We start from the raw sequence: 114,099 nt of genomic DNA, 5'->3' as shown, positions 1-114,099 counted from the left end.
GTAGTGAACGACTTTAAAACGGCAAGTATAACATTTTATCGCAGCCACATAAAAGCAGAAATATTAGTACGATGCGGTGGTGAAACAGCGTTGGTTAATGCGCGCTGGGTTTGGGGCAATATGGGGTGTGCGGCGGGGCGACGGCGGGTGAGCTCGCTCACTGCGGGGTAGGGTGGGGTACGGCGGGGCCGGGTGAGGACGGGTGAGACAGGGAGATGACGCAGTTGAATGCGGATGATTTCCCACGGAACGGCACGGTGGGGTGAGAAAGGGTGATGTTTGTCGCAGTAGAGTATTGAGTATATTGTGTGGGATGGTGTAGGTGGCAATATATTGTGGTAGAGGGTGGAACATGGCGTGTAGCTGGGTTGGGAGTGGAGTTGGGTAGCAACCGATCTTGTTGACGAGGGTCTGCCCGGGCAGGGTGGGGTATAACGGAACGGGGGATGGATTGTGGATCGTTTGGATGACCCGAGCGACCCGTTTATCGATCCAACCCCTATGCTGACTTATATGTATGTTTAATTCTAGCGAAACAGTCAGAGTTTTATGAAAAAGAAAAAGTTGGTAATGGATCGCAAAAAATTGTTCGTGCTGCGAAATTAGATTTAGTTTTACTAGTTAGAAAATTTCCTCTGGGATTTTCTGGGAGAACTTAATTGAAAAAATAATACGTAGATTCAGGTTCAAATACAAGGCTTTTTTAATTAAATTGAAGTAGCAAACATAGATAAGTATAGATATCTCAACGCCTTGTAATTTAAGGGAGCCATTAAATGGCTTAAATGGCTGACAGCCGCCTAATGGCTGTCATGGCGTAATTTACGCGGAACAATGCCGACATGTGGTGCAAAAAGTGGTGCAAAAACATCAATTCGAGGGGGAAAAAAATGCGCAGATATATCGTTTCATTCGGAAATGCTCTAAAAATATATTTTTTTAATACTTTTCAAACACGAAAATACTCGTAGATGGCAGTGATCATTTCAATTGTTAAAACTTGTTACATTTTCTTGTTAGGAGTGAGTAATATTTACTAATCTCTAGTAGCAAAGAAAAAGTATTACTACTGACGTTAACGGTATTGAAAAGGTTCAAAAATTACTTTTCTACTGTACCTGCTTTCTTACAGAATATGCCCTGTCTGTCCTATCCATAGGTCGCACTGAATTACTGGATTCATTTAAAACTTAATTTGAGAAATTTAGAAAATAGATAAGGTAAAGTCACCTAAGTCCGAGGGGTTCTGAAATTGGCACCAAATTCCGCGGTATTTAGTAAAACAGCTTTTACTAATTATTTACGAAATCGTTTTTACTGAAAGGTGTCTCATTTAGTAAATAATTTATCACTCTATTGATACATACCCATCATAATAGCATTATGTGTATTGTTTTTAAAATAATCTCATAGTTTTGAACTAGTGACTAACTCAAACATATGCTTCATACATTTTGGGCCTTGTGCACGATTTCTCAAATAGTGACTATTTCGATAAATTTACATATGTGTGATAGTATTTCGATGAAAACATTATATGGATTATATATGGAATCGAAAACAATTAAATATTGTGCTTATTTCTTAACAGATAAGGGTAAAAATAAGTTTAAATATGCAGCGGCATTAGGTGCCAAATATTTTAGGCTGTCCCTTAAACCGAGGTATACCACGGAATAGCAATTTCATAGACTTGTTTTTAATTTCAATTTTTGTAGTTGTTTTTATGAATAAGCACGTCTTGCTCCGGATTTTACTAATTTAATACTAAATTAATATTGAAATCATTTTCCGAGGTACTGAATTATACTGCATTACCTAATTATATAATACCAAAGATGACCTATCTATGTACTTTCCTAATTTTTTCTATGGGACAATTAAGGAGAGAAAATGAAGTTCATCCAGATATCGATGTAATATTGAACAAGTATTGTATATTATTACATACATATTTCAATAAAGCATCTTTCTGCCTCTAAATTGTGTAAAACGCTTTTATTATTTAATAATCGGAATTTGGAAACGTGATTTTTAGTTATGAAACGCTATTCCGATGTATATATGTCGGAATTAGGTTATATGGGCACATTAATCCGCGGCATAACGACAAAATTCTATACAGGGTGTTTAAAGTTTTAAGCGGTTTTTAAGAACGTTTCTATTGTTTTTATCAGTAATTTGCTTAATCCTAAGTAATGAATAATTAACATTGTTATACGACTTTGTTAGTTATTTAATTAAAAACTAGAACATTTTACGATGTTTTGATTCGATTAAATTACTCAAAACAAAATAATTTTACAAACCGCATATGATATTCCATATTATTATTATTTCTGGTATATGATTATAAGCCCTAGTATAAAGTACATTAAAGAGAATGTCCAAAATTTTATTATAGATACACGAATTGACCGTGGTTTTAAACAAATTAACATGAAATCCATAAGTTAAATTAACCATTCAAGAAACTATATTGTAACAAAGTTTTATTTTGCCAGTTTCCCTTTATTCCTAGCTAAGAATACTTTTCATAAAGCTACTCTTTAAATAATAATAAAAAAAAATTGAAACCTAAGTAAATAAATAATATTTATTTTTATACACCATGTAGCAGTCGTTCTATCTCTTTCACTCCCTTATTTTGTATACTCGGAATTAGGAATCAAATACATCGGAATAAGGATTTTTACATCGGAATTAGGGTTTTCTGACTTGGTTCATATTTATTTTAAATACACATTTAAATTAATATTTTACCGTAAAAAGTCGAGTCTATTTCAAAAGAACACATACTAAAGCTTTTGATAAAATTATCTAATTCCTTTTTAAGCCGCAGTAAATGCTTAATATTTGACGCTCTTTCTAGTTTTGGTGAAAATACCGCGGAAATAGGTGACTTTACCTTAATCTCTTTCCTTTAGGAAGTCAGTTAAAAATATTCTCAACAGGAGTTAACCTAAGAGACTGTCATTATTTTATAATTTTTGGAAATATTAATGTTATTCTATTTTATTTTAACTTTTGTTTTATTGTAACTTTAATGGTTGTTTTGTTATTACTTTAAGTTTGTTTTTCAAAGTTATGTGTGTATTAGAAATTAATTATCACTTGCTAAACGATGAAGGAAAACATCGTGAGGAAACCTGCATATCTGAGAGATTTAAAAATCTCAAAGGTATGTGATGTCTACCAATACGCACTTGGCCAGCGCGGTGGAATATAGCCTAATCCTTCTCATTCTGAGAGGAGACCCGTGCCCAGCAGTGGGACAGTAAAGGGTTGATGATGATGATATTACTTTATAGACCCAAATATCAGGACGAAACACGATTTTAATAAACTTTGAAGCTTTGTCGGCATGGGTTGCGATCTAGTTTGAAATTTTATATATTTATCCTGTATAAGTAGTATATAGATTGACCGGTTCGTTCGTTTTTTCGACAGATAACGTAAAATTGCGAGGAAACTGGGTTAAATAATGTTTTTGACTAACTAACTATACTACAATCTATAACTGTATGACAGCTAAATCTAAGTTCATACATAATAAAATAAAAAATGCTGATAATAAAATTAAAACAATCTGGAAAATAATTAATGCCGAAACACGAACTTGCAGATTAAGTATCAGTAAAGTATCTCTTACTACTGAACGTGGTCAGATTACCTCAGATAAAGAAATTGCACAAGAATTTGAAACTTTTTTCTCGAATATACCATTTAATACCACTAAATTTTTAAAATCATCCCCAATTAAAGCAGTGACCATCCTTAAAGAGAATTTAAGTCAGTGTCACATTAAATTTAAATTTAGACATATTTTAATTAATGACATATTAAAAGCTTTTAAAGAATTAACTGTTAAAAATACAGAGGACATTTGGGGAATGTCAGTAAAAGTTTGTATATCAATCATTAAAACTTTAGCTCCCTACTTAGTCACTATTTTTAATATGTGTGTTGATCAGGGCTGTTTCCCTGATTTAATGAAACATAGCAAAATAATTCCATTGTTTAAGGCAGGTGATACTAAAGATCCCAACAATTATAGACCCATCTCAGTACTGCCTGTTCTAAGTAAAATTTTTGAAAAGATCCTCTTACAGCAAATGTTGCTTCATTTTAAACTAAATAATCTTTTACATCAAAAGCAATTTGGCTTTACTAAAGGCCGTTCTACCACAGATGCTGGTGTTCAATTGCTGCGACATATTTTTGATTGTTGGGAACAAGCACATGATGCTATAGGTATTTTTTGTGACTTGTCTAAAGCTTTTGATTGTGTTGATCATAAAACCTTATTGTTAAAATTACAATATTATGGTATTCAGGGAAATTCTCTAAAGTTGATAAATTCTTATTTAAACAATAGAGTCCAACGAGTGCAAGTAAATGGAGCATTATCAGCAGGTTCTAATATTAAAATAGGTGTACCTCAGGGCTCCATCCTAGGTCCGTTTCTATTTTTAGTTTATATAAATGATTTGCCAAATGTAGTAAAGGATTTATCTGAGGTTGTTTTGTTTGCTGATGACACTTCCTTGGTGTTTAGAGTAAAACGACAATCACAGGATACGAACGATATTAATGAAACTCTTTGCTTGATTCAGAACTGGTTTGATGCAAACAACCTACTCTTAAATTCTAATAAAACTAAATGCATTAAATTTATGCTACCAAATGTAAGGAGTACGGGGATGAATGTCGCTCTAAATGGTGAGACTTTGCAATTCGTCAATGAAACTGTTTTCTTGGGGATTACCATTGATTCTAAACTCCAGTGGGGTCCCCACATCTCTGCTTTGTCCAGCAGACTTAGTACTGCAGCTTTTGCAGTCAGAAGAATTAGACAGTTAACAGACATACCCACTGCCAGACTTGTCTATTTCAGTTACTTTCACAGCATTATGTCTTATGGCATTCTACTGTGGGGCAGTGCTGCTGACATAGACTCTATATTTACTATTCAAAAAAGAGCAATAAGGTCAATATATAGTCTCCGGCGTGGTGAGTCCCTAAGAGAACTGTTTCCCACTATTAATATATTGACGGTGCATAGTCAATACATTTATGAAAATATTATGTATGTAAGAAAACACACTGATATGTTTGAAAAAAATAGTAACCACCATAACTTTAATACCAGAAATAGAAATAAATTAGTAATTCCTAAACGTAGATTATGTAAGGTGGCTAGATCTTTCGTGGGCAACTGTATTCGCTACTACAATAAAATACCCGACCACATTTTGAATCTCACAGAAAAAAAGTTTAAACATGTCGTTAAACTAACGCTATGTAAAAAAGCGTACTATAAAGTAAGTGATTATTTGACTGACAAAACGGTGTGGTCTGAATTAGCTCCAGCTCCACATGTACCATTACGTTAAGTTAACATTGTCAAAAACATTTTTTTTAAAAGATGTGTGTGTGTTATGGAGTTTCTTTCGCCGCTTCTTCTCCATAACGAAACACCTTGTGAAGTGGTGGTAGTTGCTTTGACATTCAAAAAGTGATCTGTAAAGAACCTATTTTGAATAAAAAATTTTGATTTGATTTGATTTGAACTCAATCAAGCGCGGATTAAAGTTAAGACCATTTATATAAAGGTTACGAACGTGAATTAAAGGCTCCTTTTCAGACATTATTATCGAAACTTTCCTGGAACCTTATGTAAGTAATGAATGCCCGCTTAGAGTTAGGACGAGGCAAAACATATTGGGACAACATAGTAACAGACGGGATGGGATAGGACGGGACCGTCATAGAGACGGGGTGGGTTGGGACGTTACCGTCATAACTGTACGAAACGGAATAGGAATGAACGAAGTTTTTAAAAATTACTTAACTTGTACAAAGTTTCAACCCATGATATTGTGGCGAAAATCTTGTACAGTCAGCGTCATTAGAGTAATTAGAGTAACATCGCAAGGTGTCAAGAGTAGGTTGACACTTTACGATGTTACTCTAATTATGATGCTATGGGTGTTAACCGACTTATGAACGCTTGGGTGTATACCTATTTTTGAAATCTTAATCTGTTAATCTACTATTGAAGCTGACTGTACATTATATATTTTATACATGGAGTATGGGCTGTTTTAGGCGCTGCGCCAACGGGGACACTTTCTGTTACTGACACAGCACACCATCCAAGCAACCGTGCTCACTGTGTCCCGTGTCGGCAATCGGACACAGTTGCCGATGTCCTGTCACCGACACGGGACACCACTAGAAACCGTAGCTGTAAGAAACCGTAATTGTAAGGAAATTTGTTAATGTTGCTTGTGTCTTCAACTGACGACTTTTAGTTTCTAGTTACCGACACCGAACACTTTTTGATCGTTATGAATATAGTGTTAAGTGGAAGCAACAGGACACACGTATGCGCAGGGAGTTGAATGATTTCATACTGATTCTATAGAAATCAAATATTCATCGGTAGCTTGTGTTTGACACAAGACAAAAGTGTCCCCGTTTGCGCAGCGCCTTAGATATCGAAAAAAATATCATCATCATCAACCCATTACTGTCCCACTGCTGGGCTCGGGCTCCTCTCAGAGGGAGATTAGGCCACAGTCCACCGCGCTGGCCAAGTGCGTATTGGTAGATTCCACATACCTTTCAGATTTTTTTTATAAATCTTTCTGGTATGCAGGTTTCCTCACGATGTTTTCCCTCACCGTTTTAAGCAAGTGATAATTATTAATTAATTTCTAATAGGGGCATAACTTTGAAAGATCAGAGGTGCGTGCCTGGGATTTGAACCTCGGACCCCTAGATCGAGAGGCAGAGTTTCTTAACCACTAGGCTATCACTGATTTTTAGAAAATAATATAATAAAAATATAGTCAAAACCCCAGATAAGATTAGATTAGATACCTACCTGAGGTCGGCCAGAGATACGCCGCTAACCCTGAGGACAAAGTTTTTTTTTTTTTTTGTTTATTAGGGGGAAACCTTCAATAGGTACCCGGTGTCGTGGGAGCGACGTAGGGTTATGTGGGATTCTTACCGCACTAAAACCCCCCCGGTGGCCGTCCTCGGCGCTGCGTAGAGGGCTCCGGGATCTCCAAAGGAACGCAACCGGAGCCCTCTTAGCGCGTTGCCCCGTCGGGCTCCGCCCAGGTGAGCTTGACGCTCGCCACACCGTCTGGTGTATACGACGGTATGCGACCACACATACCGCCGTCCTTCCCGGGGTCGCTGACGGGCGGTTCGAGCTCCCACTCTTGCCACCCGCAACCCCGGAAGCCCCCTTTTAGTCGCCTCTTACGACAGGAGGACTAAGCTAAGAACTAAGCTGGACCGCATCGGAAAAGTATGTCTCCACAACCACACTCACATGACACTCAAATAAAACTGCCACAGTAGGTATATGATATTTATTTCAGTACAAAACACTATCCAATAAAATCTAGGCATTTAAAGTTAATAACTCTATATAAAAAGCCTCATAATCTCTATAAGTTTTTCCATCAACGGTTCTGTTATTTGAAATACTCTTTTTGATAGTATCATCTTGCCATAAGTGTAGATTCTTTTGACCGAGTTCCAAAGTTTTCGCGCTCTTTTGCAAATTCTGTAAATTCTCGCCAATTTGCTTCTTTATTTTGTCTATGGCTGCTACCTCTTGTTCTTTTTTTGATTCTATATCTGGAAATGGAGGAAAATAGCTTATAAGGGGCAAAATAAATGTTAATATAATTATGTTAATCATCTTCAAAACTAGTTATCTATTTCAATGATACTTTGTAATTAGTTAAACTGTTTCAGTTATTTTGAATACTTTTGCACACAATAGGTGGCGCTATTGTCGAGATCTATTTTTTTCTACGACCGTTCATACCCTTAGCAAGCCCTTCAAAGTAAAACACAGGAGCGCTACTACCAGTATTTTAAAGCAGATATAATTGTGGTGTTAGCGACATGGAAGTCGAACTATAAGGGTTGCAGCCCTTGTGTTAATATCTCTGCCTCATTCCACACTTCAAACCAGAACACAGCACCTTAACATTGTAGGTAGAAATAGGTGTGACACTGGTGCCACTTACAATGCCTATAATGTAATATACATACCTAAGTCAAGTCTATATTTCGAGTAACAATTCAGATGCTTAATAATATTTTCTAAGACATTTCTTGTATTTTTATGAGTAATAAATCTGTCGATATTTTTTGCTAAATTCGCAGAAGGACAAAGTAGAGGTGTAGTGTCATTGCTCAGCCATTTTGAATAAAGCCTCTCGAGCGAAGATTGTATCGTTTCAAAAATCCAAACCTTTTCGCCACTGGAAAAACAAACAAAAATCACGAAATTATAACAAAAGCAAAAAATTTATAATATAGGAGTAGCAGACGAGCATGTAGTCCAGACAGTATTAGATATTACTACCCGAGGTCGGCCACAGATGCGCCGCTACCCCTGAGGACTAAGCTGGAACACCTCAGAAAAGTATGTCTCCCTTACCACACCCTTCACACCAGAACACAGCAGCGCTTAACACTGCTATTATTGGGCAGAAATAGGTGTGGCGGTGGTGCCGCCGGAGTCGAACCAATGGTTCTACTACCTTCAAAATCACCTACATCTTCCTGAATTTAGTCGAATCCAACGCCTCATAATACTAAAATCCGTTGACTGGATGATATTTAAATCTATACTAATATTATAAAGAGGAACACTTTGTTTGTTTGTTTGATTGTAATGAATTGACTCAAAAACTACTGAACCGATTTTAAAAATTCTTTCACCATTCTAAAGCTACATCCACGAGTAACATAGGCTATATTTTTGAAATATATTTGATATATAGATTTCGAGGCGGTACAAAGTTTGCCGGGAAATAATAATTTCTAGTAATAAGATAAAATGTAAATTAATAATAAATAATGATACACACCTTTCCATAATGAGTTTACGATTTTTCTCCAAATTGAATTTCTTTAAGTAAAAATTCAACTCATTTACGAACTTTGGATTCGAATAATCTGAAAAAGAAGAATTATCCCTCATTATAAAATGAAAACAAAGTTAAAAAGCTAAAACAATAAACACATTTTTCGTCACAATTTTTGTAGTATCTAGTAAACGAGTATACGGCCTCTCGATCGAAGCTCCGAGGTTCAAATCCCAAAAATCAAAGATGCGACATCTTTGATTTTTCAAAGGAACGCATATTAGAAATTAATTATCACTTGCTTGATTTAAAAAACAGAGATTTTAAATAATCTCAAAGGTATGTGAAGTCTACCAATTCGCACTTCAACAATCTTTTGCTACTTAAATCTTTCCCTATCTTTTTTTAAGTGTAGATTTATTTTATTGACATTGTTGGTGGTTTTTACATAGAATCAAAAGCCAATCTAAATATATATAACTCAAAGGTGACTGACTGGCATAGTGATCTATCAATGCACAGTCCAAACCACTAGACGGATCGGGCTGAAATTTGGCATGCAGGTAGATGTTATGACGTAGGCATCCGCTAAGTAAGGATTTTGATCAATTCTACCCCCAAGGGGATAAAAATATTACTTCGTAACGCGAGCGAAGCCGCAGGCAAAAGCTCGTTGTAATAAATAAAATGGGTATATAAATACATTATGAAACATTAAAATGACTACAAAATACTAACCAAAAGTGTTATTGAAAGAACACTCTGGAGTGTCGAAGTCTAGACTGAGCTCAGCCTTATTTTCTTTATGACGCTGCTCCTCATAGAATCGGCAGATTGCTGCTATAGACTCTTGCGGCAAGTTCAGTTGGACTCCTGGAAAAATATGGGCGTTTTATTTAAGAGAAAGAGCAACGAGCATGCAGTCCACCTGATGGTTTGTTATCACTGATAGATAGACATTTGTAATCAACCCCAGATGGAATTGGAGGAACCTGATGGCCACTGATGCACTGATGTTTCTACTTCTGAGGACTAAGCTGAAACTTTCGTGTAAGTATGTTTTCCTTAGGGTGTGGGACCCTCTAAATTAGAACATGACAGGGCGTGGCTGCTACATGCGAACGAAAAAACTCACAAGCAAGCTAATTTCCTCAAAAAATCTTTTTCATCATTAACCCAAGTAAGAAGACTTTATTAAGAAAACTGAAAAGTAATTAATTTATTTGCTGACGAAAACAATTACTTATTAAAGAAATCTTAGATGCTAACGAAGCTATTTTCACAAGTTTCTAACACTTTTACCACTGTTTCCTAACAATGCTAGTACTGTTAGAGTCCACGCCAAACTTCTAGTCCGCTCTGAATATAGAAACGAGTCGCGTCGCAACAGCAACTCCGCTGCCCGCTCTCGCCAGCGAGGACATAGCGCATTCAGTGTGCCCTTACGTTGCTACAGAGTATATGCTTGTAGTTGTTCGACCACACCTGCTCTCTGACTACACCTGTGCGCAACTTCAGACACGACTACAAGTTTGGCGCGGACTATACCTACCTCTATATCTATCAATAGGCGTATCACTATGGAAGGAGTTGAATACAGCTGTCAACGTGTCCTTAATGCTAACCACCTTCCTCTCGGTTGCAGCAAGGGATACTATCAGCCGCTTTAGCTCATCTCTTGAGCTTTCCTGTAAAAAAAGACAATTTTGATTTTAAAATTGAAAAAAAAAGGATATTTTGTTTTTAAAATTTCCTAATTAAGTAAATGAAAATATTTTAAAGTGATGAAACTCTATGAAAAAATTCTAATAAAATATTAAAAATAAAATAATTATCAACAGATGTCACTTTTGAATTATAATTATTGTTAAAGATTTATCTTGTAATCAGATGAACAACTTTATCTATACATACTAATATTATAAAGAGGTAAAGCTTGTAACTTTGATTGTTTGTTTGTTTCTTTGTTTGTAAGGGCTAATCATGAATATTCTTTCATAATCAGAAAGCTACACTATTCAGTAGTTCTATAGGCTATATTTAATTATGATTGAACAAAAACTTCAAAGAAAAATAAGTGGAATTTGAACCTTGGACCCCTCGATCAAGAGGCCGACTTTCTTTACCACTAGGCTACTAGAGACTATATAATAAATAAAAATGGAATTAAGATGTCGGCGCCAAAAAGGTATAACTTCAATAAAACAATCCGCTACTTGTCTTCAGCGACAAATAAGTGAAATATACTCACAATAGTCTTATCAACAGCTGTAATCTGCCCCCCATTCACTGGTGCACTCTGCTCGCGTGCAATCTCGAACACGCCTGAATTCGTGATGAGTTCGTCGAGCAAGCTCCGCTGGGAACGAACCCGGGACTCCGCGCTCGCTCGCTCACAACGCAACACTAGGAGCTCGCACGCCGCCCCGGTTATGTAGTCCTGATCAATAAATGTACATTATTAGATGTTTCTGTTTTTATAATATTGGAGTAGCAGACGAGCATGCAGTCCACGTAATGATAAGTGGCTACTGCCGCCCATGGACATCCGTAATCAAACCCAGATAGGATTCGATATTCCTACCTGAGGTCGGCCACAGATGCCTTACCCCTGAGGACTAAGCTGGAACGCCTCGGAAAAGTATGTCTCCCTTACCACACCTTCAAACCAGAACACAGCAGCTTAACACTGCTGTTATTAAGCAGAAATAGGTGTGGCGGTGGTGCCGCCGGAGTCGAGCCGCAAAGGGTTCTACCACTTTCAAAAGCAGTTAGTGACCAATTTCGCCTATGGGCATCATGTATAACCAACTTTAAATAGGATTGATTTGACTCCAACCTTAGGTCAATCACAGAAGAAGATTAAGTAAAAGTATTTTATAAGTGTGTTTTCTTTACTATTCACCATTTGCACTTTACATGCCAGAACACAGTAGCAGAAGCGGTGATAGCCTAGTGGTTAAGAAACTCGGCCTCGCCATCGAGGGGTCCGAGGTTCAAATCACAGGCACGCACCTCTGATTTTTCAAAGTTATATGTGTAAAAGAAATTAATTATCACTTGCTAAACGGTGAAAGAAAAAATCGTGAGGAAACCAGCATACCTGAGAAATTTATAAAAAAAAAAGAATCACAAAGGTATGTGAAGTGTACCAATACGCAATTGGCCAGCGCGGTGGACTATGGCCTAATCCTTCTCATTATGAGAGGAGACCCGTGCCCAGCAGTGGGACAGTAATGGGTTGATGATGATGCCAGAACACAACAGTGTTTGTGTTAAACTGTTCTGTTGTTGAACAAAGATAGGTGTGACGGTGGTACCACCAGAATAGAAATGCAAATGAGTTCTACCACCTTAACCTTAACTTCAAACCTGTTGTGAAATTTGTAAAATATATTGTATTAAATATTTAAACTAAATAATGTATTATTATTAGCATGGCACCCCATACATAATATGTATCATTGTCTATACTAATATTATAAAGAGGAAAACTTTGTTTGTTTGGTTGTAATGAATAGTCTCAAAAACTACGGGGCCGATTTTAAAAATTCTTCCACCATTCGAAAGCTACATTATCCACGAGCAACATAGGCTATATTTTATATGAAATATATTTGATAAATAGATTTTGACGCAGCACAAAGTTTGCCGGGTCAGCTATTAGCAACTAAATTGGTAATCATTTCCATATTTTGTCATGTTTTGGATATCTTTGTACATACACTAAAATCGTCGATGTAAGCAGCGATCCTGTCCCGCGTGTGTTTGATATGTGCACGATTCTTCATGGCCTCCACGCCCAGCGAGCAGTGCAGGCTCGCTGTCCTCGCTAACACCGCTTGTGTTGTACATCTGGAATTATATTATCATATAATATAATTATATTTTCCTCAGGGGTAGCAGCGCATCTGTGGGGTGTGGTAAGGGAGACAGACTTTTCCGAGGCGTTCCAGCTTAGTCCTCAGGGGTAGCAGCGCATCTGTGGCCGACCTCAGGTAGGAATATCTAATCCTATCTGGGGTTGATTACAGATGTCCATGGGCGGCAGTAGCCACTTACCATCAGGTGGACTGCATGCTCGTCTGCTACTCTTATATTATAAAAAAATATATATATAATTATACGAGTAGTATGTACGTATTACGCGGCTGTACTCAAGGAAAGAAAAGCTTATCTAAACTTTACTAGGGGCTAAATTTTGTCCCTGTAGTTCCGGGACCAAAATAGGACAATGGTTGAAGGTGGTAGAACCCTTTGTGGTTGCAGGTGGTAAAACCCTTTGTGATTCAACTCCGTCGGCACCACCGCCACACGTTTTTTGCCTCATAATAGCAGCGTTAAACGCAGGGAGGAATATCTAATCCTATGTAGGGTAGATTACAGATGTCCATGGGCGGTAGGATTAGATATTCCTACCTGAGGTCGGCCACAGATGCGCCGCTACCCCTGAGGACTAAGCTGGAACGCCTCGGAAAAGTCTGTCTCTCTTACCACACCCTTCAAACCGGAACACAGCAGGTCTAACACTGCTGTTATTAGGTAGAAATAGGTGTGACGGTGGTGCCGCCGGAGTCCACACACACCGCCGTCCTTCCCGGGGTCGCTTGCTAGACGGTTCGAGCTCCCACTCTTGCCGCCCGCAACCCCGGAAGCCTCCTTTTAGTCGCTTCCTACGACAGGCAGGGAATACCGGAGCCCTATTCTAGTCCCGGGACTACAGGGCCAGCTGTGCAACTGACCTGCGATCCTTACTATCCTGCAGAGCAGTATGCAACATGTTCGCCTGAGCCAACTCCACATGTAGAGACGTACGACGTTCAGCCAGCCGCGCCCATAGCGTATCACCCCGGGCACGGACTAACGAGGACAGTTGCTCTTCTGTTACCAAATAATATATGTATTAATTTATCTATTTGGGAAATGAAATGATATATATTTATTTTGTATAGGCCAACGACGGCACTTACAAATTGTCAGTTACAATATTTTTCTTAAACTACTACCGGATCGAAATGCGACCTTTACTGAGAAGATCCGGTAAGAAACTCAGTGGGTTTTTTTTTTTTTTTAATAATAATTATTCTCCTTTTTTAATGCCATCATTTTTACATATAATTAATAAAGCATTAGCTCCAGTATCTTGCTTTACATTTATCTAAAAAAGAAGTTTGTTCAGCAAATAAAGATACATGCCAAATTTCAGCCCAATCGGATACAGGGAAGTGGGTGAAATTTAGCTTGTAAGATTTCATTATAAACACTGGGACAGGTGAAACTAACAAAGCTTCTATCAAACAAAAAATTATTACATAACTAAGACAATACACAACTGTAACCATTTAAGTGTTCTCTCACATCAACAACCCATTACTGTCCCACTGCTGGGCAAGGGTCTTCTCATAATGAGAAGGATTAGGCCATAGTCCACCGCGCTGGTCAAGTGCGTATTGGTAGACTTCACATACCTTTGAGATTTTATTTTTATAAATCTCTCAGTTATGCAGGTTTCTTCACGATGTTTTCCTTCATCGTTTAGCAAGTGATAATTAGTTTCATGGTTCAACTCCAAAATTACCTCCACACCTATTTTTTCCTTATATCAGCAAGAAGCATTCCTGTGTTCTGTTTATAAAAGGGTGGTAAAGGAGAAATACTTATATGATGCACTCAACTTATGCCTGTTAGTAATATTGTCTAGACAATTATTAGCTTAGAAAAATGTGAAATTATAAACTTGGTATGCAAAAAGATGGGTCAAATTTGATTTTTTTTACAGGCATTAGTCCTTAATTGAGTCCCATCACATCTATAGACCACTTCAATCCTATCTAGAATTGTATAGTCCGCGCCAAACTGCTAGTCCGCTCTGAAGTTGTTGCGCGCAGGTTTAGTTAGCATATACTCCGTAATGTTCTTACATTACTAACTGTACTACGGCCGCGCGGGTAAGAGCGGGCAGCGGAGGGTGCCGGGGGTCCCGCGATGTCTTCGTCCCGCTAATATCTACAATTTGTATCTGTTGCGACGCAACTTGTTTCTATGTTCGGAGCGGACTAGTAGTTTGGCGTGGACTACAACTACAAACCGGTTTCATACAACTTTTTCATAAGCTAAAAAAATGTTTTTTTGCTTCCATAGACAGGAAAAATCTAGTTTTTTTTTATAATATAGGAGTAGCAGACGAGCATGCAGTCCACCTGATGGTAAGTGGCTACTGCCACCCATGGACATTTGTAATCAACCCCAAATAAGATTAGATATTCCTACCTGAGGTCGGCCACAGATGCGCCGCTACCCCTGAGGACTAAGCTGGAACGCCTCGAAAAAGTCTGTCTCCCTTGCCACATCATTCAAACCGGAACACAGCAGGCCTAACACTGCTGTTATTAGGTAGAAATAGGTGTGGCGGTGGTGCCGCCGGAGTCGAACCACAAAGGGTTCTACCACATTCAAAACGTCATCTTTTCTATTTCCTTATAATTACCTGTATCATCCCCATGTGTGGACACGAGCGAGGAGCTGGCGGCCGGGCGCGGCGCGGGGGAAGACCGGCGAAGCAGCGAGACGCATTTCTCTACTTTAACCTGCAAAGAGTTCAAAAAATATACGTTTATCACTTTACTATTTATTTATTATACCTATAGAATCAAAAAGGTTATCGTTATTATGGGAGTTTAAGAGAAAACAGTTAAGAATATTTTTCTCTTTTGTTTATTTAGTTTGGTATAGTCCGCGCCAAACTGCTAGTCCACTCTTAAGTTATTGTGAGCAGGTGTAGTCACGCAATTTGCTATGGCGATGCGATTTATTTTTATATTCAAGCGGACTAGCAGTTTTACGCGGACTATAGCTGTTATTGACGAGCTTTAGTGATGCTAAAAATATTAAAATTCACAATATGTATCGGTAAAATTTAAGTACTTCAACAAACAAGGTTTGGTTCACTAATTTTCTTATTTTTTTAGTAGTGATTGGCGCGCTTTTCTATTTTCTTAAAGAGAATAAAATCTCAAAGGTGTGTGAAGTCTACCAACTCATACTTGGCTCATGACATTAGCCTCTCTTACTCTAAAAGGAGACTCTAGCCCAGCAGTGGAACAGTAATGGATTGACAATGACAGAATCAAACAACGAAACTGACCTGCAAATCATCATCATCGTTAACAGTGCACAGTGAGTTAGCAATGTCTCTCGTCTCCTCCAGATTGGTCTTCTTTAACTCGAGGTCAGCACAGAGCTGTCTTAGAAGCCACACGCGACGCTGTTTGTCCTCCACCCTCTTACGTGATAAGTCGCGCTGACAGACTGAAATAGGAGATTTTTTTTACATTGATTCTGATTCTTATAACTTGGTATCTCGACAAAAACACATTTAATTGCAGGTATGAACAAGATTTATTACGAGTGACATATTAGTACAAAAGTAAATCAATCTACCCGCACTACATTAATTAATCAGATTTTAAGGTGGTAGAATGAATCATAAGCGATGTCCCTGTAGTTGCAGGAATAGAGCTTGTTATACAAAGTTGAAGGTGGTAGAATATGTCAATAGGTATCTCGTGTATCCTATAGTCTTGGGATAAGAAAACAGCTACGGCATCACATGCCTGTCTTAAGAAACTGTTAAAAGGGGGTTGCCGGACCTGCAGATAGTAAAAGTGAGATCTCGAACCACCTGTCCAATGACCCTGGGAAGAACAACGGTATATGTAGCATATCGTCGTAAATTCCCCCAGGTGTGATGAGCGTATTTGTTGATCAGGGCAAAATGCCAGTGTCTCAGAATCCCAGTCCTCCATAGATCTGTGAAAGTCACTGAGGAGGGTTGTAAAGGGTAAAATCTCCTACAGCTGGACAGTTTCAACATTCCCCTTGAAAAAAGTTACCTCAGGTAGGACACCAGTCCCATCCGGGGTTGATTACTTGTGTCTATGGACACAGTGGTCACTTACCATTTGTGGACTGTATGCACATTTGCTATTTTTTATACAAAAAAGTGCTATAGCACTAGACATAAAAAACTGAAAACTTACTTTTACTGGAAACTTTATCCATCAACTGATTGAGATTCTGTCTAGCCTGTGTCACCTTCGCTTCAGCATTAGCCACCTTCCTCTGCAGTTCTTCATGTTGCCGCCACAGTTGGAGCTGTTCTGGTACCACTACATTTGAGCCACGCTGTAAGGAACATTATTGTAGATAAAAAAACAAGTATATGGCATTATCAGTCTCATTTTGTAAACAAAAGTCATTACACCATTGTCACCCATATTTATCCATATATAAAATGAGAAAAACCGCTGCCTTACTTTCTAATAATAATGAGGGTAAGTAGCAACTACCGCCTATAACTTCTATAATCAATCCGATATCAGATGAGTCAGATCTGATTAGTGGAGGGGGTAGTGATTAATAGTGCTGTTATTGAACGGAAATAACTGTGACAGTGGTGCCTCAGGCCTTAAGACAAAGGGTCCTACCACTTTCTTGTTGTGGTCTGCCACAAAAACACGAACTCTAGACAATTATAATGTAATGAATGTTGTCTCATACCATCTATATATAGTCTGATTCATAATTAGGTGTCCAAAATGTAAACAAAAGTGTTGACCTATCAAGAAAATATGTTTCAAATGGTAGGTTCCTATTTTCAACAATATTAAAGTAATACAACAATAATGAAATAATAATCTAAATAAATTAAGATCAATTCACATTTTCTAATATTTATATTACCTCAATTACGTTCCATACAGTAATAATAATAAAAAACAAGGTTTATGGTAGAAAATTAAAATGTGACAATGGTAACACAATCGGAATCCAAAACATTTCTTGTGCCGTCATTTTTAAGTTTCATAGCTGATGTTATTAATTTTCTATGATCAAACTGGATTGTTTTCTCGTTTTCATAGCGTGTTTGTTAAATTGTATATAGTTGTTTTCGTTTTTTGTTGAGTTTGTTAAAGTTTTTGTTTCTTGTTAATTTTGACAGTGACATTTCTTTGTTTACATTTTGGACACCTAATTATGAATCAGACTATAGTATGGTAATTTTTGAAACAATCTTATAATATCCACTTTTCTTTTTACATACAGAAGAGCAGTACATAATGTACAAACCTCATTAAACACATTATTTTTCTGGCACAGTTTTACATCGTCACAGAAAACTTTAAGTCTCTTCTCTCTTATTTCATCTTTAGGATGCACATGCTCCATCATACTCCGCCATACCATGTAGTATTGGCCTCGGCATTTCCTGAAAATTGTGAAACAAATGCATAGAAGTATTTTATTTATTATATGTATAGGTATTTATTATTTACAGAGAGAAATAAGTCTTTTATATGTATTAACTATGAACTGTAGGCCATATACATCCTTACTAATATTCTAAATGTGAAAGTAACTCTGTCTGTCTGTCTGTATGTCTCTTCTTCACGCCTAAACCACTGAACCGATTTTAATGAAATTCTGTACAAAGATAGTCTACGACCCTACAATGGACATAGGATAGTTTTTATCCCGGAAATCCCACGGGAACTAGGGATAGCGATCTGAGATCAATTAATCGGAGATTATTATAATCGATCTCCAGTAATGGATCGATTCAGTGAAACGACCTTTCAGCCCAGAAGTTCGAAATTCGATTTTTTCATAATTGACCTACAGTTACTTTACTTATCCATGTTAGTCGATCATCTATCTATTTATATAAAAATAAATATTTGTCTATATATTTTATAGAATCGGAAACTGCACGAAGGTTTGTGAGTTGGTACGACCAATTTTCGACAGATGGCGCCACTGTCATTCCAATGAAGGTACAAATTTTCTGTTTTATGTATGTCATATTATTTCTTAAAAATGCAGGCGAAGCACCACTAGTACTTGTATAAATCGTAGCTAAATCGTGGCTACGCAAAGTAAGGTCAGTAACTGGATGGGTGATCACTACCGGATAAATTTCGTGTGACCTTTAGTGTTACGCAGGGACATGATTATCCATTGTCTACTTTATTGCTATTATGTTTCAGGCCTCTCTCAGAAGTGGGGAAAAGACCGTGTCCCGCAATGGGACATACAAAACACTCTTAACGTTTATTACTACTAGCACTACTTTTACTTCGACTTCACCTCATATTATAACTTTTAATAACATTGGAATAGTAACAATGTTAATACTCACTGTGCAACCTTATCGACCGAAGGAACCTTTTCCACCGGATAACCCATGGTAATCAGCCATTCTACAAACTTTTGAGGCACTTCATCACTGCTCAATTTTTCAGCACTCATTTTCACTTTACATTAATTTATCAAATCAAAGAGTAGTGTAATAAGGAATTAATTGCGTGCAGAAAATAATATTTTCACTGCCGTTTATAAATAATGTTAGTAATATAATTGACAATGTTATTGTTTATAGTTCCGTCCGTTCTTTTAAATTTAAAGTTTTCAAACACGAAATCACGAATGTTAACTGACAAATTTCAAATTCTGACAGTGTCAGACAGCCGTCATTATGGTTTAAGGCCACAGAATACTATTTACCTTACAGATTATCAAATATCCTATCAAGTTTATGGTCTACAACATTCACTAAATGTTATACGTATTCTGTGGACTCGACGTGTCAAATGTTAAATGTCACTCATTGTCAATAATGTCAAAATAATTTGATATTTTTGATAATAATTATCGCGACTGTATTTGTATTGAACATGTTTTTATTAGTATTTAAACTTTAAAATATGCTTGGAAACCTTAAGGAATTTATATCGGTAGTGCAGGACGGCTTGACTTCGAACAACAACCTTAGGCAGACGTTACAAGAAGTGCAAAAAGTGACTAACATTTTTAAGGAGAAACAAAAAGTTTCCAGCGAAAGCAAAGTTAACTACGGTGCTGGGGGGGCTTTATTAGAAAAATATCAGGACCAGTGGGTGGAGTTGCACAGCAATGCGGACAAAAACGCAAAAGCAGCTGAGGAGGTCGACAAAATAATAGTAGAGTTGCACAAAGTAACGGAATCTCGCTTACAAAGCGCGAATGAGTTGGCGCAAAGTTTAGCGCACTTGCCGACGTTGACGGCGTCGGTCGCGCAGTGTGTGGACAGCCTTAAGACAGTGAAGACGCTGCTCAAAGATGTGGAGGAGCAGCTGGTGGATTTCGAGGAAATTGTGGAGCGGAGTAAGATGGAGAAGTGGAAACTCGATCATCACTACCATCTCAGTTTGTACAAGGAAAAGAAAATGGGTGAGATTAAAAAAAAAAACAAATTGACTTGGTACCCACTTGGTAGTATTTACTGTCACTAACTTCATATAATAGGTTATACAAATATGCAGTAATCCTTTAATATCAGAGCCATTACCAAGTGGCATTAAGTTTTTCTGAAATATATGTCAAACATCACAATCTGAGATGGTGTCAGCGTGAGGCTGGTTTAATATTTTGTTTGAAAATCAACAAAGTCTGCTCTATAAGCCTATCTATATAATCTCTTTGGTTGATTAACCCTCATATACAGCTCAAATTGTATTAAAACCATGTTCCATATTACAGCTGGCCTAGAAGAGATCAGATCAAAGTTGGTTAAAGAGAACACAGACCAAAACACGCTGCGGGAGAGACAACAGCTGGCTGAGCTGCAAGCGAGACGGGAGACCAGCGCGGTGGCCTTCCAGGTGGATATGGCCAAGTACTTAGTTAGCGGGACTGTGCCTTCAGGTGAGGGTTAAAACAATATTTTTTAAAGATATGGTCTAAGATCCCATACAAGTCTAACTAAGGTGGCAAAATGTTTAAGAAAAAACTTTTGTTCTAGTCTTTCTGGATTGAAATTAGTTGACTTATATTTTTTATATATTTAATTTGATATAAAAAATGTTTCATCCATTAACCAGCTTTGTGCAAATAAACCTATATTGGGATCCTTTACTAATATTGAAATTGCAAATGAGCTTACAGTCTACCTGATTCTAAGCAGCTGCTGCTCATGGACCTCTGTAATCAACACCAGATAAGCTTAGTTTCCTACTTGAGGTTAGCCACAGATGCCCCGCTACCCCTAAGGACGAAGCTGGAAGTCCTTGGAAAAGTATGTCTACCTTACCACACCCTTTAAACCAGGACACCGCAGCGCTGCCCCTGCTGTTATTAAGAAATAGGTGTGGTGTTGATGCTACCAGAGTCTAACCACACGAGGGTTCTATTGCCTTATAGATTGCAACCCACAGACACTTACAGCCCCACACTAGCTATCCGTGTGTTGTGAGTGTCATGGAAACACACATAGAACACCTAGATCCAGAAACAGAAATCTAAATTCATCATTTAGATTTCTGTTTGACCAAGGAAATATGTATGGCTCCCTTACCACACACTTAAAAATGGAACACAGCAGCACTAAATTGCTGTAATTGGGCAATGATGATGGTCATGCCTTTAGGATCTAACCACGGAGATTTCTGCCATTTTCTATACCACCTTAAAGGGGTATCTACTTCTACTTCTGCCATCTTAAAAACTAAAACATTTGTAGACATCCCAACATCAACAATAATAGGATGTCAAACGGAGTATATAAGAGTTCTAGCGACTCTAGCGGTGGAAGGGGCAGGGTCAGCCCCGATCCTGAGGGGCCTCTAGACACAGTTGCTAAAAAAAGCTCATTAGAACCAAACAATCTATGATTGGTGTATCAGTCAGCATAGAAAAAAAAGGTCACCGAAACACTGGCAAACTTTTTACCACTTTATACCCTGGGATTCTCAATTCAACTTTCTGCCACTGTATAAGAGTGATCTAATGTTTTTTCTTTATTGATTCCAGCCTCGCCAACTTCCACACAAGTGACCTTAGAACAAATACAACTGGACGACGATAAGACGGACTTGGAGAGATTCCTCGACAGTTGACCAAGAGGCCTTATATTAATCAGAGCTTAGCTTAAGACTTGTTAATTATTGATACTTACACTCCAAAGTTACATTAAATGTTGTTATTTTTCTTGTGTTTATGATTTTTTTTTTAAATATTTGTTGAGGCTCTTCTTGTGTTGCCACCTTAATTGTGATGTTTGAAAGCAGGGGTAATTTTCGCGTATTTTTTTTATTTTCATCTTAAAAATATAGGAGAAGCAGACGAGCATGCAGTCCATCTGTACTGCCGCCCATGCCCAGATAGGCCGCTACCACCGGAGATTTAAGCTGGAACACCTCGGAAAAGTATGTCTTCATTACTAAACCCTTAAAACCAGAACAGCAGCACTTAACACTTCTATAATTAGGTAGAAATTAGTGCGGCGGTGGTGCCCCCGGATTTCAACCACAAAGGGTTCTACCACATTCTAACATCTAGTTACTATATCGAGTGTCCGAAAGTAGTTGTAATCGGCGATACACTGTGTGTGATGTGGCGTTTGATGTGTACAGGTCCTAAAAAGTTTTGGTAGATTTGGATCACATACTTGGTAGGTTAGATAAAATAATACTACATAATATATACCAAATATTTATGACTAGTAAAACAAGCACATGCTAAAACATCTTGGACCGGCCAATGTGGCTGAGTTCGATACACATTTGCTTATGTTCGGACCTCACTAAAACACCTTCAAATAATCATATCAAAATACCTTGAGCACCAAAAGTCTACAATATAAAACAATGTTCTTGACGTCACATATCAATTTACGGACTGGGATCTCTGCACATACACTACACAACAACAGGGGACGTTTTCAGTTGAATTTGATTCACATTGACTGGTATCCAGGTAACTTATGCTTTTCTCATGATAGGATTCAAATCGCCTCCGCCATGGGCCGACATTTTAACCTTCCCCGTGGCACGATTCTTTATGCAAGGCCCAGCGTCTTTTATCGAGCCAGCTGCCTCTTCCAATTCTTCATCGGAAGAAAAGTCAGACGCACACAATGTCAAATGCCTCTTTTTCGGCGTTGTGTGGTATGTCCATCGCATTGGACCTTTGTGGTTCGCTTTAGACTCCCTAGCGTCATAATCTGTATCAGAGGCCGCTCTCTGGCTATCGCATTTCAGATTCCGCAAGCTTTTGCTCAACTTATGATCCTTTTTTTCCCCCCTCGGGGGGTTGTGGAAGTTTTTTAGATTCGCTGAACCGTTTGTTTGGACTTTAGCGTTGAGATCGGGAAAATTCTGGGAATATATCACGACGCTGTCGACTGCTTTTTCTTTGTGAAATTTTGTTGACTTCTTGCTGCTTTGTGAACCATTCTCGAAAGTGACTGAAGAGCCGGAACCTTTCTTTTCAGCAGAGTTCCCGCTACTACAACTGGTGTTACTATTGCTTGTGCTATATTGCTCGACGGCCTGCTTTTCGAGTTCACGAAATTTAGTGTCTATACTCTCGTCTGATGCTTTGTACTGTTCCAATGCTTCTTTTTCCAGTTCCTCGAATTTATTGTCGACATTTGGCGGCCGTAACCTGGTAGGGAGAACAAGTTTAGGATTGAGCCGTAATAATCCAGGAGTTACGAGTTTTTGCGATAGTCTCACACATCCAGCTGCTAAATTGATCGGAGTTGGTGCGCTCATACTTAGTACTGTACTGTATAACCTCTTTTTCCTCACTCCTAAATCAATGGATGCTGAAGAAGTGCAAGGCATTTGACCATCTACAACGACCTTTTCTCTTTGACTCGATTTCGATGTATCTGTTGCTGTTTCTGTTGCTGTGCTTTCTTCGGGTTCGACTACTATCTGTTCTTCTGTTTTTTCAATGTTTTGCGATTCGTCAGCATTTTTGGCTTCTGGGTTAATTTCCACTGGAGGTTTTTGGATGGGTTGAGTGGCTTGGGCTGTGGTGAGTTGAAACCTGTGATCCAGTCTCGGTGAAGGGTGATCTCTCGGCCACCAAATGGTGCAACGCCTGTCTTGGCATCGCAAAGGTCTCTGTCCTGTGGGAGCGTACCGAGTGACGTTGGTTCCCCTATACGGTTGGCATCGGGCTGTAGAAGCCCGGATGACGGCTTGGACACTTGCTGATAATCGGCCCATTGCTCGCTGGCAGTCAATGAGTTGTGGTGGTCTTGGCGATTCGAATTGGAACTGTAAAAATATAGATGAAATTAAGATATTTTTTTCACGAATCCTTGTTGTTAAGGAGTTAATTAAATTCAGTTTCCTATGAAATTTTTAGAAACTTTGACAGGTCTTGAAAGCTTTTACTAAAAAAACAGAGACAACAATCATGCCAAAGCAAAATATGGGGTCATTTATGTGGTGCCCGCTTCGATGACTAAAAGATTCCTATTAGTGATCGAAGGATGCCCGATATATTCAATCTTAATCAATTTTTTCCTATCAAAGTTCGAAAATTAAAAATTATTGCCTAGAAAAGTCACAAATTTCGGACTAGCCAAAAATTAGATACTGATTTGATTGACTTTGAAGACATTGTTATTACCTTGCACGTCGGATCACAGAAGAGTTGAGCTGACGCGTCAAGACAGTACGGCGGCGGGGGTGCCAAGGCGTTGATCCTCCTCGGCTGGCGTCTCCTCGCCCTGATCTTTCGTGGCACTGGCGGCGGGCTTGGCACTCGCGGTCGCCGCTGTGGGGTCGGATGCCACAGAGCTCTGACACTCCGTATCCTCGCTTCTAGTATCGCCTCGTCGGTTGCGGCCGGCGTACCGCTCGGGCCCCAGCGCCCGCTAGCTGCCGATCGGTGTCCGTTTATTGTATTGTTATATCTTATTTATCTAATTTAATAATGTAATGTTGTAATAATGTAATGTAATGTTCTAGAAATTGTAATGTTCTTATGAAGTAGCCACGAGTAAGCGTTGTGATTTCTATTGATAATGACAACAGAAACTTGTTGAAGCATATTTGGGTTAAACACTTCTTGGAGTATGTTTCGGCTTTACTTAAGCTAAAGTTTAATTAATTGGAGTAGCAAAAGAGCTTGCAGTCGACCTGATGATAAGTGGTTACTACCATTCATAGACATCGGTAACCAAATCTTATCTGGATCTGGTTCTGCCCGGAGCCGTTCACAGATGCTTTGCCACTGGCTCCTATTACCTTTCAAAGTGACTATTTCCCAGGAGTAGTGTGTCATAGTTAAACGTGGTACATGATAGTGTGTAGATAATATCAAATCAGGTTATTGGGACCTTGAAAATTAAGAGCCGTCAAAGTGCTGAGGTACGTACTCTAATAATCGGGCTAGGGTTTGCTTTTAGAATGAGAGGGCTTAAGGCCATCAAGATTTTTTACGAACCCAGGGTTGCATGTTTTCTGACAGGTATCAAGCAAGTGATAATTAATATCTAATGCGCACAACATTTTGAAACTCCAGACGTGCCTGACTTAGTTTCAAACCACGGGCCCTTAGATTAAGAGGCCGAGTTTCTAACCACTAGGCTATAACTGCATATTGATACGTTACTTAAACATTATGAAAAGTATAATATCAGTACAAAAACGCACAAATCGTCTTCGTTGAGCATCCTGTATTGTCGACGTCGGCGCGGAGGCGCGTTGCGGTCCGCCGGCTCGTCCAGTAGTTTCCGGAACCAGTATTCTACCTGCAGATTATAATAAGACTATCCTATACTCTATGTAATGCGATTAATATAGTACAGAGTTGAGAGATGTTCCTAAAGGTCTAACACGGAGTGATGGAACTTAAATATGAACATTTAAATGCGTCAATGGTTGATTTCAGATTGACAGGATCCATTTCTACTTGATTACGAGATCTCATTTATAGTGGCCGAATGTGTGCCCGGATATGGATACATTTATTTATTTACTATATTGATCTAATTAGAACGGCCGACGTACAAGTAGTAGTTATGTATCTCATGGACGTAGCTTTGTTAAGGGAGAGAGAGAGGTTTCAAAAGCAGTGGTGTAAATTTCTGTTAGTGACAAAAAAGTCGGTTAGCCCTCGAAATTTGAAGAGGAGAAGTTCGAAATTTGTCTTTTGGAAATTTCTTGACGAAACAGACGCTTTCTACATTCACTGCCCCACACTAGGATCACCGTGTCGTGGGTGTCATGGACACATACAAATACATTGTCATTCAGGCCCAGAAACATAAATCTAAATTTATCATTCAGATATCTGTCTGGTCAGGATCGAACCATTTGCGCGTCAGACCGGTATGATGACCGCTCCGTCACGCGGATAGTCAAAAACGAACAAAAAAGATCGTCCTGTCTGAAGTTTTTTTTCTTTTTTGCTATTACTAAGATGAGGAACTGGGGGATTCCGAGCTTCTAACTGTCCTCTTAACTATAGTTAAACTAGACATCGTGGCGTTCAAAATTTCAACATTTTGCCTACCTCTGGTAACATCCAACATTCTGTGAGGTCAGAATTCTCAGATGTGTAGCTGCAATAGTTTCTTGAAGGTGATTTCTCCATCGTGTTTGTGTAACAGTTTTCCCTGAAACCGTATCTTTATATTAATCTTTATACTCAGATTTTAGCGATAAGACTTATTTCACTGATAGAGGCATCCCAATTTAGTCCGCATTATATCAAATTCAGTGAATACTTTTCACATCTACACTAATATTATAAAGAGGAAAACTTTGTTTCTTTGTTTGGTTGTAATGAATAGGCTCAAAAACTACTGGACCGATTTTAAAAATTATTTCACCATTCGAAAGCTACATTATCCACGAGTAACATAGGCTATATTTTATATGAATTATGTTTGATAAATAGATTTTGAGGCGGTACAAAATTTGCCGGGTCAGCTAGTATTTGATAAGACAGAGACTGTACCCGAATTTCAGCCGATAAAAATTTCACTGTTTTTATGAATTGATTCAACGTTTTCAGGACTTAAAGAAGTATCCGGATTTCAAATGGTGACTTTTTACTATTTTTCAAAAAAAATTTATGCAACGAATCCGGGAAATCATGGATCACAGCCCGAATTTTTGAGACCATTAAGATTCGCTCTTAAACATGTAGAGAACTCGAGAAGCTTTTATTTACTATAAAAATACAATTAATTACTTTATTTTTAAACCGTACGTGATCTTAAAAGGGTAAAGTTACTACCAAAAAAAAACAAAATCCAAACCTGGCTTCATCATAATAAAAATTTCCATAAAATTGTGCCAATCTTGATTCTGGTATGACATCCTTCACGCTTCGCCGTCCGCTGCTGTTACCATTTTCTTGATTTGTAACGACAGGTTTTTCTGAAAAATAAACAATAGCTATGTAAAGTGTTTTTTTTATAATAGAGGAGTAGCAGACGAGCTTGCAGTCCACCTGATGGTAAGAAGCTACTGCCACCCATTGACATCTGTAATCAACCTCAGATAGGATTAGATATTCCTACCTGAGGTCGGCCACAGATGCGCCGCTACCCCTGAGGACTAAGCTGAAACGCCTCGGAAAAGTATGTCTCCCTTACCACACCCTTCAAACCTTCTGCGTTCTCACAGAGGCGCTTAAAGCTGCTGTTAGAAGGCCGAAATAGGTGTGGCGGTGGTGCCGCCGGAGTCGAACCACAAAGGGTTTTACCCCCTTTTAAATACCTTAGATCAACCTTGACAATCTATTGTTTATTATTGTATTTCCGCATTTTAATTCTACATATTTTCTTGCTGGCCATACCTACACTAACACATAGAAACCCAATCTGTATTTACATTAGGTCTTAGGTTCCTAAGGCCTTTAGTGAATTTCATCTATATAATTACTACAATATACTACACGAGTAAGCAGTGATAGTCTAGTGGTTAAGAAACTCGGCTTCTCAATCGAGGGGTCCGAGGTTCAAATCTCAGGCACGAACCTCTGATTTTAAAGTTATGTGCGTATTAGAAATTAATTATCACTTGCTAAACGGTGAAGGAAAACATCGCGAGGGAACCTACACACCTGAGAGATTTATAAAAAAAATCTCAAAGGTATGTGAAGTCTACCAATACGCACTTGGCCAGCGCGGTGGACTATGGCCTAATCCTTCTCATTATGAGAGGAGACCTGTGTCCAGCAGTGGGACAGTAATAGGTTGTTGATAATGATGATGACTACTTAGGTCGGATTTGAGCACCACGTAAGACATTCCTCCCAATAAGCTGAAGGTGGTAGAACCCTTTGTGGTTCGACTCCGGCGGCACCACCGCCACACCTATTTCTACCTAATAACAGCAGTGTTAGGCGCTGCTGTGTTCCGATTTGAAGGGTGTGGCAAGGGAGACAGACTTTTCCGAGGCGTTCCAGCTTAGTCCTCAGGGGTAGCGGCGCATCTGTAGCCGACCTCAGGTAGGAATACCTAATCCTATCTGGGGTTGATTACAGAAGTCCATGGGCGGCAGCAGCCACTTACCATCAGGTGGACTGCATGCTCGTCTGCTACTCTTATATTATAAAAAAAAAACAAATTTTGGGATCTAAGCTAAACATCCACCCATAGTATGGTTCTATCTCCTAACCGCATTCGTTTCGATGTGCTAAAGTTGTTCCTAAACAAATTAATTAAATAGGTATGTGTAATTTGAAACAAACCCGTCGATTCGCATTGATTATTTATATGTAAACTTTCAGTTGATTCCTGAAGAACTTGGGAGACTCGGCAGTGCTGTGTCCAAAGACGCTATAAAATAAAATGGCGTTATTAATTACCAGGTTGAAATGATCAAAGCGATATTCATATCTGTTCATATTTCATATTCGATAGGCACTGGCCTAGGAGGTGAGTGAAACTTGTGAAAAAGATCAAAATTGTATATAGAAGAATATTTGTAAAGTGTACTTCGGTAGTCTTAGCAGGGAAATAGAAGCATTGCAACTTCGCGTATTAAAGATTCCTTCTAGTGAAGACTAGAATAATGGTAGTCCATAGTAAGAAGATTTTTTGTCTGTCTTTTGAGTGTATTAGGGCCTCTGTCTCATAATTGTTTTATACGCCGGCCAGATAACAAAATCGAAGTAATAAGGAACAATTTGGAAGAAACAAGGAAACATGTGCGAAATAACCCTTTTTTTCTAATACTAACAATCTTTTCGTAGTAAACTGTTTTAGGCCGCTGTATTCAGTTAGGAAATACCTGATTAGCTATAATAAAGTCATCGGGTGGTTCCGTGGCCCAAGTGAGATCCGCACACAGGGCTATATGTGCCCACGCAGACGAGTACCGATCCACTTCGAAGCTCATTCAATGTGACATCTCACACAAATAATTATCTTTACAATAACGACAAAGTAATATAATAGTCACTAAATTTCAAGAGAAAAACTAACGGTAAAATTGTAAATAAAAATGACGACAATTTGAAAGACATTGGTGGTTAAATCTACAATAACAAAATTTTCCTCTTTTTTGATAGATACATGATATTACATTTTTTTTCTTTTATTTTAAATCGCTTTTCGAATTTTTTCACCAAAGTGATTCAATTTGTCATCGCGATGGCTTGGTCGTGTCAATTTTAATTTAACGGAAATTTTACGAAACTCCAAGTATGAGAATAATTAACTATCATCTAACTTACTCTCTGATTAAATTTGTAATATGTTTTAAACAAGAAGTCCGAACAATGATCCGCTAATATTTTGAATCAATGTCCGTATTCCACAAAATAGGGAAATTCAAGTATAGCACTGGCAACTCACTTGATTTTGTTATTGGTAATACCGCGAACCGGCATTCGCGGGAGCCGTCACGGCTCGGCGGCGTCATGTCAGTCAGAGTTGCGCAGGTGGCGCCTTCGGACCTACGCATGCGCTGTGCCAGTCGCCGAAATAAATGGACACTGACAGAAAGGAGATTTTATTTTTATTTAAATAAAATCCCATTGAAACTGTACAAACTTGAGCCTTTTTATACGAAAAAGTGGTTTTAAGTTTCCGATCGTGTGTTTGTGTTGCGTTCGAGTTTTAATGTGGTGTTTTTGATTTAACAAAATCGATTTACGTCGAGCTATCCTATTTCAGTTGATTTTGTACTCGTAAATTGGTCAATCGTTGTTAATTTTCGCGACAAGTGCCGGATCTGACCGTTGGTGGGTTGAAAACAGGTTTTCGGGGACCGTTGCGTTTTTGTGGTGTTTGATGTATGTTTGTTTGTGTAGTATAGTTGTTTCGCGAGTGTCAGTGATGCTGGGCTAGCGAGTACTTGTGGCTTGACTCGTCACCTGTGAATGGTGAGTTTACAGCTAAGCTATGTTATGTGCACTTGTATAACGAATCTCGGACCATATTATGCAAGTGTCGACATTGTCGACGCAACAACTCCAGATGAATGGAACTAACTTTGATAGTCGTCTAAAAAACGAGTCTGAAGTTGTTGAACTATGTTTTCTTCCTTTTTCTATATTAGATATCTACACAAACGATCAACAAAAACTCTCTTCTTCGTTTATGTCTATGAAGCTTTTTGTGACCAGTTCTTTCTTTTTTATTTTTGTTTTCATATTTCAATGCTTATAACTTAGATCGTAGACACATATCACTTATATAAAATATATTACGTTTTTATTTCTTTAGAATCCTTTGTATATGTTACGCACAAGTTTCAGAACACAGTTGAATATTTAATTAAATGCGCACAAATTATAAATATAAAGTCGTCATATTTATCTTTCAACTTGTCTTTGATAACTTTCAATACAATATTAGCACCATAAAATTAATTAGCTGTACAATATATAAATAAATCTCGTATTAATTTAGCATTCCATTCTCACGCTCTATTACCTGGTAATTGTCAATAATTACAAGGGTCAATTATAATGTGTATTGATATTTTACTTGGATACAAGGGTTCCACTTTATTGCATGGCTTAAAACCTTATTATTATTATATCTCTTAATCTGTACAATAACTGGGTCATTAGGCTATCTTATATCTTTGTTGGTCATTAATGAATGATAATGCTTTGTCAATGCTTTCTTACCTTTCATTATTTTGTTTGCTTACACTAACAAGTTATGCCTATTTTTATGCTTCAGGTAATAGAAGGAATCACAGGAAATGAAATCATCATCGTTCGTGCATGCTAGAATGCCTCATTTGTGTTTGTACTCCACCGCATGTTTTTCGTGTAAATAACAAAGTTTTCCAAACGCTACAGCCTTTTATTTATTATATATAAAGCGTATTTGTCTAACGCTCAATGGTCTGCTATATAATTAACGTAAATAAACAAGTATATGCCAATTTCTTCAATTCTCGGCTTTATATCATTGAGGAGCCTATATAAGCCACTCAAAGAGAAGCAAATCCTTGTAGCGTAAATTTTCAAACACCGCAGTGGCTGCCTTGACCTATTTCGCCAAAATACGTTTTGGCGCGGAAGAGGGAACGTTATCTTTTCAATATTTAAGCTTGCCATCTTTCGAGGGTTGGATAAAACTGAGTAAAGCTGAAGAATTGTATAGTCTAAGATTATTAGTGGTATTTACACTACAAACATGTTTAAATTGTGAAATATTAAACATTTGTCTGTTTAATTTTGATACAAGTTATTTGAACTTATACTTCAGTAAAAGCTGTATGATAAATGTACAGTTAGATTTATAAAAAAAAAAATAATACATATTTTTACCGCCGAGCACAGATAACGGAAAGGCAATTTATTACATTTTTCTGACCCCTTTGGTATCATTTACTTCTTTTTCGAAACGTCCTTGACCGACTTATTTTTGTCTGTGGATTGTTTTAATTGTAAATATTGTATTGCGGTTTTCATTTCAACTTGTTTATCACAATAACAATGAACCATTGATTCTGCAATTGACACTCAAACTTTGACTAAAAGTAATAACGTGCTCCCAAGTTTATTTGTTAACGAGCTTTTCGCTCGCGTTGCCTACGTCATAACATCTACCTGCATGCCAAATTTCAGCCCGAACCGTCCAGTGGTTTGGGCTATGCGTTGATAGATCACTATGTCAGTCAGTCACCTTTGAGTTATATATATTTAGATTAAATAGTGCAATCTACTTGCAGAATTAGTGTTTCACGAAGTCCGCCTAACAACAAGATTCTATTTTGGCACCCAAAACCTCTTGGGAACTCGATTCGCCGTATTTCGCGCGCTCTTCGACCTCTTACCTCTTGTCTGAAATGACCTTGGCCTAAATTAGATCGAGCCTGCACCCTCTGTGTTCCTTAGCCAAAACTATTGCTACGCAGGATTATTCTCATATAGTTCCGCGTACCCGTATAAGAGTTTCAAAATTACGACTATCTCCTTACAATACAAGAAAAATATAGAACAAGGAATAGTTTTAAAAATATATACATAATCATAAAGAGCAATAAGATATTTGTTATTACTTAATAATATTCTGAAGGTGGTCGAACCCTTGGTTCGACTCCGGCGGCACCACCGCCACACATATTTCTGCCTAATAACAGCAGTGTTCCGGTTTGAAGGGTGTGGTAAGGGAGACATACTTTTCCGAGGCGTTCCAGCTTAGTCCACAAGGGTAGCGAGGCATCTGTGCCCGACCTCAGGTAGGAATATCTAATCCCATCTGGGGTTGATTACAGATGTCCATGGGTGGCAGTAGCCACTTACCATCAGGTGGAGTGCATGCTCGTCTCCTACACCTATATTATAAAAAAAAATGGGAGCGCATGTTTATTTTTATTATTTGTGATCACTCTACTAGCAATTCTGCATTGATTTCGAATTTGCTTAGATGTGTGGCTGGCGTTGACCTAATTAGCGATTAACTTGTGTTGATCAAATGGAACGCGCAACCCACTTTGAGACACCCTGCTCTGTGGTCTTATATGTCTTATTATAATCCGTTTGGGGACATCTCACGAAGATACGAGAATACCGTTCAGAGATTATGTTACGTATGCCTTTTCCGGTTGCCCTTTGCAAAGGCTTTTCTGCGTTACCAACGTAATAAGTGGATTTTTTCTATAAATAAGGAAATAATACCTTTTCTCTGAGCTCATAGTTTCTCACTAGGATTTCTCGTGACTTGGGTGCCATAAACTTACGTAAATACTCGGACACGAGTACATAAACCTAGAACGGAATTGATAAGGGCTGGGATTCTTTGCTTCAGATCCCTGTGTAGGTTCTACTTTAAATAAGCAAGGTGATAGAAGCCTTGGTGGCTTCGTGACGTGACTTCTTTTTTCCAAAATCTATTGAAATACAGAAGTGAAGTTAGTTAAACTTGTTTTATTTTTCCTTATCTCTTTCTTCTTTGTCTCTATACATAAGGTATTTCAATTTAGCCCTTATCCTAAAATCCTAGTAGTAATAGTACACCACTTCTCTCTGATGTTGATGAAAATATAGTATGTCTACTTACTACCTGGTAGATTACATGCTCGTCTGCTTCTGTATTATATTAAAAAATGATTGGTACATCTAGATTGATCGTCAGCCTAGTTTTATTTCCCTGCATCCCATTAAACTCGTAGACTTAGTTCAACGATCTTTGCATCTGTTTACATGTGACCCAGTTTAGGCTTAAATTTTAATTTTATTACACAGACGAGTTCAAAAGAATGCACACCATTATGTTTCACTAACGTTTTAACGACTGTTAATGGGTTGGAAAGATTTAAATAAGATATTGATTGCATTAGCAGAATGATAATGTGATCAGATAATAAGATATTAGATAATAATGTAGTGGAACTGTGCCTTGAAGCCGATGTACTTAATATAATGTATCTCACAGTTTGTGATGTTATATTATGTTCGTATTGTTGTTCTTTATATTATTATAATATAATCAGACTACAGGAAAACAATATCTGTATTATGTAAACTCTATGATGAAAAATAACTTGAAGGTGGTAGAACCCTTTGTGGCTCGACTTCGGCGGCACCACCGCTACACCTATTTGTACCTAATAACAGCAGTGTTAGGCACTGCTATGTTCCGGTTTGAAGGGTGTGGTAAGGGAGACAGAAAAAAACTACTTAATTGCTTTAAGTATCTTTGCGTTTCCAATTAATCGCGATACATTTTGTTCTGCATAGTCTAAACATCTTGTTATAATTACGTAGCCAACAAACTCTAAAGCCTGTGATTAAAAAATTATCTATCAGATTACACACTAGAGATCCAAGTTTGACAATTTCAAGTAGAAAGCAATTTACCAATGTTCGATTTTTGGTAGACAAAACAGTGGATTGTCTATTTATTAATAATGGCCATAAGTTTTATTGAATTATCTACCAAAGTAGATAGTAGATATTTTAAAGTAACACAATTATGAAATGATTTTTTTAACAAACTGTTAACAAACCCTAACAGTCGTTAATAACTGACCAAATAAAGAAAGTGTTAAAATACTTGTTGAAACCAACTCGAAATAGTCGGTAGAACTCGAAATATTCGGTAGATCCACTCCAACATCGTATAACTTTGTTTATTTAGGGAACCCTCGTAAGAAGAACTCGTGTTATTTTTATCTTATTTACTCTTCCATGTTTCAATGTTTATTTTCTTTTAATAAGTCTTAAGTTGATTATGCTAAAGAGAGGACAGACTTGTGTAAATATTATTATCTTTATACCAAACTAGATGACCCGGTGAACTTCGTACCACCTAATTATGAGTGACTATCTGTACCTCGTGGTTTCACTCGTGTAATTTATGTATTATGTCCATAAACTACTGGTAAATATTAGGAAATGGCCACAGGAGAACAGGAAAATAAAAAATACAATTAAATAAAATTCACTCTACCTCTCTGCACTCTGTTATTTTTTTACTCGGTGGTTATCAATTCGGCCGGTATCTTTTTTTTTATGTATGTACACGAATTACTCCGCCGTTAGTGAACCAATTTTAATAATTCTTTTTTTATTGTGTTATTTTTTATTGTAGGTTCTAATGAAATTACAAAGTCAGTTCATCATTGACTATTTAAGGGTCTGATAATGTGGCTCGGAGACAAAATATGTAACTCCTCAACCGATGGGGATATTTGAGTTGTGTTTGAAGATATTTGGTGTAAGTTCTAACGAAATTGCAAAGTCAGTTCATCATTGACTATTTAAGGGTCTGATAATGTGGCTCGGAGACAAAATATGTAACTCCTCAACCGATGGGGATATTTGAGTTGTGTTTGAAGATATTTGGTGTAAGTTCTAACGAAATTGCAAAGTCAGTTCATCATTGACTATTTAAGGGTCTGATAATGTGGCTCGGAGACAAAATATGTAACTCCTCAACCGATGGGAATAATTGAGTCGTGTTTGAAGATATTTGGGGTAGGAGGTTCTAATGAAATTGCAAAGCCAGTTCATCATTGACTATTTAGTTAGGTTAGGTTGGAACACATAAGACAATATAAAACTAAGCTGGCAGGGCGCGGCAGCGCCCTGCGAGCGGGCGGTTCCAATCAATGTAAATTCAGACCTTACCTTAACTCATGATCACGTTTATACAATTTTATATTGTATTAATATAAATGTTATTATGTCATCACTAAAAAGGGTAAAAAAAAATTTAACAAAAAATACAACCGACTTCTATGTCACTACATAGTAAAAAATAATTCAAATAAATGTTGGTTTAGTACATATTTCTGAAGTCGGCGCTCAATATATTTCGTTCGAATTATTTTTTACTTTGTAGTGACATAGAAGTCGGTTGTATTTTTTGTTATTTTTTTTACAAACACGCGAAAAGAAATAACGGTATAACTATAACTTCAATAACGGTTTTTTTTAAAGAAAGTTTATTTACTTATAGTACTCTAATCGGGTTGTTGAATAGCTAAAAATGCTGAAACAGGTGTGTAAATAGAAAGGCGGTTTATAACAGTCTTAAGGGTTGATCTAAAAAAACAAACAGTGACTCAGATGCTTCATTATGTCTTATGATAATTTTCTTAGTGCTCCAAATTAACGGATATTAAATTAAAGTTCCATACCCGATTAAACGACCCTAAGGGTTGATTTTCCAAAAACGGTGAAAAATGTGTTCTATTATTTTGAATCAAAAAGCTAAATTCCAATTTTCATAGACTTTGCTTCAAAATCTGCCGACTTCTAAACGAAGTGTCTTCTAAAGCCAAATGCAAATTTTTACAGTCTTTGCTTCCAAATTAACGGATTTTAAAATAAAATTCCAACCCCTACTTAACCAACTTAAGGGTTGATTTTGCAAATATCGTAAAATAGATATTTAATTACTTTTTATCGAAATCCTATCAAATACCAATTTTCATATAGATTTGCATCAAAACTGGGGGACTTTAATACAAACTTTCAACTCTTATTTATTCACGGAAACGCGGTCGAACAGGATAAAAAGTATCCTATGTCCGTCTCCTGGTTCTAAGCTACCTCTCCACCAATTTTCAGTCAAATTGGTTCAGCCGTTGTTGAGTTATAAAATGCTTCACGAAAACGCGGTCGAACGGGATAAAAAGTATCCTATGTCCTTTTCCTGCTTCTAAGCTACCTCTCGATTAATTTTCAGTCAAATCGGTTCAGCCGTTCTTGAGTTATAAAATGACTTCACGGAAACGCGGTCGAACGGGATAAAAAGTATCCTATGTCCGTTTCCTGGTTCTAATCTACCTCTTTACCAATTTTCAGCTAAATCGGTTCAACCGTTCTTGAGTTATAAAATGACTTCAAGGAAACGCGGTCGAACGGGATAAAAAGTATCCTATGTCCTTCTCCTGGCTCTAAACTACCTCCCTACCAATTTTCAGCTAAATCGGTTCAGCCGTTCTTGAGTTATAAGTGGAGTAACTAACACGACTTTCTTTTATATATATAGATGTTGTTCTAGCTTTATGAGTGGAATTTTGATGCATCATAAGAGTTATAGCTTCCGTGTTTGGTTTTATTTTTAATGGATTTCGTTTGTTACTCGTATAAGTTATGAATAATGCTGGTAATATATTTCTATTTATGGACCAACTCTGGCCCTAAATTATATTTTACATTTGTGTTAAGCCTGTGCAGACTAATGGTACTACCAAACCTATTTCTGCCTTACAACAGCAGTGTTAAGCGCTGCTGTATTCTGTCTTGAAGTTTGTGTTAAGTGATACTTATTACTTATCCGAGGCATTTTAACGTAGGCCTTAAGGGTAGCAACGCGTCTGTTACAGATTGGACTCTAATCTTATCTGGGGTTAATCTTACTATCAGGTTGACTGCATGATCGTTTGCTACTTCTATTAAAAATATAATTTGACGTTCATTAATGTGCAAGAAGAAGCCTGTATGAAAACATTAACAAAAAAATAATGATTATTGATTTGAATGACTTGTTATAAAGTTTTAGAAGTTATATATTAACTAAAAGTTATATAGATGTAAAATAGCAAAACAAGGATACTAAAGTGCCCAGTCTGGCTAGACTAACAACCTATTGTCAACGGTGCAGGAAGAGGCTACGACTAAGGCTGAAGGACTTAGAGAGGAGACTTGTGGTGTTATTACCTCTAGGACCCTCAGAGACGTAACAGGATTGCGCACCACTTTGCCTGCCTCGCAAGTAGCATTGCTACACGAAGTTGTATTGTTTTGCCTGTTTTATATCTGGTTTTTAGTTTTCAGACCAGAATTTATTTCGTAATCTTATATATAAAAAATCTCGTGTCACAATGTTAGTTACCGTACTGTTCCGAAACGGCTTTACCAATTTTCACCAAATTTTATATGGATATTCAGTAGGTCTGAGAATCGGCTACTATAAATTTTTCATACCCCTAAGTGATAAGGGTTGTTCACCCTTAACATTTTTTTTTATATGGCAACACAACGTTTGCCGGGTCAGCTAGTTTATTTATAAATTGAGATAAATACATTGTTATAAGTACATTAACAATATTCTACAACATAGTAGAATGGAGATAGGAAGGTATCATCCACGATCTATTACCAACTGGTAATAAGTCGTTGTAAAATATAATTTTGTCCGTCAATCAATCCGAGATGGTGTCAGTTTGAAGCGGGATGTATGATTTTTTATGACAATCAATGTCCGCACTAAAGCCTTTTGATTTAATCTCTTTGTTGTAAACCCTTCCTTTATAACCTAGTTTATTCGCGGTTCCTCAAAATGGATTCTTAATTTAATTTAAAAGTATCGTCACTATTCTCAACCCATTACTGCCCCACTACTAGACATGGGCGCCTTTGAGTTAAAGGTTTATGCCATAACACACCCCCTAGCCAAGTGTAGATTACTTCTTTCTTCTTCTATAAGGCTCGAGTATATAGGTTTCTTCACGATGTTTTCGTTTCGTTCAAACTATAAGCATTAGTGTTAATAAGTTCTTGTGTGCATTAAATTTCTTTCAATACTTATTATTCTTTGTTTGAATCCAATAATTTGCTCGTAAGGACTGCAGTGAAGTCTTATTGCGCAGTTATTGCGTTGACAAGGACCCTTACTCTCGGGATAAGTTTGTGACGCTAAGCTTACAGGGATAAAAGTTATTGTAGTACGTAATATGGAGTTCCTGCGTTACATGTTCCATCTTTGTTTTAATTTTTAAAATAAAATAATTTAAAATTTCGGTTCGCTTTCCCTTTTTCTGAAATATAAAACACTTCCAGCAGATCAAATTCAAATTCGAGAAGACTATGGTTATCTTTGTCTGTTAATGTTCGTATCTATATCTTTATAGGTAATCTATATTCTTTTAATGGACTGGATGGATGGAATGGATGTTAAGGTGGTAGAGGTAGAACACTTTGTGGTTCGACTCCGGCGGCACCACCGCCACACCTATTTCTACCTAATAACAGCAGTGTTAGGCGCCGCTGTGTTCCGGTTTGAAGGGTGTGGTAAGGGAGACAGACTTTTCCGAGGCGTTCTAACTAAGTCCTCTGGGGTAGCGGCGCATCTGTGGCCGACCTCAGGTAGGAATACCTAATCCTATCTGGGGTTGATTACAAATGTCCATGGGCGGCAGTAGCCACTTATCATGAGGTGGAATGCATGCTCGTCTGCTACTACTATATTATAAAAAAAATGGACTTGGCCTCGTCGCCATTACTGTCCCACTGCTGGCCACGGGTCAATGACATGACTTACCAGTCCTGAGGACTAAGATGGAATTGTGGTCAGCTGGTATCTATACTCTTTCACCTCAAAGCAAGAACTGGTAAAAAACAAATAGATTTAGCGATGGTACCTCCCAGGCTGAAATATACTAATATTAGCTGAGATATACCTTTCAAATATCATTCATTTTCATTTTTACTAAACTTAAAGTGACGTCATTATCTATTACTGTCCCACTGCTGGCCACGGGTCTTTTTGAATGTGAAGGATTATAGACCATAGACCATTGCGCTGGCATTTGATAGACTGACACTGACACTGGGTATTGATAGACTTTATATACCTTTGATTGATCGATAATTCTGATTGTAAAACTAATAAATAAGCGTTGCTGCGATGAAGGTCTGTGATGATAATACTTTATAAGTATACATAATATTATATTCTTCTTTGTGATTAGAGCAGCAAAGGTCTGCCAATTGAGATCTCATTAAGGAATCCCAAGGGTACATGCCTACACGTCGAGATTGTACGACTTGTGTTTTGTTTTGATTGAAATTGGCGATATACTCGTATAAGTTTATTTTTATAAAAAACTAGTTTTTGACCGCGGCTTCGCCCGCGTTTAAAAGAAAATAATATGACATACTAACATACATAAAACTGAAAATTCGTACCTTCATTGGAATTAAATTGGCGCCATCTGGCGAAAGTCGTACCAACTCTGAAACCTTCGTGGGCTCATGGACAATAACTTTGCTAAAGATCATCACTTGATCAAATGCCTAGTTTACGATTCAATCCTAACTAATATCGATTAAAATAATCGACTTTTTGGTCTAAAATCTACCTCAGACTCTCTTTGTACAAAATTTCATTAAAATCGGTTCAGTGGTTTAAAATAGGCGTCAAGAAGAGACAAACAGACAGAGTTACTTTCGGATTTATAATATTAGTAAGGATAAGGATAAGGAAATAAGGATTAAAGTAGCAAGCAAGCGTACAGTCCACCTTATGCTGAGTGGCCACTGCCGTCCATGAACATCTATAATCAACTCCATATAGAGCAGAGGTTCTGAGTGACCCAAACGACTCCTTAATATGTTGAAATCCATTAAGGCGTTTAAGCTGCAGCTCGTACTAAAGAATGAGACATATATACGCTCGAAAAACATTACCTTCCGCAGTCGGGTAGAAATGGAATGGATATACTCATAATAAGGTGAAACTCATTGTTGCTATCGATAAAAAGAACAAAGCCCACCGACAGCTAGGTAACATCTAGGTGTAACACTAGTGTAATGGGACCATAATTGGTTAAATTAAAAAACTGGACGTCATTTTCTATCTAACTTTTAAGAGGTAATCTCGAAAATTCTTTTAAGTCAATTCGAATGATTCCGTTATGAATACAAAATCATGATTTAAATTTTTTTATTGATTTTATGTAGGTAGATTTTTCAGGTATCTACTACATGAATCTTCTAAAGTTTAAATCCAAACAGCAACCTTTGGATTGTTTTGGAAGGTTGTTTGTTGTATTGATTTTTAAAAATACTGTATAATTTTACATAAAATATGTATTTGTCAATCTTTCCTTCCGTATATTAGGAGAAGGAGGGAAGATTTAAATATTTCGTACCAATCTCTGTTCCTCTTAAAATCCTTATAAATTAATCTCAGATCTGCTTAACGTAAGTAAATATAGAAAAAACGGTATACCTACATTTCTCCTCTACACTACATTTGCCCGCCGAGTAGATGCTATTGATAAACAAAGACGTACAAAACATCTAGAGGTAGAACAGATAGGTATGTTTCCTGAAGAGAATGGAGTGACTCGTTCCTCTTGTATTTCAATTTCAAAGCACTCTATTGGCTATACCTCCATAGCTGTCCTATTCACTGCTTTAAACAGTGCGACAATGACAGGCGACAAAACAGTTTAGTCCCGTTTGAAGCGTGAAGTGTGGCCACGATATCTATAATGCACGCGTGTGAAGACATTATGTTGCTTTTCCCATAGCCTACAAATTCGCAATATATCTATTATGCGATGTATGGTCGCGAACTCGTTCTCATAGTTTCATTTTGCTTGTCGGATATTCTGTAAATTAAACCTTTGTTTTATGTGTTATCTGTAATGTCTATTAAGTTACTGACCAAAGCCGTTTGTTAATAATGTATCTCGCATAGATATCATACATACATACGTAATGCACAGCATATATAATAGTAAAACACAACTTGAAAACAGCGGAGAGTAGATAAAGGCGAAAAAGTATAAAAATATGTAACTTAGGAGTTAAAAAGGCTTTTAAAAAATGCAGTTTTCATTAAGACTCGTTAAACAATGAATTATTGAGTCTGGTAGGTACTTGTCTATGGTAGACGAACATGGCCACCTAATATACGATTTGTTATCTGTGCAAACTTGAAAATTAAAGTTCGGTACCAACAGTATATGGCTGCAACCAGACAGACAATTCCATAAGTGCAATTTCTAAGAAGAGCAAGCCATTGTATTATTACTGTGGCGACAGCACATGGCGGCTCCCGCAAATGTCACTAGATCGTATCGCATCTGGCCTTGGCTTGCCTTTTGTATTGTTGTAAAAAAAAGAAAAAATATCTTTGATTTTCTGCGTCACATTTGTTTTTTTTTTGTTGCTTCTCTATGAACGGGTTTATTTTTTACGTTATACAAAAGGGAACTTTTAGATTTGTTTGAAATAAAATGTGTGTTAAAATATTTAATAGACTGAAACTTAATTGTAATTTTGATCAGCTGTTTCGTATTGTTAGTTGCGACTGTTGCGAGTGACAGGACTGTCCTATAGGGCAATGCCTATATTAAATTGGGGACACAATAATATATAGATAAAGCCGATTAAACAATAGTGGTACTAGATGAGTTTAATTGGAGCATAAATACTAGAGCTAATATTTATGCAAGGTATGTGGGTTACCGTAAAATAATTATCTTGCCGTTTCTATCACGCTTGGTGTTATAATATTAAAAGATTACTTCTAGCGTCTAGGAGAGATTTTTAACATTAAGTTATAGTTAATTGAAATGTTACAGTTGCAAGAGGATACAATTTAGTTTCTGGTATTAAGGAGCGTTTAGTGAAAACTCAAATCCAAATTTGTGAGGTCGCAACTCTTGTCCCTTGGCCGCCATCTTGAAAGATGGGAGCAAATCGTTTTCGCGCTCTATTATGCTAACTATTTGTAGCACAAATAATTGTAAGGAGAATTATGACATTTGAATTATCTATGTCAAGTCATAGCAACAGGATAAATCACGGAACGAAAAAACGGTTAAATCAACTTTGACGACACTTGCGAGAGGACAGAAGATATAATATATGAAGTAAAAATAAATATTTATCACATAGATTTTTATTTTAAAATAAGAGCTTATATTCTGCACTATGTTCTGTCTTCAATCAAATTGATCCAATCACGATATCTCCGCGTCAATTATTGTCAAGCTTAACAAAACGTGTTCAAGGTGTCCACTGTTGACATCTCATCACCGTGTCGCCGGCCTAACCTTGGCCGCAATTGTATTGTTAGATCAAACGTTGTCATCTTGTAACGGCCGCCTATTCTTGTATTATATTCCATACCGGATGGGCATTGAGATGGCCTGAACATGCGAATAGCACTTCATATACACAGAAGCTCATCAGCTTCTGAGTACATAAAGAGTAAAATCAAATGTTTTATTATTTAGAATGAATTGTAAAACTTATCCAGGTAATTCTTTCTTTTGGTTATTGAACCTATTATAGTCATGCTAATAGTACAAATCACAAGATGTAACGCGATTTGGCAAAATTTAAACATATATTTTTGGTAAATTTGCAAACACTTTGATTACCTACTTATTTGCGTTTTTTTTCCTTTATTGTTAAATCAAGTAATTAAATTATTTTGTTTACATATGCCCAAATTCCATAAGTGCCTTAGGGACGTATTTAATTTTAGATCCAAACTATTAAAGTGAGAAGTCGAATGCTCAATAAATATTATGTAAGCAGCTCCGAAGCTTCGGTACTTCGTAAGTGGTCTATAAAATTAAACAACGTTGCGTGCGGTAGAGGGATGATGGGTGACCGTAAAGTAGCCAAGTTTCATGCGAGTTTCTATTCTTCGGAAGGAACTGTTCTACTGTCATTGAACTGTTGGTATCAAATTTTCAAAAAATAAAAATGGCGTCTGTTTTGTCTCGAAATAGATTTACGTCGTAACGTGGTAGCGTTTTAAACCTTGTAACTTCTTACTTCAAATACTCAGTTATAGTCGGCGCCAAACTGCTAGTCCGCTCTGAAGTTGTCGCGAGCAGGTGTAGTCATACAATTTGTTATGGCGACGCGATTCTATATTCAGAGCGGACTAGCAGTTTTCCGCGGACTATACAATACACATAGTAGATTTGAGTGGTAACAGCACACGAAGCGTAAATACGATTCGCCACTCCATCGCTATAAATGTGAAAGCAGACATCATTGACTCGGCACGAATCTAGGAATATTGTTCAATTACTTTTTTGCTGAGTACCCCTTCTCGTGTTACCTTCCTTTTGTCCGGCTAGATTATAACTTTGGTAAGCAATTGTTTGAAATTTGAAGTGGTGCAACTATTTCATTGTGGAAAATATATATTGAAATAATTTTTATACTAACCAGATCTTAATAACTATGTTCTTTTTATATTTGCGTTCGATTTTTTTTTCTACAATTTCATAATTTACATAAATGGTGATGATGGTCTTGGCAAAAGAAATAAGAAACGTGTCATAGACAATAGCTACCATTCGCCTGGTATAGTCCGCACCAAACTACTAGTCCGCTCTGAAGTTGTTGCGAGCAGGTGTAGTCATACAATTTGATATGGCGACGCGATGCATTTCTATATTCAGAACGGACAAACAGTTTTTCGCGGACTATAACTCTCTTGTATATGATGTCTTATATATCTAGCATTTAACCTTTGCCTTAATTAAAATATTATGTTTAGAAAAATAGAGGTTTATTTTCGTCCGTTTTAAAGAGGTCCGTTTTTTATTAAGAGGTGAGCTCCATGCCGGAAATCACGATGTGCCATAAAAACTTGATTTTCAATTAAAGTTTGCATACAAGCACATACGCTATACACACAGTCGGTTAACACTGTGTGTGTGAAATTCATGTGAATATTAGTAACAGAAGATACAGATTGTACCTATTCTATAGTATTAGATTTTTTGCCTAGCCCGACTGTTAAATTAGACTTTATGGCTGATACCATATAATTACCGGACTGCAGAGGGTAATGTATTTTGAGCGTATGTTTGAGCGTATATATGTATGTAAGTCTCATGGTACCTAGGCCATGCAGCCCAACTAATTTTAACATATGAGGTGTCGTTGGTTTCGTCTGAATTGTGGGAGTGACATAGGCTATATTTTTAAGCTGTCGGGTTTCATGTTATTATACAAATCTTTAGTATATTATACTACTACATTACGTGGAAAAATAACGGAATTATTCCCAAGACAACGCAAATAACGGAAAGCAACGCGATCCATAGCAATCTACCTTGATGCATTGTCAGTAAGTAGGTTGCACGTACAGGGCTGTCATATACTATGTAAAAGTTTTTAAAATAATTATTCATAACAATTTATTGTATGCTGCCAGTGTTGAAGAGCATAAAATATAATAATCATAAATGGTTGTGATGCTTTTGTTCATCATTTTCAAAATATTTGATAAGTTTTTCCAAAAAATTGATTCTTACATTTATTGATTCAGGTTAAATAAGTAATGTAAACAGGTTCAGCATGTAAGAGATAATTTGTAGTGTTGTAAATAAAAGTTCTCTCATATAATTTGGATTTTTTTATTACTTCATGATTAATTATGGCGTAATTTTATGGCAAACTTTGCGTAGTTTGCAGTATGTATGTAATATGAAGAACATAGTGCAAACTATTCTAAATATAATTAATAAAATATAACTAGAATTAACATCTATATTTCAAGACTCAAAACAACTTTAGATTAAGTCTAGCTAGTAGTTGAAAACAAAACTCTCTGTAACGGTTGTGAAAAAAAAAAACTAAAAAAGGCGGCAACCCTGCCTGCTTATGTTGTTTTTGCACACGTGATCTGGTGCAAAGCAAGATCAGCTTACGCATCTATTTGTTATAGGTAGTAGCGATGTGGCATAATAATGCTGATGTGTAGTTATTCGATGATCTACGCCTTGTAAGGTTTTTACAGTAACAGTATTATGAAATATTGTTATAAATTGTAATTAATGCAATCCTTCTTCATTTCATTCGAGCTTCGTTTCATTAATACCTATTTTATAACAACCAACCAAATTTTTAATGTAAAAAAACATATATACGGTCGAATTGATGAACGTCCTCCATTTTTGAAGTCGGTTAATAAATAATTGCCAAATTAATTTTTATACATAAGTTAAACAATGTTATTCAATTTAAGAAAAAAAAAGTATATTTATTTTAAAATGGACAAATAGCTAGATGCCGCAGAAAAAAAGTAACGTCCATGCCAATTTGGGCGCCAAATGTTACAATTCATTTTTTTGCCATACTGCCAGCATTGTGCATAATTATCCACCAAGTGCGTGATACCAACAATTTAGCAACATTCATGTAAAAGGAATCACAAATGTCCCATTGTGTTCCGCACGTGCCTTTTTTGTAATTGCTCATTTTCGAAAAAACTCACGGCAAAACAATGCTTATTTCGACAATGTGCTTTTTGTGAAAAGTAAAATTTCTTGGCGCGGGTTTTTTTTGTGTAGCTTACAGTGCTAGTGTTAGTATCTACAAACCCATGTGGTTTTATAATGTAGAAGAAAAATGATTATCTTTCATAAAATAAAAGTAATCGATGTAAAACCATAGACAAAGTGTCATTTTATTACAAAGATTTTTACGTATGTAATTTGAGGTTTTAGACAACAGTGTGTAAGTATCTAATTTAAAAACTAACCTCGTCTGAAACTCAGGATTGATAAGTACTTTACTTTTTAATATACCTAATCACAGCTGCAGATAATCTACAATTCCATTAAGGAGTTTCGCAACTGTCACAATAAAAACATTCATTTTGTACCTGTGTTGCCAGTACATGATTAATTCCGCAATGCATGTGTAACAATAAGCAATATGGTTGCGTACACCATTGTTCAGTTGCTATCCCGTCTGTCTGCCACATGGCTAATTACCGTGACGGGGCGACTGCCAGCTAATGCTGAGACGTTATAGCGGGAATTGTTTCACCCCTTTCTCTTTACTGTAGCTTAAGGGTATTGGAGAAATATTTCAGAAATCATCTTTATTTTACACAAGGAAAAAATGTTTTCCAAAAATAATACAAAATTTTATCGTTCCATTTTAATAATTAATCTATCCAATTTTTGCCTAGCAAGGTCGAAATTTGATAATTTTGTATGCAGAAAAGTGCATACAAGTATACATTTGATGATCCCGGTGTTCATAGATCATTTTTTGTTTATATTTTAAATACTGTTGGCACTTTATTTTATTTTATTTGAATTACTGTAAGTGGATAAACAATAGGCCAATGTAGCAACATTATATTTAATATAGTTTTCGTAATACTAGACGTAAAAATACTAAGTGTAGTCCGCGTAAAACTGCTAGTCCGCTCTGAATATAGATATGAATCGCATCGCCATAGCAAATTGTATTAAATATATTGAGCGCCGACTTCAGAAATATGTACTAAACCAACATTTATTTCAATTATTTTTTACTTTGTAGTGACATAGAAGTCAGTTGTATTTTTTGTTAAAAATTTTGTTACTATAATAATAATTATTCATAGACCTAATTTATATTTATGGCAAAAGTTAATCTTAATTAGAAAAAATCTTAATAAAATTTTGTAAAAGTGCCAGCGATCTTATTTAAAACCCACCTAAAATACGAAAAAACGTAAAATAATTACCGAGTTGAAGTCTACGTTTCTCCTGCATATTAAAATAGTAGGTACTATAAGGACATCATTACTGCAACTCGAGTGGTCACGGTGACTGCACACACGTAGTGCTGTCGTGAACTATACTTGCTATGGATGTGTGTGCTGTAAGATTTAAATACGCGGTAATTACTGAGAAGTACAGATCAAGTAGTGAAACCATGTTAAGTTAGTTGTGATAGTATAGTCCGCGCCAAAGCCGTGCTAGACCGCACTGAAGTTGTTGCGAGCAGGTGTAGTCATACAATTTGCTATGGCGATGCGATTCATTTCTATATTCAGAGCGGACTAGCAGTTTCACGTGGACTATACCACCTTTTTAACCACCACCAATAAAATGCAATAATCAATCTATCGCCAATATCAATAACATATATGGAATCAATATCAAACATATTTCCAAAGTGCCATCTACTTACCCCACTCAATTCACAAATTCCCTTCCAATTTATCAATTACATAACAGCCACTGCACACAGAAGTGCGAACATTTTCATTCCCCTAACCAGTCCTGTGTCATTAGTGCTGCTTTGAAAGCATGCCACGTCGAGCAGTCATGTTCATATAGCGTAACCGTACTCTACTGGGGCTCTATATTGTATATCCATCAACGATCCGTTTTTTTCTTTTATGCTATGACTTCTCGGTTGTATGCCATTTTACCAATAATTATAAGTATTATACGGAGAAATTAAAAAAAAAATTAGGTTCATAAACAAAATTGTTTTTTCATAATTTCAATCGAAAAAAACGTAGTCGTTTGAAGTTTTACTCTGTACGTAATAAATCATTTTGCCTTGAAGTTTCGGCCTTTTTTATTTTAATGCAGTTCTAAACTTTGGTCAAGTTAAATAAAAATAAAGATTTGTTAGCCTAAAACTCTATCATGCACATTTATAATATGTGAGAAATTTATAAGAACTGTCAAGTTTCCCTTTTTTCGACATGTTAAAAGTACTTTTTTTAAACCTATAGAATAGAATATATCCCTCAAATCTTTCTTCAGTCCTTTGAAAGTAGGTACGGATTCCTTGCGTAGAGTATAACGGGTTATACGAGGACTTGGTTTGTTTCGATTGCTATTTATAAAGCTCTACCATTACTTTAATTGAGCGGCTTTATGCGAGCCCCATAGAAATGACAGGAGGGATCCTAGCGGGATGTTTTTTTCTTAATTACTATCATACTCGAGGACTCATGTACTCACTTTCTTATTTATTTATACACATAGATAATTAATATAAAAGACTTATAAATAAAATGTCGTGCAAAGGTACTGCTTATTCCTAACGAAATATCTTCCAGCAGACCTGTAAAAGGAGATGGGTTAACAAATGGTGGATATGCGTGCACGAGACTGAATAGATATATATTTTAATCATACATTACATACATATACAATACCGAATAACGCATGAAATGATATTTAACATATAAATAAACTTTCTTTTCTTTTTAACCGACTAAATGAAGGTTTATACGTCATATTCCTACATCTTTTAGTTCCGTGCTTACATTTGAAGGTGGTAGAACCCTTTGTGATTCGACTCCGGGTGTACCACCGCCACATCTATTTCTGCCTAATAACAGCAGTGTTAGGTGCTGCTGTTCTGGTTTGAAGGATGTGGTAAGGGAGACATACTTTTCCCAGGCGTTGCAGCTTAGTCCTCAGGGGTAGCGGCGCATCTGTGGCCGACCTCAGGTAGGAATGTGTAATTGTATCTAGGGTTGATTACAGATGTCCATGGGCGGCAGTAGCCACTTACCATCAGGTGGACTGCAAGCTTGTCTGCACTCCTGTATTATAAAAAAAAATCCTATGCTGGCAATTTCTGACTTTTTCGTTTCAAAAAATACTGTGGGACACCTACTCGTAAACTGAAAAAAGATGTCTTATTACATATACATGAATTATTTTCGCTGTTTATTGTAATTATTATTAAAATTATTGTAGAACCGATCCAAAAAATATTTAAAAAAAAATGAACTATGTACGAAATTCTGCTTTTGTATTTGTATGTATTTGCTTTGAATGTATGCAATTCATTTGATGTTAAGTAGCCATTGTGACTCTGGATCTGGTGACTGGATATCTGTTATCAGTCTTAGATGGGAATGGAATTCCATCGCAGATGGGTTACTTCCCTTGATGATTATCGCTTCATATGTGTATCTCCTGCCGTTAAACCAAAAAGAGCAGCACTAAATACTGCTGTTATTAGGTTTAAAGATGGCAATGATGCCGCCAAAGTCGAACTATCAACAGTTCATTAGTTTTCCTACTGCATACACTTTATCTTCATTAATTTTCATACTGCAAACACTTTTAGTACGAATACACTTTAAAATAACTATGTTTCAAAGCTTTAAACAAATAATACAGTTTATCTTTTGACTTCCTCAAAATAAATATTCCTTTCATCATGGAAATATCATAGCGAGCGTTATAAAACCTCCATTATTTTTTTCAAAAGCTTTTCTCTCAAAGATACAACTTTTGCGTGTATGCTTTGTTCGTTATACATTTTACCTTTTATGCAAATGAGGATATCACTTCACTAAGTTGAAAGAGTTGAATTATATTTTCTGCAATGGCGCTGTTTTTGCTTTGTTATTTTATTTATAAATGAATTGATGTTTGTGTTATCTTTGTGTCATAAATGGGTCATAGAAATATATTAACCCTGAGTAAGTTTTTGGATTTATTGGAATTATTTGGAGATATTCCTTCTTGACGTTACAGTTGCGCCGCTACCCCTGAGGACTAAGCTGGAACGCCTCGGAAAAGTATGTCTCCCTTACCCCACCCTTTAATCCAGAACAGCAGCACTTAACACTGATGTTATTAGGCAGAAATAGGTGTGACCGTGGTGCCGCCGGAGTCGAACCACGAAGGGTTCTACCACCTTCACTTCTTTTTATGCTCCATTTTTTTTTATAAATGACGTCAACAACTCAACTGAACGTCACAAGATCGAAACAGTAGTTCCCGCCGTTAGAAACTTCACTTCAGCAATGCGTAACATCTTGTGTATTTTATTATCGGGCTTATGTTATACGATTCAGAGTAGATATTTCCGTGGTATTATCGTGTAGGGATGTGACTTGATTGATCTGGGACAGAGGTTGTCAAACTTACTTCTCCTTCAGTCATTATTTTCCAGCGTACCTAATATTTAAAACTTAATTATATCCTACAAATCATATTCATAATCACATATCTACTTTTTTTATCAAGAATCTGATTGTACATACATAAAAGAAAAATACTCATGTACTAATATAATGTAGATATCATATACATAATAAACTAAATATCATTGGTAGAGATAGAGTTAAAAAATATCGGAAAAACACAAATCAGCCTTTAAAAAAACATAAATCACTACGTAGAAAGATCCCTGGGTTCTTTAAGGCGTCTATAGGTTTGCAGTGGCTACAAGGAGGTGTTATGGCACACTTTGAAAAACATTGCTCTAGGACAGCGTTTCCCAGCCTTTTTCAGTCCACGGATCCTTAGGAAATCAAGCACAGTTTTCACGGACCTCTTAATAAAATAAACAGCAAAAAAACGGATTAGGTATTTATTTTAGTTATTACAGATACAAAAAAAGCAAATACAGAAGATAATTATAACTGTTTATTACGTAAAATATGAAAGAAAAATTAATGTGAAAATTGGTGTTCCTTTTTTGCAACTAAATCAGAAATATTCGGGTTGATGTTGCTACTAAGCTGTAATCTCAAATCAAATTCTACTTGTAATGTGTTTCTGTATTTGCTTTTTTATAAACAAGAGTAGAGCAGCCTTTTCACATAGGTATGTGGTTGAAAAAAGCAGTAAAGCGATCCTTTAGCATTTAATTTAATGAGCGATTTATGTATGGTCCATAGATGACACCGCGGACCCCCATACATATACTCGCGGACCCCCATGGGTCCGCGGACCACAGGTTGGGAAACGCGGCTCTAGGAAATGATTCACGGCATGAGCTAATCTCAACAGTCACTTTGTAACCACGTCTCGCATCTTTGATTGCTTACAATCCTGTCTAGTATTGATTGAAGTTAATGCAATAGTGGATAAATATTTTAAAATTGGACGAATTAAAAGTGTATAGCTTTTTCATTTATAATAGTGAAGTAGCAAACTAGCAACCGAACATGCAGTCCATCTGATAGTATAGTCCGCGCCAATCTGCTAGTCCGCTATGAAGTTGTTGCGAACAGGTGTAGTTATACAATTTGCTATGGCGACGCGATTCATTTCTATATTCAAAGCGGACTAGCAGATTTACGCGGAGTATAAGTGGCTACTGCCGCTCATGGACATCTGTAATCAACCCCAGATAAGATTAGATTCCTAGCTGAAATCGACCACTAATACATAAGGACTAAGCTGGAACGCCTAAGGAAATAATGTTTCCCATACAACACCGATCCAATTAAAATTAAAATTCTTTCTTACGAATATTTTTATAACTTGTATATAAAAAATGGAATCAAGATCAAATAAAAATCTAAGTCTAGAATAAATTATTTTCATTGTCAGTCTATATTTCAATATGGTAGTCTATTGTGGTTTCACGATTGATGTTGAAAATAAAATAAAAGAAATACTTGAATCTATTGTTTGGCTTTGCCTATTGTCTATAGTCTAAATTACAGGTTATAAATTTCAATGTGTGAAAGTAGAGAACAGTGCCACAGATTAATAAACAATTGGTTTATGAAGTAGAGTGAATACAGGTACCGACTATGTATTTTATGGTATTATTTATTCATATGACAAATACATACGAAATATACGTTTAGACTTCAAGTGCACCTAATTATTTATATATTGAAAAAAAAAATCTAATTTCTAGTTTTTTCAAAGTAATCCTGATCTGAATTGTAGGTATCTGAAAAGTGCCTGTAAACTAATTATAATACCTTCTTAACACGTGACGCTTTTAAGTTTCTAAATAAAAAAATCCTTCAAATTAAAAAAAAATATATAATCGATATTTTCGTTCAGATCTTTTACAAATATTTCCGATCAGAATTTGTTGATAATCGTGTCATTATGATTTCAGATTCGAGTTATCTAACAGATGTCAATACAGCTCTGAGAGCAACGAACTTCTTGCACGATGCGCGGGAAACTTTTGTCTTTTTTGCTTACCTACGATAAAAAGTACAGACAGAGTATAGCAGTATTTTGGCGGGAGTTCAGAGAAAGTATTTTTTGTATTTTTTCAACAGATTTTCTAAATCGAGGAGACTGAGTGGTAGACAATTTTTTCGATAGCAAGAATCAACGTTTAATCTATATAAAATTATCTTAAAAATCAGAGCTTATATTATTAGGTATTTGTCAATAAATTTAATTTTTTTTTAACTTTCTTATTACATAGTAGCTGACCCGGCAAACTTTGTACCGCCTCAAAATCTATTTATCAAATATATTTCATATAAAATATAGCCTATGTTGCTCGTGGATAATGTAGTTTTCGAATGGTGAAATAATTTTTAAAATCGGTCCAGTAGTTTTTGAGCCTATATTAGGTATTGCTAAATAGTCGTTATAATTTTCGACTTCTTAGGTAGTTTTGCCATCCTAGGCTAGCCTATACGCATAGATAAATGTATCGGACTATAAGTACCTAAAAATGCTTTAGATAAATATGTAATAAGATTTTATTGCTTATGATAATAGATGGCGCTGAAGCGTGGTTAACTGCTAGCATGTGTACATACTTAACGAGCTGCGGAGAAAGTTATGTACAGTATATATTTGCGACAAATCAGTAATGACGAAATTCGAGGCGTGGACGAACGAAGGACGAACATAGACGCAATATGCTCGCCAATTGGCAATTAGCAAGTGGCAATGGAGTAGGTACTTTGATCGAATGACTGATATCGACCGGACTGGACCGCGTCAGACTTGACTGCTTTTTGCATCCGTTTTTTATCTGATTATTTCTTTCTTTGTACTTTTGTTTTTCTTTGTACTGTTTTTACAAATAAAAAACATTTTTAGACAAAGTTTACGAATAAATTACTAATACTGCGTAATTTACATAATAAATAAATAAGTATTTCAAATATTTTAGGACGGAGACGTGGCAAAACTTATTTACGCAACTATTTCAATTGTCAAAATTGGTTACATTTTCTTGTTAGGAGTGAGTAATCTTTACTAATCTATGGTTTCAACATAGATGGTTTCAAAAGAAAGATTTTAAACAAACTTTCAACCCTTATAATATAAACCCCTTAGGCGTAGAATATTAATTCGTTCTTAATGGCTACCTACGTCATAAAAGAAACCTATCCAAAATTTATTCACGCTTCTACCTTAGTACCTATGAATCAGTCAGTCAGGCCGTAAGTCAAGACAAGTCTTTCTGCAACTATCATCATTAGCTAATGAGGTACTTTTGGAAACAAAGGCTAAATTACATTTTAGCATAATGAACTTAACTTAACCTACTTAATATAATGCCTGTCTTTAACATAATAGCCGAAGACTAGACCATAGTATTAAAAATATAGCGGCCCATACACTAAATGTCAAATAGGTATCACGCAAGTGGGGCATGGTCGTGTTGCGGGCGTAACGTAGAATCTGGTTTATTATAAAGTGTCTAATAGACAGACGGAAGCAATCTCAAATAGGATTAGATGCTAGAGTATATAAAACAATATTAATTTATCACAATATGGGGTTGGTTAGCAGCGCAAGCCTGAAGACAAAACTAATTTATCACATTATGGGTTTCAGCAGCAACGCAATCGTTGTTTTATTTAAAGATATTGTTTTACTTAATATGTTATTAATGTTATGTAGCAATTAAATAATTTAAGTTATCTACACTAATATTATAAAGAGGAAAACTTTGTTTGTCTCTTTGGTTCTAGGCTCAAAAACTACTGGACCGATTTTAAAAATTCTTTCACCATTTGAAAGCTTCGAGTTCTACGAGTGACATAGGTTATATTTTATATGAAGTATATTTGATAAATAGATTTTGAGGCGGTACAAAGTTTGCTGGGTCAGCTAGTCAGCTAGTGGGTCAGCTAGTCTGTAAATTCTTTTTTTTTACCTTAAGTAAAGATTATAGATCTTTATTGTCGACACATGCCCGTTCCATCAGATAGGCTGCATATTTTTGCTACTTTTATATAAAAAAGACTACAGGTTTCTCTTAATAAACCCAATTCCATTACATTCCAGCTACATTGCTGTGCGATATTTGACATTATGATGGTTAGGGACAATTACTCTTCGTCCGACTCAATTAGGGCGTTCAATCATTGGACAATATTGAGACTGTACTTATAATGAAATGTGTATCATGCCAATCAAACTCTATTGCCAAGTTGTCTACAGTAACAGTAACAATGACGGATCATAATAAGACAATTTTATCGCTAAATAAATGTCTATAATGTTTGAACGCGCCCTGCATGTCTAAGTTTGAACTGATTTACATTAAGCAATGCTGGGAGCGGTTGGACATTCTGATTTTTTTGAAGGTGGTAGAACCCTTGGTGGTTCAACTACAAAGATATCACCCCCACATCTTTTTCGCCCAGTGTTTGGCGCTGAATAAGTGGGCTGCATGCCCGTTTGCTGCTTGAATATTATGAAAAAGGTGGTGACCGCTAGGGCTCCCGTGCTTTGGATATATTAAGCTGACGATAATAGTCGCGACTTAATGAAGACCTTATAGTTGGATTGAGGACTAAGTTACAAACCAGAACATTGCATTTACTCGTTTTATAAAGTCAGAAATAGGTGTGGCGACGGCCTCAGTCCAATCATTAAGAGTCTAGGTTTTATTAGAATTCTCATTCCAAACACAAGGAGTTCCCTTTTAGATAACTTCACAGATTCTTTATAAGTCGTTGATCTCCAGTTAAATTCGACTAAGCCCATTCTCGACATACTGCAAGAATCTTGGATCGTCGCCAAAGGTAAACACTTTCCGGTTTTTGACCGCAATATTCTCTTAGCAAGAGCACTGAAGTTAGGCTTGAATAAAATCTATGACCTGAATTAAGTTTACCGTTTATATGTCAACAATTCATGATATATGACGAGGACAGTATTGTGTATAACAATAATTATGCAGTATTTAAAGCAGTGATAGCCTAGTGGTTAGGAAACTTGGCCTCTCGATCGAGGGGTCCGAGGTTCAAATCCCAGGAACGCACTTCTGATTTTTCAAATTTATGCGCGTATTTAATTATCACTTGCTGAACGGTGAAGGAAAACATCGTGAGGAAACCTGCATACTTGAGAGATTAAAAAAAAACAAATCTTAAAGGTATGTGAAGTCTACCATTACGCACTTGGCCAGCGTGGTGGACTATGGCCTAATCCTTCTCATTATGAGAGGAGATCTGTGCCCAGCAGTGCGACAGGTAATTAATTATCACCTGTTTTTACACTGGCCGAAAATATCGTCTACAATACTACAAGTGGTCTCTAAAAAAGGAAAAGATATGTAAAGTTTACCAATCCACCAAAGCCGACCAAATGCCAGCTTGGCATGGTAGACTATACCCCACGTAACCTGGCGTCGTTCCCACGTCGTCGGGTACCTTTTGACGGTTTCCCCCTTGTAAAGAAAAAAAAAGACTATACCAAAATCCTTTTCACTCTCATAGGATGATAGAATGTGTCCAGCGGTGAGAGAGAAATAGCTTGATTGTGATGAAAAAAATATATTTTAGTTTAGAAATATGCTTCATATAGAACGTCGCAACATTGTAAATTGATTGACCATAGAGACATGTTGACCTCTAAATATCCGTGCAAATTCGTCATAGCATGTGAATAGCTAATGAAAATGAAGTGTTCCGATAATTGGATTTCGGTACGCTCCGTACCGTAAGTATTGTGGCTCGTGCCCGGCCAATTTGAAACGGTCAATGCACTTGCACCTATTCCTATTTTAAAGCCATTTCATGATTTTACAAAGCTCTAAGCTATTCTACGAGATCTAGTGCGGCTTCTCGTATGTCTTCGTTTAATAACTTAGATTGTATGCCTACGTTCACCATACCGGCTTCGCGCGCATAGGGTCCCCGGTTCGATCCCCGGCTAGACAAACATCTAAATGATGAATTTAGGTTTCTGTTTCTGGGTTTGGGTGTTTGTGTATTTGTCTATGTGTGTGTCCAACTCGAACTCGCACACAGAGTTTTCCGCATCACCAAATTTTCATTTATTTCTTAGTTTTAGTATTTTTGGTATCATTGCAGCCATAGAAGTGAATCCATTATGGAAATTCGTTATGTCTGCATATTACGGTTCAATAGATAAAGCGAACTAATAAATTTTACTTAAACAAAGTTTTAATACTACGCTAATTTATAGACATGTATTATTTTCGACAAAACTTTTTTAAAAAAGTAAGTAAAGTAGTAATGCTAATTACTTACCCATGCCTAACATATGTAACAAGTTAAACGTTTATATAACCTGTTACAAATGACAAAAAGTACTCACATAAGTTGACAGACACGATCATATTGTACACTACATTCTACATCACATCTCGATAGCAAGTTACCGCACTACATGTGATGCTAGGTCAGTGACCGGGGCGTCTTTGTTTCGTACTTGCTTGATAACTTCTACTGTAAATACTATAAAATTGTATAACTATAGAGAAAATGGAAATTTAAACTGAAATATATTTTATGCAGACTTTTATTTTAAACTCACAATATAGACAATATTTAGTATTTAGTATTTGAACTAGTGATGGAATGTGAAGCTTAAATTGAAACATACCGATTACCGGATCGATTTGTTTATTATCGATAAATCATGTAACTATAATTTACTCGCTACCTACTTCACAGTAATATATGCAATTTCAAGTATATATTCAGGAAATACGAAAATAACAGGCATTTAAACTTAAAATTTATTAGGATAATAAATAAGAAAATTTAAATACTTAAGACTAAAAAGTTACCCGCCAATATTTATATCCGCCATTTTTATTTTTGACGCGTATGTCAAGAAAAGGCTAATGATCTCTTCTAGACTGGCGGGCAGTGTTGGCAACCGTACGATAATTATCGTACATGTACGATAATTTGATACCACCGTACGATGTACGATTGCGAGTCATTATCGTACGCAAATGTACGATAATTGGCTACTTGAAACTTTTTGGGAAACTGTTTTAATGAATTCATAAACGTATTATATATGCCTTTCATTGATCATCTTTTCGAAAAAAGGGCTATTTATTAATAAAAAATATATTTCTATTACGGTAAACGGAACGCGTGCATCGCGCCTAATGATGTGCCGAGTCGATTTTTGGTATTCGAGTCCAAAGTACTCGAGTACTTTCCACACAACATACAGTCCAATAGCACGGAAGACCAAAAAAAAAAAAAAAAAGAAAAAAAAAAAAAAAAAAAAAAAAAAAAAAAAAAGCCACTCACAACACAACATTAAACAAGTTTTTACTTGTCGAGTGATAAATATCTATTTTCATTAATAACTAACGCGTTCTTATGAAATGTACGATAATTTTTCGGCAGATACGATAATTTTACGCCCCTGGTACGATCAGCGCCATCTCCCAGGTTGCCAACACTGCTGGCGGGGCAATACTAAGCAGTTTGAATTTAAAATTCAAATTGGCCCTTCTTAGTTCTTTGGCTCAACTAAAAAGTTCAACTCAAACCTGAAGTTTCAAATCTTTGTTTAAAACTTGTCATTATGTGAATTACGAATAATATGCAGCGGAATCCACGAGGGTTCTTTGAAAAATTCAGCCATTTTGTTTTTTCCGTAAAAAGGCACTTTCGTAATTCACATTTTCATGCTGGCTGGATTTCGTTCTGAAAGTTTAAAACTGCGGCCTTTATTGAAGGCGCTCTTTTTGTTTTCGCGCCATTATAATGCAAATGGCCGATAGTTTCGTTTTCAAAGATCATTTCGTAATGGTCTACGCCGTTCTTTTCATAGTCCCATTTTAACAAAAGGTTTTAGAAAAATCTTTTCAGGTTTTGTCTAGGATATTTGTTTCATAATCGTTATAAATAAATTAGGTTAAGTATAAATATTAACCTAATTTATTTATAACATCTGTGGCCGACTTCAGGTAGGAATATCTAATCCTATCTGGGGTTGATTACAGATGTCCATGGGCGGCAGTAGCCACTTACCATCAGGTGGACTGCATGCTCGTCTGCTACTCTTATATTATATAAAAAAAAAAAAAAAAAATATTATGAAATCTTTACTGTAATAAATTTCAGTTAAAAAAAAAGTACGTTCATTGCATAGATTAGTAAAGATTACTCACTCCTAACTAGAAAATGTACCCAGTTTTGAGAATTGAAATACTTGCGTAAAAATTTTTGCCACGTCTCCGTGCTAAAATATCCCTAAAATATTTGAAATAATTATTTATTTATTATGTAAATTCATGTAAATTACGCAGTATTAGTTATTTATTCGTAAATTTTCTCTAAAAATGTTTTTATTTGTCAAGAATTCAAAAAAAGAACTTACGATAATAAGCCATTTGTGGCTTCATTCAATTTCAAGGCGGCGAAGTATCTTTACTAATCTATGGTTCATTGATATAATTGCATCATGAAATGTTAGCATTCATAATATGAAATGTTAGCTATAATAAATGTCTACTATTGAAAAATAATTAGTTTATTAATTTATCAATAACCTTTTTTTGTTTTTTTTTGTTTACGAGGGGGGAACCTTCAAAAGGTACCCTTTTTTTCTCTTTGTTTACGAGACGAGTCGACTTTGGTTACGAGAGGTACCTTCAAAAGGTACCCGGTGCCGTGGGAGCGACACAGGGTTATGTGGGATTTTTACCGCACTAAAACCCCCCCGGTGGCCGTCCTCTACGTTGCCAAGAGGACTCCGGGATCTCCTACGGAACGCAACCGGAGTCCTCTGAACGCGTCGCCCCTTCGGGCTCCACCCAGGTGAGCTCCAGGACTCGCCACACCGTCTGGTGTTTACGACGGTATGCGACCACACACACCGCCGTCCTTCCCAGAGTTGCTTACCGGACGGCTCGACCTCCCAATCTTGCCGCTCGCAACCCCGGAAGCCCCCTTTTAGTCGCCTCTTACGACAGGCAGGGGATACCGTAGCCCTATTCTAGTCCCGGGACTACAGGGACATCAAAAGGTACCCTATGACATGGGAGCGACGCAGGGTTATGTGGGATTTTTACCGCACTTATCAATAACCTATCACCTGTTATAAATAGAACGCCACGACAAGTAGATATGCAGAACTACGTTTGCAGAAACAGGCTTGCGCGCAAAGTTTCAACTCACTAAAGTTGTGTAACATTAAATGATTTCTATTTGCGAGGCGATGCAGTCTACTAGACATTCGATCTCAATGGACCTTTAATAACCTGCTGGAAATGTAGTAATTACATTGGATATTTAGTACCTACTCTTACTTTTTACTAAATAAACAACACGATCGGCACTAGAACATGTTCAAATTCAACTTTGCTGTGTCCAACTTGGTTGGCAAATGTCTAAGAATCCTATCAAAACCATAGACAATAAGAATAGATTGGTAATTGTAAAAATCGTATATATAACAGTTATCTGTTTGTCTTGTTTATATGTGTAAGTATAAAATATGTACATGTTTAGCTTTCATTAAGATACTTGTTATGCATTCAAACAAATTTAAACTAAAAGCAGACCAATTCATGAAAATAAATAGAAATTCTACAGATAAATTATGATAATAACATATAATATGTCATATCTTTACTTACCCATGTTAAAAATACATCGATCTGTTTTTGAAACACACCAAAAGCTTTAGAACTTCATTAAGATTTTAAACATATCATTATTTTCCGTAGGTTTGATTTACTTTGATAATAGTGACAGCACCATTATAAATAAATCAGCCTGTCTTTAGCAGACTCATAAATAAACACACGATAAGTAATTATTTCCGACATTGATAAAAGTAAATTTATTAACTAGTATACAATGCAGACGCCTGATGTCAAATATTGAGTACAATGTGCATCGAGTCCTGTTTTTGTACTTTCTAACCATAGATTAGTAAAGATACTTCGCCGCCTTGAAATTGAATAAAGCCACAAACGGCTTATTAGTAAGTTCTTTTTTTGAATTCTTGACAAATAAAAACATTTTTAGAGAAAATTTACGAATAAATAACTAATACTGCGTAATTTACATAATAAAAAAATAATTATTTCAAATATTTTAGGGACATTTTAGCAAGGAGACGTGGCAAAACTTTTTTACGCAACTATTTCAATTCTCAAAACTGGGTACATTTTCTTGTAAGGAGTGAATAATCTTTACTAATCTATGAGTATGGTAAGGGAGGCATATTTACCCGAGGCGTTCCTGCTTAGTACTCAGGTAGCTATTCATCTGTGACTGTATAAGTAGGACTCTTATCATACGTATCTGGGGATGATTATCGATGTCCATGGGCGGTAGCGGCCACCTTACATGACATAGACTATATTTTTGTTTGTTGCTTGTATATTATAAAAAAAGTTTTCTATAATAAAAAATAATTAGAGTCCTGTCTATTCTGGCAATCACAGTATTTCATTATTCATTCGGCGAACATATGTATAGTTCATCTTTTTTATTATACTCATAATTCATACGGTATACATATTTATAATTCATCGTTTATATTATACTCTTTAGCGGTCAGACAACAGCAGTAGCATTACCATGAGTTGGCATAGAAACGCCACTATAGAAATTGTAAATAGAAAACTATTGTCATTTTGCTAGTGAATAACATAACTATAAATCGTTACGGTATTTCTTGACAACGTCTGTCAAATTAATGAGTCATGGGACCGAATTTGTATGGCAATAGATAATAATGACATTAGCTAGCGATTTGATTTCGATAGGTTTTTTACGTATCGAGTTACGCCACTACGGATTTTAGTTCTACGAGTAACCACCAGAGGCGCTGTACAATTTTTCATACATTTATTTTACGCAGTCGCTAGCGAGTAATACTTTTGTAAACTCATGGTAGTGCTACAGAAAGATAACGTCACAAACGCCAGTAATCACTTTACGATATTTAAATGTCGCAGTAAATCACACATGTTAGTACAAATAGTATATTCGTAACGTTTCATATTATAACCGTTTATTGAACTTTCACTTGCATAATATAAATCCTGCGAACTCTTACTTTTACGTACATTATTAATGAGCAATCTATCAAATGTTTTGCCCACGAAGCTCGACATATTATGACTATTTCTGAATACTAGAAATTGTCACTTTGTCACTGTGAGTATTGATCAGGGCATAAGAAAGATCCGTGCCTAGCAGTGGGACAGTGATGGGTTGATGATGACGAATGAAGCGCGTTCCCGCGGTTTTTGTAATTTAAAAGTTAAGCAACGCTTAGGTAGATGGGTGATTTGTCCCAGTAGTTCCGGGACAAGAATAGGGCTACAACGCTTATTACACAACCCGATATGAAGGGCCCTGCATCCAGGGTGGGCGTGTACCCTAGTTAGTGCGGCGCTTATTACACTTCTCTGCAAATTGGGCCCTAACTCAGTTTATACGCGAATGTCTAGAGAGATAAACGTATTGTCGCATTTTACATTACGCCGTCGTCAGTATCGAAACTTCAAAAAGTTGCTGTAGCAGTGACAACCGTGCTCGCAATAACAAATATTAAAAAAAGAAAGAAGAGAAAGATCTGGGTGAAAGAGTATTTGCGGTTACGTGAAAAGCTTTCAAATATGCAAATACTTAGCGTGCTTGAACCGGGAGATTTAAGGAATTATCTCAGAGTAGGTGCAGAACAATTTGAACACTTGTTGAGTTTGGTGACACCTTACATACAAAAGCAAAAGCAACTGAGCTCCCTAACCGCCCTAAACGTTATTACACTACCCAATCTGCAGGGCGCTTAGGGAGCTAGGCAGATCGGGATGATCCGATCGCCCTAAATAGGGACACTAACTCCCTAAGTCTTATTACACCACTCTTAGTTAGGGTTAGGGTCCCTCAAAATTGGGTGGTCTAATAAGGCCTTACGGTATCCCCTGCCTGTCGTAAGAGGCGACTAAAAGGAGCTTTCGGGGTTGCGGGCGGCAAGAGTGGGAGCTCGAACCGCCCGGCCAGCGGCCCCGGGAAGGACGGCGGTATGTGTGGTCGCATTCCGTCGTATACACCAGACGGTGTGGTGATACAAACTCACCTGGGCGGAGCTCGACGGGGTAGTGCGCTGAGAGGACTCCGGTCGCGTTCCTTTGGAGATCCCGGAGTCCTCTACGCAGCGCCGAGGACGGTCACCGGGGGCGTTTTAGTGCTGTAAAAGTCCCACATAACCCTGTGTCGCTCCCACGGCACCGGGTACCTTTTGGGGGGTTCCTCCTTGAGAAAAAAAAAGGTAGATAGGTGATCACACCTATTTCTATTTTATCCTGTTCTGGTTTGAAATGTGTAGTTTGGCAGATAAGACCTTAAGAAGACCTACCTACCTACCTATTCTCCCTTTATACCTTATAGTCAGAGACTACACAAAATAAAAATTGGTTTCTATTTTTCGTGGAATATGAATACCATTTTTTTTAAATCAGAGATACATTTCAATTAATTATGTAGACAGTAAGTTTGTATAACTTGTTTTAATAAAAAAATATAATCCAAAATGGCTTTTGTATACATTTCTCACTCACACAGAGTACAAGCAAGAGGTAAATAGGAACGGCGTCAATCTAGAGTACATTCTTCATTGAAGCAAGTTACATCTATAGATAGGTAGACAGATAGATTGGTGACGGAGGGGGTTGAACCCCATGAATCAACGGTCGCTAATGACGGCGATCGATACCCGAGCTCAGGATTAAAACTTCAGCAATCCTTTGTAACCGAAGTTCCTTTTTCGTTCTCACCGCGTTTATTAATCTTTTACAATTACGTCGGGAACTGTAGTGCTGAATACGCGCAGATTTGCCGTATTTTTTTAATGAACAAAGAAAATATGTCATCTTCAATCCATTACTGCCCCACTGCTGGGCACGGGTCTCCTCTCAGAATGAGAAGGATTAGGCCATAGTCCGCCGCGCTGGTATGGTCTGGTATGGTCCATGCGTATTGGTAGACTTCACATATCTTATAATATAAGAAAATATGTCAAAATTTGTTAAATAAACATATAATTATTATTGTTATAAATTATTGAAACCTTGAAACGAGACCCTCCTTTATTTTTTTTGTATCAGTTATAGTGGCAAGTAGGTACTTACTATATATTCTGTAAAAATCTCTGACGATCTGTAACGCTTGAAGACGTAAAACGAAGTGTATTTTATAATTCGAAAGATAGATTCCTGTGACAGACAGCGGATTTCCACACATAAAATTGGCGGCAAATAGAAATGCCGTCGTTATGAATTACCTTTATAGTGTTACAACGACGACAAAGTAATGTCTAAACCTGACCATAAGTACTTACTAGCTTTTAACAAAACCGATCAAGTGCTATTCACGGCATGAATTATGAAGTAACGCTGACACGATTCGGACACGTAGGCGTGAGTGGGCCGCCTTATTCCCGCGATAGATTAATTTCAGTTAAATAAGTATTCAGTCACTTGCCTCAATAACGTCTGGCTTTCTACCTAATTGTTGTGTGGGAGTTAATTCTTCGTATTTAGGGTATAGAATCACCGACGTGTATAAATACGGCGACAATTTTGACTTCAACTGGACTAGCGTTGTCTATGGACATCTGTCAGTTTTAATGTTATAAATATTAGGCTAAAAGATAAGAAGCCAAGGCCGTGAAAGATACTTATTAAAAATCATACAGGAATAACATCCGAACCTGATTTAAAATCAAGTTCGTTGCTATTCCTATATAGAGAGGACGGAAGGCATTATTTAAATATTATTTGCTCGTAAACACAAACTAGAATACAATAAAGAGATACACAAGGATGTATTCCTTCTTTATGGTAGACATGACGATAGTGTAGAAAGATTAGAGTCACGAAGAATTCCGTTGTATTAAAACTATAATGTGTGACATCATTTAAATATCATTAAAATACCCAATTGTACATATGCTTTGTTGCAAGCTTCATAAATAGGCATCTAAATGAGGTGTAGGGTACAATGTAACCTAATTTTGTTATTAAAATAATTCTGTACGACTTTCCTTTGCCACGTTACACTCCATGTAAAAAAAATGTTTTTTTATCTGTGCATATTTAGAATTCGGTTTGATCCAGCATTTTTTGTCCATTCTCACTGGTGTATTGTGTCGCGGTTTGCGGCCTCAAGGGTACGCCACTCATATGACACCCACATGTTGAAACGCGACACGCCTGACGCGGACACTGGGAACACTTTGTTTATATACCATTATTAGCCATCTTGATTAATATTTTTCCCTTTGATGAGTTAAAGTTCGCGTAAAACTGTTAGCCCGCTCTGAATATAGAAATGAATCGCGTCGCCATAACAAATTGTATTGTAACAATTGTATACCTGCTCGCAACAACTTCAGAGCGGACTAGCAGTTTGGGACTATACTTATCAAAGATTTTTCCTTGTAATAGTGGACCGCCCATGGACAACTATCAACAATCCCAGCTAGCATTGGGGTCCTACCTTAGGTCGGCCACAGTTACGTTGCGAATATTAAAATCCGTTATTATTAATCAATCTGTACAATGTTCCGCCTAACAAAAATCAACTCTTGCCAATTCCAGCATAATACAATTTGCCAAATTTTGTTCCTTGCTAGCCAAAACATTAAAGATATTGATTATTAATAACATTAAAAGTGCATAAATTAGCAAATTAAAAGCTTTATGGGCTTGAAGAGTAAGATGTCACGATCATTTCTTAAAAAGAAAAAATCCTTTCCTGAAATGTCATCATTTGACAGTTTAGTGATGCACAATTTGTATTAAATATAACGATAATCAAATCGATTATATACGGTTGTAGAAAGAAATATCCGTTTGTTTCTATAGACCATTGATTAAAAATATTCAGGCTTTGTCTGCAGGCCAGACAGGGTGGTGCTTACCACCCTGAGCCACGTCATTGTCATGATTCCCCCCTAATCGAAATTTTATAGTTACGCAACTCGGCATACAGTAGCCTGTTAAAATGTTGATAAAGTTTAAATAGTAAAGTAAAATTTAAACAAGAATTTTTTACATAAAATTACTGCTAAACCTAAAATTGTGTTTTTCATCCTACCTATCATTTCTTTTTTCCGTAAACTCCACACCAGGTTTTTTGAAGAAATCACTGTTTAGCAATAAGACTATTTATTTTAAAGATGGTTTTATTTTTAGTATTCGTTGTTGTAGCGACCACTGTTATACCATACTCTGTAAAAAATTAAAGTGTTCATGTATAACGGTTTAAGAGATAGAACCCTGTGCCAGGCGGAAAGACGACTGATGGTTTAGTTATAGGGTTCCATCTTTACTCTTTGGGCACGGAATAAAGGTATTTATCCGACGTTTGAAGACATTCCATGGTATCCAACAAAACTTAGCAATAGCTTAACATGGACAGCTAAATATGCATTCCGAAGCACGATGTAACCGAATAAATTCGTTGTAACTTATTGTTTCATACTTTCTGTATAGGCATAATAAAAAGTTAAAATTGCTTAATCAAACAAGTATTTACAGGGTTACTTAGGAAATAGATTAGGAAATAGTGAAAATGACTACTAAACCTAGGTTGTTGTTTAGTTTTATTTATAGTTTTTATTTATAACCAGCACTTACCCCCGTGAAAGGGTTATAAAGTGCCCACTGCTCTCAAAGATCGGAAGAAAGTTTAATGACCGCTTCGGCCATTTCAAAAAGTACTTACTTTACAACAACAAAAATTTTCTGGGATCAATAAAAACGACAATTTTATGAGATATAAATTGGTGCACATGAAGGTATGTGCCCACTGCCACCCATGAACATCACTAATCCAAATGGGAACCCTACCTAAAGTTACAGAAGGGTACAGAAGTTGCTAGTTGATATTCCTGAAACACCTCGTCTAAAGGCAGGATACACTAACCACTTTAGCCTTCAAACCAAAACAGCAGCGCTAAACGCTGATGATATTTGGCAGAACAAGGTGTGATGGTGGAGTCTGCAGAATCGGGCCGCGAAAAGTTCCATCACTTTTTAATTACATAATTAAACCAATATCACTATGTTATGCTAACTATTGGCGTATTTTTTTAGCGTTAAGCAGTCCCTGCATACTCGTTTGTCACTTCAATCTTATAAAAAGAAATAGGTTACCTATATACGATGTCCATGTTATGTTTAAAATACTTCCTCAGTTTTATATGACACGTATTCATACGTTCGCCTTCACGTTGACAGATCCTTGCGTATTAAAACGCAGCGTTTCTTTGTTCTCCACAAGAAAAACTTTTTCATAAGTTAAGCGACCTCATTTTTTGAGAAATATGGGTACGTCACTCATTAAAACAGTCTGGTGCAGGGTAACTTTAAGTTTACAACACTTATATTTCGGATTTTAAAGGCTTCAACTAAGCACCTCCTTTTTTAGAAATTTTAAAGGCACAATCCTGTGTGCTTCGACTCCTGCGGAACACTCATATTTCGGATTTTAAAGGCATATCAACTAAGCAACTGTATTTTAGAAATTTTAAAGGTAATTAAACCTTGTATGTTTCGACTTCGGTGACACCACCTCCACTCCTATTTCCGTAAACAGCAGTGTGAAGTGCTGCTTTGTTCTGGTTTGAAGAGTGTGTGGCATGGGAGACATAATTGTCCCAGGCTATCCAGCTTAGTCCTCAGGGGTAGCGGCGCATCTATGACCGACTTAATAGAAATCATCTTATCTGAGGTTGATTACAGATGTCCATGTTACGATTAGGTCGACTGCATGCTCATCTGCTAAAAAGAGTGCAATAGTTATCTTTGTCACCGTAGATATTTCACTTAGTCAGAGCCTCTGACTCAGTTTTAAATACTCGGCAGACATCTAAATGATAAATTTAGAATGTCTGGGTGTTTGTGTATTCGTCTTTGTGTGTAGCCATAGCACCCACTACGCATGCAAGTGTATAGTTTTACCCAACCTTTGGGTAATGTTTTTCAAGCGTACGTAGGTATGTCTTATTCCTTGGCACGTCTTACAATCCAAACGGCTTGACAGATTTAATCATAAGAAGATGTGTCGTTGGACTCGTCTCCTTGTAGTCCACAGTTCATACATATGTAGGTTATATCTGAAGCGGCCCGGGATTCCTGTTTTTAAGTAATTCTCTACTTTAATAAAGCCTTTAATTAATTTGGAAGGTGGTAGAACCCTTTGTGGTTCAACTCTGGCGGCACCACTGTACACACCTATTTCTGCCTTATGACAGCAGTGTTAAGCGTTGCTGTGTTCTGGATTGAAGGGTGTGGTAAGGGAAATATACTTTTCCGAGGCGTTCCAGCTTAGGCCTCAGGGATAGCGGCGCATCTGTGGTCGACCACAGGTAGGAATATCTAATCCTATCTGGGGTTGATTACAGATGTCCATGGGCCGCAGTAGCCACTTACCATCAGGTGGGCTGCATGCTCGTCTGCTCCTCCTATATTATATAAGAAAAAAACAGTTTAAACCAAATAAAGACACCATAATTCTTTACCACTTAACGACATGCCTCAGTATTCCCAGGACTCGTCCCTTGTAACCGTAGATCGATCTGTTTCTCTGTTTATTTTTATACCAACATGAAGCGGCGTCGGATATCATCTTCCGTGTAAGCCGCACTTATCCAGTTTCAAAAAACCTGTTATACTGTCTGTTGTAAGGATCAAGATTTCCCATGATACAATCGCGAGCAACTTTCTGCAAGGATTTACAAGTTTTAAGCAAGAGTCTATAATTGTTAGAGTTAAACGTTTATCTACACTAATATTATAATTAATAATAAAGGAAAACTTTGTTTGTTTGTTTGGTTGTAATGAATAGGATCAAAAACTACTGGACCGATTTAAAAAATTCTTTCACCATTCGAAAGCTACATTATCCACGAGTAACATAGGCTATATTTTATATGAAGTATATTTGATAAATAGATTTTGAGGCGGTACAAAGTTTGCCGGGTCAGCTGGTGTCAGATAAAGTTATATTTTTAGTAAACTCCCTACGTCTGTTGGTTCTGATTTTATCTAGATCAAATCTTCACGAGTCTGGAGAAGTGAGAATATAGTTTTTAGTAATAAGCAAGTAGCAACGCATCTGTGACAGTCCACGGTCAGGAGTCAAATCGTATTTGGAGTATATTACCGAATTTTTTAACGATAGGCCTTACCATCAGGTGGATTATAAATAACTAATTTATGTTTTTGGTATTAGTTCGGTTCTGTCTATAGTCGCAGAATAAGAATAAAATTACTGTATCCCTTACCTGTCATAAGAGGCGACAGGGGGCATCCAGAGTTATGGAGAGCTGAATTGGAGCTCGATTTGTTTGGCCACATATCATCATAAACGCCCAAAGGTGTGGTGTTTGTTCATCAGGGCGGAGAATCCCCCTGCTGTGGGTAAAATCCCACATAAATCCATGTCGCTCCTACGGGAACGCATACTTAAAGCTTTCCTCTCCGTCAAAAAAAACGTGCTACGGACTCCAAGCGGGGTTATGAGAAAGGATAAACGTGCGAACGGAAAGTACCACCGACCACCGGTACTAGTGCAACCTGTATGCTTCGCCGGTTTTCCTATTGAGTCACTGCCGCCATACTTCCCACTACCTTTACTAATTATTATTCTATTAAAGTTCTATTAATCTAATTGTCTAAGTAGGTGTACTTTGATGCAAGTAGAGTTTATTTCCTTTCGAGCAGTGGTGTAACTTCCCAAATTTCTAGGCATTTTTTCGAGCTTTGCCTTAATATTTAGGGTTGTGACCCCAAATTTTACAGTATATAACCTAGTACTTAAATCCAAAACGTAACCTAGTAATTCCAATTTAGCGTCAATATACCTACCTCAGATAGGTTAGAACCTACGAAATTTTCGAATTCGTTTTTAGAGTTATTCGGGGTGATAGATAGGTACCCAAAACAAAAAACTAGTTCAATCTTCAACTCTCGTTCGCTAGTCCGCTCTGAATATAGAAATGAATCGTGTCGCTATTGCAAATTACCTTGCCTGCTATAATTACCTGCTCGCAACAACTTCACAGCGGACTAGCAGTTTGACGCGGACTATACCGAAAAATGTGTTCTTTTGTTAATATTCTAATTCTACGTATATCATAGAAATAAAATGTTTACCTAGCTCTCAATAAAAAAAAGTAATCTTATCATTTCAAATTAACATTTCATGATACCATACTTGTATTATGTCTACTTATTTATATTTTCTTATTTGTTACAGGTAATGGTTTTCTAACTGTTGAAAAATCTACCTACAGTATATACCAGAATATGCAAAATTCACATTATGTATGTATGTTTTATTCATTCAAACCGTTATAGAAGGTTATTAATAATTTCCGTTCATTCATACAATAACATTATTTGTCCTTGTATGGAGTTCAAGTGTCTATGTTAGGGCTGCGATAGGAAATTTTGTAAAGATATTAATTATCTTTACATTAGTATTAGTTTTTTTTATTTACGAGTTATGTTTTAACATGTTATTTATTAGTACAAAGAGCTAGTTATATACATGGAATTTAAAGTAAGAAAACTAATAAATTATACTATAATTAGTATTATATAATACAGGAATTAATTACTATTTTACATAAGTATGAATTAGTTAGAGAATATAGTTTTTAGTAATAAGCAAGTAGCAACGCATCTGTGACAGTCCACGGTCAGGAGTCAAATCGTATTTGGAGTATATTACCGAATTTTTTAACGATAGGCCTTACCATCAGGTGGATTATAAATAACTAATTTATGTTTTTGGTATTAGTTCGGTTCTGTCTATAGTCGCAGAATAAGAATAAAATTACTGTATCCCTTACCTGTCATAAGAGGCGACAGGGGGCATCCAGAGTTATGGAGAGCTGAATTGGAGCTCGATTTGTTTGGCCACATATCATCATAAACGCCCAAAGGTGTGGTGTTTGTTCATCAGGGCGGAGAATCCCCCTGCTGTGGGTAAAATCCCACATAAATCCATGTCGCTCCTACGGGAACGCATACTTAAAGCTTTCCTCTCCGTCAAAAAAAACGTGCTACGGACTCCAAGCGGGGTTATGAGAAAGGATAAACGTGCGAACGGAAAGTACCACCGACCACCGGTACTAGTGCAACCTGTATGCTTCGCCGGTTTTCCTATTGAGTCACTGCCGCCATACTTCCCACTACCTTTACTAATTATTATTCTATTAAAGTTCTATTAATCTAATTGTCTAAGTAGGTATACTTTGATGCAAGTAGAGTTTATTTCCTTTCGAGCAGTGGTGTAACTTCCCAAATTTCTAGGCATTTTTTCGAGCTTTGCCTTAATATTTAGGGTTGTGACCCCAAATTTTACAGTATATAACCTAGTACTTAAATCCAAAACGTAACCTAGTAATTCCAATTTAGCGTCAATATACCTACCTCAGATAGGTTAGAACCTACGAAATTTTCGAATTCGTTTTTAGAGTTATTCGGGGTGATAGATAGGTACCCAAAACAAAAAACTAGTTCAATCTTCAACTCTCGTTCGCTAGTCCGCTCTGAATATAGAAATGAATCGTGTCGCTATTGCAAATTACCTTGCCTGCTATAATTACCTGCTCGCAACAACTTCACAGCGGACTAGCAGTTTGACGCGGACTATACCGAAAAATGTGTTCTTTTGTTAATATTCTAATTCTACGTATATCATAGAAATAAAATGTTTACCTAGCTCTCAATAAAAAAAAGTAATCTTATCATTTCAAATTAACATTTCATGATACCATACTTGTATTATGTCTACTTATTTATATTTTCTTATTTGTTACAGGTAATGGTTTTCTAACTGTTGAAAAATCTACCTACAGTATATACCAGAATATGCAAAATTCACATTATGTATGTATGTTTTATTCGCTTAAAACCGTTAAAGAAGATTATTAATAATTTCCGTTCATTCATACAATAACATTATTCGTCCTTGTATGGAGTTCAAGTGTCTCTGTTAGGGCTGCGTTTTTTAAGAAATTTTGTTAAAATATTAATTATCTTTAATTTAATATGAATATATGTATAATACCGGAAATGAATTACAATTTTACATAAGTATGAATTAATTACAATTTAAAATATACCCACGATATATTATTTAATTAATAGTTATTCTTTAATAACTCGTTAACTAGTAAAATATAACCGGTATTTCGTTTTAGTTTTAAATTTGAAGTCATAGACTATTTCATTGATATATGAATTCTCAATAAAATAAAACATGTCCTTAGTATATCTATGATTCCCTTCGTATTTATTATAACGAACATGTTCGTTTTTTAAATCATCTGCTTATTGCATTACCCTTTCAATTTTACGTTATTTGTATTTTATGCAACCATTTTATGTAATAATTATATAATAGTTCATGTACTAAGAATATAGCACGACTAAAGAATACAACATACTTATATACTATACCTACACGTCATAACACGTGTATTATTTCAATGGACTTGATTTGTATTTTTTATTTAAATAACGTTCGAATTGAAACTTCTATAAAACAGAAAAAAAACACTACAACACAAAGTGGAAAATTCAATAAAGCCCTTCAATAAAGGTTGCAATAACCATAGTATTTTTATATTATCCATGTATTTTATCTACCTAATTATAAAATAACGAAATTTAATAATTTCCAGTATTAAATAAATTTCAAATGTCTTTGGTAGGCAAAACATTGGATAGATTGATTAATAATAACGAGCGTATGTCAATAGGGTCAACCCTGCATACCTTTGTCCATCGGAAACCACTGCCTTATAAAATTTCATTATAATTTCTAATGGGAACACCGTGAGGCATTTCCTAAGAATCAATAACAAAAAAATGAATGACAAACACTGTGATATTTAATCTGTCATTTACATTCTTGAACTATTGCGCGCAATCTGTGGCAACTCATAGATATTTTTGTACTTAGTTTCTACGGTAATAAAAAATGAAGTACGGTAATAAAAGATGAAAATTTAAATGTAATACATACCACTTTGGATGTTTAATTTTGTACAAAAAATGAGTCTGTTACAAATAACTCCAAATTAAAACACAACTACTACTTAAAAAAATGACCTTTTATCTATGGTTTTGTCTGTTTATAAAAATATAACCACCAATACGTTCTGTAGGTATTATAAAACACTCCACATACACATTACATCTAAAAAAATAAAACTTCATGTGTTCTTTCTGCTGCTCATAAAAATAAGCTATCATTTTCTGTAAATATAATAATATTTATACACATTTCCACGCTTCATAATCCCAGTATAGATACCGAGAAATCAGGAAACATAAAAAACATATTGGTATAGGATGGCACAAACACAAACAGTTGTAAATCTTTCGTAGTAGATATTATATCGATCGCAGTTTCATAGACAAGCGGATGTCCGGCCGGATTAGGCCATTATGTATTTGTAGTGAATTTGAAATGGATTATCTATGACTATTCGTATCGTACTTTATTTTCATAGACAAAAACACAAATGACAAAAATCTTATATATTTATTTAAATTATTTTTTGTGAAGTTTTAAGTAATATTGGAGTAGCAATCAAGCTTGCAATTCACTTAATGGTAAGTTACTGCCACCCATCTATATCTGTATTCAACCCCAGATAGAACTTGAGTCCTACCTAAAGTCAGCCGCAAATTCTTTGGTACTCCCGAAGACTTGTTCTCTATCTTATCACACATCCAATATCAGAACATAGTATCGATAAATCGATAAACAAATCTGATAGTCTTGCTGCCGGGTGGACGTCGATAGATTATTGATATACGATTATCAGTGGGCATCACTACCTAATTTGTAATCATTTACGGTCTTATTCATAAAAAGTTATAGCACACTTATAACGTTGCTATAGTACGATTGTCAAAAAGTGTTATTCATAAACGCATTTTAGGCACTAAACCGTTCTATAAACCTTCTATAACTTATAGAGGCCAGAACCCTACTATAACAGTGCTATAAGGCAAAGATGGCCGACTCTCAACAGCTGATTCGTGATTACTAACCTAATTTGACAATACGTTTTTAATAAACTATGTCAATGTCCCTTTTGTATACAAACTTGAAATAATTTATTTTAATATCCGATAAATAACACTATTATATCACTATTTTAAATTACAATGCAAATTTTACAAAGCTTAGATTATTAAAAATCTAGAAAACCGTCCACTTCGAAGAACATTGCACACAAAGAGTGATCTGTTTTCATTAGACTATAGGAAGCGTTATCGCTTTAATAAATCGACAGTAAATTTTATAATTGATCTCGTACGTAATGATCGTAAATTAGATCGCAGAGGTCCTGGTACAGCTTGTGAAATACAGGGTTTACTGCCATAAGATATTGCGAATGTTTACAAAACGAAACTTAATTGAATTTAACTTTACATAATTATATCAATTTTACATAAAACATTAATATCCAACCAATTTTCACTCCTTTATCTTTTAACAACTTTTGCTTCACATCCCATTTTAACAAATAAAATATTTTTAAATTCGCGGTATTTACAAATACAATGGCACTGACATGTGATTTGGTTTTATCGACAACCCATTGACAAGAATGTCAAGACAGAATATTTTTTAGTACGAAATAATGTCATTTAATGATGTTTATCTATGGATATTCGTCAATTTGTTCGCCGAACTTCACTATAATGGCAACATTTTCATTTATAGTTGACTTTAGCGACACATTAGTTATAGAAGGTTTATGGAACGTTTATGAATAAGCAATTTTATAGAACGTTTTATAAGCTTATTGAACACTTTAACTAATGAGTGCTTAAAACCTTCTATAAGCATTTTTTATGAATAAGACCGTTAGTGTTTTAGTGGCATAAGTCATTTACGTTCATAGACAATAATGACCACAGACGATACAATACATGTTCATTACCCTTTTGTTAGTTAAAAAGTTTTAGATGTCTTTTGTGAAACAGTTGGTATTTATGTAAATTAAAGAAAATAATTGTTATTCTTAAACCCAGCCTCATTTATTATGTTAGGACAAATGGTGGCATTTTACTTCTAACTCTAAACATTGTTGTCATCTTGAAAACAATGGATGACATTTTGGAATGCAACATAGATATTACTAGTGATGTGTAGTAAAATATAAATGAATGAACGGTTTAAAAAAATATTATTTTATTTTATTTTTTTTAATTATTGCTTATTATATCTAATGTGTACGTACTTTACTAATACAGATTTTTATGTAAAAGTAAAATATAAATAAAAATAAAAAATATAAAATAATTAACATAAAATATAGAGAGAACAAACAATAGTAAAGTATGTACACATTAGATACCGTTCATACATTTATATTTTACTGCACATCACTAGTAATGTAATACTGATCTTTATGTACAAGTAAAATATGAATTAATGTAACAACAGGAAAAACGGAAAGTTATAAAATAATTTACAGAAAATAATGAATGAACAAAGAACTACTACAATAAAACAAAATTGGGAGGATTCAAACCTAGAATCTAGTCACATCGTTTTCTTAACGTCGCAAATATATAATCGTTTCATTCACGCTAAAAAGCCTTAACAGACGAGCATCATTGCGAGTATTGAATACTCTTGAGGTATACATACGAGTATTCGCGTTTATTCGCCTATACTCGGCGAGTTTCTTAATGCATCTAAACCCAATAAACACACATCACTACTTGTATAAGCGATCGCAACGTACCTTGTAAATAGTCACAGTACACGACACATGTCGTGTGATGTGAACCGACGTGTGCGGTGAATACATAATGCGTGCTTGACGAGACATGAACGAGAAAACTACCTAAACTAAGAAGTCTTTGGAAATCACGTGTTTTCGAAAGCCACAAATAATGAAACGGAAAATATCTTGTAGCTAAAAAATAAAAAAAAATAGGAAAAAATACACGCTGCAAATGGTGTCTTTTTTCTTTGGGAAATCGTTTAACGATTAAAAATAGGGCAATAATGGCCTATATTTTTATGTGTTTCTGGTTGTGACATTTCTTATTCTTCACTTAAAATCAAGAAGTGCATAAGTTTGTTGTTTCTATCTAATAACAACAGTGTTACTGCGTTCTGATTTGCAGGAGTGGTAAGGAAGATATTTTTCCGAGGCATTCCAGCTTGGTCCTCAGGAGTAGTGACGCATCTGTGATGCACCTGATCTGTGTGTGTCAGGATCATAGATTAGGTTAAGTCAAATCTTTTTTGGGATAGATAGTGGGCAATAGCAACTTACCATTACGTGGATTGCATGCTTACTTAGCTACTGCAATATTAGAATATACATAGTAGGTCCGCGGTGGCATGCGATAATTTTATTAAGTAGGTTTCATTTACAGAATAATGTTTTAATTAACACAAACGACGTAGCTTTCCATTAAAATAATTAAACAGCTCCAGCTAAACAAAGCCAGAATATTGTGTTAGGTAATAACAAAAAATATGCTAATGTTAAAATATATATTGTTGAGATATACAGATAGACAGACGGAAAATCGTAAAATCAAGGAACTGTGCCATTCCGTTTGCTACAAACTTGGTTATTGTTCTTCCTTATGACTTAATTTACATAGTAATACTAATTATAACTAAACATCATTAGAATTATGACTGGCAAAGATTGCATCAGCGTTTGTTCTTGAAAATGGGAACTATTCGTGTTGTAGGTGGTGGAAAACTTTAGACCTTCGAAATTCTGCCTCGAAACGCAGATAAACCATGATATTTTACAAAATATTCAGTTAATATCGTCGTATATTAAGAACTTACTAATGAGATAACTACTAATTTATAATAATGTGAACAATGTTTGATATCGATAATTATTTTTTTTCGTCCTCGATAAAAATATTGATATCTTCCGATATGGGTCGATATATTATATTATGGAGACTGTAAGCTACACAACACACACACACGAACACTAAACAACCCTTTACATGTCGCAATTAGTGTCGTCGCCTTGTTCCAAGGAATTATGGCTGTATTGGCATATATAGTACCTATTTGTACCACTCCATTATCGAGATACAAGGCTGGAAATGCCGTATTCATGTACAATACATACATAGACATTAATCCTTCATTGTATACATAGCAATATATACATTTTTGTAATAGACTAGCTGCCGCCTACGTACTATTTTACGTATATAAGTAATCAACTCCACATAGGATTACGTCGGGAACAAATATGTCGAAAGCCCTGAGGACTAAATCTACCAATTCGCACTTGGTCAACGCGGTGGACGATGGCCTAATCCTTCTCACTCTGAGAGGAGACCCGTGCCCAGCAGTGGGTCAGTAATGAGTTGATGATGATGCTCATCTACTAAATGGAAATGCCTTGCCTTGTCTAATTCTAACTTCCTTACTCCCTTCAAATCAGAACACAAGCGCTTAACACTGCTGTTGTTAGGCAGAATGTGTGACAGCGGTGCTTCCGAGTGACCGTGTTCTACAGCACAGACTACTTTTGTACTATAGACCTTGACCTTAGATCTGGTTATCACCAGTTCAAACCGATTCCGTGTTGATATATATGCACAGACCCATAATCAAATAGTTTCGGTGCATATCAGCTATGCAGCTGCGGTGTCGATAACACAACTGTTGTTACAACTGTATTTGGAATAAGCTGCCTACACATTGGCGTTTGAACTGAGATAGGATTACGATTAATAATGACTGGTTTGTACCAATATACTTGATTTATAATAATTAATGCGATGTTAGGAATTGTATTTAAACGAATGATTCGAGACTATGTTACAGTTTTTAATGAAAACGAAGTGGCAAATGAGTGATTGGTGAGTTATTGTCATGGAAATCTGTAATCAACCCCACAATAATCATAATAGAAATCGTACCTGAGATCACCCACAAATGCGTTGATATCCCTACGAACTAAGCTGGAACGCTTCGTATTAAAGTCGTGCCTTACCTTTCAAGCTAGAATATAGTATAGTAGTGTGAATAACCTTGTTATTATAAGACATAAATATCATTTAAATTTGAAACGAAACAAACATTTTATAATATGCTGCTTCTGCACAGATGAACGCTACCCCTGAGGGCTAAGCTGGAACGCCTTGGAAAAGTATGTCTCCCTTACCACACTCTTCAAAGCAAATTTACGGAGAGTAAGGCTACATTCAAACCTTGAAATATTTAGGGATCCCGATAAAATATGATAACTCTGTCCAGAAATACTTGAATTCTAAAACGCGTGGGGATTGCTTAGTCGCAGTTTGCCAAACTCGTTTCATAAGTAGGCGTCTTACTCAATAGAGCAAGTGTAGGCGACCTTATCGAATTATCGATATAATGCATACATTTGGTTTTGTATGATAGTCCGTGGGAAAGGCACATAATAAGATCAATTAGTTTGTAAATACTCGTAATTGTTTGGCAAATCATTGTTGGTTTTGTTTATACTAATATCATAAGCACATCTATTTTCTTACTTATGGAAAATATTATAAGTATGTAGTCTCCGAAATATAGTCAGTGAAAAGTACTTGACAAAGTGGGTGTGGAACTCGCACAAAGTGGGTTCCGTACCTCCCTGTATTTTTGTAAATTTAAAGTGTCTAAACATTATGATTCAATAGATAACCGAAAATGCTGAAAAATACCGTCATAGTCGTAGAACAAAGTCGGATTTAACAAATACCAAACTTTACAGGGCACCCAATTCAAGTTAATCACAAACGTCATTTACTATGGGCGCATTTCAAATCCGTCGTTATACCGCCTGAATAATTTGAAACCTACAATACATAGACTTTTTTCTGTAATGCAGTAATAATATTTAGACATTACATTATTCAAATATGATAAAAAGTGAATTTCGCATTTTTGTCAAATCCGTCTTTGTTCTACGACTATGACGTACTGGTGTGATGTATGGTGACCCCCTTAATATTAAACTTTTTTATTTTTAGTTTTTTTCTTGTAACAGCTATAGTAATACACACTGTATACAACAGGGATCTATCTATTACGGTTCAAGAAATAGAGACCTGCGATAGACGGACAGCCTAAGCTAGCTTAGTAAAAGAGTTTCGTTTTTACCCTTTGGGTACGGAACCCTAAAAAGATACTCTATTTCTAAAACATTTCTTTAAATTACAATCTTTTCGAAATACAAATTCACTTGTTCTAATTTCAGCTGTCTTAGCGCACTCCAATCAATTCGTTTACCTATTCTCTTAAATACTGCTCCACAAGTTCTATTTAACATCGATTTTGAAATAATCTTATTTTGAAATAATCTATTTCTGAAGCTCAAATCTAATCATTGCAGAAAAAAATTCAATTACGTAGTCAGACAGTTATTATGTGACCATTTATAAATCCGTGACGAGCATGACGGATTGATCAATTTTGCGTAGTTTTAGTTTAGTTCTGTTCCAAATTGGAGCCACTGACTCATAAAAATAATAAGCTGTAAATAAAATAGCCCGTAAAATTGTGATCTAATAGCTATGACTAATTCGCCATTGTACAAAAAGGAATTAAATTGTCTATGATCTATATGAACATTGATCTGCCAATAAAACAATTGACCTTCCAGTACCGTGACCGAATGAAAATAAATTGTCTATAGTTCCGTTTTTAATTGGATACCTGTGTAAGAGATAATCAACATAACAGTGGTTTTATCTTATGGCGGCACCATTGTCACGCGTATTAACGCTTTAATAATGTTTTTTCTTAATTTGTTTAACGTATTTAAAATGTTTTATGTTTTATATGTTGCATTAAGGGGTGAATTATAATTGAGAGCAACCTGCGGGTTTTGAAACGACATTAGCTAACTACATATCGTAACTACTTATAATAACATGTTTTTATGTAATGTAGGATCAAACGGTCATGTATCCACCTAATGTTAGTCACTGCTGCTAGTTTGTAACTGACGATCACCACCGTTCACAAAATTCAAAATAATTCTAGTACATATTTTAAAATATAAGTAGAATACTTCATTCTTACATTTACACCCTTCAAACCCTATAATAACGTGAATATATTTAATATAACTATTATAACTATTATAAAAACAAAAATCAGTCTGCTAAAATGATAGCCTAAGTTATTACACCACAATTCAGACGAATCTAACATCACTTCATATGTTAAAATCTGTTAAGCCGTTTGAACTGGCGGTCATGTCAAAAAATAAGACATACGCTCGACAAACATAGCCTTCCGTATTCGGGTAAAGTAGAATAAAATAGGTAAAATAGATGTGACTATGACCATTATTACCTACAAATATGAGCGTAACATGCAGGCGGGCCGCGGGCGGTACTCACAGACTCGTCAATTATTATGCAGTTATCTGCACCTCAACGGGAAACAGTTATCAACTGATACGGGTTTATTTATAGACGGCACACTTTGTTCTCGTTACTGATATTATTCATAGGCCATAAATTGTCTGCATGCAATAATAATTATGCTGGCTTGACGTCGACGCGTCGAGTGCGCCAGTGAATGAACTGAACCAAGAACGAATGGATTGTCACAGCGATATGGTGCCAATCTCTACTTTTATCTATGGTCATTTATAAATTTAATTTAATATGAATTTTATAAATAGAACAATGTTATTTAACAATGATTTGGTTTCTTTACTAAAAAATATCAGGAGTTTAATAATTGCTATTTTCTATTTTTTATTTAATATTCTTATAGATTTTTCTTCTATACAAGAATTGTTTTATTATTAAAATACTATATTAATGGGCTATGTATGTATATAATATGTAATTATGTACCATTTATGTACCTTCATTTTAAATATCCCAAATAAGTTCTAAAACCAATAAAACGAAGTAAACTAGAAAACAAAAATATTTTTTGAAAACCTAACGTGTAGGGTTTCTTATAGAAAATGGTAACAAATTAGTCGCAGTCTTCATGCAAATAGCGACCACTATAACGAGAAAATGTTAACTGAACTACGTTATTTACAATGCAGTTTTCATACTAGAATAATTATAGAGACTTGCCCATTTCTGTCTAATAACAGCAGTGTCAAGCGCCGCTGTGTTCTGGTTTGAAGGGTATGGTAATGGAGAAACACTTAAAAGCCTGAAAAGTTAAAACACAAAATAGTGGCTAGAAGTTAGTTTAGGCAGCGATGCATCTGTGACCAATCTCAGATAGGACTTCAATCCTGTCTGGCGTTGATTACAGATGTCCATGGATAGAAGTGGGCCACCACTGCTATCCATGGACATCAAATGGACGGTATGCCAATACCGTACTTGGATGGACTGAATACGTGTTTGCTGCTTCTAAATCTATACTAATATTATAAAGAGGAAAACTTTGTTTGTTTGTTTGATTGTAATGAATAGGCTCAAAAACTACTAGACCGATTTTAAGAATTCTTTCACCATTCGAAAGCTACAATATCCACGAGTAACATAGGCTATATTGTATATGAAATATATTTGATAATTAGATTTTGAGATGGTACAAAGTTTGCCAGGTCAACTAGTTATAAATAAAGGAAACACATAGTTTAAAAAACTAAAAAACACGCTAAAGGACAATGGTACAAAATTATTAAAATCGTGTATTGTCATCGGTTTTTTGATACTTCTTCAAAATTTTGAATTAATCTGACCGTTCAAAGTGGATAGAAATCGGATTCAAAGATTCCGTTACATACATACATACATACATACATACATACATACATACAACCCAAGCTAATAAAAGCGTGTTAAAATAGTCAGTTGCAACGCGATGATCTTTATAATAGCATGACGAGCCGCAGACGAGCATGCAATTGATGGTCAGTGGCTACTGCCGCCCATGGTCATCTGTAACCAACCCCAAATAAGATTAGATTCCCACTGTAGGTCGGACACAAGAGCGTCGCTACCCCTGAGGAATAAGCTGGAATGCCTCGGAAAAGTATATCTCCCTAACCATACCCTTCAAACCAGAACACAGCAGCGCTTAACACTGCTGTATGTAATTGTTTACGAAGTGTAAACAACTTTATTACGTACTAACAATTTCAATAAGACTGTAGCAAGCGAGCCAAATGTCAGTGACCTTTCATTCACATCAACCCTACAGAATAAACCATTTGCCTTCTCGATAGCTGTCTGTGCATCTGGCATCCCTAAAGCTAAATCAATAAAATTTTATTTGCATCTGGCAACATTTTGTGATAAGTGTCACTTCTGTTGCTAAGTGAGTGTCACTAAAGTGGAAATATTAACTTTTGTATACTCTATTAATCCTTTGTTTACAATTATCACGAGAACAAAAAAAAACACGAAGCAAATATCCGATATGAACGCGATCAGAAAAATATTTTATAATAACATTAATAATACTTATAATATTTTTTATAATAACATTTTAAATAGAATATAATAATATTAATCTTTTGATATTGTGAATATTTTTAAACATCTGTGAGATATAAACTATATAGTAGTTGTGTGTCACATACATGAATGTTTAAAATGAGAACGAGATTTATAAATAGGCTCTAATACATAAAACTTACCCATATTTGCGATTTATCGAAGTAACAAATAAGTCTATCTGACAGTAAATGACTACTGCAACCCATGGACATATGAAATGAACCTCCGATAAGATTAGGTTTCAACCCGAGGTTGGCAACAAATGCGTTTCTACTCCTGAAGACTAATTTTAAACGCTTCAATTAAGTATATCTTCCAAGCGGCTTACACCAGCGCTTAACATTGACGATATTAGGCAAAAAAGTGCAGCGGTGATGCCTTCAGAGTCAAACCACAGAGTTCTCACCTTTAAAATGCCAGTTTTGTAAATTTCACTCTCAACATTTTTCCCAAACGAAGTGTAACTTCAATAAGTCTGGCAACCCTAACGTAGGAACGCCATTTCGCAATGCTTACATTTACAGTTAGTGCCCTGTTTGTTGTCGATCTGTGTGTTGCGCTGATTTATTCACATACATTAGTCAGGAGTGACCAGCGACCTCGTGAAAAAAATGCAATGCTGTTTTAGAATTGAAATAATACTTCGGTAGAATAGCAATAACATTCATGGATTATAAGTTAAAGTTTAGTAAAGTTTTAGATAAAGATAAAGAAAAAACAACACATAGAAGATACAAGAAAAAGGAAAAATTTTAAGGTGGTAGAATCCCCTGTGGTTCAACTCCAGCGGCATTACCGTCAAACCTAATTCTGGCTAATAACAACAGTGTTAAGCGCTGCTGTATACTGGTTTAAAGGGTATGATAAGGGAGACATACTTTTCTGACGCTTTTCAGTTTAGTCCTCAAGTCATTAGTCTATTACTTAAACAAATAAAATCTAAGTCGTATCTCTTATTGCAAAACCACACTATCACTTGTAGCCATATGCTTATTTGCATGATAGTCGTAATATGAAACCAGTTTTTAATCGCTTGCATATTTAGTCATCTGAATATCTAATTCTAATAATTTAAACGATATTTTCGACCTCTACCTCAAATACAATACAATATAATATAAATACTTATGTTTCTTAATATAAATATGTCGTATATAAATATCACACAAATTAACTGTCAAATTTCGATCTTTTGGTAGACCAAATGTGGATAGATTAAGTATTAATAATACGTATGAACAAATTTCAAATGTCAATCTTAAGCAGGAAAAATAACGAATAGATTGATTATTAATAAGGAGCAATAATGTATCTATTCTTTATGACCTGTTTGCGCTGATGAACCCGATGTCGGTCCATTGATTTCGATCTTCCATTCATTTCACATTCGAATGTTCCCGTTACCTTTCGTGCTATGGTTTCTTTTTAATATGTGAGTCATCTAAAATGTATGGTAGGTATAGTAGAAAATTATTTTAATAATCACTAGTTATTAGTAGTTATAGTTTAGTTGTGATTTCACAAAGTTGGTTTCTAAATTGTAGTGAGGTTTCTAATTGAGTGTTGTAGTTTTTTTTTTTTTTTTTCTTTTGGATGGATGGTGTAGTAGTATAAGTGAGTGTTAATATATGACTCATATTATTCCCTATATAATCGATTATATAGGGAATAATATGAGTCATATATTAACACTCACTTATACTACTACAAAATTGTGAATATTTTGAGTATATAATAGAGAAGCAGAGGCAAACTTAGGAGGCTAAAGGGATGAAACTCAAATAAAAAAATCATAATAAAATAAAGTCCATCTGTAACTTTTTAGTTGCGACGAAATTTTAAAAATAATAATTGAATATATTTCGTACACTGCAGGCGTATATTCCTCTTTTTACAAAAATGCATTCCTTTTTTGTCGTATTACTCGAAATTGTTCTTTATTTTAATAACTTTATTTTAAACACTGCTGGGCACGGATCTCCTCTCAAACTCAGAGGAGTTTAGGATATAGTCAACCGTGATGATTTCACTATTGACTTTTATACAAAACTCTGACGTGTGAACCTTTGAATGTTTTCCTTAACCATTAAATATTTATTACTGTTCATAATCTTCACTTAGCTATAAATAAAGCACATTCAAAATCATTTTACATCGATGCATACGAGATTAAATTTTGAAACGTGTCGTGTAGGTTTTGCTTAATTTATTATCTGGCCTCGCTGAATACAAAATTATTTCGACGTGAAATAATTTAATGCCTTATAAAGGAGCCGTCATTATGCGAAGCGCCTACGCAAGAAAATTAGCAAAAAGGGTCATCGACACTTGACCTGTTTACGTAATAATAATTTATCATGCCACGCAATTTGGGGCGAGTCAAGTCGCTTAAATTATTGTGTGGTCAATGGATGTATTTTTTTATTAATTCGTTAATATACTATTCATTAATATAATTATGGTTTGTCGTCAACACAATACTGTCCCACAGCTAGACACGGGTCTTCTCTCAGAATGGGACGGGTTTGAACCATAGTCCACCCCGCTGGCCAAGTGCGAATTGGTAGTCTTACACCAAAATATGATACAATTCTCCTCTAGTAGTTAAGTCAATTGTTTTCCTACTTTTATAGAATAGGTGCTTACAAAGTTCATTAACAATCTACAAGGATTTTACCTCAGACTAAAAAAGTATGATAATGCGTCACCGAACATTGCAGTGATTTTACCATACCATAGTATGGTAACCATACCATTTTGAAATTCGTGATATTAATTAATTACGTAACGACGTATCGTACGTCGTACCTCTAATACTCAGGTACTTCATAGAAATACACTGAGATTCACTCATATAAATTTGACACATTCACTATAAGGCGCGCTGCAAAGCACTATAAAATACAAGCTCTTTTGCTTCTTATCTGTGTAACTTACGTTGTAGTGTGCATAATATCGTGCATACTTCGCAAAACTGCAGATTAACCTTTGGCGTCCTTCAGTATTTTGAGGCGTCTATCTTTTTTGGTCTGAGGATTTCATACGGAAAGCAGCATTAGGGTATTAATTACAAGCAATTGTTTAACGGCCCAGCTAATTGTGATGCCCTTGGCATAGTGGAGGCCGAAACGAATTGCCTGCATTGAAAATAAACGGAAAGATGACTTAATGAAAATTTAGTTTTCCGTCGAAACTATCATTTTGAATTGCAGATAGCGTCAGTAGTAGTTATTTTTGAAGGGTAGGAAGGAACCACTAAGAACTCTACCTGTGTGGTTCCAATCGGGAGGAATTACCGCTTACTTCTGTAAGGGTATATTTTCATAACAATATTTTTTAGTTAATTTATGTTAATAAGAGTCTATTTAATTGCTGGTGAGCAGCAATGTAGCGGGAAACTATATAAAAAGAAAGAAGGATATTATGTTTTTAGAGAATAAGATGTCATGGAATGAATTGTCAGAGAAAATAAATAATGGAGTTGTAATTGAATCTTTTATTATATAAAATAGTATTTCAGGAATAATGAGCTTATACTTCTGTCTAATAACAGCAGTGTTAAGCGCTGCTGTGTTCCGATTAGAAGGATGTGGTAGTATACTTATTCGAGGCGTTGCAACTTAGTCCTCAGGGGTAGCCCCGCACGTGTGGCCGACTGGTAGGAATCTAATCTTATCTGGGGTTGATTGATGTTCATGGGCGGCAATAGCCACTTACCATCAGGTGGACTGCATGCTCATTTGCTACTTTTAATATTCAAATCAAATCAAATCATTTTTTTTAATTCAAAATAGGTTCTTTACAGAGCATTTTTTTAATGTCATACAACTACCACCACTTCACAAGGTGTTTCGTTATGGACACATCTTTAAAAAAAATGGTTTTTACAATGTCAACTTAACGTAATGGTGCATGTGGAGCTGGAACTAATTCAGACCATACCGTTTTGTCAGGCAAATAATCACTTAGTTTATAGTAGGTACGCTTTTTTACATAGTGTTTGTTTAACGACATGTTTGAACTTTTTTTCTGTGGGATTCAAAATGTGGTCGAGTATTTTATTGTAGTAGCGAATACAATTCTTCAATATAAGTGGTAATGAAAGCTTAAATACTTAGTACCGATAATCCAACTGTATATAGCATAAGGCATTCCATATTTCCATTTATTTAACGGTAATATTTATAACGAAATGCGTGTTCACCGAGGAAGATCAACTGCTATTAGTCACACTCTGATTCTGTGCTCTGATTATATTAATACGATAACATATTTACAACAAACTCGTGCGATTGCGATGTTGATGTGCGCTTTCTTGTATGGTGTTTCAACTTTTATGTACTTATTTGTATGGAAGGTGTTAGGAAACTTTGTAGTTCGACACCAACGTCACATCTATTTATATCTAATAACAACAGTGTTAAGCGCTGCTGTGTTCTGGTTTAAAGAGTGTGGTAAGGGAGACATACTTTTCCGAAACGTTCCAGCTTAGTTCTCAGGGCTAGCGGCGCATCTATAGACGACCTCTAGGTGAATACCTAATACTATCTGGAGTTGTTTACAGATGTCCATGGGCGGCAGTCACTTACCATCAGGTGGATTGTATGCTCGTCTGCTCTATATTATATAAAAAAAGGTTCTTGCTCAGTTCTTAGGGGTAAAACGAATCTATGGCCGATCTTATGTTAGATATTTAGGTCACAAAATAAAAAGGTATTTTATTTTGTGCTCAGGTGGTAGTACTTTCGCAGGCAAATCGAACCACTTTTAGAGATCTAGGGTTGAGGCCTGAACATAATCCTACATACATTAATGCCTAAGCAGATTGCCATAAAACGAAGGTACTTAATAAAATTACTAATTAATTCAATTAACTGTAACTATACGTTTAACTACAAGAGAGTGAAACTAGAAAGTTTTACAAGAAAACGAAAGTACCGACCGGTGCTGCTTTTTCTTGCAATAATCAACTTGAGACTAATTATCTGGTTATGAGAAATGATTACAATACAATCAGTGACTATGAATGGATTACCAGGGATGTAGGTCCGTAATTGAACTATAAGGTATCTGAAATAAAAATGTCCGAAACCGTTACCAAATGTAATATAAGAGTTTCGAATAAATTCGGGTGAGAACGGAGTTTAATGACACTATAATGAAAAGTTTTCACTCGTAGGGTTTTGTGTCTAATTAACACACTATTAGGTATAAAAAGTTTTTATCTGACCAATTAGATGAATATTTAATTAATCAGAGTTCGACAAAGCCGAAGCTGTTCAGTTACTTTACAAATAAAATCAAATCATTATCTATTTTTATTTTCTTCACTTTTAAAATTCCTCATAAATCGATATCCCTAATCGATACAATTGGCTAATCCGAAATAATTTCATATCTTAACCGTATCCGAAAGCGATATAATGCAATGCATTTTTATTGTATACCAATAGTAACAAACAATAACATATCTATACTAATATTATAAAGAAGAAAACTTTGTTTGTTTGTTTGATTGTAATGAATAGGCTCAAAAACTACTGGACCGATTTTAAAAATTCTTTCACCATTCGAAAGCTACATTATCCACGCGTAACATATGCTATATTTTATATGAAATATATTTGATAAATAGATTTTGAGGCGGTACAAAGTTTGCCGGGTCAGCTAGTACCTAATATGAAGTAAGTACAACAGGCGGTCTTATTACTAAAAAGCTTTCATCCAGACAATCATAGAGTTGTTGAAATAAAAGACTTAAGATAATATTTTTAATAAATCCGTCCAGATCCGATATTTCACATTCATAACAACCCTAGATTATGCTGACGTGAATGACACTGGGTTAGTTGGTGCAATGCTTCACCTATACGAAACTATCAACGTTATACAACTATCGATAATAAGCTACAAATTTTGACCCGTTCAGCTATCGTCTGATCTATCATCGAATCATTATATTCTCTCTCGTGTGATACTTATCTGCGGCGTTCCAGCTTAGTCCACAGGGGTAGCGGCGCATCTGTGGCCGACCTCACCTAGGAATCTGATCTTATCTCCTATCTTGTGTGGTAAGGGAGACATACTGATCCGAGGCGTTCCAGCTTAGTCCTTTTGGGTTCATTTGTGACCGACCTCAGGTAGGAATCTTATTCTATCTAGGGTTAATTATAGATGTCCATGGGCGGCAGTAGGCACTGACCATCACATGGACAATAATGGACATGTTCCTCTGCTACTACTATATAATATAAAAAAAAAACAACAAAGATCGAAATTTGAATTTTCGAGTTGGTAGAATTTGTCAATCGTCAATCTTTGGTAGGCAAACTATTGGATAGATTAATTATTAATAACCGATGTTTATCGATTAGTCCCGTCAACAATTATAGTAACGTATGTTTATAGTTCTTATAGCTTATAGTTCTCCATGTAGGTATGAAACTTGTACCTATTTAAACGTAATTCATCGACGTTACTATCATTAATAACTCTATAGCTATTACCACATACTGTACTAGAGAATGTGTTTGCAAGATGTTGACATAATAGTAAGTTATTATAATTAGTTATTATAAAGAATATGATTTGGTTGGATTTTGATTTATATAACGACAGGCGTGAATCCACGACCCCATTTGAAATCTTGAGGGGTATAGTCCGCGCCTAACTGCTAGTCCGCTCTGAAGTTGTTGCGACCAGGTGTAGTCATACATTTTGCTATGGCTACGCTATTTATTTCTATATTCAGAGCGGACTAGCAGTTTTACGCGGATTATAGCTTCGCGTCTATGGTCCACCTTTAGTAGGACTCTACTCCTATCTGGGATTGATTACCTATATTCTCGTTTTTTCATGGCAGCAGGTGGACTGCATGTTCGTATTGTACGATGATACACAGTATCTACTGAAGCAGCATAGCAGTTATAACCTAATGGAGCCCGAGGTCCGAATCCTACGCACTTTTGATTTTTCATCATTATGTGCGTGAGAAAATCATTATCACTTGTTTTAAAGGTGTAGAAAACCTAACCTCCTGACAGTCCTTTAAAAAGTACTCAAGGGTGTGTAAAATCTACCAACCAAGCATCTGCAGCGAGACTCGTGCCCAGTCCAGGGGGCCTACCACCATCGTTTCAAAACCATCATAGTTCAGAAAACTTTTATTTCAATATTGCATCAACATTATTTTGTTTTGTACCACGACCTCCTTAAAACAGTAAAATATTCCGTCATACTCAGTTGAACATTACATCCTTATCGATTTTTCGCTTATCTATTGTATAAAACCAATTGAAATTGTCATATTTTCCTTAAAAAGTTATATTTATGAAAAAAAGAATGAATGAATTTCGACCGACATAATACAAAACTGTTTATCGTAATGTTATAAAAACCATCTTACTTTAACGAGGTCGTGGTACGAAATTTCAATGTATGATTAAAATAATATTGTTTTAAGAGATGGTAGGAACCCCCAGCATAGATTAGTAAAGATACTTCGCCGCCTTGAAACTGAATGAAGCCACAAACGGCTTATTAGTAAGTTCTTTTTTTTAATTCTTGACAAATAAAAACATTTTTATAGAAAATTTACGAATAAATGACTAATACTGCCTAATTTACATAATAAATAAATAATTATTTCAAATATTTTAGGGACATTTTATCAAGGAGACGTGGCAAAACTTTTTTACGCAACTATTTCAATTTTCAAAACTGGTTACATTTTCTTGTTAGGAGTGAGTAATCCTTACTAATCTATGCTCCCCAGTAAGACACTAATAGGTTGACGACGACCTACTCAAAAATAATGCAGGCATTTGCTTACGCAATTTTCACGTTTATCATTACCATCATTCATCACGTTTGCAGTAATTATCACCAACATTCACTTTAATTAGGAAAGCTTAACTAAACATTAATTGGTGTAAACAGGTGTCCTAGATTCGTCACGCACGTTAATTAACATTTCCAAAAGTAGAACAATAGGTTCAATCTAACCAGCTGTTTATGGTCAGTTTGGTGACAAACGCGTTCAATGGCATCATTGACCCCATGTCCAATTGTGAAGTAGTCATTAAGGTCTCGTGTCGTGACACTAAACTTTTAAATGTTCTAGATTCATTATATTTTTTTTTATTTATTTATTTACTAGCTGACCCGGCAAACTTTGAACCGCCTCAAAATCTATTTATCAAATATATTTCACATAAAATATAGCTTATGTTACTCGTAGATAATGTAGCTTTCGAATGGTAAAAGAATTTTTAAAATCGGTTCAGTAGTTTTTGAGCCTTTTCATTACAACCAAACAAACAAAGTTTTCCTCTTTAAAATATTAGTGTAGATTTATTAGTTGCACCAACAAAGTATACACCATCTCCTCCAATACACAGGCTCGACTAAATAAGTTAGAAACTAAGTGTCACCTCATTAACTTAAGAATCAAGCTTAAATATTGAAACAAAATGTACTAAAGAGAAATGCTTTTGAAGGTGGTAGAACCCTTTGTGGTTCGACTCCGGCGGCACCACCGCCATATCTATTTCTACCTAGTAACTGTAGTTTTAGGAGCTGCTGTGTTCCGGTTTGAAGGGTACTTTTCCGAGGCGTTCCAGCTTAGTCCTCAGGGGTAGCGGCGCATCTGTGGCCGACCTCAGGTAGGAATATCTAATTCTATCTGGGGTTGATTACAGATGTCCATGGACGGCAGTAGCCACTTACCATCAGGTGGACTGCATGCTCGTCTGCTATTCTTAAATTATATAAAAAAAATGCTAGAAATCCTTGTATAAATGCAAGACAATTCTTTGTTACTAAATAGTTTCGATCAGTTTCACTACAGTTTACTTTACCGTAAGCTATCGATAATTCCACCGTAACTACAGTGGATAACACATGTCATCCTAACGTGAAAGTGATTGCACAACGGTCTGGAAACTGTAAAAACTCATCTTCACCATCGCATTGTCACGTAACACCTTTGAGACATTCTTTTGAATTACGGAATTACGGTTAAAATATTGTACTTATAACGTTGAAATATTCTGTCTATGCATTTAGATTTTGCTAGTAAGAATTCCAAGAAAGCCATTTTAGAAAATAGTCTTAAAAAATTAGTATGTCTACGCTTTTTAACTTTTTAACTAGTGAATAGTTTGTAATTATTTGAATTGAGCTGAATAACAAATGAGCTGAATAAATTAACAAAATAGTGTAGACATAAAAATCGTTTCAATAACTCTTTTTCCCTCTCATGGTGCATCTGATAAATATAAGTTCAAAAAATCTCATTACTGGGAATGAGTCTCCTCTCAGAATGAAGAGGGATTTAGGGCATAGTTCACCGTGTTGGCCAAATACGGATTGTTAGGCTTCGCAGTGTTGAAAACTTTTTTTTAATCTTTCAGGAGTGCAAACCTGCACTCTATACGATTTTCTCCTTCACTGTTTAAGAGAGTGATAATTATTTTTTGTACGCAAATAAACCAAAGGTGCCTGGTACTCGAACGCGGAACCTCAGATTGAGAGGACATGTTCCCTCCGCTACCGCTATGTTATTAACCAAAAAAGTATAGCTTAAATATCTACCTTTAAATTTTGCATAGATGTTCAAATCTTCATGATTATATCTCATTGTTACAGATTAACCCCGGGGCGGAGTGAGTGCGAGCGGGGGTGCAAATGATGAGCGGGCGCGGCGGCAGCCCGCGGCAACATGGCCGCCCTGTCCTGCTACCAGCCCTGCCGGTCACACCTCGCACAACCAGCTAGGTACATCTATTTTTTGGTTATTATCTAGTATTACACTGCGACGTCACGCCATAGATTCGTTAGATAGATTAGTAGATGCTGTTACCATTTAATTGGATAAGGTAGCGACACTGGACCGCTAAAGGGATGGTCAATTTGAATTCGTTCAGAAAAATATTGTGTAAAAATAACTATTTAATAAATATTTTAGTGGTTTCTGTTAGTATTTTTTTTATCACTAGAGGCATAGGCATATTATAGGGTGAGAGGAGATTTGGGAGTTTAAGTTCGCCACTTCGCATAGCTGAGAATAGAAAAATTCTTAAAACTTGAAGACCTTTTTTGTTTTTCGCTGACGAATTTCACAGACTATTCTTGGTGACTATGATCTAAATCTCATACTAAGTATATAACACGAAGTATAAATTCATGTTTAATTAATAAATGTAGGGTTTAAGTTGTAAAAATTCCGTTAAGTCTGTGTGAAGCAAACATCCCTAAATACTTTAAAATAACCCATTGCGTATTGAGGAGACCTTCCCCGTCCAAAGAATTTGTAGGCGCTATATGCATTACTTCTATTCTGAGGAATTCTATATTCATAAAGAGACTTGGAACCTTATGAAATAAAACAAAGCACTGAAGTCTGGCGCCTTCCAGAATTACAGGTTTCTGGCTCAGTGACCTGAAAAGCTTGGCCTTTGTAGAAAAGGGCATTACTTTGTTTAGCCGACCTCCCGCCTGTGACTGACCTTTAGGGATATTTTTGTCCTTAGTTATATAACAGTACTTACCTATTATAGTACTTACTGGCCAACTTTGGAAAAACTTTTCTTTCATGTTAGTTTTGATTCAATTATCGTAGTGTGTTTCGCAAAGTTCAGTTCGGTAAATTTGTTTTACCCAGGATTCTTTAGGTTGGATGGTAATCAGCATAAAAGTCTCGGGGGTTCGATTCCAGTATCAGGATTTGAAATTGATATAGGTAGGTGTTCTTGTGAATGTATATAAAGTACATGTACCTACCTATATTTTTTAATTTGTGAAATTCAAGCAATAAACCCGATAAAAAGTGCTGACTATAATCGAAAGTCAGTACATCGTCAACCCAGCATTGAAATCCTTCCTGAGATACATGATAGATACATCACTATCCCTGAACACTTAACACACCCTTCAAACTGAAACACAACAGCTTTTAACAGTCGTTATTAAGCAAAATGGTGTAACGATAGTGCAAACAAAGTTCAACTGCGAAGTGTTATTCTCCCTTTCATGTTATATTTGTGGCCTAAGTAATACTGTAATTTATTTCCAGGTGCCTCGACGACGACGACGGGCACCAATCCTCAGCGACACTATCTCTCCGACGGCGGCAGTTCATCGAGAGATGTCACGAGACGAGGACGGGACGGTACCGGGACGTGCTCCCCGAAGTATCAGTGAAGCGAACCAGGGAGGAGCTCGCTAAGCATGCGGCACAAAACGCACAGCTGACGCGGCGGCTCAACGTCGAGTCGGGCTGGTCGAAGGTTGAAGAAGTGCGGAAGAAGTTTGAAGGGGCGGCTGCGGCTGCATCGTACTCTAGGTCTTTCGAATCGCCGCCGAGGTAAGTTACTAGTAACGCCATCTATTGACTTCCTTCTTACCTAAGGCTATTTATTTATCTACGATGTATGTCATTATGTGGTTTTTAAGCAAAGATATACTATACTATCGTAATATATCTACGTTTTTAAGAAATACTAAATAGCTATATAAAATATATAGCTATATGTTCATTTCTTTTAATCTCTTAGAAACCTTTTACCTTTTACTTATGATGAGTGACATCTGTAATCATTCGTAAATACAACAAAATTGACTGCTGCTGCTCATGAAGACTAAGATGAAACGATTCTTAAAAGTGTCTCTGCTTTATACCCTTCTTTTGCCGCGATCTGTATGTAACACGGATGGACTTAATGAATTAACTTTTTGATCTTGTCATGATAATACCATGGCCAAAATCTTACTTACTAGGCCCAATGACATTTTATACTATCTCTGCCAATGAAACTCGAAACATTTTTCAACTTTTGACATCTGTAGCAATGAAAATCAGGAAATATATAAAAATTGGTTTGAAGATTGTATTTTGATAGTATCTACTTAGTCCATTTCCTTGTATATTATTTTTAAATGGCTAAAAATCCATTATAAGAATATCAGACTTTTTTTCTTCATCGTTCTCTAAAACTGATCACATGTTTTCTTCTCCAGGCGAAGACTAGCCGATTCGCTGTTCGCTAGCTTCAAGTTACCACGTAAGAAGGAGATGGCCGCGCCCAGGTCGGTGGCGCCGCAGCCGCAGCAGAAGCGGAAGTCCGCAGTGGAGCTGCTGGCGGAGTCCAAGGCGTTCTACGTCAAGTCAGAAACTGTACTCGATAGGAAACAGGAGTTACCTCTTAGGGTAAGTAAAAGTATCTTATAAATTAATAAGTAGTCGGCGATGCATTGGCGACTCCTCTGGTGTTGCAAATGTCCATAGGCGTTGACTACTTTCCATCGGGTAGCACGTCTGCCTAATCGTTAGGTTTAACAATTAAAAAAAGTAGTTTGAAGCTAAACAATGGTAGCCTAGTCCTAGAATAGTTTGAGGTTCAAATCGCAGGCACGCACCTCAGATTTTTGAAAATTATGTATGTATTACAAATTTTATTTATTATCCCTTGCTTTGACGGTGAAAGAAAACATCGTAAGAAAACTGGTACACCTGAGAGTTCTTGATAAAAAAAAAGTTCTCGAGTGTGTGTTCAGATTTCCAAATTACACTTGGCCAGCTTGCTGAAATATGGCCTAAAACTCATCTCATTCTGAGAGGAGGCCTATACCAATCAGTAGGACAGTAATGGGTTAACAGTAAGGACACTTTACTCACAAAAACTATTCTTTCAAACCAGATCACAGAAACGCGATCATTCCTGACGTGCTTACTGCAGAAATCAATATTGATACTGTCGCAGTAGAAATAATCCATCATTTTCACTGTATAATTATTTTATCGTTCTATTCTTTGTTTACCATCTCTTTCTTCCCATGCGTTAGTTTACTAATGTGTTTATTCCTATAGCCAAGTTGGGTTGGTAACTTATTAGTAACTACATCCAGTGTCTATCTATAGTGGCTAATCATGGGTAATTTGTCCACAGATGAGCAGTGGCATCGGCCAGGCGATAGCGTCTGGCGGCTGCCATCTAGTCAGCTCCGGCACGCTCACCAATGACGCTTGCTGTAATCCTTGTGAGTATAATAAGAACTTTGGTATCATCATGATATTATCATTTAACAAATATTGTTTAGTTTATGGGCGAGCATAAGTCGCAACAGAGATGCGGGAATTAGTGAGCGAAGACAGAGTGCGCAATTTTTTTTTTTATTTCTTTTTTTCGTTTTCTAGATATTATAACATATCGCACGTATCAATTAAAGTAAAATAAATAAAGAAACAAGTTAATTTATTAATTGTGCTTAAAGAAATCTAATTGTATTTTTTCACCAAAAAACCTTAAAATTCAAGTATTTTATGCCAATTTTTGTAATTTATCTACATACAAGTCTGTGTTCACAAAAATTTCAAATTTCTCACAATAAATATAAGTTTATACCATGTTTTCATGTTTGATACACTTATAATTCTAGATGGAACGACAAGAAGTATGGTTAGCACGAGACGGGCAGTCAGCGCGGGGGAGGGCCTGCAGAATACCTTACGAAGATTGCTGGAGCATGCAGACAGTCGGGAAAATGTTTACTCACCAGCTTATGTTTGTAAGTTTTATGTAGTAATACTTAGTAGTCGATTACTGAAGTACTTTTACACTCGATATCAATATTTAATATTTTGTCTGCCAGAGATCGAAAATTGTCAATTTCTGCCTACTAAAATTATTAAATTTCTAATCTCTTTATGAAAGTAAAGTAATTTTGCATACCTAAGTATTTCGGACAAAAACCTTAAAGCCCTTTACTTCACTTCTAAGTTGGCTAACGATAGATATCTCTGGTATCTCAAAAGTCAAAATTGTTTTTCCCAGCGCACAAAGTCTACGCAGACACAAGACGAATAAAGGATCCGTATCCAGAGCGAGAGACGATTCCCCGTTCCCAGCATACCTCAGGGACTGTCTCTGGGACCTCCTCCTCTGGTACATCAGGGTCCAAGCACAAATCCGACCCGGACCATAGAGATAAGATGAACAGACCCCTAAGCTTCGGAGATGCAAGAGTCTTCTTCCCGGAGTCGTTTGTGATACCCAGGCAGCGTCCCAGTGAGATCATCATCAAGAATGCTTATTCGATACGTAAGTATAGCACTATAGGTTGTGCGGTTCCAAAAGTCAGAGGACGCAATTTTATTTTTTTAATTTTAAGGGAGGTTAGTGAAAACCTAAATCCAAGTTTATTGGATTCGTGTCGTTATGAAAAATCGTTTTTACCCTTTATCAGAGCAATATTTCGTCGCACACTAATTTTGTATGAAAATTACCATTCTTACAAAGTACTTATTACAATCAGTGAATTTTGTCGTAAAACCAAAAATAAGAAAGTTATAACGAAAATAGATGAAAATCTGTAAACAATTTTTTGTGTTATAATTCTTTCCTTAATTTCACAAAAAAATATGCAAATATTTAACACAAATACATAATAGAAAAAAAAACTCTTCAACCATCATCAAAATTATTTTATTACACGTTCAGAGATTTCAAATAGTCTCTCCATTACAGCGAGTCCTCACTCAAGTCCCGAGCGTATGGAGCGGCTGCAGATGCCATTACCGGAGCCCGCGGTGGACGAAACCTCGGGCTCCGCGGAACAACTAGCTGCTATCAGCCCTCCCGCGCAATACGCTCATTCTGCGCCTAGATATATACGGTAACTATCTGCTATATCCTAACTGGCTAACGTGTTTTTAATTCATTTAGCTCTTACCTGGTTTATGTCTGCTGGGAAGAGGTTCAAGTCACTAATAGACGTAGACGTACAAAGTAGTGGTCAACTTGTTTTGTTGTCTGAGAACAGAGAGTAGACAGTGGGACTGACGTCTGAAGGAGGGTTCCGAAGTACGGAAGCGAATTTACCACTAGCGGTCACCAATCCTTTTTCCGACTACGCCGGCGTTGCTTAACTTAATTGATCGATCACGATGTGATAAGAAACAGGACCATGCGCGTTAATTAATTTACGAGTAGATACTTGTATTATTGAATATAATGTTTTATATACTAACAAACTCTACTCAAATCGTAAACATCATGTAGTTTAAACGTTCTCTAGTGGAAATTTGATTTTAAGCTGTATTTATCATAATATATACCTGATATTGACGAGATACACATATTATTATCGAAAAATGTGTAATATAAACCTGTCCATATTGTTCCAGTTCGAATTCCCACTCGCAGCCGAGCATGCGCGAGGAGGACGGCTGCACCAACATCAACAGCCACAAGTCGCTACCGGATCTACACGCACAAGCACACTGTTATACTGAACAGTTAGTATTTATTATAATTTAAAAATAGCTAACGAGCATGCACTCCATTCCTTGCAGTGAGTGGCTCACCTGAGCATACAGTTCACCTGATGATAAGTAGTCATTGCCGCCCTTGGATATCCTTAACCAAGTCCAATCTACTTGAAACTGATCACAGATGCGTTATTATTTTTGAGAACTTCACACTTTTCCGTTGAAACACAAAAGATGCTGAAATAGATATGGTGGTAACTTCACTATTGAAGTATACTGATACTACCAACTTTCTTACACAAAAATCTGTGACCAACCGAAGATAGAAGGAGAGAAGAGATAGGAGGATTGGAGTCTGCTATCTGACGATAGTCACAGGTGCGATTTTACCATTATGATCTTAGTTGGCATTTTTATGTGTCTCTAATATCAACTACTTTGAAACTAGAATATAGCATCGTTTAACACTGCTGTTGTAAGACTTAGGCGATGTTTCCGCCGTCAAATTACGAAAGATTCCATTAGCTTCAATACATACACCACTGGCGTCATTAAGCATTTTTCTTTAATCTTCAGTACGACGGTACCGAATACGGATACAATAGGGCGTTCACCTCGCAGACGACGCCATTCTGCGCATCATCGTACCGCCTCGTGTTCTTCTAAAGGGACCAGGTACGATATTTATATAAAAAAACATATTTAAAGACAATTATTATGTTTCATAGACTACCATGTATGTATGTATATTATTGTTTATAGTTAGACCGTACACTAAAAACTGATAGATCCGCGCACGCCAACGGTTCCGTCGCATTTGTCATTGTACGTTTATCATCGCTATTTAAGTGGTTATAATTTTACAAACGTTACCGTAATACCGTTAAAACGTTTACGTTAAACGTTAAAACGTTACCGTTCCTTCCATGTTATAAAAATTTAATTCGTTTAAAAAATTTAAGTTTAATTAGTTAAATATCCTTTTTGCAGATCAAATCATTCTTCTCTGATGTCATCGTGCGACGCTTTTTCGGAACATCCCTCGCCTGGTGATGAAAATTATCAGTCTTATACCAGGTAATTATACAAACGTACTTTCATAGGTGTGGGAAACTACACAAACACATCCGGATTAAATCTCAGTTGGTATCATGACATAACAGTAGTTAAAGCTTTATGTTCCGTATAAAACCATCAGAGACGCGTTGGTCCGTAACTATGGAAGGTAAAAGCTTTCCTTCACTAATACATTGCTAGGGAATAATGAAGTATGATGTAGGCCTCCAATTGATAGCAACCATTCTAAAGATACGAGGAATAACTCAACAGTATTTTAACAGCCTCCAAAAAAGGTTTTAGGTTTTGTATTCGACCACTATCGGATAACATGTAAAATAGCCCCTTTGGGTGTTAAACTTTATCTAGCCTTTCCAGTGACGATATGTATGTATGTAAGTCAGTGGCATGTCAGTGGCACATGCCCATTAATGGTTTTATAAATCCTTGTGAATTATCTATTTGCTTGTTTATTCGTATAAAGTGGGATGGTTTCCAGTCGTTGCGGATCATCGTTCGCCCGCGACTCGGGCGGTTCGAGCGGGCACTACACGCAACGCAGCGCGCCGCCGCACGCGAGGGATATGCAACCCTCACACCACGACCGCACTGGGTGAGAGTGAGATCTACCGTTAAAAAATGTCGGAAACTTAGTATACTACAGTGAAAAAATGTATATTCTTAAAATAAGCCTTTTTATTTCATTTGTTAAAAATATTGCTTGTCAGATTTTGATCTTTATAAGCGACATTATTCGGTGGTGGAATAATACGTCTTATTTCGTTTTTGATACTGTTTTGTTTCGCGTCAATTCTTATAATTTCCTTTAATTTAATGAAAAAAAAACCTGAACGTAAAAAATGCCAATAAATAAAGCCATTTAGTTTCTTTCGACTTTAAAATAATTAGTAAAGTCGTTTACGCCCGTACACGCATCTATCCACACGCGTGTTTTTTTAAATCTACCTTTTTACATGCATGTGGGTCGCCAAGAAACTGCCACGAATTAAAGTGCTTATCCTTCCGCGCATGCTTAACACCGCACGCAAGCCCCACTCACCTACATGAATTTTATTAACTCACTTCAATCTCTGGACCATAGGTTATTATACTCTTTACTCTGGACTACCCGGTTGGAAAGGTGATAGGATGCAAGTGGGGCGGGTATGGTGAAGCACGTATGTGTTCTTAAATACGTGCGACCGGAAAGGCGCCTTAGGATTTGAAATGATTAATGTTATCATGTCCATGTGACAGCCGCTACGGTTCCCGCTGCGTATCTGGTGCCTTGGAGTGCTACGTGTCGGCGCCGCCGCAGTTCCAGGACGGCGCGCCGTCGCCGCCGCACGCGCTGCCCGCGCCCGCGCACTACGCGCCCGCGCCCCGCGTCGGCATACACTTCCAGGTGAGCGCTGCACTTTATGTGACGACATGATACACGTTGTGTCTCACGGACAATCGACCGAACCAACTCAGGAGCGAGATACTTTGATACACGTTTACAAACTATAGCGGGTCAGGACAAATCCCGAGTACCTACACCCGAGCGAGTTATTCACATATGTACGTACTCGTCTCAATTGGGTACTTGACAGTTATAACAATAAAATATGAAATATGTTGGATATGATAGCTTATAAGTAAACATAAATTATGCAGTATTTCGTTTATTTTTTAATACGTTCTAAGTATTTTAATTTTTAAAAAGAAATTTTCGATTTTTTATCTGTGGATTTTAAATCCCAAAACGGCGACAGTGCTGCCTCAAATGTCATGTGACGTCACTACATCGAAACCAAACAAGACAAATAATAATTAAATCGTTTGCTGTTAGAGTTGGTTGAATTTATGTTGTGAACCGAAATGAAGCCATACTATATTAAAGCTGCGTGAAACTGCTTAAAGAAGATCCATATATGCAGTGCAATAAATCAAAATGGATACAAAAACTTCCGTGAGATAACCTATGGAAATATCAAATAAACAACGTAAGTAAAACATTCTTTATATTTACATTTAATCATATCGGACAGTTAAAACATTTCTTAACTGACTTCAGACAGAAGAAAGGTTGTCTTCAAGTAATTATTAAGATTTTTTTAAATATACTTATATTCTTATGTGAACTGTTTTAAGGTTATTAATTGGTTATATTTATATTTACAGATCTTCCCGACAATCGTATAGTGACGACGTTATAGAGTATGTGCAGTTTAAGAGGAAGGCAAGTTTGTGTTTCATGAAAAGTAAAAGTTGTCCTGAACACAAGGTACATCAATGAAAATGAAAACGTGATGACTGTCCTGCCTAGAAGAAGTGAGGAGCCAAAACTTTCGAAAGTGGGCACCAGTCTGAAATACATAAAGTAAAGTACACGGGAAATAGTACTTCTTTACTTGCGTAACCTACCCAACAGGATAAAGGAAGAAAAGTGACCATACCGTTCCTATTATTGCATTGCAATTTAATTCTGAAAATGACAGTGATAAAAATATATATCCATTTGTTACGGAAAATAATTTTAGTAATGAAGAAAAGCAGACACGCAAGCAGCACAAAAATTTAGCTTAGGTGATCTGTAGTAATTATTGTAACTGTAACATATGATAAATATATACAAAAGTTTTACTGTGTGTACTCACTAATAGAACCATATAAACCAAATAAACAAAGAAATCGGTTAATAAAATACTAATATTAGCAAATCATGTATTTTTAATTATATAGTCCTGTACACTACAGTACACATGCACCATCAATAATAACACAGTCATGAAATATTTTAATTGTGTCCTATTAATTACTGAATGGGCCCTTAAAATAGAATTCTCATATACATCTTATAATTCTATTCTTATCATAGACATCTATATAATATATTAAATATATGAATACTTCCACTTGCTGTTTTGTTTTGATTACGTCCCGTTCCAATGATTTGGAATTGACGAATCACTCGAGAGTTACTAAATTTATTCCTTTTCAATAATACTTCTCTTACATGGATAGTATAAAATGTCATTGCTTGCAAACAGAGGATTTAAACATATAAGAATCTGCAAGTTCTTTAATGTTTATGAGATTTGGGTTTAGGAACTTGTATAAGCAAATTTGTTACGATCGTACTTGTACACATCGTCACTGCACACGTCTTATAACTTGTAATTTATTTAAATTTTAGTTATAATAGCTAAATAACTCTCAATTTTCTTCTAAGCGTTGTTTGTTTACAGTGTAATGACGTTTCGCCACAAAATGACACTTGACCGCCTGATTTAACGCGACGTTCCGTTCACCGTAAAGAAAGTTCGATTTTTATTAATGAATAGCCCTTTTTTCGAAAAAGTGATCAATGAAAGGCATATATAATACGTATACTAATTCATTAAAACACTTTCCTAAAAAGTGTCAAGTAGCCAATTTGTCTGTACGCGGCTATACACCTGACAATACACCTAACAATATTGCGCGCTAGCAAATAAATAATTTAAAGTGATTGAACAATGAGCATAACTTCCTATATTTTTCCCGTTACGTCAAGTAAACATCCTATTCACGTCTTTACATAGATTTACCTAGAAATTTTCGCGTCTTTATCACTTCAAAGTCATACTACGTCTTCAAGTACTTAAAAGTATTCAGATGAAAACAATTTTTTTTACGTTATTTGCCGCGTAAATTGATTTTTCTAATAACTACTACATACTTATTTCACTAGGCAAAAGTAATACGAAACATACAGCCTACATTAAAGTGAATATTGTGTAATCACAATATGTTTTATAGATAAAAAGACAATATTAAATACTAACTTTTACTTTAATATTAATTTTCACAGGCTAGTGCACCACCCCCACAGTTCCAAGACGAACCTCCATTATACGACTACAGGGACTATGACTGTTCGTACAAGACTCCACTCAAGTGCCTCAACGTTGGGAGGAAAGACTATGGCAACCCTAGAGAGTATACCAGGTAAATAATTTTTACCAACTTTTTGGCAACTGTAACTTTTATGAATATCATTCTTATTGTATAAAAATGGCTGTCTTTGTTTTTAAACTGCCTTTTATGGTACTGTTACTTCTTTTCAGATATCATGAACCTAGCACGGAATTAATTAATAAGCAGCCTCAATACCAAGAAGTAAGAATGCGACCGCGTATAGATGACACGCAAGAGTATGTCAACACTACGCAGGTAAAAATTAGATTTGGAAAATACATGGAAGCGCAATATAGTTATATTTATTATATTAGGGTACTATAGAGTACCAGAGTAATATAGAGTACTATCTCATAAATAAAAAAAAATATCAACGATTTATTGTAAATGTTATTTAAAAAAATCTGTTAAATTGTTATTTCTTCCCGTTTTATTTCTGTCAATGTATGTTATATATACATGTATGTTTTGATATAAATTTTGTGTTGCAGATTTGTCCCCCAGAAGAAATAACGTCGCCACTCGGCACGTTTAAGAGGCAGCGGTGTTTACGTTACAAACAACGTCGACCTAGACCTATATTACGCTCAAAATCAGACATATCGGACAGGTTTGTGGTTTTATACACATGCGATATTTTTATAAAAGTATATTTTCTGCCTACTTGATCAACTTGACCTTATTTTGCCTTTTTTCTATTTTTTTTTTCTATATGTATCTACATATTGTCATATATGTATCTACATATTGTCACTTACACACGAATATTACATACATACACACTTCTAAATACTTTTTCGTATAAAATTCATTTTAAATTTCCTGTGTCATCTATTTTTGTTTTAAAACTAAATAATCTCTAGATACAGACGCACTGACGGCCGCAGCCCGGCGTCAGCGCCGTGCGAGGGGGAGGACTCCCCGGACAGTCCCTCAGAAGAATCCTCGCGGTTGCAGTTCTTCTTCGAGCGGCTAGGTCTCGAGTCGAGGCAGTTCGACGCTTTGATCCTCGACGCGCCACCAGACAGCCCTGTGTTCTTCTCGTCTGCGTCTACTGTGGACTCTAATCAATTGGCCAATGCGGTTGATTACACGGTAAGTTTTTTTATGGATCATAGGCATTTGTAACCAGTACTTCACCTTATGATGGCTGCATAAAATAAACTGTTTCCGTCATGCGTAAGTTTAATTTAAGTCATGCCTAAATTTAGGTAAGAAATGACCAAAATTCATCGGTAAGATCCGAATTCTTAAAATATTATGGGTGTTCTGAGCTCAGTTGGCAAAGTGTGGTCCTTATATTTTTACATTCAACGTCTCACGGCGCTATTGGACTGTTGATGTCAAAGAGAGCACGGCCATCGTAGGACGTGTAGTTAAACATCTGTACACGTAGATAAACCTCTATCCTTCACATCCATGCCCAATGACCGTGGTTGTTTATCATAATATGGTCTTTTAAAATTACACGATTATTGTACGTTGTATACGTACCTACAACTTTTATAAAAAAGGAAAAAAAAAACAAATTGCGAGCCTCCTTCTTATCGAACTCAGTTAAAAATCGCAATTCTCAATTTAAAATATTTTTTTCTAGGTCCAAGGACCCGGCGTTCAAAAACAAATATACCGCAACACAGAGCCACCTAGCGTTGTGGAACGTAACGCACGTATCATCAAATGGCTTTGTCAATGCCGCAAGACTCAAATGCAACAGCCTCAATGAAGTCAACTGTTTTTAAGGAAATAAGTATAATTTGTGACCTCTTTAAGTTAGTAGCGTAACAACGGGGTGACAAAACTTAGCTTAAAGTTTCACAAAAATGATGGGATTCATAGCTTCTTGGCTGAATAAATATTTGTAATCGCTCCAAAAACATAATCATTTCTACATGTAACGTATAAACACTATTTTTATATAGAAACTGAATTAAATGTTAATATGAGGACAATTTAATTACACTTTATCACCAAAAAATTAAAAAGCCTGCAAATACTTGGCTAAGGACGGTTTTATTCTGTCGTTACGCTACTACTAATTAATTGAATTTGACCATGCATTATGGTACAGTCACACTGCGAAAGAATGGCAGTCTCAATTTACAGAGAAGTTTGACTATACATCTAATTAATAATAAGCTACTTGGCGATGAAACAAGGGTATATTACTTATTATAAAATTTGACTAAACGTGATAATGGTGTGGGAAATGTTGATATTCACAACTTAATTAATTCAATGTTGGATACATTTCAATGATTTTTATGTTACAGAAGTAATTAATGCATTTATGCGATTAGGCGAGCACTCCATTTGTTAAATGGTTTCAGACCCAAAATTTGCTTGAAGTCAATTTTCATAGATGCATCAACCCATCTATAAAGATTTACTTCAGAATCTTTAAGGACTAAATTGGAATGCCTAATGCTTGTGCAGCCTATACCATTTCAAATCAAATCGTCTCGTAAATACTGCTATTATAAAGCAGAAATAAATACATAATTATTATTTGTGTTCATGGCGCTTAAAGTTCTATTGCCTTAAACGTAATGATTGTAATGACCAATGAATTGAAATATGATATGTACACGCTAAATGTGTGTGTTAGACAAAAATCTTGTTTCACTTTTGTCAATACCATCAAAAACTTGGCTTAAACATGGGTGTTATCAGCGCCTGCTGGATGTGCAATTCTAATAATACTGGTCTATGTGAATTTGGCGGCTGTCAGTGTCAGACTGTTGTTATTGTATTCCAGTCGCGCCAAAATAAATAGGCTACCTATAAAGTTCTTTCCACTCTAAATGTAATTTACCGAATCGTAATTATGGTCTTTATAGTCTAACAAACTTTTCTATGCGTATTGTAGGGGCGCACTGGTGATTTCAGTGTTGCCACGTTGTCAAAACTACCTTCAAAGAGGAGAAAATTTTAACGATTAGATTCATCAATATTTAACACTATCATTAAGTTTCTCTAAGTAATGTGTTTAAAAATGTACAATCTAGTTTTTGTGGTTGTAATTTTATTAAATCAACGTAAAAGTAAACTCTAAAATAAAACTCATTACCTAAGGAATTGAAAGATCATTGATTGTTGAGTTGTCAGGTGACCATTGTTAATAAATGCTGTATAAGAAAGCTGCCGGACAGATAAGTTTGTGAGACTATAATTTCGATGATAATGAATACGATGTGGTTAGTATAATAAAAATCTAAACATTTCAAATATCGTAAGAATTTATCTAAATATTTGATTAGAATTAAGACTAAAATGGCAACATATTGAGAACTACCTCAGTGAAATTCTATTAAGAAAGGGTTCATGTTATTCTAAAACTAGTATTTAAAATAAATATTGTACTGAGACGTCATCAACACGTTAGAATCGGCTAGGACAGCTTAAAAGAAGATAAGAAAAGTAAATCTATTAAGTAAGTCTAGTTGTTGAAAAAAGGTTGGATCAATCAAATATTAAATAAATTAAGCTTCATCGATCTATCAAGGCCGTTGTTAAACGGAAAAAAGATATAAAATAATTTAATTTCGATTTAGTCCGTACGTAGTCAAAACAAAGGGCGATCACGTTGTTAGGGCGTCCTCTAAAACTGGTGCGTGGGTACGGAACAAGTGTCCACTCCGGACGGCCTGAGGCTCGCTGGGCGTCCGTCGAGTGTGACACTATTGATTTTGTGGTGCTCTGTTGTTTTTTGAAAAGCATTTGGTATGTGAGCAGGCGCCTGCCGCGAGCGAACGCGCCGTATGCCTGCGATTTATTAAATTATTTAAAAACCTGTGGAGCTACTATTTTTCAAGACAAATACGCAAGTGTGCATCCGCGTCAGTTTTAGCGGATGCTCTTAATTTTATGTTTAAGTATTCCAAAGGACTTTTGTTACAACATTTATTTAGAACTTTATAGAAATCTGAAGATTTCAAAATATTGTAATTCACTTGTAATAAACATCTGACTCATCAATCAAGTCATAATAAATAGTAAATGGGTTAATCTCAGTAGGTATTGAAAATGAACTAATATCAATATTTACCTTTAAATTACTTGACTTGCTATGGAGGAAACGTAATAAAATTCAGATAGCATTAATTATTGTGTAACTTTATACAATACAAAAGTAAATCACTTACTTAAATAATTATTATGATAACAACATGATATCAGAGAGCCTTGTCATTATATTTTTTTTAAATAATTATTTTCAATTTCCCAAAAGGATACAATGTCATGAAAGACAGAAGAACAAACCTTTAAAAATAAATTTACAACACATTAATACGCCTAAATATATAGACACAATCAAAATTTTGTTAATAATACATAAAATATATTTTAAGATTAATACTAATCGTTACAATATCATTTTATTGATTCAAACAAGTTAAATGTTGTAAATGTGTTTCTAACAAAGTATATTACACCTATATCAGTCATAAGATAGAGCTCTTTACTGCCTAAGATTAAATCTAGTTGAATAGGTTTTCGCAATTTAAAGTTCTAAATATTGTTAAGATATCTTAGTCTATTTCTTAGATTGGTAACGCAATTACCGACTGCTGGTATCTTGTTCATTAGATTAGACTATACTATACATTAAATATAAGTATACTAGTTCGAAAATGTGATAAACGCCCATGATGGGATTAACGCATTTTCACATCTTCATGTTCTGCCGCAGTGGTGATATGAAATCGAGATATTTTTGAGGAATGAAATGGACACTGCACTGCGAAGTTATTATTAACTTAAGCTACAACTACACACCTTATGCGAAATATTGCTAAAAGAGAATTAATTCTTAAAAAGTTATTTTCGCCATAAGGTTTGGGAATGTACGTTATTGCAAAAAATACTACAGAAATAAAACTTGCTAGAATTACTACAGTTAGGAAATACAGCATCAATACAACGACAAATATTAAAATTTAAGGAATCTAATATTTATTTCAGTTACTAGAGTACAATAATCACTTTGGACATCGAGTACGATAAGTTGTCATTATTTTAAACACACAAAAATAATATTTTATTGTTTAAAAACATAATGAATGTTCTAAAATTAAGACGAAATTCGTACTATGCACAATTGCACATACAAGACAATAATTGAAAGTATGTCAGTATTATTTGCTTAATGCTTATGTTCTGTGAATGTTAACACCATTTTTATAGTCAGTTTTAATTGTATGATTTTTACATACACTAAAAAAATTACTTTGTATTATTAATGTTCCTGCTCTTGATTGGTATAAAGTACATGTTCTTAAAAATTATGCTAGTTTCTATATATTTCCTGACAACATGGAAGTCAAAACGGTTCAAAATGTTTGAATTTTGGTTTGAATTTGACTGAATATACAGGAGCACGTATTGTGAGTCTTAGTACCACAGTATGGTTTGTGTATACGATGGGTATCGTAAAATCAATTTATAAATATATGACATGTAGTATGTGTCGCTCAGATGACGTCACCATACATTTTAGTTACTAATATAATTTATCAAACTGATAATTTCAGCAAGAACTTACATCGTCACGTGATGTTTCGGACTATTACTATTAATAATATACTAATGAGTTCAAAATGCTCAATTTACTTATCAATACTGCCTACGTATTCCTTGAATGATACGTGATAAAGAATTCTTTACTGTGGACGTTTCAGTTTCACACTTATACTTACAGTAAGTATCGTTTGACTTATTTTAAGCGCGCTCAGGTCATCTAACCAAAAAACAGAATTCTTAAAGACAACATGATTAAACGGTTTTCACTAAGTATAATTAGCTTAGCTTATTAGAAAAATGTATGGACCGAAAGATACCAGATTGAAGAAGTTATATAAGGACAATATTACAAAATTAAACAAGTTAATAATAATATCCTAAAGCATAATATTTAACTACCTATGGTTCCGAATATACGCAACAACTAAAATGTATTTTAGTATTACAATTATTGTAAATAACTCGACTGGTCTAATCTCAGATTTTCTAGATATCGAAGAATAGATCTCTAATTATGTAATAAGTGACGATGATTGAAGGGAAGTAGGGAAGATGTAGAATAATGATTACAAAGTCTTTGGAATGTACAACAGTTATTCCAAGTTGCAACACATTATTCCAAGTCTAAATAGAAATAATAATTTGTTGTTTCTAATAGTACATCTTAGATGCATTTGTTTTTGTTTCTTAGAGCTTCCTTATAGGCATTTAACATTCTAAAAAGACTGCCGTTTATTTTCAAATTTATTGTATATTCTGTGATATCAAATGGATGACGCGATATTTTCATGGATGAGAACCTCCATCGTATCAAAGAGAGAATTTACCTTTAATGTTTACCATTTTATTTTAATAAAGAACCATTTATCTGGACAATTTAGTCGTATGTGAAGTCTTGTGTGTGACTAACCCCTGTGCGTATGCCCTAATCTTTTTCTTTTACTTGCCTTTGGATTCCTGACTTTGCTTTAGTTATTTTAAAGTTTCTTGTAATAAGTTTTGAGTTATTGTTATTCTATAGGTTTGGTTGTTAAATAATAATAATAATTCTTTTATATTTTTCTCAATTTTCGCATACACGACTTCACATTTTTTATTAAAATAAGTTAGTATTAGCGTCTTAAGTATCATATTTTGTTTATATATTCACGGAATGTGTGTGCTCTGTTGTATTAATAATAAGTATGATACAAACTGTAATATTACACGTAATGATAGCATGAATACAATTATAAGTCATAATATTTGTATGCTATATTAAGTTACATGATTTTTGATGTATTCTCTATAAATGTAATGAAATATAACGTGAGCAAGAGATGCCTAACAAATATTTTGAGGCTGAAAGATAACCAAATTACTGAATTTAAATGAAATGTTATCATTATTATAGTCGTTTTTGTATGTTTTAAGATTATCCGTACATACACTGTAGGAGAAGGCATTTACATTTTTCTCTAATGAATATTTAAAATTGGTTAGCGTTACAGTATTAGATTGTTTAGCATACGATGCTTCCATTATTTGTGTAAATAAGATTTACGTACATTGTTAGAGATTTATCGTAAAAGAAAAATATATTGTGGTCTGATGAAACAATGTGATTTATTAATACCCCTCCTTTCCTCGTTAAATGATTTAGCTGTTTTAAATTATTTAGTTTTACGTATATTTATATCAAAAGGAACAATAAAACCACATCGCGTTAACATATAATTTAACTCGCTACAGTTTTTCCCCACCTTACCCAACTCCATATGACACATGATTTCGAATGAGAAGCTGCTGATAAGTGTCACACGCAGGACTATTTTAGTTTAAAGTCCTACAAATTTCAGCTTTACCAAATATTTATTTAATAATAAGGAGATTTCAAGTTTCAACTAGGCAACACCAGTGAAATGTTATTTATAATGACGTCTCTGTTGACTTGAATAATTGACATTGACATTTAGTCATTTGAAAACATTTGGTTAATATTGCACCATTATTGTGAACTGTGATTTATAAATACGTGTTTATCTTAGATTAGACAACAATAATAGCGATCTGGACTTGAACTTAGTGTCACTGTGCAAAAACAAAAGTGAAACTGGTTGAAGGAACACGCAAAGAGTTTTGTTAGGTCTTAAACCAGGATATAGATTTACTTATTGCGTCATTATTTCTTGATATTGTAACATTGCGTTAACTTGATAGATTTCTTGTGTTTTGTATTTAGTAAAACGCGTGGCTTGAAACATATACAGTCGAATACAGAAATTTGTATTTCGAAGTCGGTTAAAGGTGGATGTGTATGGCGGGAGTGTCAGAAGTGTAGAATATCAAATAATTTGATGCTACTAGACGAGGATAACGAGATGCCGCCCGTGAAGCGTGGCCGACGGGGCGTCAGCGACGCTGATGATGAAGACGACGACTACAGGAAGAAGCGAGACCGAAATAATGAGGTAATATACCTTAACGAACTTTTGCCCGTGGCTTTGCTAGCGTCACGAAGTAATATTTTCTTCCCCTATTTTATCCCCTTGGGGGCAGAATTGATCAAAATCCTTTCTTAGCGAATGCCTACGTAATAACATCTACCTGCAAATTTCAGCCTGATCCGTCCAGTGGTTTGGGCTGTGCGTTGATAGATCACTATATCAGTCAGTCACCTTTGAGTTATATATATTTAGATTAGTAATTTCTTGTAACTACACCAGCTGTCAACTACTAGACAGCCTATTTTTTCTGAGTTTAAGGAGGCAAACAAGCAAGCAGTCCTAACAAACATTTTTTACCAACTGCATATATAACATAAGCCGATCATAGATGTGTTGTGACTCCTGATTAAGGTCTCCATATGTGTAAGTCAGCTGACATATGAAGGGTATGGATTCTCCATACAGAATCTAAAATGCAGGACTGGTTCATGCTACAGATAAGTATGGCAGTGTATTGTGAAATCATTGAGACACGTTGGTAGATAAGTAGGCACTTAGCTTTTACATAGCAGTAGTTATTTCTTAAATCATTATCCTGAGTAATTGTAGGAAAATTACAAATAAATGTTACTGTTATACATACCAACAACATTTTTGTGTATGTTGCAATATTATGACAATAGTACCAAAGATTGTTAATAGCTACTAAACAAGTCATTTCCACCTGATGGTTAGAGGCTACTGTTGCCCATGGACATCTATGATCTACCCCAAATAAATTAAAATCACGTTCTGAGATGGGTCCCAAATACTTTGTTACCTCTAAGAATTAAGTGTAAACTCGGAAAAGTATGTCTTATTGCATTGTCTTATAGTCTGCGTAAAACTGCTAGTTCGCTCTGAATATAGAAATGAATTGCGTCGCCATTGCTCACAACTTCAGAGCGGACTATCAGTTTGGTGTCGACTATACCACAATTTTAAAATACGAATACAGTAGCGTTTAACAATGCTGCTATTATGCAGAAGTAGGTGTTGTCGCTGGTGCTGCCAGAGTTAACCACAATGGACATCCTCAGCTGTTTTGTATGTTCCCTTTTTTATAATGATTTTTTTATTGTTTTAGGCTGTAAAGAAAAGCCGGTTCAAATCGAAGCAGCGAACTCAGGAGACATTCACACGAGTGACCAAACTAAAAGCGGAGAATCAAATGCTGGAAGAGAAGGTCAAGACCCTTACAAAAGACCTTCAGTTCCTCAAAGAGCTCTTCATGGAATACGCTTCGAACACACAGAACCCTAAATTTGAGGGCATTGACATTGATAAACTTCTAGAAGATGTACAAGACGATCCAAAAGATAGTGGCAGTTCTAAAACAAAGCGAAAGTAGGAATAAAATTACTTTTATTGAGCTAGGCTCGGGTTTCTAGTGATAAGTATGATAGAATTTTCTCAGAAGTGATAGGTTTCTAGCCTAAAAGTTAAAGATAATATAAAAAATCGAATATGCAAATTTCAAATTGTAGTAGAGAGGCATAATTGATTAAAGCTGTAAATATGGGCAGCTATTTTTCCAGGACAGTAAGTCTTACAAATTTGTTTCTCATAGTAGTCCCAAATTTATTTTGCCCTCTTCTGTGGCACTTTTATGAAATAAATAAAAAAAATAAAAAAAATAAAAAAAATAAAAGAAAGATAAATAGGTCTTTTTGCCGATGTATTCCATACATACTTTACAATGTAATTGTACATATGTTTTAAATAATATTGTTCTCATGATTTATAGGACCCAATTCTCTATTTTTACGGCCTTAATTTTATTGTTGTTTTGTCAAAATTGACTTGACATTTACAAAGTGATATTTTGCACAAAATTGGTGTTTGATGTGCAGGATTTTTGTAATCTTGTAGTGTAAGTTATTATTTTGAACAATCCTGTGTATGGTAAGTAGTGCAATTAAATTGTGTTTAAAATGTACCAAATTACTATCTACACTAGAAACTAAAAAAAAATTAGAATCATAAGAAAATCAATAAATTATACTATATGACAGTCAATTTACATGTGAAAACTTTCAATTATGACTTTGAACAAATTTTAATTTCTTGCATTCCACTTGACGATAAAAACGATCATGACCTCGAGCGTGGGTTAATACCATGAAGTTATAGGTAAATATGGAGAACACACTTCGAATACCTACTTGAAGCAAAACCTATGTATCACCATCTCGCTCTCTGTGGGCAGACCCTCTCTGTCTAAGTAGGGTAACCTTTATTTATTTTGGCACATAGGGCCAATGTTGCCACATTACCGAATCCTTAAGAAATGGGATTATAATTCGTTGAATTGCCAACCCAGATATGCATACGTGACCTACGATTTTGGGATTTTCAATTGAACTAATCATAGTTCAAGTATTTATTTAAAGGTAAATTATTTGACAGTGTTTAACTTCTGGTTAGGCTAGTGTGGTGACTAATTCTAAGAATTTTCTAGGAGATTTAAAGAAGAAGATAGCAATACTATAGTCCACACTAGAAAGAGAGGTCGGCCCACAGAAAGCGGGATGGAGATACGTAGGTATTTGCCTCAAGATTTTGTTCTAAGTGTGGCCTCCATATTTACCTATAACTTCATGGTTAATACATAATTGTTTATTATGTGCAATGAGATCAACAATTACTTCAACTGTCATGAACCTGGTTTTACCGCGGGTCGACGCGTGCAATCCATTGGCGCGAAACTTGTGTATATGCGAATTATAAATGATATCATCAGTGAAGTTGAAATTATAAAGTGGAACAATAACAATATTAACTTGGCCAAATTATTATAAGACCGAGAAATAATAACAGAAAAAAACAAGATTGCATAATTGAAAAAAATAAACAATATTAAAATTAAATACGATAAATAAATACATTAATAAATTAATTACTATGATGATGATTACTGAATTACTATGATTAATTAATTAATATGATGAATGTTACTGATGATAATATAATTGTATAGTCCGCGTAAAACTGCTAGTTCGCTCTGAATATATAAATAAATCACGTCGCCATAGCAAATTGTATGACTACACCTGCTTCAACTGCGCAACTACTTCAGAGCGGACTAGCAGTTTGGCGCGGACTCTACCCATTGTACATAATTAGACATTAATTTTATGTAGTGTTTAAGAATATTAGTGTTAAGTGCAAAGAAATGATATTCGTAAATCCATTTTCAAATATTTTTTACGTTATTGTAATTGGGATCGAACATTTATTTTAATATTTTGGTCCATGTTAGTTTTTTTTCTATTTTCGTTATGTTTTTATTGCAATGAATTCGATCAATTTATTTAGAATAAATATTATTATTTTACTTAAAGTAAAGGCATTTATCTTCTCATTGTATTTTAGAACAGTTGTATTTTTATACTTTTGAAACAGAAGACAGTTACTACAGATAGTAAATAATAAATATGTAAGGTCATTTTTTTCGGTGTTTCGAAAATAATGACCGTTCACATTTACAACTTCTGACGTCATAATTAAATAATTTATTTGACTGTATGTTATTGAATTAGTCGAAGTAGTGATATTGTGTACTGGTAAGAAACTGCCTCGAGAGCTGAAAATAAATGTTAAGATTCGAATCTGAAGTAAGTGCTTATGTCAGAAATTAAATTCTCTTTAATGATGCAGGAAACTATTGGGAGGAAACATAAGTTGTATGTTATACGTATAATGTACTGTAAAGTCTACCAATCTGTATTTGGTCAATGTGGTGGTCTATGACCTTAAACCTTTCCATTCTGAGGGATGACATGCTCACAGACAAAGGTCAATAAAGGATACTGAAGTCAATTTTTGTTAATGATTTGCCAATCAAATTTACTTTACCAATCCAAATAACTATTTTATATATTATATCTAAAAATAAAACAATGAAGCAACGGCTTACACATTTTTATTATGAAAAATATTTTTTATCTTATTGTTACATCACATATTATAAATATTAATGAGCAATTATCATTTAAACAACTGTTTAAAAAGGAAATAAATCATTGCAGTAATCTCGACTTTTAATTACATATTTCCATATATTGCACTATCCTAAAACAATTATAATATGAAAACTATGATTATCAAAAGTTACATTACATTATAATATCTATCAGAACGAATCTAGCAACACTATATGATATATAATTTATGTTTATTAAAAACAATAGTAACAAAATGTGTAAGAAGTATT

At 35.7% G+C, this 114,099-nt stretch overlaps 5 protein-coding genes across 6 annotated transcripts; 3 read left to right on the top strand and 2 right to left on the bottom strand.

Moving 5' to 3' along the window:
- Positions 1–7,376: 7,376 nt before the first annotated feature.
- LOC140756472 (uncharacterized) lies at positions 7,377–19,393 on the bottom strand. Its single transcript, XM_073091986.1, has 13 exons — positions 19,105–19,393; positions 18,036–18,174; positions 16,946–17,090; positions 16,051–16,214; positions 15,394–15,493; positions 13,649–13,787; positions 12,632–12,761; positions 11,158–11,346; positions 10,459–10,594; positions 9,645–9,779; positions 8,910–8,997; positions 8,086–8,297; positions 7,377–7,662 (listed from the first exon to the last, which is right to left on the bottom strand). The coding sequence occupies exons 1-13, from the start codon at positions 19,212–19,214 to the stop codon at positions 7,424–7,426; spliced, it is 1,926 nt and encodes a 641-aa protein (XP_072948087.1). The 5' UTR covers positions 19,215–19,393; the 3' UTR covers positions 7,377–7,423.
- Positions 19,394–19,608: 215 nt separating this feature from the next.
- On the top strand, positions 19,609–21,937 carry Dysb (dystrobrevin binding protein dysbindin). The gene is made up of 3 exons (XM_073092038.1): positions 19,609–20,174; positions 20,484–20,648; positions 21,753–21,937. The coding sequence occupies exons 1-3, from the start codon at positions 19,670–19,672 to the stop codon at positions 21,836–21,838; spliced, it is 756 nt and encodes a 251-aa protein (XP_072948139.1). The 5' UTR covers positions 19,609–19,669; the 3' UTR covers positions 21,839–21,937.
- Positions 21,938–22,420: 483 nt separating this feature from the next.
- LOC140756525 (uncharacterized) lies at positions 22,421–29,320 on the bottom strand. The gene is made up of 7 exons (XM_073092048.1): positions 28,991–29,320; positions 28,449–28,536; positions 27,010–27,130; positions 26,259–26,361; positions 25,397–25,494; positions 24,369–24,615; positions 22,421–24,010 (listed from the first exon to the last, which is right to left on the bottom strand). The coding sequence occupies exons 1-7, from the start codon at positions 29,096–29,098 to the stop codon at positions 22,703–22,705; spliced, it is 2,073 nt and encodes a 690-aa protein (XP_072948149.1). The 5' UTR covers positions 29,099–29,320; the 3' UTR covers positions 22,421–22,702.
- A 286-nt stretch (positions 29,321–29,606) lies between these two features.
- Positions 29,607–103,857, top strand: LOC140756662 (uncharacterized). Of its 2 annotated transcripts, none has more exons than XM_073092215.1 (18): positions 29,607–30,086; positions 91,275–91,403; positions 92,701–92,991; positions 93,645–93,834; positions 94,574–94,664; positions 95,064–95,192; positions 95,459–95,725; positions 96,152–96,299; positions 96,811–96,921; positions 97,471–97,569; positions 97,885–97,971; positions 98,450–98,563; positions 99,208–99,355; positions 101,789–101,925; positions 102,045–102,150; positions 102,387–102,505; positions 102,759–102,990; positions 103,493–103,857. In XM_073092215.1, the coding sequence occupies exons 2-18, from the start codon at positions 91,348–91,350 to the stop codon at positions 103,619–103,621; spliced, it is 2,454 nt and encodes an 817-aa protein (XP_072948316.1). In that variant the 5' UTR covers positions 29,607–30,086; positions 91,275–91,347; the 3' UTR covers positions 103,622–103,857. The 2 variants fall into 2 exon arrangements, with proteins under 2 accessions (XP_072948316.1, XP_072948315.1); XM_073092214.1 differs by having other exon boundaries at positions 98,435–98,563.
- A 5,498-nt stretch (positions 103,858–109,355) lies between these two features.
- Positions 109,356–111,299, top strand: Irbp18 (Inverted repeat binding protein 18 kDa). Its single transcript, XM_073092018.1, has 2 exons — positions 109,356–109,868; positions 110,971–111,299. The coding sequence occupies exons 1-2, from the start codon at positions 109,755–109,757 to the stop codon at positions 111,232–111,234; spliced, it is 378 nt and encodes a 125-aa protein (XP_072948119.1). The 5' UTR covers positions 109,356–109,754; the 3' UTR covers positions 111,235–111,299.
- The last annotated feature ends 2,800 nt before the right edge of the window (positions 111,300–114,099 follow it).

This window comes from Epargyreus clarus, unplaced genomic scaffold (genome assembly GCF_041222505.1).
Source record: "Epargyreus clarus isolate Ecla_fem2 unplaced genomic scaffold, WU_Ecla_fem_2.2 ptg000035l, whole genome shotgun sequence".
NCBI lineage: Eukaryota > Metazoa > Arthropoda > Insecta > Lepidoptera > Hesperiidae > Epargyreus > Epargyreus clarus.
Note: the sequence above shows the minus strand (reverse complement) of the source record. Positions and strands in the feature narration are given on the sequence as shown.

Coding starts and splice junctions, on each gene's coding strand:
- Dysb (XM_073092038.1), top strand. CDS start 19,670: ATGCTTGGAAACCTTAAGGAATTTATATCGGTAGTGCAGGACGGCTTG. Junction 20,175..20,483: donor GTACAAGGAAAAGAAAATGG/GTGAGATTAAAA, acceptor TCCATATTACAG/CTGGCCTAGAAGAGATCAGA. Junction 20,649..21,752: donor TAGCGGGACTGTGCCTTCAG/GTGAGGGTTAAA, acceptor TATTGATTCCAG/CCTCGCCAACTTCCACACAA.
- Irbp18 (XM_073092018.1), top strand. CDS start 109,755: ATGCTACTAGACGAGGATAACGAGATGCCGCCCGTGAAGCGTGGCCGA. Junction 109,869..110,970: donor AGCGAGACCGAAATAATGAG/GTAATATACCTT, acceptor TTATTGTTTTAG/GCTGTAAAGAAAAGCCGGTT.
- LOC140756472 (XM_073091986.1), bottom strand. CDS start 19,214: ATGAGTGCTGAAAAATTGAGCAGTGATGAAGTGCCTCAAAAGTTTGTA. Junction 9,780..10,458: donor GCCTATTGATAGATATAGAG/GTAGGTATAGTC, acceptor ATATTTTTCCAG/GAGTCCAACTGAACTTGCCG. Junction 8,298..8,909: donor CGTAAACTCATTATGGAAAG/GTGTGTATCATT, acceptor TTGTTTTTCCAG/TGGCGAAAAGGTTTGGATTT.
- LOC140756525 (XM_073092048.1), bottom strand. CDS start 29,098: ATGAGCTTCGAAGTGGATCGGTACTCGTCTGCGTGGGCACATATAGCC. Junction 25,495..26,258: donor AATGTTGGATGTTACCAGAG/GTAGGCAAAATG, acceptor TATAATCTGCAG/GTAGAATACTGGTTCCGGAA. Junction 24,616..25,396: donor ATGCTCAACGAAGACGATTT/GTGCGTTTTTGT, acceptor ATCGGCAGCTAG/CGGGCGCTGGGGCCCGAGCG.
- LOC140756662 (XM_073092214.1), top strand. CDS start 91,348: ATGGCCGCCCTGTCCTGCTACCAGCCCTGCCGGTCACACCTCGCACAA. Junction 93,835..94,573: donor AACAGGAGTTACCTCTTAGG/GTAAGTAAAAGT, acceptor ATTTGTCCACAG/ATGAGCAGTGGCATCGGCCA. Junction 95,193..95,458: donor TTACTCACCAGCTTATGTTT/GTAAGTTTTATG, acceptor TGTTTTTCCCAG/CGCACAAAGTCTACGCAGAC.